Here is a 144,179-nt window from a genome sequence, read left to right as displayed (position 1 = left end):
AATTTCTTTCTTATCTATAGCCTGAGCACATTTTAACTATTCTCTGAATCATTTCTTTATTTTGGTGCTTGAACATTTTCAGTGTGTTCAGGCCAAATCTGCTCTCTCCTCTGGGATCCCACTGGATTATTCTGTTAGAGGATCTATCACATTGTTTCATATGCAGTTTATCCAATCAGAAGTTCCCCCAGTTCTCACCGCATTGTGAGTGCACTTAAGGTCATAATAAAAGACAGAAACTTATTTACTTGAAAGTTCTTTCCTCCCTTCCCAAAGCAGAACCTTTTCCCTCTCCCCTTTACGGGTCTTCTCACTATATGGGCATACCCATGGAAGTAGACAGTCCTGCAGGTGCTCCCACCATCTTAGCTATCAGTCTGCTCAGCTCTGTGTGTGCGCGCTCAGTCGTGTTTGACTCTTTGTGACCCCAGGGACTGTAGCCCATCAGACTCCTCTATCCGTGGGATTTTCCAGGCAAGGACACTGGAGTGGGTTGCCATTTCCTCCTCCAGAGAACCTTCCGGACTCAGGGAATGAACCTGGGTCTCCTGCATTGGCAGGCAGATTCTTTACCGCTAGCCCCTCCTGGAAATCCCTCAGGCATCCTTCTGATGGATGCCTTTGTGATAGCAGTCTCTCAGGTCATTCTGCTCCAGGCCGTGTGGTGCTGGATCACCGCCTGTCACCACGCCAGGGCAGTCCAACTTGCCAACAACCTCAGTCCCTGGGCCCAAGTCTCTGCGGCACTCCTGGCTTATGCTTCTGCATCAATGCTGCTCTCAGCTGCTGCTCAGTGTTTTAGAGCTAGTTCCTGCAGCACCCTGGCATTGCATTCCAGACAGGCCTTGTCCTCCCTTTCACATCTCATTGCCAGGTCACCAAATGAAGTCTTCTGCTCACTGGGTCTCCAGGGCTTGCTAATAAAACAACCAGCTTTTTGGGAGTTCCCTGACTGTCCAGTAGTTAAGATTTTGTCCCTCTACTGCAGGAAATGCAGGTTTCATTTTTGGTAGGGGAACTGGAGACCAGGGTTCAATACTGGGGTTGGGAAGATCCCCTGGAGAAGGAAATGGCAATCCACTCCAGTATTCTTGTCTGGAAAATCCCATGGACAGAGGAGCCTGGCAGGCTATTGTTCGTGGGGGGCACAAAGAATTGGACACAGCTCAGCGACTTCACTTCACTTCACTTCAGGGGAACTAAGATCCCAGATGCTGCACGGCCAAATTAAATAAAATAACAAAACTTCCTTTAAAAAGCAGCTTCTCCATGTTCTGCTCCTTTAGAAAAGCCCCACAGTCCTTCATCCTCAGGATATTAACAATAACTACATTTGTTGAATGTTAACTTATATGCAGAATACAGCATGAGAAACACTGGGCTGGAAGAAGCACAAGCTGGAATCAAGATTGCTGGGAGAAATATCAATAACCTCAGATATGCAGATAATACCACCCTTATGGCAGAAAGTGAAGAGGAACTAAACAGCCTCTTGATGAAACTGAAAGAGGAGAGTGAAAAAGTTGGCTTAAAGCTCAACATTCAGAAAACGAAGATCATGGCATCTGGTCCCATCACTTCATGGCAAATAGATGGGGAAACACTGGAAACAGCGGCAGACTTTATTTTTTTGGTCTCCAAAATCACTGCAGATTGTGACTGCAGCCATGAAATTAAAAGACGCTTACTCCTTGGAAGAAAATTTATGACCAACCTAGATAGCCTATTGAAAAGCAGAGACATTACTTTGCCAACAAAGGTCCCTCTAGTCAAGGCTATGGTTTTTCCTGTGCTCATGTATGGATGTAAGAGTTGGACTGTGAAGAAGGCTGAGCACCCCAGAATTGATGCTTTTGCACTGTGGTGTTGGAGAAGACTCTTGAGAGTCCCTTGGACTGCAAGGAGATCCAACCAGTCCATTCTGAAGGAGATCAGCCCTGGGATTTCTTTGGAAGGAATGATGCTAAAGCTGAAACTCCAGTACTTTGGCCACCTCATGTGAAGAGTTGACTCATTGGAAAAGACTGTGATGCTGGGAGGGATTGTGGGCAGGAGGAGAAGGGGACAACCAAGGATGAGATGGCTGGATGACATCACTGACTTGATGAACGTGAGTTTGAGTGAACTCGGGGAGTTGGTGATGGACAGGGAGGCCTTGCGTGCTGTGATTCATGGGGTCGCAAAGAGTCAGACATGACTGAGCAACTGAAATGAACTGAACTGATCTGAACTGAAATATGTGTCTGAATCTTTTCCAAGCACTTTCAAGATATTGACTCATTTCATCTCTCTACAAAAACTCTCTAATATAGATGCTTTTTTTTGTTGTTGTTGTTGTTTAGTCTCACAGTTGTGTCGAACTCTTTGCGACTCCATGGACTGCAGCCCACTAAGCTCCTTTGTCACTGGATTCTCCAGGCAAGAATACTGGAGTGGGTTGCTATTTCCTTCTGCAGGGGGTTTTCCTGACCCAGGGATCAAATCCTTGTCTCCCATATTGGCAGGTGGATTCTTTTATCACTGAGCCACCAAGGAAGCCTCTTAGATGCTATTATTAACTCCATTCTTCAGTTATAGAAACTAAAGCACACAGAAGTTACTTACCCAAGGACACCCAGCTACCAAGTAACAGAAGCAGAATTTGAACCCAGGCCATCTGGCTCTGGATCTTGTACTCCTAACAGCTGTGCTATTCAGCAGGACTTTGGGTCATTGTGGGTCTCCTAAGAGCCACATGTGTTCCCCTCTAACTCCCAGGCCCTGCTGGTCACTCTGGAATTTCTGTTTAGTCATTGTTTTCCCTCTAAGAAATACTTTCCTAGGAATTTTCAGTCAAACCTCTACAAGGCAGCTCCTCATTCCAATTCAACTCAGTTGACGAGTATATCACCTGCTGTGAAGTCAGAATTCAAGATTTTTCTCAAGAAGTTTCTAGCCTCATGTAAGTCTAGGGACACCCCCACCCTTCATGGGTGGAGCATTGCCTGTCCTACCCTGTTCTCGGGATCATGAGGAGCCTCCTCTCACTGCTCAGAGCCATGACTCCCAGATGGGCTGGGAGAGTCTCCATACTTTGTCTTCTGTGTTCCAGTTGCATGCATAGCATTTAGTAAGCACTCAGAAGGCAATGGCACTCACTCCAGTACTCTTGCCTGGAAAATCCCATGGGCAGAGGAGCCTGGTGGGCTGCAGTCCATGGGGTTGCAAAGAGTCGGACATGACTGAGCGACTTCACTTTCACTTTTCACTTTCATGCATTGGAGAAGGACATGGCAACCCACTCCAGTGTTCTTGTCTGGAGAATCCCAGGGACGGGGGAGCCTGGTGGGCTGCCGTCTATGGGGTCGCACAGAGTTGGACATAACTGAAGAAACTTAGCAGCAGCAGCAGCAGCAGCAGCAGTAAAATTTTAACAGACATGTTTAAATGAATTGATTGGGTATTTTGGTTATAATGAGAGGAAAATGTTAAGTAAATCTAGAGTATCAGTTCAAGGCCTACAAAGATGAGTTAAATATTTACTAAAAGCTATGTAAATATTTGCTGTAATATTATTAATATGCAGAAGTGGCATGACTGGCTTTGAAACTCTACTAAGAAGATGTAAGACAAAAATATCACAAACAGAGTTGAACCAACAATGCAGTAAGAAATTAAAAAATGAGTGTACAAGGAAAAGTTTCATATTTCATTGTTTATTATGAATTTTATTTCACAAATTCTATTACTATGGGAGAAATTGGTTCTAGTGAGAAGTTTGAATTTTTTAATACATTTAGAATATTTACAATTCAACTGTAGTTGCCACTCTGCTCCAAACAGTAAAATGCCAATATACAAACACGTGTCTTAGAATGTGTACAGAAAGAATTGTTAGCCCCAAGCCCCCAGTAGAAACTGCTGTCTTTGTGTCCTATTGCCTGTACTTGAAAAACACTAATAGAGGCACGTGGAAAGTGCACGTGACACCGGCTTCCTCTAAAAACAGAGGAGCATAAAGCTGTGTCTGTTTCTAGGGTTTCAGGAACCTTGTCTCTGGCTGTAAAAATACTTTCCAAAGTTTATTCCCATTTCTCCTTCAAATATGCTTTCCTCATGTTATTTGTTAGTTGCTACATTAGTTTTCTTTTGTGCAGCAACAGATTACCATAAATGCTAGCTTAAAACAGCATAAATGTATTCTTACAGTGCTGTAGGTTTGACGGAGCTCACCAAGCGTCAGCATTACTGTTTTCCTTTCTGGAGTCTCCAGGGGAGGATCCATTTCCTACTTATTGGGGCTGTGAGCAAAATTCAGTATTTTGTCATTGGGTGACCAAGGTCTATATTCTCTTATTGCCTATAAAGTGAGGGTCTTCCCCAGGTTCCAGAAGCTAACCACATTGCTTGACTCACAGAATTTTCCTTCACATTCGAAGCTCTTCTTTCTCCCTCTTCCCTTTTTAAGGACTATCTAAAGCTATGACATAAAGCTATGACAAAGTTAGCATTAAAAGGCAGAGACATCATTTTTCCAACCAAGGTCTGTATAGTCAAAGACATGGTTTTTCCAGTAGTCATCTATGGATGTGAGAGTTGGACCATAAAGAAAGCTGAGTGTCGAAGAACTGATGCTTTTGAACTGTGGTGTTAGGGAAGACTCTTGAGAGTCCCTTGGACAGCAAGGAGATCCAACCAGTCCATCCTAAAGGAAATTAGTCCTGAATATTCATTGGAAGGACTGATGCTGAAAGTGAAGCTCCAATACTCTGGCCACCTGATGCAAAGAACAGACTCCCTGGAAAAGATCCTAATGCTGGGAAAGATTGAAGACAGGAGGAGAAGGGGATGACAGAGGATGAGATGGTTGGATGGCATCACCGACTCAATGGACATGCGTTTGAGCAAGCTTTGAGCGTTGGTGATGGACAGGGAAGTCTGGCATGCTGCAGTCCATGGGATCACATACAGTCAGACATGACTGAGCGACTGAACTGACCGACTGATTATGCTTAGATCAAGTCCACTTACATAAATCCAGGATGAGCTCCTCATTTTGAGTTCTTAACCTTAATCATATCTGCAAAGTCCCTGTTTCCATGTAATGTGACACATTGGCTGGTTCTGGGGATTATAGCATAGATTTCTTTGTGGGGGATGGTCCTGCCTATCAGACGTGGACACCAAGGATCCTTGATAGCAAAGGTCATATTATCTCTATACCTATAGTATCAGGCTGCATCACCTTCATATCTCCATGTAATTGCTTTGCATGTTTCCCAATATTACAGAAATGCATTTGGGTTCATATATATATACATATTTTTTTTTACTTAAAAGCCAGAGTTGTGTGATGCCCTTGGTGGCATAGCCTGTAGTTCAGCATTTGCACGTTTACTTTGGTTGCTTAGGCACAAAGAAGACATTTTTATTCATCAATGTGTTCGAGATTGTGATCTTTAAGTGGAACTGTGCAAACAACCACAAAGTCTTAATATCACCCTGGAAATGCAAAAAGTTGATCTTTATTCTCAGACTTTAAATTGCTTATCAGACCCTATAAAAGACAAAGTAAAGACAATAAAAACAAACATTGGGCATTGTTATGGAAAACCAAGAGAAAAGAAAATCACCACATAATTTTGTCAGCAAACATTACTCTGAGATTCATCTATGGACTCATTTTTGAGTGATTGCTTTCTCCTTTCACTGCTAGGTCCTATTTCCCTACACAAACCATTAATTTAGAAATATAAATAAGGCTTTGGAAGCCATTCTTATAGCAAAAAAAATGGGAAAAATGGGAGAAAAATAAAGAAAATAAAAACTAAACCTGCTTAGATAATTACAACAGGAAAGTCATGAATTAAGAATGGTATTAAAAACAAAAATATGGATCCCAATGTACAGCACCATTCCAGTCTTTATTCTAGGCTGTATATTTTTTATATCAACCTGAGCAATTCTATTTCTTATCAAGTTGTCTGTGATCAGGAGATGCTCCTTAAAGTGAATATTTATCTATGCTTGCATTATGTCAAGATTTCCCAAGCTGATTTTTGAATAAAACACAATTGCTCCGTGCATGTACCTAGGGATTCCTCTTCTAAGAAATACAACTATAGGGAAACTCAGTGTTTCCCCAGTTTACTGAACTATAGCACTTTTTATTTTAATAAGTAAAATGAATAGCTAAAAAAATTATTGGATATAGTAGAAGACAGCAATTTATTGTTTGAATAAGGGAGTGGTATGATGAAAGTAAAGTTATGGTAGATTAATCTAGTACAACTGTGGGATAGATAGGAAGTAAGAGAGTTGATTCAAGGAAGCCAGATCAGAGAACATTGCAGTTAATATATAAGGGCTTGATTTAGTATAGAAGGCATAAAAATTAAGCATGTAGTCATGAATCTAAAAGACTCATATCCACGGTGGGCTGTTTCTGTCACTAAATCAGATTTCACTTGTTTTACTCTATCAGCTATGTCAGTGCTTACTTGACTCTAAGCTATCATTTAGAAAAGTGCATTTCTCTCTCTCTTCGTCCACCCCCAACCTCACTCCCCCACCCCGCCCACCATCCCCTCCAGGTAGAATTTGATCTGACTCATATAATCATGCTCCCTAAGTTGGCTGCAATGTAGAGGATTACACAGACTGTGCTAGAAGCCATACCATGTGTCTGATATGCATTTAATAAACTGATTTCTCTTGATAAGTCCTTAGTTCTGTATTTTAGCTGCATTCCTTTGCAAAGGGTTTTTAAACTCTTAAGAGAAGTTTCAATTTGATGCTGAACAAAATAAGTATTCATGAAGACTGTTGGGTAGAAAATTTCTTTTCTTTTCACATTTTCTTCATTTATCATTCTAAGAAAACAATGAGACAACATGCCTTTATATTTTACTTTTTCTGTAGTCTCTTGTCCCAATAGGCATTTTTTCTGTCATGAAACATCTATGGAATGGACAACTATAAATATTTTTCAGCTGGAATCAAGAAGTGTAAGATTGTCCATAAAATAAAAATCCTGAGGCAGTTTTGGTTCTCTCTAGTCAAAGCTGCTCTTAATCCAAGCTATTACAGAAACAAGAATTGAAAACAATAAGAATCAATTTTGGCCTACAGATACATTTTGTTGGCAAAAATATTTTTAAAAATTTATATGTGAATATCTTTAAGCAGAACACAAGTTTTCTATTTTACCATAGTCTTCACCAGTCCCCCAGAGAAGGCAATGGCACCCCACCATTCCCCATCACTTAGCTTCCATCATGGGATTGCTTCAATCACTGAATTTGTTTGCCTGGTCACTGAAGATATATGAATAGCAAACTCTGTTAAAGACTCCTCTTTACATTTAAATTCCTTTAAAATCAGTTTACTGGACACAAAATAATTTTCAAAAATATGGTACTAGACACACAGCAGAATATGATGAGGCTAAAACTTGAAGTCTTGCCTTCATAGTATATATAAAAAAAGAAAACTCTATCTTGTAGAACCATTCTAAACTGCTCTTTAAACACTGCTATTCTATATTATTTTGTGCCATAAAGTAAAACCTGCTTAGAATAAAGACATGGATTTGAATCTGAACTTTGACACTTTCTACCTATGTGATCCCAGTCAATTATAACTTTACTTAAGCTTCACAGATAATGCTGAAAGTTTCATCAATCATGCAAGAAATATTTAATAAATAGTCAAAGTTTTGAGCAGAAGGAAATGTGAGACTCAAGAGGAAACATGGGCCAGCACTGAAGGAGTCCACTGGCCTTGCCAAAGCATCACATTTTATAGTTGGATGTTGCAGCAATCAAGAGCCATAGTGAAGTACCAGAGCCCTGGGAGAGGACGTAACGATTCTGGGAATCTGTATGGGGGAGCAGAACAGTAAGGAATATAAACACTAAGGGGTGGGCAATGGTGGGAAATGTTTCCAAAGGAAGTGAGGAGCAGCTAAGATTGGGAAAAATAGGAAACGGCAGTCATAGGAAAACAGAGAAAGAGAAAAGTATAAAGGAAGTGTTTGGCCACATAAATGCTCCTCAAGGATCAGATGAAAGGGACTAGAAAGCTACCTCCTTATCAAGAACAGAGTGATGGTATGAGATACTGACAATACAAGATGAGAGTAGAATTGAGGCAAAGACAATGGAAATGTAAAACAAATCTCACAAAAATCCAATAAGTAAAAGAGAGAAAGATAAAAAGGTTTAGCAAGGCATGTTGGTTTATAAAAGATTTACTTAGTGGAAGAGATTACATATATCCTTGTATTGGAAAAGCCACACTAATTTCCTCCCTTACTCTTACACTCACAATACTTCTGCCACCAGATGTGTGGGTTATCTACGTGAAGCAGTTCTGACACTAAATGCCTGGAGTTAATGCAGGTCAGATTAAGGACACAGTCTCACAAAACTGCCTACCACTTCAGATGCCAGCCTCAAGCAGTATGTCTCTAGGTTATCTACAACTTCTGCGTTTGCTACAAATCAGAGGTTCCTATAAACCCCTCTTGTGTGTGTGTGTATGTTAGTTGCTCAGTTGATTCTGATTCTTTGGGACTCCATGGACTGTAGCTGACCAGGCTCCTCTCCATGGGATTTTCCAGGCAAGAATACTGGAGTGGGTTGCCATTCCCTTTTTCAGGGGATCTTCCTGATCCAGGAATCAAACCCGGATCTCCAGCATTGCAGACAGATTCTTTATCATCTGAGCCACCAGGGAAACCCCAAACCCCCTCTTAGATTCTATAATTTTCTAGAACAGTGCAAAGAACTCAGGGAGACATGTTTACTGGTTTATTATATAATAATCAATATGATGAAGGATATAGTTGGACAGTCTGTTGAAGAGGGCAAGGTCTGGAAATACCCTAAGTGCAGGAGCCTCTGTCCCTGTGGAGTTGTGTAGACCGTCCTTCTAACATATACATGTATATTCACCAGTCTGGAAGCTCTCCAACTCCTGTACTGTAGGGAATTTTATGGAGGCTTTATCATTAATTCAGTTTCTAGCTCCTATTCCTTTCCTAGAAGATGAGGATAATGGTAAGAAAGTTCCAACCTTCTAATCATAGTTTAGCCTTTCTGATAACCAGTCCCCATCCTGAAGCCATCCTGGAGTTCACCAAAAGTCATGGCATTGGAATAAAAGACAATCCTATCACTTCAGAAATTATGGGTTTTAAGAGGCCAGTGTTAGGAATTAGGCTCACCTGTTAGCTGTCAGAACCATTCTTCACCCTTACCCTACTCATCTTTACATCACAGGGAACAATATTTCAGGCTCTCCTACTAGTTTGTTTCTATTAGGTTTAACTCATGGGAAGCACTGGTGGAAGACAGGAGGGGAGGGGGACAAGTCAGGGTTCTGATGATTCTTTGGTGTCTTTATCTGCTTTCTCCCTCCCTCCATGTCCATCTTCTAGAGGTGATATCCCCAGCAGTGGACACTTTTCTTCTTTGGCTCCAGGTCCTGCTAGAGAGTCCCTCCCATGGTGCCCACACCATCTACCAGGCAGGCTCAGATCTTGGGCTCTGTTACACTACCTCCTATTTTTGACTCCCCAGCCTTGTAAACGCAGACACTTCTGGGTGTGTCTGAGCCTTAGGTGCCTCTCCCCATTTCCTTAACTTTCCATTACTTGTATAACCAATTACTTGTATTGAATTTTCTCTGCTTATGTTATCTACGGTAGTTCCTGATTTTTCTCATCATATTCTAACTGAAAAAAGGCTAAATCAATTTGAGGCATACTAATGGATTGATAGAAATAGAGAGACCAGATTAAGAGTAGTAGTCTTGTGCTCTGCAGAGATCAAACCACACTTAGATTCTTTGCTTTAGCTCATTTGAAGAAAAATATCTCTAAACAGGATATCTGGAATAAGACAGACTCTAATTATCAGGGATATAGAAACCTCACTACATCAGGCAAAATAAAAGAACTTGTGAGCATAGTTATAGGAATCACCTTGAATGTGACTATTGAAAGTGTGGTCACACTGAAGGAAAAAACAGACATATTTTATGTTTTACATTGTGAAATGAGGAGGATCTGATTATGAAGAATCTTTCAATAAATAAAAATGAATGGACTGCCCCATGAAGTTTGTGTTTTTATTCATTAAAAATGACCAAGAAAAGGCTGTGAGGCCATTTTCAAGAGAGTCCTGTACTAGTGCTGGGCTGTACTGGGTGATGCGTAAAATTCTTTCCAAAGTGAAAAGTACATGGCATTCAGTATCGACAGCACAATCCATGAAAGAAATAGTAATTGTTTAACAATTTAAAAATTCTCTAAGAAAGGCAATGTCTAGAAAATGAGAAGCCACAGATTGGGAAAAAATGGTTGTCAAAGACATATGTGATAAAGGACTTTATCCAAAATATACAAGGAACTCTTAAAATTTAACAATGAGAAAATGAACAGCCAGATTTTTAAATGGCCCAAAGACCTTAACAGACCCTTCACCAAAAGACATACAGATTACAAATAAATATTATGAAAAAGCACTCCACCTCATAAGCCATCAGGGAAATGCAAATTAGAACAAAAATGAGGCATTATTACATACCTATTACAAAGGCCAAAATCCAAAACACTGACAACATTAAATGCTAATGAGGATGTGGAGCAACAGGAACAGTCATTGCTGGTAGGAACAGAAAATGGCACAGCCACTTTGGAAGATAGTTTGGTAATTTCTTACAAAACTAAACAGACTCTTACTTACCATAAGATTCAGCAGTCACACTTCTTGATATCTACCCAAAAAGGTTAAAAACATATATCCACAAAACACATGTACACAGATATTTATAGCAGCTTATTCAGAATTGCTAAAACTTGAAATCAGCAAAGATGTTCTTCAATAGGTTAATAGATACGCAAACTGTGGTATATCCAGACAATGGAATAGTATTCAGCACTAAAAAGAAATGAGCTATATAGCCATGAAAAGGCAAGGAGGAAATTTAAATGCATATTGCTAAGTGAAAAAAGCCAATCTGAAAAGGCTATCTACTGTATAATTTAAACTATATGACATATTGGAAAAGGCAAAATTACAGAGACAGTAAAAGATCAGTGGTTGCCAGCGACAGGGAATATATGGCTTACCCAGGTCTCTGCAACCAGATCAAATATAGTAGCACAATGAGAATGCAGTACCATGAATCCCTAAAATTTCCTCATTTTAAAGATACCTATTTAAGTCAACCAAATTCAAGTCCATCCACCCATTTCCAAAGCATCTCACAGTTAGCAATTTACATTTGCAAGAAGACTAAGATATGGCTCATTTTATATCATGTTCCTCTCAAAATAAGCTCTGTCAACTTGTGGTATGCTATCTGAGTGGAAATTATCAAGAAGATTGCTATTTCAATAGGACTGATATTTGCCCATCTGGGAAGATGCATATCACAACAGTTCGCTGATAGACATATTTTGATATAAAATCTAAATCGTGTTTTACCTCTACAGATTTTTTCACCTCGCTTTCTTCTTGATTTTATCTCAAGTATTTTGAAAATGTTCAAATTTTGACATCAATCCAATTGCAGAGAACTCTAGCATAAAATGAGGAAAGATACGTGAAAAGAACAGCATTAACCATACAAAACATATTCATGCTACATGTAAAGCAATCAGAGAAAACACGCTCACATACCCAAGATATGCAATCTAACGTGTGAGACATTCTATTTAATAAAGGAATAAATTTTTAAAATTTATGCTGGTCAATTACATATTTGCTTTTTCTTTTGGCCATACCACACAGCATGCAGGATCTTAGTTCCCCTAAGAGGAACTGAACCCGTGCCCCATATATGGAGGTACAGTGGCAATGTGGCACAGTGGCCCCCTCATGGCAGTCTAGAGATTAGGACTCCATGGTTAGTCATGGAGTCCATGGAGTCCTAACCACTGGACCGCCAGGGAATTCCCTTACATATTTGCTTTTAACAATAACTAGAATTTAAATGGCATCTAATCACTGTATTTTCCATGCTGAAACAAAAAAAGAAATTCTTGTGTATCAACTGCAGTAAACATAGCTATTATTTCTATTTTTCTTGATACCTTTATTATAAATGTCTTTTTGCTTTGAGCCAACCCATAAATAAAAATAAAGTATTTCTATATATAGTATTAATAATGCTGCATGATAAAATCACCTCAACACCAATGGCTTAGGATAATAAGCCTTTACTTAGCTTGCAAGCCTTCACATCAGCAGATCAAATTAAACTGCTGGGCTGGTCTTGGTTGGGCTTACTCACACATCTGGTAGATAGCTAGCTAAAGTCACAGTAGTGACTAGGTTATTTGTTTTTCATCATTCAGGAAGCTAGTTTGAGCATATTCTAAAGCTGCAAGCAGAGAAGAAGAAAAAAATGGAAACTTGCACATGTGTTTCCAAGACTCCCTCGCCTCAAGACAGCCACCAACCCACTGGTCAAGGAAGTCACGCAGCCAATTTCAGAGTCACTGTTGAGGGTATAAGTAACTTGTGTGGGTACAGCATAGCTGGATAGATTGGGGCCATTGATTCCACATAAAGCAAATCAAGAACATGTTCTTAGGTACACAGTTTATGCAATCCGTGTACTAACCAATCTATTGGTACATGTAATAACCAATCTAACAAAGGGGTAGATGTATCCCTTTATCTGTGCTAAATGTTTAAATTAAAAACTTAGATCCCATCTATTTACAATATTTTCCTTGACAGAAACCTTAAAATATTTCATATTTACCATTTGCTAATTAGCTTAGTTATCTACTTTTACTCTATTGTAAAAGTCTTTTCCTCTCAGCTCAATGAATAAATAAAAATTTAAACACCTTGTTGGTGTGCTGTTGGTTTTGCTGAAGAGCTTCTATTCTTGAATCAAGAGGCTGACTGTTTACTTCCATGAGTCAAAATGAAAATTTTAAGCATATCAAATTGTCCACTGTTCATGGTTGGATCTTTGGCAAACACAATGCAACAATTTAAATATGGCTGTGGAAATGGTTACAGCTGATGACACAGAGAATTATTCATCATCAGCTCGTGCTTTCTGTTCTTTATCTCCTACTCCTCAGGAATATTGGAAGGACGGCTGCTGAAGCTGAAGCTCCAATACTTTGGCCACCTAATGTGAAGAGCCGACTCACTGGAAAAGACCCAAATGTTAGGAAAGGTTGAGGCCAGGAGTACAAGAGGGCAACAGAGGATGAGATGATTGGACGGCATCACAGATTCAATGGACCTGATTTTGAACAAACTCCAGGAGCTAGTGAAAGACAGGGAAGCCTCGTGTGCTGCAGTCTATGGAGTCGCAAAGAATCGACACTGAAGCTGCTGAACAACAAACTCAGGAATAAGACTGATCAACATTAACTGACCACATCTGAAAGAATTAGTAGTCATGAGCCCCTCCCCCTTTACCAAATACTTTTTTAAAAATTTAAGAATAAACAATCCAAGTAACTTTTGTTATCTACTAAACAATAATTTTTAAGGGTTCACACAAACCAGTACCTCCTCAAACTTCTGAAGCAATTGAACAGGTTATATTACAAAAAGTAGGCAAAAACTACTAAAGGTCTTTTTTTCCACCTTCAAAGTGGTTCTTCAGAGAAGATTCACAGTAATAGATAGAAACCAAAAGACTATTTCATGTGAAATTTCCCTTTTGCTTTATTTTCCTGCATTCAAAAGAACACTCATACATTGGCATGAATATCACTTGTCTCATTATAAACAAGTATCCAAACAAATGATCACATTTTAAAACAACAAAGTGTGTACAAAGATCAGTCTTCTGGAAAATGTTTAAAAGAGAGTGTGGATTTTTCCATTTACAGAAGCCTTATTGTTTATTCCTCTCCACATCTGCTGTTCATTTGAGTGACTTCCCAACAATTCAGTGAATAAAGGTGCCAAAATGTTGCTACTAGTAATTCTCAAGAATCTTCTTTCTTTGCTTTTAATAAAAGGTCTTCAAATACATAGAAAATTACTTAGTTTCATGTGGACAAGGACTCTTAACTAAAAATCCTTAGTTTTGGTGAACCTATTTTGTGAAAATATGATGCATTGACATTTAGGGGGATTTAATCCCTACAGTGTTTAGTTTGTACTGTCGGAGCAGCAAAACCCAGAAAATGAGGACCAGTTCAACCTGGGTGTCACCAAGATTGCTATGAAATTTAGCAACTTCTCTAAGTCCTAGTTTTCTCATCTGCCTATAATTTTTATAACCATAATTGCGACATAAATGTCTCAAGGAAGCTTACTTACTGAAAAAAGAAGGCAGGAAAGAAGAGAGGGAGAGATGGAAGGAGAGAGGGAGAGAAAGAGAATGAAGGAAAGGAAGAAAAAGTTTGTAAAAATTCATTCAGTAAAAGACAGCATTTTGTAACACAAATTCCAAACTCCGTAAATGTAGATTTTTGCATTTTGATTTTCCTGAAAAGAGGCATACCTATATTTCTAGAATAAACAACGACAAAACTTTCCTAGTTTGGGGGCTGAAAATATGAAAGTGATGATGTTTTTGTCCCACTGGCGCAGATGCTCTAAAAGAACCTCCTACTTCTTAATCCCTCTCTCCCTATTTTTGCCAAGCTCTCTGGAAATCTGAGTCTTGGACACCTTCCAATCCCACGTCTCATCCATCTGCCTGCCCCAGAGGAAGACATTCCGCAGGCTCTTTCCTTTACTCTATGCATGATTCATGTGTTAAAATCTTAAATACTAGCCGAACCATGAACCTAATAGCTTGAAAACCTGATCTGACGTCAAGGAAATGTGTTTTAGGTCCATGCTTCTAAAATTGGTTGTTGATCCTTGTTCCATCCAGAACCAGAAATTTCTGTATTAGGTAAGCAGAAGGCATGATTTTTTTCCCCTGAGATTCACATTTCTGATGAGGCCGTCAACTCTGATATCAAACTGAGCCAGTGGGCTTTTGTTGACCACAATATATTTATGTTTATGCTAGGAAAAGAAAGTGGTAAATTAATTCAATTATTTTTCTCCAGGAAAAATAAACCATACTGAAAAAATCACTTTCACCATGTATAGCAAAATTACAAATTAAAACACATCTAGGAATTTCTTTGGAGGGAATGATGCTAAAGCTGAAACTCCAGTACTTTGGCTACCTCATGAGAAGAGCTGACTCATTGGAAAAGACTCTGATGCTGGGAGGGATTGGGGGCAGGAGGAGAAGGGGATGACAGAGGATGAGATGGCTGGATGGCATCCCTGATGAGATGGATGTTAAGTCTGAGTGAACTCCTGGAGTTGGTGATGGACAGGGAGGCCTGGCGTGCTGCGATTCATGGGGTCGAAAAGCGTCGGACACAACTAAGCGACTAAACTGAACTGAACTGAGGGAGAGTTGGTAACTAAAAAGAGTAGACAAGTAAGAATGATCCAACTAGAGTGTATACCCAGTAAAGGAGGCTGCCTTATTTAGTAGCAGGTCAATGATTTTTCTCTGGACACATGGAACTAGAGGTCCCAGAACTTCTAGAACTTGAACAGAAGCTAGTAATCTTTATTCTCACTTGAAATCTCTCAAGTTTAAATTTTGGCTATTAACTGAGGCAAATGTGAAGACTGTATGGGCTTCCCTGGTGGCTCAATGATGAAGAATCTGTCTGCAATGCAGAAGACCCAGGTTCACTCCCTGGGGCAGGGAAATCCCCTGGAGGAAGAAATAGCAAACCACTTCAGTATAAGCCAAAGTCCAGTGAAGACTGCATAAGCCAAGCATGCACATCTGGAGGGCAGATGTGACCTGTTCTGCCAAGCAGCCTTCCACCTATAGCTTACTTCCTGTTATTTCATTTAAAGGTGTTTTAAATGTTGCGTTGTTGTTTAGTCGCTAAATTGTGTCCAACCCTTTTGCAACCCCACAGACTGTAGTCTCCCAGACTCCTCTGTCCATGGGATTCTCCAGGCAAGAATACTAGAATGGGTTGCCATTTCCTTCTCCACAGGATCTTTCAGACCGAGGGATCAGTCCCGCATCTCCTGTATTGCAGGTAGATTCTTGACTGTTGAAGCACCAGGGAAAACCTTAACATTATAGAGAAAAAATTAAACAGAGCCCAGATTCTTCAAATCATCAGTAAAACTCTGTTGCAAGACTATAAAATGGTGAGAAAAGAAAACATTTACTTTGTGGAATAAGGAGAGAGTACAGGTCTCCTGTGATGGCCATGAGTTAATATCTTGGCTTCACCATCTGCTGGCTGAGGCAACAAGAGAATGTGATCTAAACTCTCTAAACTTCAGTTTGCGAAATGGTGCTAATGATGAAAGTGAAAGAGGAGAGTGAAAAAGTTGGCTTAAAGCTCAACATTCAGAAAACTAAGATCATGGCATCTGGTCCCATCACTTTATGGGAAATAGATGGGGAAACAGTGGAAACAGTGGCAGACTTTATTTTAGGGGGCTCCAAAATCACTGCAGATGGTGATTGCAGCCATGAAATTAAAAGACACTTACTCCTTGGAAGGAAAGTTATGACCAACCTAGATAGCATATTCAAAAGCAGAGACATTACTTTGCTGACTAAGGTTCGTCTAGTCAAGGCTATGGTTTTTCCAGTGGTCATGTATGGATGTGAGAGTTGGACTGTGAAGAAGGCTGAGCACCCCAGAATTGATGCTTTTGAATTGTGGTGTTGGAGAAGACTCTTGAGAGTCCTTTGGACTGCAAGGAGATCCAACCAATCCATTCTGAAGGAGATCAGCCCTGGGATTTCTTTGGAAGGAATGATGCTAAAGCTGAAACTCCAGTATTTTGGCCACCTCATGCGAAGAGTTGACTCACTGGAAAAGACCCTGATGCTGGGAGGGATTGGGGGCAGGAGGAGAAGGGGACGACAGAGGATGAGATGGCTGGATGGCATCACGGACTCGATGGACGTGAGTCTGAGTGAACTCCGGGAGTTGGTGATGGACAAGGAGGCCTGGCGTGCTGTGATTCATGGGGTCGCAGAGTCGGACATGAATGAGCGACTGAACTGAACTGAACTGATAATAATATTTACTTCACATAATTGTTGTAAGAAGAGAATACGTTGTTTACATGAATCGTCATAGTCATAGAGTTCCTAAGACACAGTAGGAACTTAATAAATGCTACCTACATTCTTGTTAGTGGGCTTCTCGGGTGACTCAGCGGTAAAAAATCCACCTGCCAATGCAGGAGACAAAGGTTCGATCCTCGGGTCAGAAAGACACCCTAGAGGAGGAAATAGCACCCCAGTCCAGCATTTTTGCCTGGAGAATCTCATAGACAGAGAAGCCTGGTGGGCTACAGTCCATAGGGTAGCAAAGAGTCAGACACAACTAGGCATGCACACGTTCTTACTAGTACAATTCTCATGATCATTTTGATAATAAACCTATATAGGTTATTTAGGAAACTAATTATATTAGTTAATATTTGTTGAGTCCTTACCAAATAACAGGCACGATTCTAATTCTAATACTTTTAATCATTAAAGCAATCCTACAAAGTAAATTCTATTTTTAACTATACTTTATACATAAGGAAACAGGCCCAGTTTGACTGATTAACATACTCTTTGTGTTTGAGTTCAGTCACTTCAGTTGCGTCCTACTCTTTGTGAACCCAAAGGCTATAGCCTGCCGGGCTCCTCGATCCATGGTTCTCCGGGCAAGAATACTGGAGTGGGTTGCCAAGCCCTCCTCCAGCAGGTCTTCCTGACCCAGAGATCAAATCTGTCTCTTGCATTGGCAGGTGGATTCTTTATCCACTGAGCCACCCGGAAGCCTGATTAATATACCCAAGATTCCACAAATAATAAAGTGAAAGTTGGAGGCCGAGCAGAATTTAAACAAAGATGCCTGCCTCCAGCATCCAAAGTCTTCCCCATTACACTAAATTTAAAAGTATGCTATATTCAAATTAATCTTTGAAATTGTTCCAAGCTATAAAGGTCTTGGAATTTGGAAAGGCATTTTAAGAAAGAGTAAATAAGGCTCCTTCTGACTACAAAGACCACCCCAAGCAATTCAGTGTAAATGTTTCTGTTTTAAACTTGGGAGAAAAATCCAAATTTACTCTGAACTGTGCGTAATAACCTGGGGAAGTAAGATAAATATCTCTCCTTTGTATGCATGTATATGACTCTAAATCTCTTGCCTTGATGTAAATTGAATCATTCTTTATATATGAGGAAGTTGTAATTAGTTAATAGAATTCTTTGATAATAGTTATGCATAATTAGTTTTATTGAGAAAAAGCACAGGGGCCTGCAAAAAGTATACATTATATACTTACTAAAGGCAGAAAAAAAAGTCTCTTTCACTTAAGTCTACATCATTTATCATTTTGAAAAACTTCAGGTATTCAAACTCCAACCATCTTCCATTTCTTCTTTTTTTCTGTCAGAAATTCGATTTTGTTCAGCTTCCCACTCCTTCCTATCATGAAAGGGAAGATGAGTTCCGTCCCAGCTCCAGAAAGGGATCCTGGTTAATCCAGAAATGGATTTCTTCTAGAGTTTCCTTCTGATTTAGACACAGGCACATGACCTGAGTGGGCCAAGTCAGACTAAAAGCAGAGACTTGCATTCCATGCTTGAAGTGAAGAGTTGCCTCTGGGCTCAGCTTGCTGGGAACAAGACTCAGAGACTTAACTGACACAGGGAACCATCTTCCCCTTATCACCACACAGAGAACCAGACTCAAAAGAAGGCTCGTGCTTAAGATAGCAGAGAAGTTCAGAAAGATCTGAAGTTTCTCATGAAATTATTAATTCATTAGAGTTCACTGTTAAATTTTGAGTGATAATGCATGTATGTTGAGTTGTTTCAGTTGTGTCCGATTCTTTGTGACCCCATTGACTATAGCCCGCCAGGCTTCTCTGCCCATAGGATTCTCCAGGCTAGATTACTGGAGTGGAGTGGGTTGCCATGCCCTCCTCCAGGGGACTTCTGACCCAGGGACTGAACCCACCTCTCCTATGTCTCCTGCACTGGCAGGCAGGTTCTTACCACTAGCACCACCTGGCAAGCCCTGATAATAAATAAGCTTATTATTATCAGAGGTTTTTTTTACTTATAGTGAAAATCATTCTACCTGATAAACCATAGCTTTCACATACTATATGATTAATGAATATTTTAAATAATTCTGTATATTTGATTCAATATATTAACTTTGCCGTATGGAAAACCAAAGAATTCAGATTCTGTGTCTATGGTTCAGTAACAACCATCTTTCTCATGGTCAGATGTAGTCACAGAATCTAAAAGGAACTCAAACAGCCTCTGCAAAGTTATGTTACTAACTTTCAACTTTTAGCCAGTGCTGAGATATTTCTCTCCTTTCAAACTGAGGTGCCCACAATTGTAGCTGGTATCTAATTTCCTTTGAAGCAAAAATATTTATTTCTGTTCATTAGTAAGTTCCATGAGGTCAGAAATCACATTTGTAAATATATGTCAAATGCAATTAATGTTTTCTCTTTCCCATTCAAATTAGAAATAAAATTTTCTAAGTCTCACGCAAAATAAAGAGATATCAAACCAGAAATTTATTAATAATTATGTCAGTTTAATCCATGGTTCTCAGCTTTAGTAGAACAGTAAAATTATCTCTGGAGCTTTTAAAGAATATCTATGCCTTCCTTCCATCCCCAGAAATTTATTTTTTGTTGGTCTGAGACAGGACTTAGATATAAGGATTTGATTGACATTTCTAGGTGATTTTAACAGAAGCTCAGGTTATAATGCAGTAGTTTAAATTATCTAAGTAGACGTGTCCAAGCTATATCACTATTTCTTCTTCAGATTAAACTTCATCAGTGTCTCCATGTAAGTATAATACATATCCACATTATATATTTTTCAAAAGCTCAAATAGTTCTTGGCATAACCACATTATTTTCAAACAATTAGTTATACCATCTGAGATATTATTGTATTATTTAAGCATTAAAGCTTTCTTTTTTTCTATTTTGAAAACATAGAAGAAATCCAGAGCAGATTTCATGATGATTTTCTTGTATATAACTATGTGAGTCATAAAAGAAATGCTTTGCTCACATTCCTAAAAAAATTCAGAAAAACACTTTCAACGTAGACAAATGACTGAAGGAAGTTAAAGTGCAGATTGACTTTCCAAATCACTTCTTCCAGTGTTTTCCAAAGTGTGATCTACAGTCCACCTGTGCTAAAGTTGCTACAGTCATGTCCAACTATTTGTGACCCTATGGACTGTGGCCTGCCAGATTCCTCTGTCTTTGGGAACACTCCAGGAAAGAATACTGGAGTGGGTTGCCAGGGGATCTTCCTGACCAGGAATTGAACCCATGTCTCCTGCATTTCCTGCATTGGCAGGTGACTCTTCACCACTAGAGTCACCTGGGAAGACCAGCCCACCTACATCAGGTGTTTATTAAAATGCAGACTCCAAAGTCCCAACCTGGATCTACTGCATCAGAATCTCCGAGGCTGGAGCCTAATAAAGACATTTCAAACGAAACCACACGATTCTAACATACACTGGTGAACTCCACGTGTGGGAATCAAAAACAATGCCATCCAGTCAGATGCACTATTCAAGAAATTGTTGAAATCTTTCTCTTTTTTAAACATAACTCCTTTTGATCCATTGAGATTCTTACACTTGATTAGGGGGAAAATCCTGTTAACTTCCCATAATCTTTGCTGATAGCTTGACAGGAATTCAGATAACCTTCTTTTAGTGATATCCTCTATATTTAACTGTATTTACTACCATATGAGAACACTACACACGTATTTTTAGATTAGTACCTAGGAAGGCAGTCATTTCGAAAAGACACACAAATATTCAGATCCTAAAGATTTATATTTGTCTCTTCAAAATGTATAATATACATATAGACTTTCAAAAAGCATTAAAAATTTGTCAAAGTCCTTCCCATGACAAAAAATAAGCATTAACATTGACACTTTTCAACTTATGAAGCACTGTGTAAATCATTTCACAAGAAGTAGATGCTAGTTTTAGAACTAGTAGATGTTAGTTTTAGAACATTGGTGACATGACTTGTCTCAAACCATGTAGCCAGTTGGTATCAGAGTTAGAGACCTACAAATTCCTGCTTCGTAATGGCTACTGGCTCAAAAGTATTTCTCTAATCTTTTGCCCAGCAGCCAAGGATTCATTCTGTTCCCACTCAGAGTTTGGCCTCTCCTCAGTTCAGTTCAGCCTCTCAGTTGTGTCCGACTCTTTGTGACCCCATGAACTGCAGTACACCAGACCTCCCTGTCCTACCCAAACTCATGTCCATTGAGTCAGTGATACCATCCAAACATCTCGTTCTCTGTTGTCCCCTTCTCCTTCTGCCCTCAATCTTTCCCAGCATCAGGGTCTTTTCAAATGAGTCAGCTCTTCGCATCAGGCGGCTGAAATATTGGAGTTTCAGCTTCAACATCAGTTCTTCCAATGAACACGAGGAACTGATCTCTTGTAGGATGGACTGATTGGATCTCCTGGTTGGAGTCCAAGGGACTCTCAAGAGTCTTCTCCAACACCACAGTTCAAAAGCATCAATTCTTTGGTGCTCAGCTTTCTTTATAGTCCAACTCTCACATCCATACATGACTACTGGAAAAACCATAGCTTTGACTAGACGAACCTTTGTTGGCAAAGTAATGTCTCTGCTTTTTAATATTCTGTCTAGGTTGCTCATAACTTTCCTTCCAAGGAGTAAATGTCTTTTAATTTCATGGCTGCAATCACCATCTGCAGTGATTTTGGAGCACAAACTTTTCATAAAAGATCTGTTACCACACGATGCTTCCTGTATAGCAAAGATAAAAGAGTTCATCTCTGGACCCAGTAGATCACTGGTGATCTCCCTAAGCACTTGCTCTTTTCTGTCACTATGTCATCACCAAAGGCCTGTTTTTGACCCAGTTATCAGGAATTCCTTACCATACATTTGCATACTTGGACTGTTTCACTCTACAGAAGACATCATTAGCCAAGGGAGCACCTTAGCAGTAGGAAACCTAGCCCAGGCCCCTCTTAGCTAACTTTGACTCAAACTAAGACACAAATACCTTTTGGTAATTGATATGCCTACAGAGGGACACCTTTTTAACAATTTGTTTGCCAGAGGGAAGCACCTTCTACTGATTTGTGTTAGAACACTGTATCTGCCTGTAGAGACTCAGACTATGTACATAGTTCAAGGGTAGGGGAAGGCTGGTGCTTTATAAGATTAAATTTTGTTTTCTTTTGTCTTCCAGGGACAGTTCTATAGTTTGTGGAGAACGGAAATTCACAAAGAAACATCCAGTTCCTTATATATTGCCCAGTCCAAGCTTCTGATGTAATTGCTCCTTCATTCACTAAATTTCACATTGAAAGTGAAAGCGTTAGTCACTCAGTCATTAAGGATAATGAAATTAGCCTTTACCCAACTTTACACAGCCATAAAACTGGATTTGCAGCTACCACTGAAGAGTTGGTGAATGCTATTAAGAGCCATGGATAAAAACAGGCATTAAAAAAAATCTATGTAATAATAGGAAATCGAGGGTTCAGTGTTCTCAGACCTTAGTGTTGCGTAAGACTCACCTGGGTAACTTGTGAAAAATGCTGATTCCTGATTCCACTCCAGCTCTCCTGATTTGGTTCTGGGGTAGGGCCAGCTCTATCTCCAGGATTCTATGAAGTGTAGGGCTTAGGGGAGGCCATCTGGTTGGAAGAGGAAGCTGGGAGCTTTGCCACGAGGCTATGTTTGCAAAGCAAGCACACTCTTTTTAACTTAGTGTGTATGTTACAGAGCAATATCGATATTAAAGTTTCCTAAATAAACTTCTAGTCACACTTTACATAAGAATGATTAAATTGGCCATATTAAAAATAATATTTTATTTATGAATGGAGGAAGCTGATGGAAATCAAGGCAGCTGCAGCCCTAGGTACTAACAATGAATGGAGCCCAGGCATCTGAGTGGAGCCCAGGTGTCTGCCGTTCTAGTCATCACCATGGAAGAGTCTTATTTACTAATTCATTCATTCAACAAAATATTTACTGAATAACCAGTATGTGCCAGGTATGTTCTAGGTAAATTATTAGGATATAGTGATAAATGTAATTAATAAAATAATTACTAAAAGTCCTTCCTTATGGATTATATTTTAATCAGAGAAACTAGGCAATAAACAATAAATATAAAATATCAGATATTGCATGGTATGTTGAAAGATATTTCTCATCTTTGAGAAACATAATCTGAGCAAGTAACACAATTCTCAGTGAGACACCCCACCTCCTCATATATATATACTTAGATCATTACTAGAGCATTTCCCCAGGACACCAAATTACTAGAACTAGAAGCACACAGAATGTGTCTCCCCAGGCTTCAAAATGACAAATACTAAGTGTGTGTGGTTTGGGAGGCAGGCATGTGTGTGTGGGCTATAGGTGTAAGCTTGAACACCTTGTGGAGAACTATCAAATCTTACCTATATCTCTTTGGATTACAAATCCCACACCCTTTGCACTATACATTGCTGCCTTTCCAAGGAGTGAAGCAAGCCTTGTGGAATCTTTGAAGGAACAATTATGAGCTGAAGCAGTCCCATGTCTAAACATTTATGCAGTTAACAAACACACACATACAATTGATGTAAGTATAAAATAGTTCAATAATTCCTTTTTCTACAAAAAAAAAGATGCAAAATTCATTTAGAAAGTTGAAGAGAAATAAATTGACTTTATACTAATTCCATTAAATTAATCGGACCAAATGTCAGGACAATGTCATTTAAAGCCCTTTAATGATTTTAAAACAAATGGTCCCTGTAGCAGGAAAATAGCTAAACTAACATTGCTAAAATTAATTTAATTTCTTTGGAATTGAAATATTAAATGAACCCATTCGATCCCATTTACTTTTCAAACAGTGTCAGAAAATACCTGAGGACCTCTCAGCGAAAACCTAACAGGATCCTTCAGTCTGTTCATCAGTTCAGTGGAACTGTAATTGTATGGGAATTTGGTCGTAAGTCAGTTCTATTTGGTACATAGAAAAGAGTCTATTATCACTATGTATGTCTCTCTACAACCTTCCTTTGTGAAAATTCCAGGCTCAATTTATCAACAGCAGAAACTTACTTAGCATGGTTGTGTATTCTATATATATTTTTTCCAACGTTAATGTGAGTCATCATAGCATATCTCCTTAACCATATGTGCTAGAGCTAAGGACAGACAGTTATTTTAATATTCCTGGCCTAGAATCCTTCCCACAACAAACACATTTGATGCTCATACATGGTCCCTTTCTTGCCGACACTCACGCCTGTCAAAATGGCATGGTGCCTACTCAACATATGGACTGCTAGCTTTTCTCACTGGGGCACAGTTGCCAAAGAAAGATGGGTTAAGCTGGGCACCCTGTGCAGCAAAGCAGGTGACAGCTCTCCCGTCCTCCATCATGTAGCTGCAACTGCTCTAGCCACATGCCACTCTCTAACCTCTCTTTCACGGTAAAGAGAAAAGGAGAGGGACCTTGAACAGTAGTAACCTCTTTCAGACAATTTCTGCTTACTGCCTTTGATCTCACTACCTTTTATTCAAAGTGAGGAATCTCTCCTCTGCCAAAAACATGCTAAAATTTCAAAATCATTTGGAAGCACAAAGTTGTAAGAAAACTTGATAGCCAGCAAAGGCTCTAAGTAGATGTGTGTGCGTGCATGCAGGCTCACACACACACACACACACACACACACACACACACACACACACACAAAGAGGAAATGTGTGTGCTTTCCTCCCCCCTGCTTTTCATTTTCCACCTAGAATAGAACAGAGCTGGGCAGCAACAGCAGCACTAAGTATTAAAGAAAGAACTGGGCGATTGTTTAAGTCTTGCACAAATAGAGCCTATCTAACTACGTTAATCCAGTGAATCATTTCCTCCTGAACCAGACTACATCCTGTTTGGTTAGCAATTTTTGTTTTAAAATTTCCAAATCAATTTTTATTTGTCCAAATGAGTTTGTCTTGGCAATAACAGAAAAGTATCAAGTTTCCCCAAACAAAGGCTTTTCCTTCATGGGCCTTCGTCATTCTACAGGAAACCCAAATAAGGTATTTGATCTGAGTCGGACTTCTGAGGCAGAGACCACAGGAACTTTTACCAAACAAGTCCATCTGGACTTAAAGATACCCGATTTAAACTGTAGCCCAGAATTGGTGGCCATGGATTAGCCAATTAATAATCTTTAATAACTACTCTAACGTCAGGCACCCTTACAGGAATGATTTCATCTGACCATGTCCACATCTCTGCAAGGTAGGAGTCATTTTTTTCCATTTTAGAGATGTATAGAAATCTGATCAGTATTCCCTACATGGAAGCTGTTTGGCACTGTTCTCTAATAATCAAAATAGCCAACATTCATTAAAGTCTTACTGTGCACTGTTCTAGAAATCTGCATATCAGCTCATCTACAAAGTTATGAAGTAATCCCTGTCAATATTCATAATTTATAGATGAGGAAAAGACAGCAGTAAGAAGTTAACTGATTTATCCAAGGTTACAGCTAATAAGTGGTGATGGCAGATTTCAAATTCAGTTAGTATTACTCTGGAATAACCATTCTTAATCACTGCTCTAACTGTATTGGTGATACTAACATACATCTCTGACCATTCTTTAGTTTTGTGCCTTGTTACTATTTTAAGGTCTAAGGCAAATGTTTCCTTTCTTTAAAGTACTGTTTTCATCTTGCTTCTCCGATCAGGGTCTCCTATGGCTCTGCATTCCCTGCAAAATAAAATCCAGATTGGCACCTTGGCATTCACAGGACTTCAAATATACCCTGGCCTCTATCAAACCCTCCATAGTGAATTTTCCAGTTTGGCTATATATGCTTTATTCTTGACCATTTTACACATTTACTCATGTGACTTGTTTTGTTCCTTAATCCAAGATGTCTTTGCTCTTTCTCTCTATCCATGCAAAGCCTACCTTTCAAACCCATTTAGGTTCACTTCCACTCGGAGTACCTCCCCTGTCCCTTCAGCCCACAGCAATTTCTCCAACCACTAACCATCTCGGTTACTGGCCAATGGACCACTTACTCAGAATGCTTAGCCACAATGTCATCACAAGGCTTGCTCAGAATATTCATCACATACCACATACTGTTTTAGGTGTATATGTGCAATCTCCCCAATTAGTACAACCACTCTTGACTCATGTCTCGTATCTTGATGGTATGTTATAACACCTACCAAATCTCTTAAGTGACCCCCATTTTGATCAGTCTCCAATAATTCTTTTTTTTCTTTTGCCCTACTATATTCTACTCCTTGTGAGTGACTCTTAACATTGCAGACAGTGTAAGGTCCGATTACAGAGTTGGATGTGATTACCTTACAAAAGGTTGCCTTCTAACCAGTACCATTTGCATCACTGTGAAAGGTCAGTACCTATGTGAAGATAAAAGAATTCCATAACAATAAAAGATCTCTCAAAGATAAATTCCTCCCAAACATTATGTTTTACAGAAGCTGAAAAGTTGCTTTAATTTCTTAAGAGTTCAGTAACTTATGCCAGGAAATGGAAGACCATTATTAAACTTATTTCATCTTTTAATATTATAGTGCCTGTCATTTGCATGAATAAATACATCACCAAAAATGAAAAATTGCATTATTCTAAGCAGTTAAGATTGCACATTCAATGTTCAACTTTTAATAGCCAATTGTTGCTTAGAATCAATCTAAAAGTTGACTCAGTCATGTGTGAGTAAATGTTAGTGGTATTCCTGGACTGGCTTTTCTGCAATCCTGCGAAGAGTCCAGAAAATTGACTAGTTGACTTCTCAAGTCTGTTTCAACTGATTCTGGGAATCCAGGATTCTTTGCCTGTCTACCCGTTTCTGGTTAAAGGCAACTACTTTGGTCTCATTCTCTCTCAAACACTTTGGAAGGTCTCCAAGTGTAAAATGGTACAACATATGTAGCCTGCAAGCAGGGCAGGCATAAGAAACACCATAAGGATACACTGAAGCAAACTTCAAGCTGTGGGATGCTGGGAAACAATCACAGGCAACACACCAACTTGGCATAAAACAATCAGAGAATGAGGTGGCTCTTTTTGAGCAAAAGCATAATACTGGCTAAGATGCAAAGAAGGCCACACAGATAGAAATATTGTACTGAGGCATCCATCCTGCCAGTCAAGGGTAATCTTTGGAGGTACTCAATGCCAAAAAGCTGATGGTCATTCTTTCTTTCCATTGGCATTCACATGCCTGAAAATACTGCCCCAAGAGCAGCCTCTTTGACTATAACCACATATCCCTGCAACTAAATGAAACTTGTTCTCCTTTTGCAGGCCTTTTTCCCCCTAGTAAATTTCTGCTCATCCTAAGAATGCAGCTCAATAGCCAACCCCTCAGTAACTTCTGTCTACCCTCAGAAGAGTTAACAGCTCCGTATTCTGCAGTCTTTCAGTATTTTATGTCATTTCATTTTATGTCAACAGCATGTTAGGGCTTCCCAGGTTGTACTGCGATAAAGTATCTGCCTGCCAATGCAGGAGACACAATAGACGCGATCCCTGGGTCAGGAAGACCTCCTGGAGGAGGAAATGGCAGCCCACTCCAGTATTCTTGCCTGGAGAATCCTATGGACAGAGGAGCCTGGCGGGCTACAGTCCATGGAATCACAAAAAGTCAGATGCAACTGAGCATGCACACATATCATTATGCTGTTTTTACTTATACGCTATATTTATATACTTATGCTATATTTATTGATGGACCTGTCTTCTTGAATATACTGCAAACTCCTTTAGAGCAGAATTCATGTCATTTTTCACTATCATGACCATTATGATGACTTGCACATAGAAAATATTGCCTAAATATCATTAGATGAACAAAGGAAATTACCTATTTTTCCATTAGTCATTTATTCAATCAGTAAATATTTATCAGGTGTCTCCTCTGTGTGCCACTGCAGATACTAAAGACAGCAGTGAACAAGAAGCACACACTCTTCCACCCTAGAGATTCTATTATATTAGAAGAAGACAGAAAATATATATGAAAAATAGGAAGATGTTGATATTGCATTACAATAAATAGTGAGAAAAACAAAACAATCAATGCGATAAGGAATTCAGAGAAAGGTTGTAATTTAAATACGATGATTAGAAGTGACTCACAGAGAGTATGTCATTTAGGTAAAAACTCAAGGAGATGAGGGTTGGGGTCATAGGAATATTAGAGAAAAACGAAGTGTAGAGGAAAGCACATATGCAAGGGCCCTGGGGCAGGAAACTTTATAAGCACTTAATGTCTGTAAATCATTCCTAGGATACGTGCTCAGTCGTTTCAGTCATTGTCCGACTCCGCAACCCTATGGACTTTTGCCCACCAGGCTCCTCTCTCCATGGGATTTCCCAGGCAAGAATACTGGCGTGGCTTGCCATTTCCCTTCTCCAGGGGATCCTCCCGACCCAGCAATTGAACCCTTGGCTCCTGCAGCTCCTGCACTGCAGGCAGATTTTTTTTATCACTGTGTCACCATATACAATAATTTGATCTAAAAGAGACTCAAGAAAAATATTGGCATAATTTCTAATAAAGTCTCAAGAAATTATGTGATCACATTTCAGGTAACACAATTCCTAAGCATTTTCTATTTACCTGTTCAGTCAAATCTAAATTTTGTGTTGCCTGGGTAAATGCAACAATCTCTCTCATGGCTGATACATTTATTCATAGTGGGGAGAATTCCTTTAACCTCAATCGGACTAAATAGGAAAGTCCTAGTTTTCTTCTCAGACAGATCTACCTCTGAACCAGTCTTCAGCATGGTTTGGCCCATAGGACCCTTTCCAGGTCATGAGCTTTTCCTAGTTTCAGATACGTACAGGACTTCCCTTCCACTTTTCCATTTCTGACCTCAATCCCCTCAAATCTTGTGGCCCACCTATATCTTTACTACTATGGCAAATGTTCTCAACAGATCTTCAGAAATGCATAAGACTTGCAACCAAGGTTCCAAACATCAAATTCTGAAATCCACCCTATGGTTTACAGAATTCTCTTGCCATTGTCACTGACTCAGCCACCCACAAAGGTTGAAACAGTCAATCATAATAGGAGAAAATTGCCACACATCTTGCTTAGTGTTACTATTTTCTTAATTCTGTTCTTTTAAGCTATCTCAGACACACATCTATACTTTCAAGTTACGGAAAAAATAACTTGAAAAAATAAGCTTAACTTTATATATACGTGTATTAAGAATAATTTCCCTGGGACTGACTCTACGCTCCCAGTGCAGCAGGCCCAGGTTTGATCCCTGGTCAGAAAACTAGATCCCACCTTTTTCAATTAAGATGTGGTGTAGCCAAAAATAATGATAGTAATTTTCCTATGAAGGGGTGTAAAAGAAGTTATTATTCTATAATCATACTAGAAGGAAGATCTTAACTTAGTATTATTTGGTAAATAGTTGTATTTTCCAAGAGAGAGAGAGAGCCTATAGTTTTCATAAAATTCTCAAGAGTATCAATCATGTATTTTTTAATATTAAGAATTAAAAAAAAAACATTTACACATGTCAAAAATAACAGACCTATGAAATGATATTTGAGGGTGGAAGGCAATGTGTATGTGCCCAAGTTATAGGCGATGTTATAAAAGAGATTGTGTACAACATGGAGAATATAGACAATATTTTATGATAACTATAAATGGAATATAGGGCTTCCCAGATGGCTCAGTAGTAACAAATCTGCCTAGCAATGTAAGAGATGCAGGAGATGAAGGTTTAATCCCTGAGTCAGGAAGACCCCTTGGAGGAGAAAACGGCAACCCACTCCAGATTCTTGCTTGAAAAGTCCCATGGACAGAGGAGCCTGGTGGGTTACAGTCTGTGGGGTCACAGAGTCAGACACAACTTAGCGACTGAGAATGAACAGTAGGGTACAACCCTTAAGAATTGTTCATCACAGTATTATACACCTGTAACTTATACAATATTGTACAGAAACTACACTTCAATTTTCAAAAAGAGAGATCATTATTCAATACTAATTTACATTTTAGTCAGTGATCTGTCTCATTAAAATATCTAAAAATGCCAATTAGAGAAACAAAGATACATTCCCATTCTTTTTTTTTTTGAGGAATTATTTATTGGTTTATGATCAACTTATACAATATATTATTATACAACATATTATTTGATCTGTATATAAGTATTTGTTAGTAAATTATACAATATTTTTCCCACACTAGGAGTTCAGTCATTCTCGACTAATCTAATCTCTTTTTAATTTTATATTGGAGTATAGTTGATTAACGATGTTCTGTTAGTTTCAGGTGTAGAGAAAAGTGATTCAGTTACACATACGTATGTATCTATTCTTTCTCAAAGTCTTTTCCCATCTTGGTTACTACAGAATATGAAGCAGAGTTCTCTGTGCTATACAGTAGGTCCTTGTTGCTAATCTATTTTAAATATAGCAATGTGTACATTCTTGACAGTATAGTTCTTTGTGAAAAGTTATCTAAAGGAGAAGAATTTTGGACATATGTAATTTACATGGAAGCTACAACTAATGGCTTTCACTGATCATAGCATATTATATTATTTTTAGAACTCCTGAATACATACACAAGATGTAAGTGTATCCTCCAGTTGTGGCAATTATAAATATTAAAAGCTCCAAAGCAGTTGTTTCAGAATATGGGAGCTTTGGAACCTGCTCACATTTTCTTTTTCTACTTTTCTCTTAGGCTCACTTCACTGACTCTCAGGAAGATGTCTTAGTCCTTTGAGCTCCATTTTCTCCCTATAACCTCTTGTAAATTATTTACTCAAGTCTATTCAGAGCAAAATTTTAATCTCAAGCTGGTTTTCTATTACTACTCAAGATATTCTATTAACTGCCTGACAAGTATATACCCCATCAGGAGATACAAATTATTTTCAATATTGTCTTAAGGACTGCTAAGTGAAGTCAAAGAATAAATCAGCAACTCACACAATATATGTCCTATAAATGTGAAGTCACTCAGTTGTATCTGACTCTTTGAGACCCCATGGACTGTAGCCTACCAGGCTCCTCTGTCCATGGGATTTTCCAGGCAAGAATTCTAGAGTGGGTTGCCATTTCCTTCTCCAGGAGATCTTCCCAACCCAGGGATTGAATCCAGGTCTTCCGCATTGTAGGCAGATGCTTTACTTTTTGAGCCACTAGGGAAGTCTATAGACAGATATAAAATAGTTTAAAATTATATTTTGTTTTAGTAACAATCTCATTAATGTTACCTGCAATATTCAACAAAGGTGATGGACAAATCCCAGGGTGTTGTTCAATACAGTCTGTTAGGTTTGGAAGGAAAATCAGCCTTGTATCTATACTTACTTTTTCTTTCTTATCATGCTCTTTGTTTCTTATATTTTGTGTACATAATAGAATATAAGGTGAACTGCAACATTTTATAATGTACTAGACACTAATTAGTATTAGTACTAGGTTTTAATATACTGTGCTAATGTTACCATTACTACATTATTGCTGTTGTTTTTGTGGTTCAGTGACTAAGTTGTGCCCGACTCTTTGTAACACCATGGCAGGCTCCTCTGTCCTCTACTCTCCCCAGGAGTTTCTCAAATTCAAATTCAAATTCAAAGTCGGTGGTGCTATCTAACCATCTCAACTTCTGCCACCCCTCTTCTCCTTTTGCCTTCATTTATCCCCACATCAGGGTCTTTCCCTCTGAGTCAGCTCTTCGAATCAGGTGGCCAAAATATTGGAGCTTCAGCTTCAGCAACAGTCATTTCAATGAATTTTCAGGTGTGTTATTAATATAACATACACTATATTTTAAAGATAATATCAAATTTATGGTATAGTTCTATACACATATAAATTATCTATGAAATATATAAATATGCATAGTATGTAAATGCATGTTAAATAGCATGAATTTATTACTGATGGAGTAAATGATTGAAATCAGTTTGGAGACCACTGGTGCTGTAATGTGATGCCTAAGATTTCTTTTCAAAACACAAGCAAAAATCTAAATATATATAAAAAAAATCTAAATGTGGAGAAGCACAGTGAGTGAGGATAACGGTTGTTGCCATCACTGTTGACACCTGTGAAGTGGAATTTTAACAAAGCATATTGCAGGGTGGTTAACACAGAGGATTATGCTGGGGGAAGCATATGGGGGAAAGATGTTTCTTTGAAAAGAGCATGGAACACTTGAACATGTCTGGTTGAGAACGTGTCTGAACACCAGAGATGTGTACACATCTCCCAGTGCCTTGTTGGCCTGCATCTCTGGGAAGTCTATGATTAAGAGCCACAAGTTTCCAGTGAGCAAGGTAAAATGGATTGAAATTGGGACTGGCAAGCAAGCATGAAGAGACTATACATGAAATTCAACACAGTGCCTCTCGTTCTAGAAGGAGAAGGCAATATTAAAAAAAAAAAAAAAACGGACTGGCACATTAGTGAAATCTCCAGGACAGGACTTGCCACACACTGACCTTGACAATGGAGACTTGAAAGCCACTGCACCTTGTTCCCATCTCAGAAAATAAATCAGAGGAATAACAAAAATACAAACAAAAAATTATGCTGATGAAACTACAGTCATTCTTGAGTTGAAATAGAATGAAAATTCTAGGTTCTGTCTCAGAAGACTAGGTGGTTAGGTTCAACAAATTTTAGTTTCAGAAGGTAAACCATCTTGTGTACACATCTGAGAATCAATCTAACAGCTAAGTACTTTCAGAGTCACCCAAGATTGTAATAGAGCATAGCAGAGAAAGACAGCGTCTACAAAGGACCTGGCGTTCCATGGCAGACAGGCACTGCTTGAATCCTGGTACTCCCTGACCCGTGTTCCTGTTATTGCACTGATGTTCCAAAACAACGGCATTCCAAAAGGGGACAGGCATAATCAGTCCCAAGAACAATCTGAAACATAAATGTGGCTCAATTTTTAGAAGATATCAGACATGGAAATTAAGAGTTCTTTAGCTGTCTTCAACTTAATGGAATTTTTAAAAATCTGAGTGGTTGTTGGTGAGTCAGTCTGCACACTGCTCCTTGTCTCCCCACCCCCGTGCTCCTTCAGATGCTCTACGGTGCTCTCTGATGCACAGTGACACCCCAGGAGACATTTCCTGCTTGCCTTCGTGTTTTTCCTCTCTCCTTCAGCTGTCATTCCATCTCAGTTTATCATCATCATCGATAAAGCCTAGAGGTAGCTTGTCTGCCATAAATACCTATCTTATAAAGAAGGGGAAAAGCCTTTTGGAACATGTAGGTGGCCTGTCTTGTGCATTATTTCCCTGGGGAAATGTGAGAATTTGTAATCCCTATTGCTAGAGATTTCTGGTCATTTTGAAGCACCATTAAAATGATTATCAAAGCTTTAAATTCAGCAGTGAAGCACATGATTCTCTTAATGACAAGGTCAACTTAACTGGGTGTCTGTCCTACATGAAATATTGCTCATAACTTGCATCCCCCCTGTGAAGCTCAATATAAAATAATTTAAGTTAGAAATTTTGAAAAAGCAGTGTATAGGAAATGAAATATAAGAATACACATCCAGGACTGAGTTTTATAGCAGAGATTACATGAAAACATAACCAATCAACAATCTTTATCAATTAAACAGATTTTAATTAGTCCTGTGCTAATAGGGAAATCTGATTCATATCCTTTACACCCCCATCTTTTAAGAAAGACTTATTTAAAATTTGTTAACTTGATTTCTCATTTATTTTCATTATTAGTAAGGTGAAGCACAAGGTGAAAGCTTCTTCTTTGTTTTATCCCTGTGTCCTTGCCTAGAATCACAGATAATATCTCAATTCTTGTGATTATATTTACTGATAAAATGTTAATGTCTTACCAAATTCTCAGCTTAGTCAATGCATTTAATGCCCACTTAAGCTTCCCCGATAGCTCAGCTGGTAAAAAAAATCCACCTGCAATGCAGGAGACCCCAGTTTGATTCCTGGGACAGGAAGATCTGATGGAGAAGGAAATGGCTACTCGCTCCAGTATTCTGGCCTGGAGAATTCCGTGGACTGTATAGTCCATGGGGTGGCAAAGAGTTGGACGTGACTGAGCAACTTTCACTTCATTTCAGTGCTAAATTACAGATGTGCATTCATTTGTGCCTAGTCCTCATTACTTTCCAGTACTCACTGGGCTAGAAAATTTTTAAATTGCTTAATGTGAAACCACATTTCCACCTATTCTTTTCCTAAAAATTGTAAATACATGGCACAGTGGAAGCCCTCACTCCATGACCTCAGGGAAACTGCATTAAACAGCACTTGGCACTGAGCATTCAATGTGTATAATCATTATGGCAGGCAGTGTGCCAATCCCAGTAACACACAACCCTCAGCATGCAAGGAACAACAAGTATGGCAGGCATCCCGTTGAAGAATGAATTAGCGGGCCTCCTGGCCTTATCAGATTGGTCAGTAATTATCCTCTAACAAACTTCAGTAGATTTTAGAAGAAAATGCTATTTGAATTGATGTCACTTGTTTCAATTCATTGTGTAAAAGCTACCAGTGACTACAATTTTACATAGGACTTGGACTATGTCCCAGTGGGTGGTGAACCATTAATGTCATGTTCTCCTGCCTGTCACAGTAAACTAATCAAACCGATTACATGGACCATAGTCTTGTCTAACTCAATGAAACTATGAACCATGCTGTGTAGGGCCACCCAAGATGAGCAGATCATGGTGGAGAGTTCTGACAACATGTGGTCTGCTAGAGAAGGGAATGGCAAACCACTTCAGTATTTTGCCTTGAGAACCCCATGAATAGTATGATAGGGCAAAAAGACAGGCCACTGAAAGATGAACTCCCCAGGTCGGTAAGTGGCTATTATGCTACTGGAGATCAGAGGAGAAATAACTCCAGAAAGAATGAAGAGATGGAGCCAAAGCAAAAACACCCAGGTGTAGATGTGACTGGTGATGGAAGTACAGTCTGATGCTGTAAAGAGCAATATGGCATAGAAACCTGTAATGTCAGGTCCATGAATCCAGGTAAATTGGAAATGATCAAACAGGAGATGGCAAGAGAGAACATCAATATTTTAGGAATCAGCAAACTAAAGTGGACTGGAATGGGTGACTTTAACTCAGATGACCATTATATCTACTACTGTAGGCAAGAACCCCTTAGAAGAAGTGGAGTAGCCATCATAGTCAACAAAAGAGTCCAAAATGCAGTACTTGGATGCAATCTCAAAAACGACAGAATGATCTCTGTTCGTTTCCAAGGCAAACCGTTCAATATCACAGTAATCCCAGTCTATGCCCAACCAGTAATGCTGAAGAAGCTGAAGTTGAATGGTTCTATGAAGACCTACAAGACGTTCTAGAACTAACACCCCAAAAAAGATGTCCTTTTCATTATAGGGGACTGGAATGCAAAAGTAGGAAGTCAAGAAACACCTGGAGTAACAGGCAAATTTGGCCTTGGAGTATGGAATGAAGCAGGGCAAAGGTTAATAGAGTTTTGCCAAGAGAACACACTGGTCATATCAAACACCCTCTTCCAACAACACAAGAGAAGACTCTACACATGGACATCACCAGATGGTCAACACTGAAAACAGATTGATTATATTCTTTGCAGCCAAAGATGGAGAAGCTCTATACAGTCAGCAAAAACAAGACCAGGAGCTGACTGTGGTCAGATCATGAACTCCTTACTGCCAAATTTAGACTTAAATTGAAGAAAGCAGGGAAAACTACTAGACCATTCAGGTATGATCTAAATTAAATCCCTTAAGATTATACAGTGGAAGTGACAAATAGATTCAAGGGATTCAATCTCATAAACAGAGTGCCTAAAGAACTATGGACAGAGGTTCATGATCTTGTACAGGAGGCAGGGATCAAGACCATTGCCAAGAAAAACAAAAGCCAAAAGTCAAAATGGTTGTCTGATGAGGCCTTAAAAATCGCTGAAAAAAGAAAGCTAAAGGCAAAGGAAAAAAGGAAAGATATGCCAATTTTGAATGCAGAGTTCCATAGAATAGCAAGGAGAAATAAGAAAGCCTTCCTCAGTGATCAATGCAAAGAAATAGAGGAAAACTGTAGAATGGGAAAAACTAGAGATCTCTTCAAGAAAATTAGAGATACCAAAGGAACATTTCATGCAAAGACGGACACAATAAAGGACAGAAATGGTATGAACCTAACAGAAGCAAATGACATAAACAAGATTTGGCAAGAATACACAGAAGGTGAAGGTGAAGGTGAAGTTGCTCAGTCGTGTCCGACTCTTTGTGACCCCGTAGACTAGCACCTACCAAGCTCCTCCGTCCATGGGATTCTCCAGGCAAGAATACTGGAGTGGATTGCCATTTCCTTCTCCAGGGGATCTTCCCAACCCAGGGATCGAACCCAGGTCTCCCACATTGGAGGCAGACGCTTTAACCTCTGAGCCACCAGCAGAAGAACTATACAAAAAGGATCATCATAATCCAGATAACCACAATGGTGTGATCATTCACCTAGAGCCAGACATCCTGAAATGTGATGTCAAGTGGGCCTTAGGAAGCATCACTATGAACAAAGCTAGTGGAGGTGATGGAATTCCAGTTGAACTATTTCAAATCTTAAAATATGATGCTGTGAAAGTGCTGCACTTTATATGCCAGCAAATTTGGAAAACTCAGCAGTGGCCACAGGACTGGAAATGATTAGTTTTCATTCCAATCCCAATGAAAGGCAATGTCAAAGAATGCTAAAACTACCTCACAGTGGCACTCATCTCACACACTAGTAAAGTAATGCTCAAAATTCTCCAAGCCAGGCTTCAACAGTTGTGAACTTTCAGATGTTCAAGCTGGATTTAGGAAAGGCAGAGGAACCAAAAATCAAATTGCCAATATCCGCAGGATCATCAGAAAAGCAAGAAAGTTCCAGAAAAACAACTACTCTGCTTATTGACTACACCAAAGCCTTTGACTGTGTGGATCACAACAAACTATGGAAAATCTGAAAGAGATGGGAATACCAGACCACCTGACCTGCCTCCTGAAAAATCTGTATGCAGGTCAAGAAGCAGCAGTTAGAACTGGACATGGAACAACAGACTGGTTCCAAATAGGGAAAGGAGTACTTCAAGGCTGTATATTGTCACCCTGATTATTTAATTTTTATGCAGAGTACATCATGTAAAATGCTGTCTGGATGAAGCACAAGCTAGAATCAAGATTGCCAGGAGAAATATCAATAACCTCAGATATGCAGGTGACACCACCCTTATGGCAGAAAGTGAAGAAGAACTAAAGAGCCTCTTGATGAAGGTGAAAGAGGAGAGTGAAAAAGTTGGCTTAAAGCTCAACATTCAGAAAACAAAGATCATGGCATCTGGTCCCATCACTTCATGGCAAATAGATGGGGAAATAATGGAAAAAGTGAGAGACTTTATTTTGGGGGGCTCCAAAATCACTGCAGATGGTGATTGCAACCATGAAATTAAAAGATGCTTGCTCCTTGGAAGGAAAGTTATGACTAACCTAAACAGCATATTAAAAAGCAGAGATATTACTTTGCCAATGAAAGTTCATCTAGTCAAAGCTATGGTTTTTCCAGTAGTCATGTATGGATGTGAAAGTTGGACTATAAAGCTGAGCGCCCAAGAATTGATGCTTTTGAACTGTGGTGTTGGAGAAGACTCTTGAGAGTCCCTTGGACTGCAAGGAGGTCCAACAAGTCCATCCTAAAGGAAATCAGTCCTGAATATTCACTGGAAGGACTGATGCTGAAGCTGAAACTCCAATACTTTGGCCACCTGATGAAAAGAACTGACTCATTGGAACAGACCCTGATGCTGGGAAACATTGAAGGTGGAAGGAAAAGGGAACAACAGAGGATGAGATGGTTAGATGGCATCACTGACTCAATGGACATGAGTCTGAGTAAGCTCTGGGAGTTAGTGATGGACAGGGAAGTCTGTTGTGCTGCCATCTATGGGGTTGCTAAGAGTCAGACATGACTGAGCAACTGAACTGAAATGAACTCCTGCCTGTAGGCAACCCCAGTCATCCCGACTTCTTCATCTTATCCCAGATTCTTGGGGTAGCTTTTTATTTTCTTTGACCTTAATCCTGGTACCACACTTATGTGCCCAAGTGTTGGATTGATTCAACATTCTGACCCCCCTTTTCAGTGTGATTTTAATCCTGTCTGCAACTTCAAATGCAAGGACTGTTCCTTATCATCTCTCCCCAGTGCTGACTCTGGAAAAGATTTCATAGATGTTGCTTGTGAACACCTAAGGACTAGGCGTTGGTCAAGTGACAATGCTTTGTCAAGTGACAATGCTTGAGACAGCATATTAAAAAGCAGACATTGCTTTGCCAACAAAGGTCTGTCTAGTCAAGGCTATGGTTTTTCCAGTAGTCTTGTATGGATGTGAGAGTTGGACTATAAAGAAAGCTGAGCACCAAAGAATTGATGCTTTTGAACTGTGGTATTGGAGAAGACTCTTGAGAGTCCCTTGGACTGTAAGGAGATCCAACCAGTCCATCCTTAAGGAAATCAGTCCTGAATGTTCATTGGAAGGACTGATGTTGAAGCTGAAACTCCAGTACTTTGGCCACCTGATGCGTAGAGCTGACACATTGGAAAAGAGGCTGATGCTGGAAAAGATTGAAGGCAGGAGGAGAAGGGGACAACAGAAGATAATATGGTTGGATGGCATCACCGACTCAATGGACATGAGTTTAAGTAAACTCCTGGAGTTGGTAATGGACAGGGAGGCCTGGCGTGCTGCAGTCCATGGGGTCACAAAGAGTCGGACACGACTGAGCAGCTGAACTGAACTGAACTGAACTGAATGCTTGAGAACTAGATGACTGATAACTGGTTAATCTACCTAAGGTGGAGTCTGTGGGAAGGACTGCTTCTGTTGCTGCTGCTGCTGCTAAGTCGCTTCAGTCATGTCTGACTCTGGACTTATTTCTTCTTCCAGGCTTTAAACTAGAATAAGAAATGCTGTTCAACACCTTCCCTGGCAGTAGGCATCCGTAAGTCTTACAAACCAGGAACTGAGCTACTTGAAGTAACTTAAGGGAGAAAAGTAAAAGCCAAGTATAGTTAGGACAGACTTTGATTTGAGAGAAAAACATTAAAAACACAATAAGTTCAGGTGCTCTCATAGCTCAGAGTTGCGCCAGAGCGTCATGGAATTGAGAACCGTAGCAGATGAGCTGCAGGTGGTCCTGTACTCAGGGGCACTCTCTTGCGCTCACATGCACTTGAGGAGAAGACTGCAGTGTTGCATCTGTGGAAATCTGACAGCATGCAGATCTTCCTTTCTGAATTTGGACAGGACAGTGAGTGTGGACGACTGGAAAGAGGAAAACCATCAGAGTTATTTTTGCCTCAGCAATGTGTGCCGAAGAATCCTTTTGTTCCCTCAAGTAGCTAGGTGTGGAAGGTCCCTGTCATTGATGTGTCAACCTGAGTATTTCATGCACTGCAGATATTACTGACCTGAGATGGAGGCAGATAACAAGTCAACTTTCCTTGACTAACTTCCCTACAAAACGTCCCTTTTTCACTGACAGGAGTGTGCTGATTGTTCATTTCTCTCGAGAGTAAAGAATTAAAGAGAGTAAAGAGTAAAGAATTCAGGAAATAATGTACTCAAGATGGTGATAGTCACCCAGTCATCAGACGAAAGTAATCCCTGAGTCGGGAGTTGAAACTGTGTCTTCTCCACTTTTAGATGACTAAGGACTTTTTACTCCTACACAGGACCCACATGCTTCAGTACAATCTTAATATATAGCAACAGAAAAACCTGTCTCAACCCTCCACCCTGGGGAACAGGTAAATCAGTTGCTCAGTAGAGGTGGTCTTTAACAAAAGGTCAAACAAAATTGTTCTGGAGACTCTGGGAGACTTTAAGTAGCTGCTTAAGACAGGGAGCCACTTGCAAAGGTGAGTCCTTTATGCAGGGGTCTCCCTGCTGCCTCCATGTACGTTAGGTAACCCCACATTCCCCTCATTTGCCTGCCCTCTGCTTCAATCCAAACCCCACTCATACACAAAGCCTTGAAAGAAATTGAGGTAAGCCAGAGGTTATCAATTTAGTGAAATTTGGTTTAAAAACAAAAAATAATAATTCTTGATGAAAAAAAAAGGACTATGCTTCACAGAGTTGGCATTCATTTTTCTGTTCTGCCACTGGGATCAGGTAAAAAGGTAGTCAGGTGGAACCAGAACATTTTAAATGTTTTGAGGTTGAAATTTGAAGGTAAGTTGCAACTATATTTCTGGATAAAACTCTGGATTGTTTTTATAATGGTAACTTGTTTCCTGAATGCTTCATGAAAAAAATTGGGTTGCAGTATCCCCCCAAACCCTGCCAGACTGGTAGATGATGATTCTTTGCTCCAAAATAATTTGCTCCAATGGCTTACATTTTAAATGGCAAGATATAGTAAAACTATGAAATACTTGATCTTTATGAAAATCTCTTAAGGCAGGAAATCTAAAAGAAGGCTAGCAGATTAAAATGAAAAAAGTGAGCAAAGCATTTCACAAGAAGGAAAAAAAGTCTTTGCAGAAAGGTTTTTGTTAACAGAACAACAGTTGGAAAATCAAGAGACAGTATACAAAGAATGCTTTTTTTACAGCTAAGAGACTGAATGAAGGATATTTACAGGCTCTTCAACTTCCAAATCTTAAGATGGACATGACTGTCATGAGGAAGGAATAAACTCAATTTGGTACAAGCCAAGAAATCCTTTTAGAATAAAAAAAGCCAATGAAGAATGGAACAATGGCATCCATGCCAAAAAAAAAAAAAAGTAAGACATCTTGAATATAAAACACAGCAAGTTTATATTTAGAGGTTTCTTTTTACCTTCTTGCTTTTGAACCCAAGCACATTAAGAGAACCGCTTAATAAAACTAGCATTTCACAAACTCCTGTTTCAGCATCTTAATAAATAGGTCTATGATATGTTAGGGATTATATAATATACAGATGTTGGGTACGGGAAGGGACTCTCCTCGGTTGTGAACAGAAGTAACAAACACTGAGTTACAAACCCTGCTTAAAAACAGATTAAATGGATTGTCCCTGTGGATTAAAAAAAAATGCTTTTCATTTTCACCCTCATATTAATATTTCTTACCCAAGGGTATAGGAAGGAGTGTGCTTTGGAAATGATAACAAGTGCTTTGAACTTTAATGATTCTTATAAAATTAAAGTCTTTTGTCAACAATTCTAAAGTTATTTCTGCATTCTCAATGGACTTACAGAATACAAAAGCACCATCTTGTGGCTAAAAAGGAAAAGTACTTCAACACAAGCCAATGAATCACATTTTTTTTCACACATACTTTTTATGAAATATTTGTCAAGTTTAATTTTAAGCGCTTGGTAACTTTTTTCTAAAACAGATGGCTAACTGACTTAATACAATTTAGACACGAATGTATCTTTAATACATTTGTATATGGATATGATTCAAGATAACAAATCCCAGTATGTGATAACCATATGAGATTGAAATTCCTTAGTCAAACTGAAACAAAAATATAATTTAGCTTTAATAAAAAGAAAATTTAATCTTTGTGTTTTATTAATGAAACTTTTAATATAGTTTTAACTTAGAAGTATAGTCAGTTGTTTGTCCAGCAGGAAGTAGAAATTGCTCTCCCAGAATTATTACAAATAATTTTTTTTAATGTTAGCGTTTGTATATGGTAAATTTCTTTAATAGGGAGAAGAAAAGTAATGAGATAAGAAAGATTGAAATGGCAATAGATATTCCGACAGAATTTGACATAATATGAGATACAAAACCAGAGGATATTTTTGTCTTTTAGCAATACTGAATATCATGTCTTCTTATACATTGCAACTTCATTACTATTTTACCACTGCTCTCACTTTAGAACTGGGATAACCGAAGTACACAGAGATGGAGTAAACTGCCCAAGTTCATAGTGCCAGGGAAAAGCAGGAGCAGAATTTGAATCAGGACATCAGGACCCCCCTCCTCATTTATCTAGTTCCCAGACCCCGTTCCTCAGCTATGGCTGGGCTGGCTGCACCAAAATCATCAGGGATGTTTTTCCAATTTTTGGAAATTCTGATTTAGTAGATAAGAACCTGAAGTCCAAGTCTGAAAAATTCCCTGTAATTCTAGTGAGAAAAAGCTAAAAATAACAGGCAAGATAAATATTGAGCAAAGAAGGACAAAATTAAACATCAGTAAATTCTCTTCATTTTGGTTATGTCTTAGAGTATCACAATTCATAATGCCACTTTCAAAATCTACCAAAAAAGCACACCTACTTTAAAAGTTTTTCCAGATAAGTTGAACTCCTTTTGTCAATTACTCCTTTGTTACATGAGTTCAGTTCAGTTGAATTCATTTCAGTCGCTCAGTCGCGTCTGACTCTGCAGCACGCCAGGACTTATGGCACCCCACTCCAGTACTTTTGCCTGGAAAATCCCATGGACAGAGGAGCCTGGTAGGCTGCAGTCCATGGCGTCGCACAGAGTCGGACACGACTGAAGCGACTTAGCAGCAGCAGCAGCAGCAGCAGCAGCAGCAGCAGCAGCAGGCCTCCCTGTCCGTCACCAACTCCCGGAGTTCACTCAAACTCACGTCCATCGAGTCGGTGATGCCATCCAGCCATCTCATCATCTGTCGATAGACATGCTTAAAAGTAACATCAACAACTACTACCTATGTAGAAGATATTATGCTAGATGTTTTAGTTTATCACTTTTAAATAATGATAAAATATACAATAATCTTTATTGCAAATCCCATATAGCCAACTGATTCTCATAGAATACATTTGTTGATTTTTGTCCATCTCTTTATCTATAGCCAACCTATGGTTGCATGTTAGAAACAATTGTAGTGCCTAAATGTAAATTGATAATTCTATTTAGGTTATTAAATGAGATAATAGTGAAAAAAAAAGAAGACATGTGTTGGACTTCATTCATTCATCAATGATTGAGTGACTATTTTGCTGAATTGAATAGCTTTTCAAATACTAGAAGACTATGTCCTCAGTTTTTGCGCTATTGACAATGTGACAATTAAAAACATGACACTTCTATATTTAATCCTTTAATATAATATTCATCATCATTTCCTTGAATATAGAAATCAACCAAAGGATAATCCCTAATTTATATGGTCAGCAATTTGTGTACAGTATATACTATTGTATGTTATTTTCACCCTATGAATATCATTGACATAATTAACTTCAAAAACATGTAATACTAAGTACTACGAAATAATTAGGAGGTCATGAATTTTTAGTATATGTTACCTTTGAGTTTAACATAATTTATTTAATTGAAAGTTTATATAATTTAATTTTTAATAATGACAATGTTTAATAATCAGATTTCCAAATTCCTGAAAATTTAGCAATCGGCTCTTGCAAGCCAATGAGAGTAGATTCTAGCATACTTCTAACTATTCATATTTTATAGATGAGAAAACTAGGTAATCCAAGTGTGATCTATCCTATGTCTTAAAGAATACAAAACACAGATCATGATTAAAAACTCTTCAATTCCAGTTGTTACTTTTGCCCAGACTCTGTACTATCCACCTACATGGTCCACCTGTATAACATTAGGCAGCTCTTGCTTATATATTTCTTTAAAATATTTTTCAAACATTTTTATGTGTGAAATTTTATTTCTGTAATTTGAATTTTGTGTCCTTTTTCTTCTAAAATCTCCCATAAAAATCTGATCTATTTTTAGTGTCAGTAAACTCTCAAAATTTTATTTGACAATTAAAATTCAACTATAAATTAATTTAAAGCTACCTGTTGTCAAATTTCAAGATAATCTTTAGAAATTAACTTAAACTTAGCATTAGGTCCAGAGAAGGCAATGGCGACCCACTCCAGTACTCTTGCCTGGAAAATCCCATGCGTGGAGGAGCCTGGTAGGCTGCAGTCCATGGGGTCGCTGGGAGTTGGACACAACTGAGCGACTTCACTTTCACTCTTCGCTTTCATGCATTGGAGAAGGACATGGCAACCCACTCCAGTGTTCTTGCCTGGAGAATCCCAGGGACGGAGGAGCCTGGTGGGCTGCCGTCTATGGGGTAGCACAGAGTTGGACACGACTGAAGCGACTTAGCAGCAGCAGCAGCAGCAGCATTAGGTCTAATACAGAATACTGTTTTCTTTTGGGAAGCATTTTATTTCTAGATTTCTTTTTTTGAGTTATGTATTAACTGCTTTTCTTAAAGATCAAGAAGGTTAAGGAATCTAGGACAGAAGTCACTTATAAAAAATAGATCTTATCATTTCAAAATTCACACCAGTGGCAAGAGAATTAAATAAGATAGTAAGAAAGATGATTTTTTTTAGAAATTGATATAAAAGAAAATTCAATTATTTCTCTATTGAGAATTTAAATGTTTCTAAAGTCCATGTAAATTTTAAATCTAGTAAATTTTTCAATAAAGGAGCATTTAAACTTTGCTTATATAACTTTGTTTCTTCCTTTCTCACTTATATGAAATGGAAAATAGAAACTTTCTGAATGTAATGGTAAGTGTAAAATTTTGTCTGCACTTTTATCTCACTAAGGAAAGTTACCTTGGTAAAGATGTGGTAAATTTGAATTTGAAAACTAATAATTAATAGTTTGGCAGCTACTTTGAAGGAAACTAACCCAAAGTTATCCTCATCAATTATTGATGAATAAGAAAAGGAACTAAATAATTGCACAGCGATATAACCACATGAATTATTTGAACTGTAATTTGATTATGTTTTACCCTTAAGATTAAAAATAATAATGGCTAAGCATTGACATGAAAAATGACCCTAAATATTAGAAGATTAGGTGGTATGTGATATTATATGAGGAACACTAAGAGTTTTCCCAGTCACTGTTTAAAACAGCCCTACTCATCACTGGTCTACAATGGCTGCCTGAATTCCCATATCACTCTTTCAGATATTTCAAAAAGACAAGACATGCAATCCAAGTTGTTACCACCCATTAACATCTCTACAGAAACTATACTGTCATATTAGCTAGTCACTCTGAAGAAACTACTCAGCAAAATCAAGTTGTGAAGTAACTGGAATAAAGAAAATGAATGTCTATGAAGTTAAACGTATAGAAATTTTCCATCACCTATGAAAGGCCACAGTGAGGGGAGATGGTTCTGCTACCCCTGGAACCATAATAAAGGATCCAAATAGAAAAAAGGGCAACACTGAAATAGTGTTACATTGCTAAAATACATAAGTTGGTAGAAATTTTGTTTCCCTTGGAAGAAACAAATAAGAGGAAATAAAATTTTAGGTCTTTTATACTTTGTATCTTATTCAACTTAAATAAAATTCATTAATTCATAAGCCAATTGATTAAGATTTTATTATTTCACTAGAAGTTGTTTTATTTTTCTTAATTTTTGTTTTGTTAAACAAGTCAAAGTCATTGTGTTTATAAAGAAATAGGTGAAACATTCCATCTGTCTTTCAAATTAATAGAATGGGAATCAGTAATTAATTTTAGCTTCAGCTTAATGATTAGCTACACTTGATCTCAAGAGATAAGCTCATAAACCTAGGTTTGTCCCAATAGAAAAAAGATTTTAGATTAAATGAACCTGATATACATACTATTCTTCTCTCCTACCCTTCTGGAGTATCATAAGCAAATCCCACACATAATTTCACTTTTTTCGTAAATACTTCAGCATGTGTTTCTAAAAAACAAAGGCTTTTTTTTTTTTTACCTCTAATCACAATGTGATTATCACGAAAAAGTTCTCAACGTTGTCAAATATCCAGTTAATATGTAAATTTCCCCTATTGTCTCATAATTTGTTTATAGTTAATTTTTTCAAATTGAAATTCAGTCAAGGACCACAGACTGCAATAGCTATTAAGTCATTTTGAATCTATGTATTTCCCCCCTCTAGCTTTTCTTTATGGTCTTTTCCCCCAATGTACTTACTGAAGAAGCAGAGTTTTTGTTAGTAGTATTTTTCATACTCTGGCTTATCCCAGTGGTGTCAACTAGCAAGTTTCTCTGTCTCCTCTTATATGAGTTGATAGTAAGATCTTGAGGCTTGATAAGAATAATGTTCAATGTTTGGCAAGACTGCCTCACAGGTGATGACGTGTATACCTTACCTCCTGCTACCACAGTGTTTTGAGTGTTTTGGCTGTTAAGACTGATAAGGGTGTCAGCTTGGTTCATCCACCTAAAAATTCCCATCAGCACAAGCTTTCCCCTGTTTTAGCAAACTTCAATAATCATTCTCCAAATACGTTGTTTTATTAAGGAAAGCAAAATGATGATATTTTGATTTCGTTATAGGATGGAGTGGTGACTTCCAAGCTCTTTCAAGCTGAACCAGAAGACAGAATTTGAAACATTTTTCTTTAAGGAAGGATTCTGCTCACATGTTTTGTTTAATCTGCTAACCTGCTTTTAGACTTTTCTGGCTTAAGAGATTTTCATAAAGATCAAGTATTTCATAATTTTACTATATCTTGCCTTAAAAATATAAGACACTAGAGCAAATTATTTTAGAGAAACAATTCTCCTCCATAAAAAAAAAAAAAAAGCAACATCAAGAGAATGAGGAAACAAACTATAGACTGGAAGAAAATACTTATAAAACACATATCTGATGAAGGACGGTTATACAAAGAACTCTTAAAACTCAATAATAAGAGAATGAACAACTCAAATAAAAACGGACAAGAAACCCGAACAGATACCTCAACCTGAGATGTCAAGTAAGTATATGGAAATATATTTAACACCACATATTAGGGAAATGCAAATTAAAATGACAGTGAAACACCATAACACACTGTTAGAATGGCCAAAATGCAAAAAGGATATGGAGCAACAGGAACTCTCACTTCTTGCTGTAGGGAATATAAAATGATACAGCCACTTTGAAGATGGTTTGATGGTTTTCTTAGAAAACTAAACATACTCTTACCAAATGATCCATCAATCTTACTTCTTCACATCTACCCAAAGTAGTTAAAAACTTGTGCACACACAAAAACCTGCATACCAGTTTTTATAGCAATTTTATTCATAACTGCCAAAGCTTGAAGCAGCCAAGATGTCTTTGGGTAGATAAATACACTATGGTACATTTAATAAACAATGGAATATTATTAAGCACTATAAGGAAATAAACTCTTAAGCAATGAAGAGACATGGAGGAAATTTAAATGCATATTGCTAACTGAAAAAAGCCAATCTGAAAAGACCATACTGTATGATTCTAACTATGTGACATTTTGGAAAATGCAAAACTATGGTGACAGTAAAAGATCAGTGATTGCCAGGGGCTAAAGGAGAAACATGGATAAATGGGCAAAGAACAGAGGATTTTTTAGGGCAGTGAAAATTATTCTGTATAATACTACAATGCTGGTTATATGTCATTACACATTTGTCAAAACTCATAGACAGTACTATACCAAGAGTGAACTCAAATGTAAACTGTGAACTTTGGGTGATGATGTGTCAATGTAGGTTCATCAATTGAAGTTAATGTACCCTGTGGTCCAGGATGCTGATAGTGGGAGAGGTTTGGGAGGGAGAGACAGGGTAGAATGTAATGGGAATGCTGTACTTCCTGCTCAATTTTGTTGTGAGTCTAAAACTGCTCTAAAAATAATGTTTTTATTTTTTTAAAAGACACATATACAGAAAAAAAAACCCTCCCTTTATCAACTATTCAGTTACCCTGAGACACAATTCATACAAAAAGTCAAGATAAACAAGCTATTTCCTGTTACTTATCAGAATAAAGAGATATTCTCTTGCATTTTCCAAAGGTTCATAGATTTTTAAATACTTAAATGAAATAACTTGAATGATAGGAGAAATAATATATAATGTATATAGTCCATGTCTTTATTTGCAAACAGGCCCATAAAACTTTTTCAAAGTCATACTTATTTTTCATTATTATATCTTTAGAAGAATTGTGTATATTTGTTGCTGTTCAGTTGCTAAGTTGTGTCTGATTCTTTGTGACCCCATGGACTGCAGCATACTGGGCTCCTCTGTCCTCCATTACCTCCTGAAGTTTGCTCAAATTCATGTCCATTGAGTTGGTGATGCTATCTAACCATACAAAGCAGTTAATAGAAGTATGCAATGGATAGAACACATTAGGAGTCAAAACACCTGTATTAAAAATGCTTAGTGATACCACCTGGTCAGGCAACCTTGAGACTGTGAAGTGAAGTGAGGTTGCTCAGTCGTGTCCGACTCTTTGCGATCCCCATGGACTGTAGCCTACCAGGCTCATCCGTCCACAGGATTTTCCAGGCAAGAATACTGGAGTGGGTTGCCATTTCCTTCTCCAGGAGATCTTCCCGACCCAGGGACTGAACCCAGGTCTCCCGCATTGTGGGCAGACGCTTTACCGTCTGAGCCACCAGGGAAGTCCACCTTAACCTATCTTCACTTTACCTTCCCCATATGTAAATAGGCATGATAATACCTAAGCCTTATGACAAGTAGACATAATGTATCCGAAATGTTGGTGCTTGACCAAAAAATAAAAGGATTATCAAAAAAGATTTCCACTTCTGAAATCAAAAGTCATAAGACAATCTACTTTATTTTCCCTGCCTCTTGAAAGACAACTTTTGGAACAACCTAAATAGAAAAGCATCTATCTAATGTTTACAGAAAGTCAGGATGTCTAAATAACATTTTTGATAACCCTTGTCAAGTTAGATAGTTCTTAATTGGTTGGGAATATTCTATTCTTATTATTAAATAGACCTAGACCATACTTGTGTTTTAAAGACAGGAAAATTATCAGAGATCACTCATAAAGGGTTTTCAGCCTTGACATAATGAGTACTATGAGCTTGGTAGGTCTTTGCCTGGGGAGAGGTTTTCACTAGTACTTTGTGCGCGTGTGCAAAGTTCACTTCAGTCATGTCTGACTCTTTGGGGCGCTATTGACCTTAGCCCGCCAGGTTCCACTGTCCATGGGGTTCTCCAGGCAAGAATACTGGAGTGGATTGCCATGCCCTCCTCCAGAGGATCTTCCCCACCCAGGGATCTAACCCATGTCCCTCCTGTCTCCTGCACTGGCAGGCAGGTTCTTTACAGCTAGTGCCACCTGTGAAGCCCTTAGTGCACTGTAGGAAGTTTATTCAACAACTTCAGATGGTAAAGAATCTGTCTGCAGTGCAGGAGACCTGGGTTCAATTCCTGGGTCAGGAAGATCCCCTGGAGGCCCACTCCAATATTCTTGCCTGAGAATTCCATGGACAGAAGAGCCTGGTGGGCTATAGTCCATGGGGTTGGTTCCAAAGAGTTGGAAACAACTGAGTGACTAATACTTTCACTTTCATCCCTTTTCTCTACCCACTAGATGCCAGTAGCAAACCTCCCTACACATTTGTGACAACCAAAAAACGTCCTCCTGACATTGTCAAATGTCCTTAGGTGAGGGGAGGAGAGCCTAAATCACTCCCGACTGTAGAGTAATAGTGACCTTCAAAATGTAAAAGATAAAATCATCTTAACCTTTTTCTAGAAAAATTGCCCTCATACTTTAAACTTTTCCTGCTTAAAGTATGACAGGCTTTTTTTGACCAGAATTGTCTTTGTGGTTTTTCTCTGAAACTTACCATAGTTTTCAATTGTATGGAAAGATAAGTAATAAAAGGCCAGGTATTAAATTATTTTGAACCTTTATACTCATATTTAGTTTCACTATTGTTCTGCTATTAGCAGCTTCATGGGAAATAGATGGGGAAACAGTGGAAACAGTGGCAGACTTTATTTTGGGGGGCTCCAAAATCACTGCAGATGGTGACTGCAGCCATGAAATTAAAACATGCTTACTCCTTGGAAGAAAAGTTGTGACCAACCTAGATAGCTTATTCAAAAGCAGAGATATTACTTTGCAGACTAAGGTCTGTCTAGTCAAGGCTATGGTTTTTCCTGTGGTCATGTATGGATGTGAGAGTTGGACTGTGAAGAAGGCTGAGTGCCGAAGAATTGATGCTTTTGAACTGTGGTGCTGGAGAAGACTCTTGAGGGTCCCTTGGACTGCAAGGAGATCCAACCAGTCCATTCTGAAGATCAGCCCTGGGATTTCTTTGGAAGGAATGATGCTAAAGCTGAAACTCCAGTACTTTGGCCACCTCATGTGAAGAGTTGACTCATTGGAAAAGACTCTGATGCTGGGAGGGATTGGGGGCAGGAGGGGAAGGGGACGACAGAGGAGGAGATGGCTGGATGGCGTCACTGACTCAATGGACATGAGTCTGAGTGAACTCCAGGAGATGGTGATGGACAGGGAGGCCTGGCTTGCTGCAACTCATGGGGTTGCAAAGAGTCGGACACGACTGAGAGACTGATTTTCTAGGCAAGAGTAATTGAGTGGGTTGTCATTTCCTCCTCTGAGAGATCTTCCTCACCTAGGGATGCAGAGTAAGTATGTTCAAACCTATTCTCTCTCCACACATTGAACATAATCTTTAAAAATAAGATTATAAACTCTTTCAAATCATCAGTTTAAATAGCAAATCATAAAGTTTTCATGCTATATTTTGACATATTTTCAGTGGATAGTTTGAAGATCACAAAAATTAATCAGTTTTCCATAAAAAAATCAACAAACACGCAGTCTTCAAACAAGGACTTTATAGGAGCCCTAGAAGTAAATACCCCCTTCTTTCAGTCTAGCCTAGCCTCAAGACTCCATGAAGACCTTTATCTATTGCCATCTCGTGTACCAAGAATGACAAGCGTAGTCTGAATTAAAACTTGTTTTGATTAAACCTACAGCAAGCTGTTCACCAGAATTTCTAACAAATAAGCCCTTCTGTTCACTTGTTAGAGTCATAATCAACAAGAAGCCAAAATAAAAATGCTGTTAGTCCATTAGGTTCCTTAATCACTGAAAAAGAGAAAGATTGAGAAGAATGAGTCACTGAGTTAGCAAAGAGTTAACCATTGGTTTAAGATGGGTCACATGAAAAAAACTAAAATATTTCCTCTCTAAAAGCCAATATTTAATACCATGCTATATGGTTATACATTTTAATGTCCATGTCAAAGATAAACCTATACACTGTTGATCAAAACTTTCTCATAAGAAGAGAATGACTTTTAGTGAGGAAAAACACACATTTAAATTAGTATTCCCATAACTCTGCTTGTGAAACTTAGTATCCACTCAATAAAAATCAGTCCTTATTGATCAATTACAAGGCATCAAAGCAATATAAATCCATCCATTTGACAGATTTGAGAAAATCTGGGAGAGGGAAGAAAAAACATGAAAATAAGTAAAACTTCCTTTGAATAATTTTCCAGTGGCATCCCCCCACAAATGACTATAGTTAAAAAGGAAGAACAAGTTTAACACTAAGTTCTAAGATAAATTTTCTTTTTGATCTTTGTGGGGAGAGCTTAGATATTTGCAAATATTCCCTGTTAAAAAGATAAGGCTTTACAAGTGAGAAAATCCTTGAAGGGAATCATCTTATATTAGATGTCACTGTTAATATAACTGCTAATAAAAGTAATGATTACAAAGATGCCATCATTTGCACACATACTGTATGCTTTAAATATTTACTCTTCACCACAAACATGAATGTGGGATTATTATCTCTGTTTATAGGTAAGAAAAATGAATGCTATATTAAGCAAGAATTTTTTTCAAAGTCATATAGGCAGTATTATCAGTTTCATAATTCACATTTTTATGTGTATATGTGCGTCCTTCTGAGAAATCTCTTCCAAACATGTAGTAGAAAGATTTTTCCCTATGTTTTATTATGGAAATTATTTTAGTTTTAGCTCTTACATTTAAGTCTATAGTCCATTTTGAGTCTGATATGGGTTATGAATTTCACTAGTTTGCATCTAGATCTAAATTTTTCAATCTCATCTGTTCAATAAAAACTAATGAAAAAAAATACTATTCATTCTCCATTAAGTTACCTTGGCACCTTTATCAAAAATTAATTGAGTGTATATGTGTAGTTCTGTTTCTAACTTATTCTGTTCCATTGTTCAATGTATCTATCTTTATTTTTTATTTTTTTTTTTAATTTTAGTTTTTATTTTTTAAATTTTAAAATCTTTAATTCTTACATGCATTCCCAAACATGAACCCCCCTCCCACCTCCCTCCCCATAACATCTTTCTGGGTCATCCCCATGCACCAGCCCCAAGCATGCTGCATCCTGCGTCAGACATAGACTGGCGATTCAATTCACATGATAGTATACATGTTAGAATGTCATTCTCCCAAATCATCCCACCCTCTCCCTCTCCCTCTGAGTCCAAAAGTCCATTATACACATCTGTGTCTCTTTCCCTGTCTTGCATACAGGGTCGTCATTGCTATCTTCCTAAATTCCATATATATGTGTTAGTATACTGTATTGGTGTTTTTCTTTCTGGCTTACTTCACTCTGTATAATCGGTCAATGTATCTATCTTTAAATCAGTACTATATTATTTTATTTAGGATGACTTTATAAAAAAGTTTTGAAATCAGGCAGTGTGAGTCCCCTCCATTTTTGAATATTTTAAATTATTTTGGGTAATATAGGTCCCTTGGATTTCACAGTTTCTACTAAAAAAATACCCATTGGAATTTTGATGAAAATTAACATTTTTATCATTATTGAGTCTTCTGATCCATAAAAACATTATTGCTCCCAGTTATTTGCCTTCTTTGTTTTCTGTCAATAATATTTCATTGTTTCCAGTATAACAGTCTTGCATATATATGTTTATACATACATTAAAAAAATTTTTTTACTAAGTATTTGGTGGAATTTTATACTATTATAAATGGCATTTTTAACTTCAATTTCCAGTTTGTTTCTATATATGGAAATATAATTGATTCTTATATGTTGATTTTTACATGCTTTTCCACATCATTAATATAATGTTATGACCATTTCCTTATTTAGTCTTTTAACATAGAAAATTATAGTAACTGCTACTTAATTAATCAACCAACCTTGCATTCCTGGGATAAATCCAGGTTGGTAATTATGAACTATTATTTTTCTGTATTGAAAGATTTAATTTGTTAATTTTTTTTGTTAATCGTTTTTATGTCTTTACCTATGAGAAACACTGGTTTCTCATTTCTTATCTTGTAATGTCTTTGTCTAGTTTTTCTACCAAGTATCAGGGTAATACTGACTTGATGAGTTTAGAAGTCTGTCCTCTCTTGTTTTTCTGGGGAGAATTTGTAAAAAGTTGGTAATGTACATCATTTCTTTCTTAAACGTTCAATAGAATTTACCAGTGAAGATAGTAGGATTGGAACTTTCTTTGTTGAAAGATTTCTAACTACAAATACTACAAATGTAATATCTTTAATAAATATAGGACCTTTAGGTTATATGTTTCTTCTTTTTCTCTTTTGTTTCAGTTTGAATGCTTTCTATTGATCTATTTTTAAGTTAACCAATTCTTCCCACTGTTATATCCAGACTGCTGATAAGCCCATCAATTGAAATTTTCTTCTCTGTTAGCATGTTTTTCATTTCCAGCATTCTTATTGGATTCTTTTTTTATCTCCATATGCCTGCTGAAATTTCCCATCTGTTCATGCATGTGTTTCTCTTTTCCACTACACTCTTTAACATATTTAACATAGTTATTTCAAAGTACTTCAATCTAATGTTCCATAATCAGGGTCACATCCTGATTTGATTCTGTTGATTGTTTGTCTCTTGCTAATCGATTATTGTTGTTGTTGCTGCCACTTTTTAACTTATTTTATAATATTTAATCAAATGCAGGCATTGTATATAAAAGAAAAATAGTGAGATAACTGCTTATTATTATGTAACAGCCTAAATGGGAAAATAATTTGAAAAAGAATAGATATATGTATATGTATGACTGAAAAAGCAATGTATTACAATCCCAGGCAGGGAAATCATTGAATTGTACACTTTAAAATTGGGAAATTTTATGATATATGAATTATATCTCAATAATGCTGTTATTTTAAAAAGAAAAATAGATTGATAAATAGTGAGATAAATTTAAAACAGCAAATGGACACATTTCTTTTTCTGCCAGTCCATGAGTGTGCAGGATGAGTCAATCTATACAACGGTGGAACTCGGTTTTTGTTGTTGCTCTAACTACCTTTGTGCTAAGTCGCTTCAGTTGTGACTGACTCTTTGCGACCGCATGGACTGTAGCCCACCAGGCTCCTCTGTCCCTGGGATTTTCCAGGCAAGAATATTGGAGTGGGGTGCCATGTCCTCCTCTAGAAGATCTTCCTGACTCAGGGACTGAATCCAGGTCTCTTAGGTCCGCTGCATTGGCGGGTGAGTTCTTTACCACTGATGCCACCAGGGAAGCCCCTAATTACCTTCAGTTTACCATAGATTTCAAATTCCTCTGGTGGTATACTGCTTCCACCTTGTGCTTAGCGTGAGAACTATCTGCTGAAGGGTGCTTATCAATATTTCCTTTCCATTCCCACCTTTCAACAGAGGTTGCATGCCCATCACAATGGAATCTCTCTCCAGAATTTTCTCCCTCCCCAGAGACAGACCATCTGCTTTAGTTTGTTATTAAGTGCAAGGTTTTTGTGAGTGCCTGGGAATTTTCAGTCTCTTGTTTGACCTTTTCAGGACTTTTTCTCTTCTCCCCATGGCAGCCCTGATATACCTTATATCAGTGAAATATCTTATGCAAAGTTGAGTTGCATGGCCCTATCCTATAACAGAACTCTGCTTATTATCAGTGCAAGATCTTGGCCTCAACCAAGTTTTTCCATTCACTAGTGGCAGACAACTTTTTCCTTCAACTCCTACCCCAGTGCAACCAAACTTTGCTTGATATCAATCAGGGCCTATGGAGAGTTACCTGCCCTTCCCCAGTGGCAGACAGCTTTCGTTCATGTAAGAAAAAGATTCAGAAAAGCACCAGACATTGCACCTTTCCCTCGATAGCAGGCAGTCACCATCCACATGCCTGTACCACTAAAGAGTTCCCCTCAGGTTTCCTTGCTTGCCTCCAATCCTATTCATGAGCACACAGGTGGGGCTCCTGGACAAGCATTGGTGAGCACTGGCAGGCTCTCTTTAGTGTGGTGTTTTCAAGGAATCTAAATTGTTATGCTCACTCAAATTTGACCTTTAAGAGTTTGCTAAATTTTTAGTTTGTATTAGTCACGGGTCTCCAGAGAAACAGACCAAACAAGATGTATATGTATGTGCACACACGTGTGTGTGTAAAGAATTTTATCATAAGGAATTGGTTTATGTAATTAGAAGCTGAAAAGTCCAGACCCAAAGAAGCTGATGGTATACTTCTAGCTTGGGTTTGAAGACCTGAGAAGCAAGAAATGATGGAAGTTCCAATCCAAATCTGAAGGCTGGAGAAGACCAATATCTGAGCTCCAAGTGAGGCGAAGAGAAAGAATACATTTTTACTCAGCCTGTTATTCTATGCAGGTCTTCCTGGATTGGAAGAGGCCCACCCACATCAGGAAAGGTGACCTACTTTACTCAGCTTACCAATTCAAATATTAATCTCATTCAGAAACATCTTCACAGACACATCCAATAACCATGTTAATAAAATATATAATAATAAACAATGTTTAATCAAATATTTGGGCATCCTATGGCCCAGTCAAGTTGACACAAAAATTAATTTACACACATTGGTTTTCTTCTTATCTGATTTTATGGCTGACTCCTCTTTTTTACTGTATTCTATCAAAGGCAAATTTTGTGTGGCCCTTATCTCCTTGGGGGCTTTCCAGGAGGCTCAGAGGTAAAAATTCTGCCTACCGAGCTGGATACACAGGTTCGATCTCTGGGTCGGGAAGATCCCCTGGAGGAGGAAATGGCAACCCACTCCAGTATTCTTGCCTGGAAAATCCCATAGACAGAGAAGCCTGGCGGGCTGTAGGCCATGGAGTCACAAAAAAGTTGGACACAACTTAGAGACTAAACAAAAATATCTCCTTGGAGGGGCTTGTCATCTTTAGAAATTCAGTAACACCAATTGTCTCGAGTCTCTGATAAGTACAAACAAGTTATAACTTTGTAAATCATCCCATGCTTTTGTAGTTAGAGTAGGAGCAACCTATATTCAAAAATAGAAGCAGTATTCCTGCACACTCCTCACATTCAGAGTAAAAAGCTTCTGAATCAAGACATGTTCACTGAACACCTGTCAAGTTTTGTTTTTTACAACTGGAAAGCCAAATGATAATGTAATGATATAATGTCTCTACTCAATGTATCACTAACATAGTACCTGAGAAGGATGGGTGGTATAACAACAAATAATACCAATATTAATAGTTCAGTGAAAATAATTTAATAATAATATTCCTTACTCTAAGAACCCAGGTCACAGAAAATAGATCCATTTCTCACAATAAATATATTATTAAGAGCTCAGTAAAAAAAAGCAATTAACTGTTTTATGAAATTGTTATTTGAAAATTGTTTTAGCTCCTCTGAAAATTATACCAGAAATGTTCCCTAAAAAGTAATAGCGTCAAGGAAATTTTGTAGGCAGCAGCCAATTTCCACTTGCTTTTCTCCCCATTTTCCCTCTTACAGGCCATGGAAAGATGTCAGTGCAGTTGGAATCTTTAATAGAAAATTTTCACTCACTCTAACAGTTTAGCCCACTCAGTACAAAACAAACTAAGGGCCAAGGGTCAGTGCCAACAGTTCTTTGCTGTTTGTCTTATTATTGTTAAAATATGATATATGACAACTGTCCCCTGAATCTCAGTTTCCTGAAGACAATATGATAAATTTATTTCAACTATTCTGATGCAGAAAGCTAATTAAGTAAACTAGTTTAGCAACTGATCACGTTTCACTAATTTCAACCATCTGCTTCAACATTTGTTCCTATGTGTACTAGCTTTCATAGCTTCTTTCCTCTATTAGCAATTAATGAAATTGTTAATAAGCTACATATATGATATGATGTTGCAACGATTTACCAAAGGGTTACATTATGAGGTAAATTTAACAATTGTAGAAAAATGACTCTGATAATCAAATGTTGTACAACAGCAACTAGTTTTCTTCTTAACTCATATTTCTCAATTAATCATTTAATTAACACACATTTTATACATAACCCATAATTTTAAACTCATGGTCATATTTACCACCCCTTTTTACATGCTAACTGCTTATATAAGACACATATTAATGCAACACAACCTCTGTGCAAATTCTGAGGCTTGATTTTAATTCACTGAGCTTTTTCATAAGATTTCCTTTCAATTATTGTGGAATGCATAAAGAGGCAAGCTATGCCACTATCCAGTTCCTATGCTGTGTTCAGAGAATGGTCTATGCACATACACTTACATCATGATTTTAATATTTTTAAATGAGATTAACTTACGAAGACCTTGAAACATAAGTCCTATTGAACTACTTTAGCTTCCTACAATAGCTTGATACATTCAGTAACATTCATACAAATGAAAAATATAAAATATCATTAGACTTTACTAAGTATTGGGCTTTATTTTTATGGCAATTTAAACAAATAAATATATTATCAGCTCTTTAATATGCTTGCATGAAATACATGGTCAGTGCTAAAAGTTCACCTCATCAATATTGTCTCCCTCTGATTTTAGCCACTACTCTTGCCCAAATACACATGCCTATACAGTTGATCCTTGAACAACAGGAGTTTGAACTACTTGGGTCCACTCACACCAGGATTTTTTTCAATAGTTTATACTACAATACTACACAATCCATTGTTGGTTGACTCTACAATGAATATGGAGGAACCACCAATATGAAGGGCCAGCTATAAATTCTATGCAGATCCAACTGCAGTAGGTTGCACCCTCACCTCCTGGGTTGTGTATATGCATGCTCTCACCCATACTGAAAACTACCCCCTTCTCTCTGATGACCACCACCTTCTATTTCCATATCCACAATTAAAATATTGTTATAGAGGGGAATAAAACTGGATATTGTGAAATATCCAAAACATCTTCACAAAGATTTGCATCTTTGCAAACTTTGTTTATAGATGTGTATAGACATGTATAGCTGATCCTACACATTCCTCTTCCAAGTTGTCTGGATAACATAGACCTAAGTTAGGAATTTTTAAAATGACTTTATCAATTTACAGGGAATGATATGAATAACAGGTTTCCAAATGACTTGAAAATGCAATTTGGAGTCTCAATGAATCATAAAATGGATACATTCATAGAATTATTTCCATCTTCCACTATGCAGTGTTCATCCTATGACTCAGGTACATGAAGACTGGACACAACTGAAGGACTGATTAAGCAAACTTACAAAACTCTGTTTAAAAAGGAGATTACAGCAACTCATTCTAAAGGAGAGAAAAAGGCACCAATTTGGTTCAAGTTCAGAAACTCAGCGTTGGTGAGGCCAAGCAAATGAGAAAATCCTCCATTCAGGGTATCGCTAGCTTAATTCCATAAACATGTGTTTTTATCTCCTTTAACCCATGAGGAGGTTGAAGTTTAAAGAATCCTGGTCAACGTCATAAAACTCAAAGTATAATAATTAAATTCACAGCAACTTGCCTAGAAACATTACTAGTATTAATCTGTATCCAGATCATTAATTACCCATCAATCATTCCCCGTTCCTCAGTCAATTTGCAGATTATATTTGTCCTTCCCTGTCTAAAAAATTTAATACCAAACTATTGGGAACACCTGTACATACTTCTTATGAAAAACTTACTTCTCAGGTTTTGCTTGATATTATAATTCATAGAGATAAGCAAGAATGCAGTATATTGATACAGTTGCATTTAGAATGGGGATTGAAGTAATATAGTATGATACTAAGCAGTCTTGTTCTCCTGTGTTTTACATGTTTTTGTATAATTTAGCAATTCAAATTTAAACTAATGCCATTTTACCATTGGTATATAGACATAATTTAAATAACTAAGAGAATAAAAATAAAAATAATTCAAAACATAAGAACTACATCCTCGGAAGGAATTGGGAGCCATATTAGAAAGATTAAACTCAAATTGATAACATAGTCTGGCCTTCTTTAAATATGCCCCTTTTTATGATGGAGGTAGCTTTCATTTTACAATGGGTACTCCATGGCTTAATTAAAACAATCAGGTTGAAAATCCCCTGAAACTGAGGCAATAGAACTTAGAAACACTGTTTTCTTCAAATAGTGCAAGAATAAAACTGTTAATCTCTCAGTTGTGTCTGAATCTTTGTGACCCCATGGACTATAGCCCACCAGGCTCTTCTGTTCATGGAATTCTCCAAACAAGAATACTGGAGTGGATAACCATTCACTTCTCCAGGGGATCTTCCCAACCCAGGGATCAAACCTGGGTCTTCTGCCTTGCAGGCAGATTTCTTTACCATCTGAACCACCTGGGAAGCCCTGGTGTGGGAATAGTAGGGAGAATAATTCCACCCCAATCTAGGGTTCACTGAAATTGCTCATCAACAAATTGCTTCATCAGTTATGTTTATATCAGTTTCACCACTTAAAAAGATTAAAGCCACTTTATATTTTGTATTTCATCCTAAGCAACATGCACTCTTAAATCTAGTATCCACAATTTTGAGAGCACACTAATCATAATTCTACAGTTTTTCAGTAACTCAGTGACAGAACTAAAATGTTATAGTATGCCCCAATGAAAAAAGAAGTTGTGCATGGGCCATGAAAAAGAAAACGTCTCTTCCTTACATCAAAAGATAAAAGGAAAGGAAGGGAGGGAGGAAAGAAGAAAAAAATTGTGTCATGATTACATAGTATGTAAATATCACACCCAAAGTCATAAAACCCAATAAATCTATATTTCACTAAGGACCAAGTCAATAATGAATGAGTGAGAAAACAAGTGTGCCCAGTTTAAAGCATTGTCACCATAGATAAGGCATGACTGACTGTTATGGCCCAGGGAAATTTGTGTTTTAATGGGTACAACTTGAGTGCATTTTGATGTTTATTAAGCACATATGAGAGCTTCTAAGTTTCACTTGTCATTTTCTAACACTCTTTACAATCACAACTTTTCCATTGTCTGAAATATTCTACCCCTTTCTTTTTTATTTTATAATTTTCTTACCTTTTTCCTTTCTATTCCAAGAAACCTGAGTGGTTCAAGTTAATTTGTTATCAATTTTACCATAGAAGATACATATCAGAAGACAAAGAACTAATTCATTAAGACCACAGTAAAGAAAAAATAAACAATTTGGCAGAACCTGAAATAGTTATAATTTTAAAAATGTGGTAAAACATAGCTGCAATATTTAAGCACCAAATTTAATCTGTAAACCAATTTAAACTGAAGCCAAAGTCAAAAGAAGATTAAATGTTGGTGTCTACTCCCCTAGCTATTCATAGTCCTAAGAATGGAGCTTCCTGTCCCTACTGGTAAAGAACCCTCCTGACAAAGCAGGAGACCTGAGACACAGGTTCAATCGCTGGGTGGGGACAACCCCCTGGAGGAGGGCTTGGCAACCTACTCTGGTGTTCTTGCCTGGAGAATCCCATGGACAGAGGAGCCTGGCAGACTACAGTCCATAGGGTCACAAAGAGTCAGACATGACTGAAGGGACTGAACACTTAGCACATGGTGAGAAGCAGGATATAAGCAGCACCAGCAGCCACAGTGGAGGGCCCCCAAAACAGCTAGTGTTCTAGACAGAGACTCTGGTAATCTCATTCTGGCTCCATTCCCCTTTCCTAAAATAACCTCTTAATCTTGACCTCCATAACCTATGCCATGGATAAAGATGGAGACACACACCACAAAACTGGACAAGTGCGGCTCATTGGCCGGCAATGGGAAATCTGGTCCTAAAAGTTTCCTAGATCAGGGATCTAACTCTGCTGGCTCTGAAGGAGTAAGCACTGAGACTATCCCTGCCCTTGACCACCACTCTGAACACAGCCACTGGGCAGCCATATTTTATTGTGAGGGTGAGACAGAGGAGTTCCAAATTAATGGCTTTGTTCATTAATAATATGCCAATCATTTTCTATAATGAGCAAAATCTAATATGTCTAGCAATGTCAGGAAAAGCAACTATTTAGCCTTTTTTTTTTAACCACATAAGTGAAGCAAACTTATAACAATGACATTTTTGAAAACTATCTTTTAAAGAACAGCATTTAAACCTTCTGTAATGACAATTTCAGGGTTATCATTTTGATTATTAGTTACTGAATTGGGTATAGTGAAATAATACCCTAGGAAGGCAGGTAGAGCTGCATAAACGATCCCTAGTCACTGTGTTTCTGCATGAAGAGTCTTGTGCCCTTCCTTTGAAACCTGCTATTATTTCTCATGACTGTCAATATGTTACCACTTTTCATCTGCTCCCTTACTCTCTATATGATTGTCTGGGTAAGGTTTTGAAAGTGTGCCAACCTCTCCTCTGGAGTAAACTCTGGACTGTCATTTATCATTTAGAGGACTGTTTCACTTACTCCCTGGTTCACAATTTGATTTCAAATCATGGGCTAAAATCTGCCTTTTGGAGCCATTGAGGTTCACCATATTGTATATGTTATTGTTGTTTTCCCAGAGAGCATGATACGTTTAAACTAGATTATCTTCTGTTACCATAAACAAGACATAAGAACTTGCCAAGAGGTTAATATATAGCCTAATAGCTTTAGAGAAATTCAGGGAAACTTGAAGTTTCATTCTCATAGGCGTCTTGGGTTTCCACTGAAAAATGTCACTTAAATAAGAAAAATATACCTATTTTCTTCATGACTAGCTCTGGTTATTTAAATCAGGCCAACTCAAATATATACATAAAACCTTAAAGCAAATCTTAAATATGCACCAAAGTTTATAGCTTTCTTCATGAGCTTTCTCTTACTTATTCCTAATAGAGTCCTTCGTTTCGACTTTACTGAACCCCAGTATTCTGAATCTGTGACCCTTAACTTTATTTCTTCTTCTGGTGTCTGAGCTTCAGGTTTTTTCAGTGAACCTGACTTGGATGTCCTTCTGGCTTTTGACTATGAATTACCTCTGGTAGAAATCTCTTACTATAATAGCTCCAGGAAAGGAAGGAAGGAAGGAAGGAAGGAAGGGAGAGGGAAGGAGGAAGAAAGGGAGAGAGAGAGGGGGGAATAAAGGGAGGGAGGGGAAAAAAGGGAGGGAGGGAGAAAGAAGCAGCAAATAGATATCCAGTCACAGGAGCTCAGACATTCATCCTCTACACTTTATATAGAGAGAGTATTTAGACTTCCAATTTCAAAGTCATTGTTAATTAGAGCAAGTTAAACTCCAGATGATATTTTGTCCAATAGGAAGCAAGTTACTTTCTATCTACCGACAAAGTGAAAGACACATAGAATAGGAGAAGAGGAAAATTATTTCATGACTTTTTTCTTCATCATATGCATTTAATGACTTCATAGGATTAAGTGTGCACAAACTTAATCAGAAGCATGTGAAAGATAGTAATCATTGAACAAGAATATTTAACTCTTTTCAAAAACATGAAAATTGCCAGCCACAATTTTTAATAACTTGCTGACTATTCTGTAAGGATTTCGAGGGGACTTTTCCTATTGTCTTAGAAATTCTGTTGAAGCTCTAATAATGAAAATGGTAGGCAAGAAGTACATTTATCTTCTGAAAAATATACTACATACTCTGTGCTAGACCTAACTAAAAGATGGCAGAAACAATCTAATGATTCTATCAATTACAATGATCCACTTCTACCTCTATAGAGTAGAAAATAAACTGGAAAAAAAAAAAGAAAATAAACTAGAAAGGGGAGTTGAAATGGTTCATCAAATAGTGTTGTGTCATTCATTTCCTTTCCCAACCTGTAAAGAAGAGAAAGAAATTGCTTCCCAATCACAAGTGAAGAAAGTTTGGAGTGCCTACAATTCAAACATGCATTTAACCTCCTAGCGAAATATTTGCTAAGCTAAGGAAATCTTGCAGAACCAGAAGTAAATGAGATAATGAAGAGATTGGAGAGTTTGTAAAGTGCCCATGGAGACCAGCAACACAGTTGAATGAAGAGATTGACATCTGCTGCCTGCTTAGAAAATGTTGAAGGCAAAGGGCCTGGAGGGATTGTCAGAGGAGACAATTCAGCTGGGAGATAAACCAGTCTTTTAAGCAGATGATGAGCTTAAAAAAACATAAGCCTCCTTAGGCTGGATGGTCACCCACTTAAAGTAGCTGGACTCAAGGCAAGTCATTGGGATCTTGTCCAAGATGGCTGCCTTCTGGATTAAGGATCTCCAATAGAGTGGGGTGTTCCGCCAGAGTCAGGTAGGATGTCACACAGAACTCACTGCTATGTGAGGGAATGGGAGCAGGTTCTGGACAAACAAGGATTTTGTTATACTATGAACCTAATCTCCTGGCAAAATCATCATGTGTTTTGGACAAGAGGCTAGTGACCATTTGCCAAAGGAGTTTTAAAATTCCAAATATTAGTATGAATTTTAGATGATGGATTGTGACCAATTCTAAAATATGTTCTGAAAAAAATCTATGATGGACTATACTGCACAAACAGATCTGTGCTTAAAATAGCACCAAAAATCACATTAGAGCATTCTACCACATCCTGTACTATCAATATTCTACACCTGATCTGGCTCTAAAGGCTATGTAGTGAAAGAATTATGAGAACAAAACCATGAAGTGGTTGTTAACTTAATGAAATAAGATGTTGATTTAACATAAGTAGGGATATTTCACCCTTATGGCAGAAAGTGGAGAGGAACTAAAAAGCCTGTTGATGAAAATGAAAGAGGAGAGTGAAAAATTTGGCTGAAAGCTCAACATTCAGAAAACTAAGATCATGGCATCTGGTCCCATCATTTCATGGGAAATAGATGGGAAACACTGGAAACAGTGGCTGACTTTATTTTTCGGGGCTCCAAAATCACTGCAGATGGTGATTGCAGCCATGAAATTAAAAGACGCTTACTCCTTGGAAGGAAAGTTATGACCAACCTAGACAGCATGTTGCAAAGCAGAGAGATTACTTTGCCAACAAAGGTACATCTAGTCAAGGCTATGGTTTTTCCTGTGGTCATATATGGATGTGAGAGTTGGACTGTGAAGAAAGCTGAGCACCAAAGAATTGATGCGTTTGAACTGCGGTGTTGGAGAAGACTCTTGAGAGTCCCTTGGACTGCAAGGAGATCCAACCAGTCCATCCAAAAGGAGATCAGTCCTAGGTGTTGATTGGAAGGACTGATGCTAAAGCTGAAACTCCAGTACTTTGTCCACCTCATGGGAAGAGTTGACTCACTGGAAAAGACCCTGATGCTGGGAGGGATTGGGGACAGGAGTAGAAGGGGAAGACAGAGGATGAGATGGCTGGATGGCATCACCAACTCGATGGACATGAATTTGAGTGAACTCCAGGAGTTGGTGATGGACAGGGAGGCCTGGCATGTTGTGATTCATGGGGTCGCAAAGAGTTGGACACGACTGAGTGACTGAACTGAACTGAGGGATATTTCAAGTAATAACTTGGACTTTTGTAAACAGATGTTGAGGAGGACTTCTAAGAAATAGTATGACAATACTCCCAAAGTGGTAGATTCAGTTCAGTCGCTCAGTGGTGTCCGACTCTTTGCGATCCCATGAATTGCAGCCTGCCAGGCCTCCCTGTCCATCACCATCTCCCGGAGTTCACTCAGACTCACGTCCATCGAGTCAGTGATGCCATCCAGCCATCTCATCCTAGGTCGTCCCCTTCTCCTCCTGCCCCCAATCCCTCCCCAGCATCACAGTCTTTTCCAATGAGTCAGCTCTTCGCATGAGGGGGCCAAAGTACTGGAGCTTCAGCTTCAGCATCATTCCTTCCAAAGAAATCCCAGGGTTAATCTCCTTCAGAATGGACTGGTTGGATCTCCTTGCAGTCTAAGGGACTCTCAAGAGTCTTCTCCAACACCACAGTTCAAAAGCCTCAATTCTTCGGTGCTCAGCCTTCTTCACAGTCCAACTCTCACATCCATACATGACCACAGGAAAAACCATAGCCTTTACTAGACAGACCTTAGTCGGCAAAGTAATGTCTCTGCTTTTGAATATACTATCTATGTTGGTCATAATTAGCACAACTAAAAGCCAAGGACCCAGCCCAAGTAGGTATGATCATTCATCCACTCACAGGCAGGGAAAACCCTGGGATTTATGGCAGGGTCAATCACAATACTAAATGTGATTTTTACCCTCCTTTCTAAAAATAGCCCCTCTGATTGACTACAGTGAACCTAATGAATGAACGAAATGACAGTCCAAATCTGACACTTTCAAACAAAAATTAAAGGCAATACTTCTGAAGCTAAAGTATTATTCAGTTCCAAATCTAAAAACAGGAAGAGATGAAAATGTGTATTGTTTAGGAGAGGGGAAAGATTTTGGATTTAAATAAGTGATTTGATCATGAGGTGAAACCTTTCATTGTGAACCACATACCTTCTGTACTTTAAAAAGCCAGAAAGAAAAACACCAATACTGTATACTAACACATATATATGGAATTTAGAAAGATGGCAATGACGACCCTGTATGCAAGACAGCAAAAAAGACACAGATGTGTATAACGGACTTTTGGACTCAGAGGGAGAGGGAGAGGGTGGGATGATTTGGGGGAATGGCATTGTAACATGTATACTATCATGTAAGAATCGAATTGCCAGTCTATGTCCAACGCAGGATACAGCATGCTTGGGGCTGGTGCACAGTGATAACCCAGAGAGATGTTATGGGGAGGGAGGTGGGAGGGGGTTCATGTTTGGGAACGCATGTACACCTGTGGTGGATTCATGTCAATGTATGGCAAAACCAATACAGTATTGTAAAGTAAAATAAAGTAAAAATAAAAATTAAAAAAAAAGAAATGCATGCATATGCATCCCAAAAAATATGTACAAGACACGTATGGCAGCATTGATTCAAAAGTTCACCAAATAAAATGGATTAAAAAGTTAAAAAAAAAAAAAAACCTATTGCTTCTTTTCTAGACACAATTCTGCCAATTTTAGATCCTCCTCAAATGTCACAATTTTGATTTCTAAAATGATTTTTTTTGATATGCCAAGTCACATCCTATTGTTTTAAAAGTCTTTTAAGTTTATTCAAACTACTAGAAATGACCTTTTGAAAACAATACCTGGAATATCCAACAAGAAAAAAATCTCTAAATTTGAAATTCATTTTAGGTTTAACAATTTGGAAAAATTAAGAGGGAATAACTTGGAGTTTTTTATTTTGTTTATCTCAAGGTTTAACTCAACTCAGCGGCTTTCCAAACACCAAATGTGGGGGGTATTTTGCTCTTCTTCCTGGTAGAGGTTTTTTTTTTTTTTTTAAAGAAACCTTTTATAATCATTCTCATTTTCTTATATTTTTCATAAGTGTATTAAATACATAGAGGATTGCTAGGTGATTAAGATATCCTTCTGTCTTTCTGAGTCCTAGAAGTCAGTTTCAAAATATTTCAGTTTTAGAGGTAAATAATGCCAAACACATTTTAAATTAATGTAAGAGGGAAATCAGGCTTCCCCAGTGACTCAGCAGTAAAGAAACGTAGGTTCAGTCCCTGTGTTGGGAAAATCCCTTGGAGGAGAAAATGGAAACCTACTCCAGTATTCTTGCCTGGAGAATCCCATGGACAGAGGAGCTGTCAGGCTACAGTCCATGGGGTCAGAAAGAATCAGACATGCCTGAAGCAACTGAGCACACACACACAAAAGAGGGGAAGAAAGTGCTATGTTAATAGGTCAAGATTTTAAAAGGTCTGCCCTTTTTGCTATTTTTAGTATATGCGTGGTAGGTAAGTGTGGCCCAGCTGTAGAAACATATCAAGGCATGTGTAGACTAACTTGAGCTTCAGAATTTAAGGCTCCTGTGGTATCTTTTGGAGAAGGCAATGGCACCCCACTCCAGTACTCTTGCCTGGAAAGTCCAATGGACGGAGGAGCCTGGTAGGCTGCAGTCCATGGGGTTGCCAAGAGTTGGACACGACTGAGCGACTTCACTTTCACTTTTTACTTTCATGCTTTGGAGAAGGAAATGGCAGCCCACTCCAGTGTTCTTGCTTAGAGAATCCCAGGGATGGGGCAGGGGGGAGCCTGGTGGGCTGCCGTCTATGGGGTCACACAGAGTCAGACACGACTGAAGCAACTTCGCAGTTAGCAGTGGTATCTTTCCTCTCCTGAGACCAGGCAGAACACACAGGGCAAGACAGGGTTGGGAATAAGTGAATTCTCTCTCTGAATCCTTTGTAACTAAGGAATGACTGTTTTCCTACCATCATGTCCAAATGACAAAGAAAAAAACTGAAAAAAATAAAAAGTTTGCATCTGTTAGGTACCACCTACATCTGCCTACATATCTTCATGACGCAGACCAAGAACAACATGTGTATGTCACTAGCAGAGGGGGCTGGAGTTCATAGCATGAATCCCATTGGCAAAGACGTATTTTAGTGGGTTGAATTACACCCATCTGATAAACAACATTTGGGTTCACCGCAGGGAGGGCTTGGAAAGAGACAGGCTGCTCATGAGGAGATACTGACACTTGGGAAGAAAGCAGGGAGGAAATGCAGCATAACAAAATCCCATTTAGCTACTGAAGATGACTTCTCCAGCATGAGAGTATGCTGATCATTACTATCTTGGAAGAAGTTACACAGATATTGATATGCTCAACTTAAAAAAAAAAAAAAGGTTCATTCTGCAAATACCTTTTTTTAGATTAAGTTATTTTCAAATAAATACACCTGTAGAATTATGCTGCAAAAAAAGACTATAAGAACCAAATATCAGAGAATTTTAAAGACATTTGTGATAAAATCCTCCCACAGACTCAATTGGATTAAAACTAATTCCTCTTATCCTCAGACCTACTGAGAATTTGCTTATCCCCAAGCCCTGTCCTGCTCACTTCTCTTATATAACCTATAATGGAAAACAATCTAAAAAAGATATATACACACATGTATGTATATAACTGAATTACTTTGCTGTACATCTGAAACTAACACAATGTAAATCAACTATATTTCAATATAAATGAACCTAATTCCACTTCTGAGTCTGTCTAAAATTTTGTGTTTGGCTACGTGAGTTAGCAATCGCTTATTTTTGAAGTCTATTTTAGCTTTTAAAGTGTATATATTGGATAAAGTGTATATAGTGTAGTATATCTGAAAGCAATCAATATTTTTTCTATTGACCTCTTACACAGCAATGTTGCTAAATTGACTTAGAAATTCTAATGATTTAGTTATAGATGCTTCATAATTTTTTATGTAAGCAATCCTATCATCTGATATAAATACAATGACAATTATATTTCTTTCTTCCGAATTCTCATAGCTCCATTTTCTTGACTTACCACACTGGCAGAGCCCTGCAAGAAAATGTTGAGAAACAGTGAATATTCAGTTAGATCTTTCAATTCCTTAAATTGAAAGTAAATCTTTCAGCATTCCTGATTCAGGATGGTATTTCTGGATATGTTTTCTAGATATTCTTTATCAAATGGAGAGTCGATCCCTTTCTAGTCACAGTTTGCTAAGACTTTTGATCATGAATAAGAAATTTATTCTATCATAAGCTTTTTCTCCATCTATTGAGAAAGCCACATGATTATTCTTTGTTAATTTGTAAATGCACTGATTTTTTTTTAATGGAAAACCAATTTTGCATTCCTTGAATAAACCCAGTTTAATCATGATGTATCCTTTTTGGATATTACTATATTGGGATTTCTGATACTTTGTTTGGGGTTTTTATATCTATTTTCATGAGTAAGATTGGTCTGTACATTTTCTTTTGTATAATGCCCTCCTGAGGTTTTAGTGTCAAGGTTATATTTGCCACATAAAACAAGTTGATGAATGTTCCTTCTTTATTCTCTGGCAGCATTGATCTAAATTGGTGCAGTTCTTTTAAACTGATAAAATTCATCAAAGATGACAAGTGGCTTGGGAATATTTTTTGTGGCAGAATTGGATTTTTTTCTGTTGCTTTAAGTTTACTTATCTTTTAAATTCAGGATTCAGTGGTTTTAATAGTCAAATTATTGTTCTTTTTGTGTTAGTTTTGGTCAGTTTTATATTTTGGGGATCTTATCCATATTTAAATTTATTACTATGTAGTTCATAATATACTCTTTTAATATTTTTAATTGCTGAAAGACCTATAATGTAATTTCTTCCATTTTTATATTGATTATCTGTGCCTTTTAACTTTTTTTTCATCATTCTTACCAAATGTTTATCTTAGTCTTTGCAAAAAAACAAATTTTGGCTTTGTTTATCCCTATATTATGACTGATTTTTATTATATTATTTTATGCTTTATTATTTACTTTCAGTGGATTTAACTTGCTTTGTTTAAGTTGTTGAAACTGATGCTTGCTTTTTTGATGTTCAGTCATTCTTTTTTAACATATAAACATACAAATATATATCAGCTTCCTTGGTGGCTCAGATGGTAAAAAATCTGCCTGTAATGCAGGAGATCTGGGTTCAATCCCTGGGTGGGGAAGATACCCTAGAGAAGGGAACGGCTACCCCTTCTAGTATTCTTGCCTGGTAAATCCCAGGGACAGAGGTGTCTGGAGGGTTACAGTCCATGGGATCACAGAGTCAGACACGACTGAATGACTAACACGTTCTTTCACTTTTCATACATATATATATGTATATCACAAGTTTGGATGTGTAGTGTTTTTGCAATCATTTATTTATACATTTTCCAGTTTTTATTTTAGTTTTTCCTTTGACTCATTGGTTACTTGGAAGTATGCTCCTTTAATTCCAAATACGTAAAAATCTTATGGTTATCATGCTGACTAGTTTCTAGCTTAACTGCATTGTAGTCTGATAAGATACTCTGTTTTCATTCATTTAAAATATTTGAGACTTGATTTGCAGTCTAAAATAATGTGTCTCTTGTGGAGGCATGGGGTGAAGTTGGCAGAATGAAAAGATCTTGAACTAACTATCTCCCACAGACAGGGCAAAACTACCACTACACTCAGGACAATTCTTAACAGCCCTTCCACAATCAAGAATATTAAGGAAAAAACACATTGAGATGAGGAGGAGGGGCAGAGATGCAACCTAGTCAGTTTTCACACCCCCCAACAGAGGACTCACAAGCAAAAGGGATATCACAAACTCCCAGTACTCCCTTAAGGAGCAAGCAATTCAAGCCCCATACTAAGCACTCCCCAGGGCTGGGGTTTGGCACCAGGAGGATGAGCTCCAATAACTGGCTTTGAGAATCAGCAAAACTTACCACCCAGAGAGGCAGACGTTTGTAGGTAGCCGAGACTCTGTTCTTAAAAGGCTCATGCAAAAAATCACTGACTCTCAGAAAGATAAAAACAAATATCATATATTAACACACATATATGGAATCTTGAAAAATGGTACCATTGAATATATTTGCAGGATAAGATTGGGGACACAGACAACGAACAGACTGGTGGACACACAGGGGAAAGAGAGCATGATATATGCATATTTATGGCAGGTTCACACTGTATGGCAGAAACCAACGCAGTATTGTAAAGGAATTATCTTCCAATTAAAAACGAAACAAAGCTCACTGACTCTGGATCGGCTGCCCTTACCTGACCTCCCCTGTGTTGACTTGCTCACAGTATACCTGCAGCCACAATGATCAGCCATTACAGAGGGCAGGATCATCTAAAAGCCAACTCAGCATCTGCTATTGGCCATACCCATCTTCAATCCCTGAAAGAGAGGTGAAGAGAGCAGAGATTTGTGTTCAAAATTTCCATCAGTCACCAAGCTGAGAGTGGGATCTGTCTTATTATTGGTGAAGGGGCCCGCAGATTTTATAGCAGTATGGAGACAGTCAACTGGTTGGTTGCCTGGAGGATTTATGGAAAAGGAGACTGTAGCAATGAGGAATAGCTGGTGCCCTCTCACAGTAAGCAACACTAGGTCCTCCCATCCCATATAGGGCTTGGCCTGCAGTAGCCTCGTGTCTGCCAGCTTCCAGAAAAGCCAATTGTGGGGCCATATTGTCCTCATACTGGTCATACTGACTTGGGCCGAGACCATTACTAATCAGTGAGTCAACCAAAAATCAACCTGGGTCGTTGGTAAACCCATTACAGAGTTGGTGCATGTGTGTGTATTAGTTGTTCAATCCCGTCTGACTCTTTGTAACCCCATGCACCCAGGTTTCCTGCATTGCAGGCAGATTCTTGACTGTCAATCCACCAGGGAAACCCAAGTGATGTTGTTGAAACAAGCTATTTTCCAGATTTGCAACGCAGAAGACCAGGCTTCAATCCCTGGGTCAGGAAGATCCCTCAGAGAAGGAAATGGCAATCCAGTCCAGGATTCTTGCCTGGAGAATCCCATGGACAGACGAGCCTGGCGGGCTACAGTCTAAGGGTTCGCAAAGAGTTAGAAACAACTAAGCGAATAACACACACACACCCCCGCAAGAATACCTCTTAAATTGTATTGAATAATTAGTTGCAGCCTGATGAGTGTCATAAATTGCTCTAGCAAGTTGGGGGAAGCAAACCTCTATGTAGCAGATTGAAAAAGCACCTGATATTCCAGCTGACCTGCCAAGACTTCCCCGGCATGACTCCAGCCTTTACCCAACTACAGCTTCAGCTCTCCCAGCAAGACTGCACCCCTAAACACACACTCAAAAAATCACCATTGTCCCTGGGCCCTGGGACACTCCAAGAAAAGCCCTGGTCTGTGCCCATGGCAATTTTAGCTCTACTATCAAATCTACCAAGCATAAGCAGTCTGCAGAGAGTGCGGTCTACACAAGGCCATGCTCCTAAGACGCACAAAGATAACTGTTCCAATTCACAGAAATTAACAGAAAGTGAAACAAAATGAGAAGACAAAGGAGTAGATTCCAAATGAAAGAACAAAATATAACTCCAGAGGAAAACTCTAATGAGAAGTCATTTACCTACGAAAGAATTTAGGGCAATAATCACAAGAATGCTCACCAAACTTGGAAGAACAGAGAAATACAATAAGAACTTCAGTAGAGTTACTCAGCTATTAAAAAGAATACATTTGAATCAGTTCTAATGAGCTGGATAAAACTGGAGCCGATTATACAGAGTGAAGTAAGCCAGAAAGAAAAACACCAATACAGTATACTAATGCATAAATATGAAATTTAGAAAGATGGTAACAATAACCTTGCATGCGAGACAATAAAAGAGACACAGATATATAGAACGGTCTTTTGGACTCTGTGGGAGTGGGAGAGGGTGGGATGATTTGGGAGAATGGCATTGAAACATGTATAATATCATATAAGAAACGAATCGCCAGTCTAGGTTCAATGCAGGATACAAGATGCTTGGGGCTGGTGCACTGGGACAACCCAGAGGGATGGTATGAGGAGGGAGGTCGGAGGGGGTACAGGATGGGGAACACGTGTATACCTGTGGAGGATTCATGTTGATGTATAGCAAAACCAATACCATATTGTAAAGTAATTAGCCTCCAATTAAAATAAATAAATTTAAATTAAAAATAAAAAGAAAATACAAAAAAGAATGAATCAGAACTGAAGAATACAATAACTCAAATGAAAAATACACTAGAGGGAATCTACAGCAAATTATTAATAGGTGATTCAGAAGAACACATAAGCATCCTGGAAGATAGAATAATGGAAACCACCCCTCTGTCAGAGAACTTCCAGATAGTTGGGACAAAAACTTATTCCATTTTGATATTGCAAGCATTTAGCACCATACCACAAAGACGGATACTGTGGATGAATAAATGCAAAAAGAGGAAAAAGGAAGGACATTTCTCCAGATACTTGATGATCATAAAATGTTCTCCTGCTATGAAATTCCTTTCTTCTTGAGTGATGCAATGCACCTGGACTATAGGCTTTAAACCGTGTGCAGTAGTACATCTGGAATATCCGGACAGTAAGTAAAGTAGCTGCTGCTGTTGTTCAGTTGTTAAGTCGTGTCTGACTCTTTGCAGTCCTATGGGACTGTAGCATTCCAGGCTCCTCTGTCCTCCACTATCACCAGGATTTGCTCAAATTCATGTCCATTGAGGAAGTGATGCTATCCTACCATCTCATCCTCTGTCACGCCCTTCTCCTCTTGCCTCAATCTTTCCCAGCATCAGGATCTTTTCCAGTGAGTCAGCTCTTAACATCAGGTAGCCAAAGTATTAGAGCTTCTGCTTCAGCATCAGCCCTTCAAATGAACATTCAGGGTTGATTCCTTTAGGATTGATTGGTTTGGTCTCCTTCATGTCCACAGGACTCTCAAGAGTCTTCTCCAGCACCACAATTCAAAAGCATCAGTTATTCAGTGCTCATCTGTCTTTATGGTCCAAATTTCACATTCATACATGACTACTGAAAAAACTATAGCTTTGACTATATGGACCTTGGTTGGCAAAGTGATGTCTCTGCTTTCTAACACTGTTTCTAAGTTTGTCATAGCTTTCGTTCCAAGGAGAAAGCATCTTTTAATTTCACGGCCGCAATCACCATCCACAATGATGGCACTCAAGAAAATAAAACTGTCACTGCTTCCACTTTTTCCCCTTCTATTTGCCATCTTGAAGTGATGGAACCAGATGCTATGATCTTAGTTTTTTGAATGTTGAGTTTTAAGACAGGTTTTTCACTCTCTTCTTTCACCCTCATCAAGAGGCTCTTTAGTTCCTCTTCACTCTCTGTCATTAGAGTAGTATCATCTACATATCTGAAACTGTTGATATTTTTCCCTGCGATCTAGATTCCAGCTTTTAATTCATCCATCCTGGCATTTCGAATAATGTACTCTTCATAGAAGTTAATGACCAGAGTGGCAATATATAGCCTTGTATATTGTGTATATGTGCTTGTGTGCATGCTAAGTCATTTCAGTCGTGTATGACTCTGTGCGACCCTAGGGACTATAGCCCGCCAGGCTCCTCTGTCCATGGAATTCTCCAGGCAAGAATACTGGAACGGGTTGCCCTGCTTTCCTCCAGGGGATCTTCCTGACCCAGGGATCGAACCCACATGCCTGTGGCTCCTGCCTTGCCAGAGGATTCTTTACATTTGAGCCACCAGGGACTTTTCCAACTTAGAAGTAGTATTTTCTTTCATGTCTGGTTCTAACTGTTGCTTCTTGACTCACATACAGGTTTCTCAGGAGAGGTAAGATGGTCTGCTACTCCCATCTCTTTAAGAATTTTCCACAGTTTATTGTGATCCACACAAAGGCTTTAGAGTAGTCAATGGAGCAGAAGTAGGTGTTTTTCTGGAAACCCAATGTTGATCTCTGGTTCCTCTGCCTCTTCAAAACCCAGACTGAACATCTGGAAGTTCTCAGTTTATTTACTGCTAAAGCTTAGCTTGAAGGATTTTGAGTATAACCTTGCTAGCATGTGAAATGAGTGGAATTGTACAGTAGTTTGAACATTCTTCGGCATTGCCCTTCATTGGGTTTGGAATGAAAATAAAGGAGATAATTCTATGTGAAAATGAAATGAGAAACTCTTTTTAAAAAAGAAGAGAAAAGAAAAAATACCTATTTCTTCCAGTTATAAACAGATCTCTACATTAAACTTTCAATAACAGCTAGTTAATATGTCACTTTTTTAATTAAAAAATTATCATTTTGAAAAAAGTGAAGGAAAGTAATTTTTTTTAATGAAGTTTGTTTGACAAAGCTCAGTTAGATAGCTGGTCATCCATATTTTCTCACAAGGAGTCCCGAAGACAACATTCTATACTTTTAAATGTTCAGTTTTCGGCCTGAACCCTGAAAATTATCTCTGTTAACATGGCTAAACATTCACATAGCAAGCATTGTAGACTGAATTTCTGAATAAATACACACGTGTTCCTGTCTTTTTGAACAGCATGTCCTTCCTTGAGAAAATAGTCACTGCTATGTAGATTAACTGATTAGTTAAGTCCATACCACTCCAAATTTAAAATAGCACGAAGGGCTATATTTTCAAACTCATAAGTAGGGAGTTTTTGATTTGCATTGAGAGGTGCTTCAAAGTGTTAACAATAGCAGAATAAGACAAATCATTCTCTGTGACTAGGGAGTTTCTCCAGCTAATGATTGAGAGGAAATCAAAATGGTATCCCAATATTTCAGGGAACCTAAAGAGAACAAGGAAAGAGAGATCAAGTCTCTCTGTTTGATAGTCTTGTGGTCTTTGGTGGTTATGTTAATAAACTACAAATGTCTGTGTACAACTTGTCTGACTACAAAGAGGGTCTTCAAAAGACTTTAAAAGTAACAGAGGTAACTTCTATTCAAAATGTAAAATTTACTTTTGCCACAGAGTGGAAGCATGTAACCAGAACAAAATCATCAAAGAAGAAATAGTCACAGCACTCTCCACCCACCTAACTCAACCTCCTACAAGCCAGTGCTGAGACGGGCCTTAGGTCAACAACAAGATCTCATTTTACTCTCATTAATATGGAGAAGATTATTGTGGTTTGTCAGAGAGAACTTTGAGCTGAACAAGGTGTATAAGGAGATAGTGAAAAGCACAGGTTAAGGAAGATGGAGTAATAGTCAAGCCAAAAGTGGATAAATATTGTACTTACATACAGTGCAAAGTTGCAGTATTACACAGCTCCAAGGGCACCATTCTCAAAGAACAAATTACTGGTGATGCCATAATCATGCAGTTTATTTCCCCTAAGGACTTTGCCTGGTGAGGATACCTGGAATCATGGTTGAGGCAGTAAATGCTCCATCTGGCAGGAGAAAGAGTGAATGGTGACAAAGTCAAGAGTTCAGTAACTACAGCTGAGGCTGTAGATACATTAGAACATAAGAAGACTGCAATAGGGGCTGCTGATTCTCCAGTGCAGCTGTGGCTCTTGTAATTCTTTTAAGTAAAGCACAAAAATCTGTAGCAAGCTCTGAAATTGAAGCATGAGAAGCATTAAATTTGAGTAAAGAAATTCCTTGATGTAACTAAATCAGTGACCTCATAGGGCTGAATGATTTAAGGAGAGGCCAAAGGCCTTGTACACAAAATGTCACCAGGGTCGGCCATTATATGCCATTCCTCCCATGTAGCCTATGTTCAGTTTTAACATTAAAGGACCTTGAAAGCAAAGGTACTCAGCAGTACCGAGTATCCCAGTCATACAACCATGAAGATGACTCCTTCTTGGCTTTTCTTTCCAGGCTGGGCTCCCTCAGAGGCAGAAAGATACAATTTAGTGAATGAAATTCCCCATAAAATCAAATTCTAGTAAGTGTTACCACCCCATTGGAGCTGGGGGTTGAAATATACATGAGAGAAAAGAAATAATTTAAAATTATTATTTTATGGACCCTGAATTCACATTCAATTCAGTTCAGTTGCTCAGTCGTGTCCTACTCTTTGTGACCCCGTGAACTGCAGCACCTCAGGCCTCCCTGTCCATCACCTACTCCTGGAGTCCACCCAAACCCATGTCCATTGTGTTGGTGATGCCATCCAACCATCTCATCCTCTGTCATCCCCTTCTCCTCCTGACCTCAATCTTTCCCAGCATCAGGGTCTTTTCCAATGAGTCAGCTCTTCACATCAGGTGCCCAAAGTATTGGAGTTTCAGCTTCAATGTCAGTCCTTCCAATGAACACCAGGACTGATCTCCTTTAGAACCCAATCTTAATCCCAAAAATATTTTGTAAGCACTTAATGTTCGCTGGTGGCTCAGATGGTAAAGAATCTGCCTGCAATGTAGGGTCCTAGATTCGATACCTGGGTCTGGAAGATCCCCTGGAGAAGGGAATGGCTACCCACTCCAGTATTCTTGCCGGGAGAATTCCATGGACAGAGGAGCCTGGCTGGCTACAGTCCATGGCGATGCAAGGAGTCAGACATGACTGAGCAACTAACACACAAACACACGCAGCAGCACTTAATAGACTTTGCTTTTTAGGGAAATTTTATTTCCACAAAAAAAAATAAGAGGAAGTACAGAGAGTTCCCACATATTCGCTGCCCCACACATGCACAGCTTCCCCCACTATCAAGATCTTGTATCAGCGTGGTACGTGGTGTACTCTTAATAAATCGTAAGATCTCCTCTTGATGAAAGTGAAAGAGGAGAGTGAAAAAGTTGGCTTAAAGCTCAACATTCAGAAATCTAAGATCATGGCATCTGGGCCCATCACCTCATGGCAAATAGATGGGGAAATAGTGGAAAGAGTGACAGACTATGTTTTGGGGGCTCCAAAATCACTGCAGATGGTGACTGCAACCATGAAATTAAAAGACTCTTACTCCTTAGAAGGAAAGTTATGACCAACCTAGACAGCATATTGAAAAGCAGAGACATTACTTTATCAACAAAGGTCCATCTAGTCAAGGCTATGGTTTTTCCAGTAGTCATGTATGGATGTGAGAGGTGGACTATAAAGAAAGCTGAGTGCCCAAGAAATGATGCTTTTGAACTGTGGTGTTGGAGAAGGCTCTTGAGCATCCTTTGGACTACAAGGAGATCTAACCAGTCCATCCTAAAGGAAATCAGTCCTGAATATTCATTGAAAGGACTGATGCTGAAGCTGAAGCTCCAGTACTTTGGCCACCTGATGTGAAGAACTGACTCATTTGAAAAGACCCTGATGGTGGAAAAGATTGAAGGCAGGAGAAGGGAACAAAAGAGGATGAGATGGTTGGATGGCATCACCAAGTCAATGGACATGACTTTGAGTAAACTCCGGGAGTAGGTGAAGGACAGGGAGGCCTGGCGTGCTGCAATCCATGGGGTAACAAAGAGTTGGACACGACTGAGCAACTGAACTGAACTGAACTGAACTGAAGATATCTCCATCCTCTCCATGGAATTTGTGGCACCTAGAACATGCAAGTTTCACGTGCCAAAGGTTGATCACAAATGCATACATGAAAGGCAAGAAAAAGTTGAACACTTCTCAACATATATTCATAGAAAAATACAGTAGTCATATCATGAGGGAATAATAGGGTTCACTCCACATATTATCATATGTACTTGTATTTCCTTTCAAAGAGTCAGTCAAAGTGGAAAAGAGATGGGACAAAATCATTGTAAACAAATAGGAGACAATCAATTGAAAATGTTGTTTATCATCCCAAAGTACATACTGTTATGAAGAATTTTATTGACTCTGTCTTCATAATACAGATTAAAAATGAAAAGTAATCAAATTAGTGTCTGGGATTTTTTAAGCAATTTTTTGGGACTACAATGTTTTAATAGATTCTGCTTAATCAAGTGTGCCTTCTTAAATTGACTTTTGACAAAATTATCATGAAAATCCATGATTATAACCTTGGGATTAGTAAAATCTTGAAACACCTTCTGAGTCAGTCTTAAAAAGATAAAATAATCTTTATCAGTGCAGGACTAATAACGTTCTGTTGTATGAATCATAACATTTGCAAGCATGAGAAATTGAAGAAAATTTTTTTCAAAATTTCATAGTCCTCTCATATATTGTAAATACATTTTTGTATCCATTTATTGAGCAAATGCATAGGAACAAAATTCCTATGACTTTAAATGAATTTTTTTGTTTTGTTAATTACAATGCTGTATTAGGGAAATGGTTGGGTATGTATTTACATATGTATGAAGAGGAGAAAGAAAGGCAGACTGGTGTTGCCATGTCAGTGCTCACTGCAAATATATCCATGGTGATACCATAGCAGCCTCACAACTTCAAAGGGTCTATAGGTCACAATTTTATAAGTATTGGTTCATTATGTTCTAGTTTCCTAAGAGCTAGTTAAAGTATATGGAAATTCTCCCACATTGAACCTATAAGATGAATCCAAATAGCCATTCAGCCATTTCAGAAAAATCAAAATCATAGCTGACACTTGTTGAATGTGTTTTATTGCCTATGTACCTCTAAGCACTTAAAATGTTAATTCATTTAATCTTCACAGCAGCACTGTGAGGAGGTGCTCTTATTACCCTCCATAATACAGGTGAGGAGACAAAAATCCAGAGAGGTTAAAATACCTGTCCCAGATCGCAGAGCTAAAGAGGGTAGAACCAGAATTCAAACCCAGATTGTCTGTCTCCAAAATCTCCACCTCATCTACCTCAGTTGGGTAGCGTATTTGGGATGGCCTAATCCTGGATCAGATGAGAGTGTTCCATACAGCACAGGACACTCAGGTTTCCTTCCCTTCTCCCAGTCACTGCCAGTAACAGTCCCCAGTCACTGTGACAATTAAGAGCGGTTCCCAATCCCCAGCTCTTACAGGCATCCACTTGGAAGAGGACTCCTCTAGGTTAAAAATACAATAAGCCTTATTCTCCAGGCAATGTGACAGCTCACTGAGGGTCTACACACACGCACGCGCGCACACACACACACACACACACACACTCCAGTATACATACACATATTCACATACTGATACACAGCTAGGATCTTCCCTTCAGGGAAAAAAAAATGTTAACCAAGTTAAACACTTTCTTCCTCATGTTATTGTCTCAATGAACACCGCCTTCCTTCCATCTCTAATATCTAGAGGGTACAGGTAGGATGAAGGGAAGATAAGGAAAAGAGAACAGAAAACAAAAAACCTAAAAGCAAAAAAAAAGAAGTAGGTGAAAACAGAAATCAAATACGAGACAGAAGAAATTGTATGTCTAGTACCTATTGAGATAGTTCACTGCTCATAAGTCACTGAATAAAATAAAAGCAGTCAGAAAACCAAAACTATTATCAGACTCAACTCCCCTTAAAAGGTGTTTGTTCATACCCATAAAGGTATGAATATTTTAGAACCATTGAATTTCAGAATGGAGATGGCCCAGCAATAGCTACCGTGCAAACCCCTCACCAAATGGGAAAATGCCCCCTGCAACTTCTATAACAGATGGCCACGCAGCCTCTGCCACATGTCATTTCCAAGAGTAGGCAGATCATTATCTCCTTTTAGAAGGAATACATGTCTCTTTTGTGTAGTACTAATTGTTAGAAAGTCGTTCTCATTTAGAACAGAAATCTGCTACGCCTCGGCCTCATTTCTAGCCTCTGGAACCATATGGAATGAGTTAAATCTTTCTTCCACATGATAGCTCTCCAAAATTTTGAAGCAGTTATTATGTTGCCCTGTGTCTCTTTTTACCCAAAATAAACATATGCACAGCATAGAATCTGCCCTCCAAAAATCAGTATACCTGGTAGTATGACCAGTGTCCTCAAAAACCCTGTTTCATTTCCTTCTCAATAATAATCTTTTTTGGAGCCCTCAGAATCAGCACATCTGGTGTGTATTTGTTTGGGAGTGCTCAGTGAACTCTGTACATACATATGTGCATAAATATGAATATGTACACACAAGCATAAACCACACATGGAGTTTGTGTGTTTGCACATAAATATATAGACACATATGTGTGCACACATGTAAAACATACACATTGCTCATCTCTCCTTTTCTCTCAAGTATTTCTTCTTTGCATGGCTCCCATCCAGTCCAAGTTCATGGAGAGAGTTCATCTATTTCCAGGCTTATTTCATCCCCCTGGAAATAAGGTGGGGACTTTAGGGTTATATTTACATTCCTTAGTTCAACCATGAGCAGATGCTTGCATGTTCCTATCTTCTACGTGCCCAGCCTTGAGTAGCTAGCTAATCTTCAGCTTCCAAGGAGAAGGAAACACTTAGAATTCTGTATCAGAGGAGCTGAGTAACTCTGAAGATGTGATCATGTAAACAAAATTCGGGTCCTGTGATAACTGCAAGCCTGACATTAATCTAAACCCACTTGTCTTTTCCTCTCTAAGTTTTATTTCCAGTTAAATATTTCTTCCCATCATTTCTGGTTAGTTCACCACTTGTCCATTTCCTATCCTATTTTCAGAAAGCAGAAAAATGAAATGCTCCTTCTTTGATATCGAGGAAATGTCCAAAGGGCCATGAGTTCAAATCGCTTTTATTTCTCGTATTGTAATTTGAGTTTTACAGTTCAGTACTTCAGCAAACCTCCAATGCAAGGGTTGTTTCCAGGTTATGATAATGTAATTGGATCCAAAGTCATTGTCATCCTTTCATCCCACAGAAAGTTATTTTGATCTTGCTCCTGGGGGCAGAAATTGAGTTGGAGGTGGTGGGGAGAGATATGAAGCAGCCTCTAGCTCTTTTTCAAGGATTTCATTTCATCCTACTTCTTCACAGCACACAAAAAGTGCCCTCAAGTGCCCTCCATAGCACCTGCCTTCTTCCCCTCCCACATTTCCCTCTCTATTCCTTCTCCACTCTTCCTTCTCTACTCTTGGTTAAAATAGAGGCTACAGAGAGAACAGAATGGTTCCAGGTTGAGACAATAAGAAGAAGACAAGTCAGGACATGCCCTGAGGGCATCTTTGGTACAGCACCTGGAATCGGGTAGAGGTGGTCCCAGCTGTGGACAGAGGGCTCCTCGGGGCTCAGGGCAGAGGGAGGGAGCCAAGCACTCATTTCACTTCACCTGACAGTTTTGCTCTGGCCAAGCCCTACAGAGACTCACCCAGGTCTTTGTCTCTTTAACTCAAGCCTTGCCTATGAGTCGTTGAAACTTAAGTGGGTGATATCGGAGAGTAACTGAAGTTGAATCCAATTTCTGCCAAAAGAGACGGGGGGAAATTTTTGGATCATTAGTGACAGGTTTTTGAAGGATAAAGTCCCTAGCATGCCTGTGGTTATTAGAGAATATTTCCTTCCACCAAGCAAACAAAGAAACACCCACCCAAGAAAACCCTAGTATCTGTAGAAACTACTAATGCCTCAAGAGCCAACCCTCCCACTTCCTATAGGAAGCATCTCATGACATCCTCCTCTCCACCAAGCTGGATAGAAACCATCATCCCATATCTGCTTCTCCATCACGCTTTGTCACTCCGTTCATGGGCACTGTGGACTGTCTACATCCCACTCCTTTCTGTTGTCACTCAGTGCGTTTTCCCCTGGATTAGAGGCATTGGTTTATTTTTTTTTTTTTTATAGTATGAATTTTTTTTTTTAATTTTAAAATCTTTAATTCTTACATGCATTCCCAAACATGAACCCCCCTCCCACCTCCCTCCCCATAACATCTTTCTGGGTCATCCCCATGCACCAGCCCCAAGCATGCTGCATCCTGCGTCAGACATAGACTGGCGATTCAATTCACATGATAGTATACATGTTAGAATGTCATTCTCCCAAATCATCCCACCCTCTCCCTCTCCCTCTGAGTCCAAAAGTCCGTTATACACATCTGTGTCTCTTTCCCTGTCTTGCATACAGGGTCGTCATTGCCATCTTCCTAAATTCCATATATATGTGTTAGTATACTGTATTGGTGTTTTTCTTTCTGGCTTACTTCACTCTGTATAATCGGCCCCAGTTTCATCCATCTCATCAGAACTGATTCAAATGAATTCTTTTTAACGGCTGAGTAATACTCCATTGTGTATATGTACCAAAGCTTTCTTATCCATTCATCTGCTGATGGACATCTAGGTTGTTTCCATGTCCTGGCTATTATAAACAGTGCTGCGATGAACATTGGGGTACATGTGTCTCTTTCAATTCTGGTTTCCTCGGTGTGTATGCCCAGAAGTGGGATTGCTAGATCACTTTCTAACACCGCACACAAAAATAAACTCAAAATGGATTAAAGATCTAAATGTAAGATCAGAAACTATAAAACTCCTAGAGGAGAACATAGGCAAAACACTCTCAGACATAAATCACAGCAGGATCCTCTATGATCCACCTCCCAGAATTCTGGAAATAAAAGCAAAAATAAACAAATGGGATCTAATTAAAATTAAAAGCTTCTGCACAACAAAGGAAAATATAAGCAAGGTGAAAAGACAGCCTTCTGAATGGGAGAAAATCATAGCAAATGAAGCAACTGACAAACAACTAATCTCAAAAATATACAAGCAACTTCTGCAGCTCAACTCCAGAAAAATAAACGACCCAATCAAAAAATGGGCCAAAGAACTAAATAGACATTTCTCCAAAGAAGACATACGGATGGCTAACAAACACATGAAAAGATGCTCAACATCACTCATTATTAGAGAAATGCAAATCAAAACCACAATGAGGTACCACTTCACACCAGTCAGAATGGCTGCGATCCAAAAATCTGCAAGCAATAAATGCTGGAGAGGGTGTGGAGAAAGGGAACCCTCCTACACTGTTGGTGGGAATGCAAACTAGTACAGCCACTATGGAGAACAGTGTGGAGATTCCTTAAAAAATTGCAAATAGAACTACCTTATGACCCAGCAATCCCACTTCTGGGCATACACACCGAGGAAACCAGAATTGAAAGAGGCATTGGTTTAAAAGTCAGTGGGATGCTCAAAGCTCTCTGACTGTCTTTGCTCCTGTGATGAGTTAGCTGCACTTTTCTCTCTTCGTAACAACTGATTCCAACTTTCACCAAGTGCCTTGTCCCCTGCCTACCAACTCCCAACTCCACTGTCTATCTCGTGCTTATGTAAAATCACTGGAAGCCCATCGTGTACAAATTCCCTGAACTTTATTTCCTTCAACTCCTCTCATTTTTATCTGCCCTGGAACAGGTACAATTTCAAAATGAAACATGCCCCTAGTCATTTTTAAAATGAATTAAATAATCCACCTGTGTTCTCAACCCTATTTCCTGTCTCCTCTGGGACCTCACTTTAATTTGATAAGGCTTTATCTACTCTTTGTCTTCAACCTTCCCACCCTTATGCCTTAGACTTCAAAAACATTCAAGTCTAGCTCATCTGAAAACAAAAAGCAGTTCATCAAGCCACTGATTAAACCCCTTTTATTTCCCTATTTATTAAAAAATTATACTATAAATGCATTTATAAAAGTATTTATTTATTAAAAAGTATTCTCTTTTTATAAAAAACTTAGTTACAAAAATTATGTGTTTAGAAGAGATATTACAGTGCAGTGTATGCAGTTTTCTCAATGAGTTGTTATCACCATCAAGAGGCCAAAAATTAGTTCTTGGGGGATGCCTCAAAAACATTCTACAATATTGCAATGGGTTCTGGCCCTCCAAAGCTTAGGGTTAGGGTTATAAATACAAAGTAGTATTTCTTAGTATTTAAATTCTCTCTCTTCAGGGAGAGTTTTAAATTAATTTTTCTCCCAAGGAGTGGACTCTGATAATGAGAAAGAGATCGAGAAACACTGACGTAGAGGATCCAGACGACATCATGAGTCCACATCTTGAACCCACCGCTACTTGGCTGGCTATGTGATCTTTGACAGGTTACTTAATCTCACTGTGTCTCAGTTTTCTTACCTATAAAGTGGAGATATCAGCACCTAAATCATAAAGCTGATTTTAAGTAAAGACTACGTGAGGTAATATAGGTAGTGCTATAAATGTTAGTCCACTCTTTCAACCAGTTGAGTCATATACACAATAAATTGGCTAGGAAATCTGGGCCCTGCCAACCTCTTCATCTCCTTCTACACCCCTCACTCATGCTACTCTAGCTACCCTCACATTCTTATCAGTCCCCAAAATGCCAGGCTTGCTTCCAATTTCAGATCTTGATTTTTCTGTTTTTACCATCTGGAATCTCTTCCCCCAGATTTTCTCATGGCTCACGCACTCTCTTACTTTATTCAGGTTACTGCTCAGATGTTACCTCTTAAAAGAGGTTTCCCTGATTTATATTCTCTTTTCTTTCCCTCTTTCCTTTAATTTTCTTTCTAGCATGCATGAGTACCTAAAATTACACATTTTTGTCTGTTTATTTTGTTGTGTGTGAACTGCAACAGGATGGAACTTCTCTGGTTTAGTCACTATTGTATTCTTGGTGCCCAGAACGCTGTGAAAAGTAGCATTGATTGAGTAGTAGACTCTAAAGATAGAGTGGTAAGTAAAAGAAATTCAGTCTTTGCTTTCATGGAACCTAAAATCTAGTGACGGTTAGACATTAAACAAGAAAATATACATTAATGCTTAAGAAGTAACCACAATTACACAAGAGCCTGCTTTCCCAGATATTCCAAAGCAACACAGTACAAGTCATAGATTCTGCATGGTCCAGATGAGACCCTCTGACAGGACTGCAGATCCTTCTTAGGACAGAGAGCTAGGACCTGATTTCTTGTAAAACTTCAGGCTATACTAATGGCTACTCCCATTTTTGTGCTATCTGAAGGGCTATGAAACTAAAATGCTTAACTTGTCTTCTTGTTAAGAATTATTTTTATTTTTCATTTTTTAATGCTTTAGAGAGGTATAATAGACATACAGTGAAATACATGTTTTAAGGTGTATGACTTCATAAATTTTGATGTTGTGTTACACAGGAAATTATCACCAGGATCACAATAATCTATCATCCTTAAAAGTGCCTTTGTGTCCCTAATAGATAGAAAAATTAATTCATTAAAAATGGGCAAAAGGTATGAATAGGTCCTTTATCAAAGAATTTATGCAGATGACCAACAAGCACATGAAAATTTGCTCAATATCATTAGTTTTTATTGTTTAGTGGCTGCTGCTGCTGCTGCTAAGTCACTTCAGTCGTGTCTGACTCTGTGCGACCCCATAGACGGAAGCTCACCAGGCTCCCTCGTCCCCGGGATTCTCCAGGCAAGAACACTGGAGTGGGTTGCCATTTCCTTCTCCATTGTGTGAGAATGAAAAGTGAAAGTGAAGTCGCTCAGTCGTGTCCGACTCCCAGAGATCCCATGGACTGCAGCCCACCAGGCTGCTCCGCCCATGGGATTCTCCAGGCAAGAGTGCTGGAGTGGGGCCTTCTCCGGTTTAGTGGCTAGGAAAGCACAAATTAAAAAGCACAGACTGGTGCAACTGCATGCCTAAAGGAAAGACAAACATTGAAAAGCCAAATGTTGTTGAATTTGGAGCAACTGGAACTCTCATACAGTATTGGTGGAAATATAAACTCTGTTGATATAATTTTTTTTGAAAAATACTTTGGCAGTTTCTTAAAAGTTAAACATACCCTAGGCTTTTAAAGATGGGGTAGAGGCATTTAGTTGGCTCAATGGTAAAGAATCCACCTGTAAATGCAGGAGACACAGGTGACACAGATTTGATCCCTGGATCAAGAAGATCCAGTAGGAAATAGCAACCCACTCCAGTATTCTTGCCTGGAAAATTGCATGGGCAGAGTAGACTAGTGGGCTGCAGTCCATGGGGTCACAAAGAATTGGACACAGCTGAACGACACACAACTGAGCAACTGAGTGACAGATTACACACACATGGAGAGGCATTTATAGTGTGCTTTATCTGTATTCTAAGAGTCTGTGTATTTAATAAAGCCCATCCTTTTAGTAGGAAATGATCCTGTATATCTAGAAAAATATCTTTTAAACAGTCTAAACGCCTACAATTAAAGTTTAGATTTTATTCCATGTCTGATTAGACTGATGGCAAGAAGGGCAGTGAAAGTGAACAGGGAGCGTTCATTCTAGGGAATTCTAGTGAATAGGGAGTGTTCTGTTTCCCAGCCCACAGCTTACCTACTACCAATTCTCCATATAGCCACTAGTTTTCTATTAAAAAACATGAGTGTATCACACTCTAACTCCAAATGCTTCTATTCCCTGAAAGAAAAAATTTCTAAATCCAAACTTGACCTAAGAGCATATCGCAACCTAAGTGCAGCCAACAATCTGTGGCTCATTTCTTGGCAATCCACTAGAGAATCCAGTTATTTCAAACAGTTATTCGGCCATGTCATTCTCAAGTCTTTCTCCCTTAGTGCTCAGCTGCTCTTTCCTCTGCTGGAATATTCTTCCTAAGTTTCCCCCCCCGCCCCTTTCCTATCTGTAAGGTGAATTCACACTCAATCATTACCACCAGGAAGCCTTCCCAACCACCCTGATAAATTATTAATAGTTGCTTGTTTCACCTTTCCCATTTTAATATAAATATTTTCCTTTGCCACTGAACCAAGCATAGGTTTTGATCCATTCATATCAAACTCATTTGATACTCTAGTTAAGCATTTAGATTCCTGTGCCCTATACTCAACCTCAAAATTGTTGAGAGTAGAAGATGAGAATCTGTATTCCTGCCCATGAGATTTTTTGATGGAAAAAAATTGAAAATAACTACATTAAACTGTGAGTTTCAGCTTTTTAGTTTTCCTAGAGCCTAGTGCATGGTTGGTACTCAATAAAAACTTGCTCACTATATACATGGTTACATATTCCACATGTATTTCAATCCCAGCATGTTACTATCTGAACTTCTTTTTTTTTTTTCCAAACTATCATTGTTCTCCATACCTTTTCTGTCTGTATTAGTACAGCCTTTATCAGAGTCATCCTGAGCTATTTTCCTTTCTCCTCCAAATTTATAGTTAACCAATACCAATGGCTCTGTTGACTTAGTATCTGAGTTAAAAGTCTTGGGTTTATTCACAACCTGTTTCTTAGGGCAATTTTTTCCCCTTCTGATAACTAGTACAGTTCTTTATCTAAGGTGGATGCTCAATAGATGTCTTATTTTTAATTTATTAAATTTTTCTTAATCAAAATAAAATATTAAAAAATTTAAGTTGGTGAAGGACGTATGAAGCACAAATGTTGGCCTGACTCCACTCTTCAAATGTCTAAGCACAGCGTATTATCTTTCAATGGTAGAGGGCTTGCTGTCTTCAAACTTGGGCTAAATGGATTATGATTGACCACCAATAACATGGGAAAATTTTTCAAGGACATATGTTGGAGGGAAGATCACAGCAGTCTTCATTCTCTGGGCTTTAGACGATGAGGCTGTTTGTTAACCAGCTTCCAAATCTTATAAAAGAGGACATATATCCTAAGCTTCTGTGGCTGCCAGTTGTAGTCCTCCATCTTTACTGGAAGAATCAGTTAAATTGTGATAAAGTTATCATTTTTATATTTATGCTACCCATGGATTTTATAAAAACTTTAGCTTTTAAATTATTGTTTTCAATTTTTTTCATAAAATAAAATATTAAAAAATTTAAGTTGGTGAAGGACCTATGAAGCACAAATGTTGGCTAGACTCCACTCTTCAAATATTAATGAAACCTGAGGTCTAAGCACAGTGTATTATCTTTCAACTGTTCACAAGACCATGTTATTTTCTTGAATACAATTTCTCTTTTTTCTAAGAAAGAAAAAAGAATTCTGAAGGAAAAAAATGATCATATTAAAATACAAAAGCAAAATGATATTTAATATTTACTTAGGTTTCCCATTCAAATTTCACAAGTGAATAATTTCTTCATCCCATGTCTTTAACTGGAATCTCTAAATTTAAATCTAAATTCAAATTCAGTGATGCATCTGTAGATTCTCATTATTCTCTAAAGAATACACATTTGAAGATACTTTCCTTTTATATCTTTTATAATTAAGGGTAAGCAATTGAGTAAATATTGTAAAAGTCAATAGCTATTCGTTATTGGGAATATACTTTACATAGTCAAAAAACATACAAATATTCTGAGAGAGTTACTTTAGATACAAATCCAGGGAACTGAAACCAGAACTTCTAATATTCCACATTCTGATTGGGGAAATCTGAGAACATAAATTTTGAAAAATGTTTATTGAACTACTGATTATCAGTAAGAATGATTCAGAGAGATATTCACCATGGAAGCAGAAGAAAGGTACACAGATTCTACTCTAACTATATGTAGAACTGTCCTGCTAAATAGTTTATGATTTGGTCTAGGAGAATCCAGTGTCAGGCACTCAGTAAATTCTCAATAAATGATAGCTATCAACATGATAATTCCTATAGCAAACAGATAGAGTTTAAGGACAGATTCTTCTACTGACATACTCACTTACAGAAGAAGAAACAAAAATATATATTTTTAATTTTTTACTACATAGGTGGACTCAAAATTAGAGAATTAGGGAACCCCCTTTAAAAGCCTCCCAAGGACCACTTCATAGCCCTAGGGTTTTAAAATAATACCCACTTGAATTAAGTATGTGCAGATCCTTGTGAAATTTGACCAGGTAAGTCTACCACTGGGGATGACAACCGAGTACCTAACCCACCTATATAATTAGCTCTCTTCTGGTAATATGGAAATTAATACAACTAGAGATGGGAAAACCAGACCACCAAACCAGCCTCTTAAGAAATCTATATACAGGCCAGGAAGCAACAGTTAGAACTGGACATGGAACAGACTGGTTCCAAATAGGAAAAGGAGTACGTCAAGGCTGTATATTGTCACCCTGCTTATTTAACTTCTATGCAGAGTACATCATGAGAAACGCTGGACTGGAAGAAACACAAGCTGGAATCAAGATTGCCGGGAGAAATATCAATAACCTCAGATATGCACATGACACTACCTTATGGCAGAAAGTGAAGAGGAACTAAAAAGCCTCTTGATGAAAGTAAAAGAGGAGAGTGAAAAAGTTGGCTTAAAGCTCAACATTCAGAAAACTAAGATCATGGCATCTGGTCCCATCACTCCATGGGAAATAGATGGAGAAACAGTGGAGAAACAGTGTCAGACTTTATTTTTGGGGGCTCCAGAATCACTGCAGATGGTGACTGCAGCCATGAAATTAAAACATGCTTACTCCTTGGAAGAAAAGTTATGACCAATCTAGATAGCATATTCAAAAGCAGAGACATTACTTTGCCGACTAAGGTCTGTCTAGTCAAGTCTATGGTTTTTCCAGTAGTCATGTATGGATGTGAAAGTTGGACTGTGAAGAAGGCTGAGCGCTGAAGAATTGATGCTTTTGAACTGTGGTGTTGGAGAAGACTCTTGAGAGTCCCTTGGACTTCAAGGAGATCCAACCAGTCCATTCTGAAGGAGATCAGCCCTGGGATTTCTTTGGAAGGGATGATGCTAAAGCTGAAACTCCAGGACTTTGGCCACCTCATGCAGAGTTGACTCGTTGGAAAACACTCTGATGCTGGGAGGGATTGGGGGCAGGAGGAGAAGGGGACGACAGAGGATGAGATGGCTGGATGGCATCACTGACTCGATGAATGTGAGTCTGAGTGAACTCCAGGAATTGGTAATGGACAGGGAGGCCTGGCGTGCTGCAATTCATGGGGTTGCAAAGAGTCAGACACGACTGAGCGACTGAACTGAACTCAATTGAACTGAAGCAAAAAAAGAGAATCTTTTTATTTATATGAAAGTTCATCTGTTGGATAAAGTGTATTTTGAGAACTCTTAAAGGTAAAAGTTGTTAATTTGTTTTCCATTCTTTTCTATTCCTACTTTGTCATTGCTGTGAACATCATGGCAGTCCAGCTAAAAGCGGAAGAAAAAGAGGAGAAATGTATAGGTGGTGGGGACCACCAGTAGAGATTTTTTACTAAGTTTCTGAAGATACTTAGTATTGAGTCTATGCTGCTGCTGCTGCTGCTGCTGCTGCTGCTAAGTCGCTTCAGTTGTGTCGACTCTGTGCGATCCCATAGACGGCAGCCCATCAGGCTCCCCCATCCCTGGGATTTTCCAGGCAAGAACACTGGAGTGGGGTGCCATTTCCTTCTCCAATATAGAGGGGCTTATAATCAACTTCTGTTATCCTTACAGATTCTCACTGACTCACTGGACAAAAGATGTGGAAAATACTGGGACGAAACCTTTAGAGAAGCTCTTTCAAGTGTGACCTATCGGTAGTCATGTGTATTAATAGTCAAATCAGTACTTGAGACAGGTCTACCATTTCACTCCTTCTTTTCTAGGAATTTCGGCAATGTTTCTTTCCTCTCGTATACTCTTCATGTCTTATCCTGAATTCTATGTCGGGGGAAAGGAAGACTAAGCCACAGTTAATAAGTAGCTTTACTTAGGGTAGATAAGCCAAGATTTTCCTTTAATTTTCTTAACATTTTTCTCTCCTATTGCAAGTAATTTATGTCTCAATTAATATGGACAAACTAGAGAAAGAGGAATAAATCATTGTTCTTAGATCAAATGAATACAGAAGATATAGGATATTTTTCAAGCAGTGTTTTAAACCTGTCAGACATAGTAAGAATGTAACAAGTGTTGACTTTTCAAATAGGAGTTTGAGCAATTCCAGCTGCCGTTTGGGGTGGGGATATGGTTAGATAAGACTTAAATCTTGGAAAGTATTTTCAAAGTATTCTATATTCATAGTTTTAAAATATGTAATGCAAGCCACTTATCCATGACACTGAAAAAAAAAATTTCCTACTTTATTTGGGAAGGTGGATCCTAAATAGTTGTGTTATGTTGCAAAGGTTCTATTCATGGTAGTTTTAAGGTCACTGGGGGCAGAAACAATATCACCTGCTTCATGCTTTGACCGTGTAGGGAGTTCTTAGTGAACAATTTTTTATTGATTCAATCCATAAAAAAGGAAAATAAGAACAGCAAGAAAAAAATAAAATGCTCAGATGTACTTCTTGTCCTATTGCCGAAGCCATGTTAGTCATCAGTCTTCTACTCAGGTTTTGTGGAGAAGGGGTATGCTTTCTCCCACATGCACCCCACATTCCTATCACAACAAAGTATCAGCAACATTACTAATGGCAGTGACTATCACTTAGAGAGTACATTCAAATGACAAGAACTTTCATTTTCTCTAGTCTTTGCATTTATCTACAAAACAGAAATAAGTTCCTTTTGTATAGCTAAGTAAACACATAAAATGAGCTACCTTGCAAGGCCATACAGCTTGAGAAGCAGTACTGTATAGTACTTAGGCACATGGACTGTAGCATCACATACTCATTCATTCCAAATCCAACTACTGCCATCATTTTTTCACCTCTCTAAGTTTTTCTTTTTGCTACAAAGTGATGGCTAGAATCATATTTTTCCCGTTGGATTGTTGTGAAGATTGAATAAAATACTCAATAGAAAGAGCTTAGCAAAGAGTTGGGGCATATGGGGTACACACATACACATAATCCTGACTTTTCAATCATGTTGTTGTTGTTTAGTCACTAAGACATGTCCAACTCTTTGCAACCCCATGGACTGTAGCCCGCCAGGCTACTCTGTCCGCGGGATTATCCTGGCAGGAATACTAGAGTGGGTTGCCATTCCCTTCTTCAGGGGACCTTCCCTACCTAGGGATTGAACCCATGTCTCCTGCATTACAGGCAGATTCTTAACCACCAGGGAAGCCCAGTCACGCTGGTTCTTAGAAATGCATGCTTCCCATAAGTACTATGACCATTAGTAATCTCTCTTTACTTCTATGTTTTTTTTTCTAATTCATCTGTTTTTCACCATCCAGCTAGCATTTCTTTTTCTGGAACACAGCATGAACAGAGATAATTATGTTCTTGTTTATCCTTCAAGTCTAAGGATAACTTCACCAAAAATCATCCCCAAAGAATCCAGGATATAGTTTTCTCATACTATTTACTCAGCGTTTTATGGTGCTTATTACCTATCTATGTCCCCCACTAGACTGTGAGAGCTCAAAGATAAGAACTAGGTCCTTCTTACTCAATATCTTTCAATACTCAAAACAGGGCCTGAGTGATGGGAGAGACTCAACAAAACGTTGGAAGGATGGGTAAATGGAGGCACGGATGCATGGAGGAAATGCCTAAACCACCAACGGCTGCCATGGGTGCATTCCAAACTGGACGGTAGGCGCTGAGTGAAAGGAAAAATCGGAGATTCAAGAAACACATTGCCATGCCTGCATTTATCTGGTTCCTTCCCATGGGGTAAAATATAACCTTATTTTGTCTATGAAAGACAATGTGTAAGTATAAAAAAATTCACAATCTTTCCTTCCTATAATCCCAAGTCTGTGGGAGCCTAAGTTTATCTCAAAGCAGGGACACTATACTGCTCCTAAGACTGCAGTAATACGTGACATCACCATCTGTAGATCATTCAGAGGCACTTGGAGAACAGCGCTCCTGGGCAGTGCCTCTCAAACTTTAGGGACAGTGTTTATTGCAGGTGAGGTTAAAATGCAGACTCTTGAAAAAAAACAGGTATATGTATATGTAGAACTGAATCACTTTGCTGCATCCCTGAAACTAACACAGCATTGTAAATCACATATACTCCAATATAAATCACCTATACTCTAATATAAAATATAAGTTAAACTTATAAAATGGCAGATTCTGATTGAATGGTTCTGGGGATGCATAGGTTTTATTAGGTTTTACTCTGTCTCGGAAAAATTTCACAAAAATTGTGGGCAGTGTTCAAAAACCCAAAAAATTACAGTGAGGCATTTTATTCTAGGGCAACCAACTCCAGTATTTTTGCCTGGAGAATCCCCATAAACAGAGGAACCTGTCAGGCTACAGTCCATGGAGTCACAAAGAGTCAGACATGACTAAGCACAGCACAGCGCAGTGTTGCTCAACTTTGGCTGTACATTAGAAAGATGCGGGAAGCTTCTGAAAACACGGTGCAGACTAGTGGTCATCTTTACTTCTTCCCCGCATCAATCGATCAGAATTTGGGAAGATTTCTTCAGTGAGATTCCATTACAAAGCTGTGGGAACCAGGATTCTACCTACCAGTCCACCAGCGCCACTCAAGGGGCTGATCCAAACTTCTGATTCAGTCTGCAAACTGTTGCACCTGTGACAAGATAAGTACCCAAACTGAGTAAGAGTTTAGACATTTTACAGCAACGTGACAAATTAAGTTTATGTCTACTGAATCTAGCAATAACATAGATGAATTTGCTTAAAACAAAAAGCTGACTTCCAAAGAAACATTCTGATTACCCGGCCCCAAAGAGGCATTCTGAATAATCAAACACCATTCTCTGGTAAGGAGGATTGCCCGGACCCTTCTCTAAGCTCTTACCTCTCAAAGCTGAAACATGGAGGCCAATAATTGCTGGGGCAAATTGCTTGGAGAGCTGGGTACAACAGGGTTAATAAACAGGACTGTGGTAGGTGGGGTTACAAACCAGGAACACATGCCCTCCAAGTTAGATAGCTTTCTTTAATTGCTCTGAAAACAAACACACTCTCACATAACACGGAAGGTGAGAGCTGAATGAAGTTTTCTGGGTAATGGCTTGAAATGTTTTCCTTATGAGAAGTGGTGTTGAGTTACAGTGTGCAGACCAAGAACTGGGAGGAGAGAAGCCGCAGCCCCATCCGGGCCCCCACCTTTCCTGGGGCTTGCAGGGAGGTGGACGTGTGCTCGTGGAGATGAGATGAGTGATCTGTTGAACTGTCTGGTGGCCGGAATCGACTGCTCCCAGAGTGACCAAAGGGCAGTATCAAGCAGGGCTTCTCCAGGGGCCAGCTGAGCAGGAACGGATGCTCTGCTGTGAAATGCCACGCAGGCAGAGACTGACAAGCAGTAGGAGCTGAGCTCTCCCCTTGGACGGCTGCTTCCTGCTGTGTTCACGGGAGGGGGGCGCTTTCTGGCAACTTGGCTGCTGCAGCTACTGCTACTGCTACTACTTCAGCTCCCTTTCCACTCAAGGTAAGCAGGCTCAGAGGGAGGGCAGGCTGCAAGGGAAGCCTTTGTACCATGAACAAGATCCGAAAGTTTTTCCGAGGAAGTGGGAGAGTCCTGGCATTTATATTTGCAGCTTCTGTCATCTGGCTGCTCTTTGACATGGCAGCTCTCCGCCTCTCATTCAGCGAGATCAACACTCAGATCCTGAAGGAAGACATTGTTCGGAGGGAGCGGGTAGGGTTCAGAGTTCAGTCAGACCAGGTAAAGAGCCTTGACAGCAGCAGGACGGAAATGAAGCCCCTACCAAAGGGACACGGGAAGGGCATGTGGGGCAAAGAGAATTTTAGGAAGACTGAGGAGAGTAAGCTCAAGGTCGAGGATGATTTGGACCAAACCCAAAAGGAAAGAAAAGTACAGAACGCCCCGGGAAGAGGCAAGGTTGCGCCTTTGTGGCATCCTGCATATAGGCAGACTCACCCAGTGACTTTTACCAAGTGGGAGACAGAGGGGCGAGACATCCAACCTGCAGTTTCCTCTCACCCCATGACACCAGAGCAAACGACAATTCAGGGGCTTGAGAAAACTCCATTCATTGCAGCAAGGGGAACTCCACTGGCCAAAATATCTGTGCACACAGGACCTGTCAGTATGAACAAGCAGGGCCCGAAGAGCCATGGTCTCAACAGTGACACATCAAAGCAAGCAGCTGAGAGGTACCCGGATGTGACCACCAGTCTTAGTAGATCAAAGCAGCAGTACCAGGCAGGAGTAAATAAAAGGACCTACTCTGCCAGCCCACCAGTGCCAAGACCCAGGGAAGCCATAGCCTTAAATAAAACTGAGACTCAGAGCAAAGAACTGAATGCAAATAAACACAAAGCCAATAAGAACCTTACCTTTTCCAAGTTCATTGCCAATTCAGATCGCTTAAAGAAGCCATCTATTAATAAGCTACAGTGGGGAGGCTTGCTGAAGGATGACGGAGGCAAGGTGGCTGATGGGAAGAAACTCAATTTGTCTGAAAGCCATGTTGTAATTATAACCAAGGAGGAGGAGCTAAAGACAGATACCAAAGACATCCCCAATTCCAACACCACAACTACATCTACTATAGTATCGGGCAAAAGCCAAGAGAAACACATTGGCATGAAGAGCAATGAGGCATCTTTCTCTTCACTTGCTCTACAGAGAGCAGCAGTGTCTCAAACCAGTCAAGCCTTAACTCGGGGACAGGAGCTAGGAAGGACCAACTTAACTGCCAAGACCCGGCCTGCACGACTCAACCAAAGTCAGACAAAAGCCCTTTCACCTGAAGATGACGGAATGCACCGTGTGTTAAGAATTGATGTGACGCTTTCTCCAAGGGACCCCAAAGCTCCAGGTCAGTTTGGACGTCCAGTCGTTGTTCCCCACGGAAAAGAGAAGGAGGTGGAAAGAAGATGGAAAGAAGGAAACTTCAATGTCTACCTCAGCGATTTGATCCCAGTGGACAGAGCCATTGAAGACACAAGACCTGCTGGGTAAGATCCGTTTCTCTTCTCTTTCCTCAGCCCCAGGTATTTTGGGTCTTATACAGAAAAGATTTATTTTTAGATAACTCTGTGTGATTTTTGGTTGCCTAGAGAGTTAGAGAAATAGTAATCACTAGGCAGAGTTCAGATAGTCTACCATCCTCCCAGAGAAAATTCTGCCATCAGCAGACCCAATGAACCCTCTTGATTCCTTTGCTTCTCTGAGACTTTGGCCCTCATCCCTGTTAGCTCATGGTTCTGTTCCCTTTTCTGTATTGAAAACCTACTAAAATGATGAGAGGAGCTCAATTTCTAATAAGGTATGTATGAATGGTAGAGCTTAAAATGTAATTTCATTAAAACAGTGACAATGAAGTGAATTCTCAATTTTGGAATTCTCAATTTTGGAACTTTTTATTACTAGCACGTTTGTCAGGAGTCTATTTGGAAAAGGGGCATGGAAAAGGAGCCTTCTAGGCCTCTCTGGAATCATATTTTAAGCAGCAGAATTCTGCCTAATTGGGAGTAATGATTATCACAATAGCAAGTAAAGAAGTGACTCTACTCCCTAGAATTTAATAGCCTTTAGAGATGAGGATGGTAGATAGCTCAGGAGCTCGGTGATGCAGGAATAATAATGTTGGAAAAAGTCAATCAGCTAACAAGTAGCAAACACCTGCAAGACGCACAAGAATATATTTTATATTTCTAGAGTTTCACTATTTATGAAGCAACTGCATACAAATCACATGGATTTCATAAGAGCCCTACAAAGGAGGTGGCACATATTATGGGTTCAAATGAGCAAATGAGAATACTCAGAGACTAAATCACTTTCCCAAAGTAATTGAGCTCTACTGCTGCCCAATGAGTCTTCATGAACCAGGTTTTAAAGAATTAAATTCCTGTAACAAAAAGGTAGATCACAGAACCTGATCTGATTCAAACATAGTTGGTTCCTGGCTCTTTTCAGCTCACTCATAAGTGAAGGTATGAGCCATATGTTATAGCCACATGTTTAATTCCCATTGATTGTTAATACAGCTCCATACATGCCTTGATATTCGATTCCTGAGCCAAACAATGTTTGCCAAGAAGTTGAAATTAGGGAGTGTCAAGATTCAGACTTACTACATGTAGTATGTAAATAATGCCTTTGTTTGGCCTCTGTAAAAGTAAACAACTCTTCTTTGTGATCTGGATATCAGTGTTACTAGGAAGAAGGCAGACAGAGATGTGCCTGCATTCATACTGCTAGGAAGGGCCTCGTTGTTGTGATGTTAATCATTTTCAGCTCTTAGCCATTGACAGATGTCTATCGGCCATGCATTAATCACCTGTTTAGAACAAGCACTCTGCCATTCATGTTCCTCTCCCTGGTGAAACTCACAACCTTGAGGAGAACTCAAACATACCTAACATCCCAAAATAAAAATGAAGAAACTGAGGCCCTGGGAGGTTGTATTGTCTGTGTTCATAGAGCTAGTAATTGTAGAGAAATGATTAAAATACACGCTCAAAATTATGTTGTGCTATTGATTGCCCATCTTTTGCTAATTACTACTACAAAAAATCCCCCAAATTGTGTTGGACCAGCTCTGATCTGAAATCCTATATATCACATGTCAAATATATCACATATATTTATGATATACCATATCACTATATTGGGGCTTTGCATGTGGCACAGTGATAAAGAATCTACCTGCCAACGCAGGAGACAGAAAAGGCAGGTTTGATCCCTAGGTCAGGAAGTTCCCTGGAGTAGGAAATGGCTACCCACTCCAGGATTCCTGCCTGGGAAATCTCATGGACAGAAGAGCCTGGTGGACATGGACATGGACAGAAGAGTCCATGGGGCCCCAAAGAGTCAGACACAGCTGAGCAACTGAACACACACACATATCACTAAATTACTACGTATATTCACTACATATGGCAAATTCACATATGCCAGTATACAGCATATACTATATATGCCACTATGAATGGCATATTACTATACATACCCTATGTAGCATATACTATATGGCCATATACTATCCATGGCAACTTTCAATACAAAATGCCAGGGAATGAAGTAGTAAAGTAGCTTTATTTTAATATCCCTTCTGTGGTCTGGCAGACTGCTATGGAGCTTGGGGAAAAAATCAGACACTGCACAGAAGTCCAGGCTTCAGTTCCAAACCAGAGAAAGGGCAATTGTATGAGAGCCAAAGCAAGCAATAATGATGTTATCGTGCATGTGATTTATTGGAGGCTCAATGGCTTCCAGTGCTTGTTATTTTCTAAAATTTGATCTCTGGAAGCTAAGGGTTGCTGCCCAGGAAAGTCACAGTCAGGCTCTCTTTTCTGAAGGAGGCTGTCCCAACTGTAGGAGAAAGTGACACGTGTGCTTGAGAGCATGAGTCAGACAGTGTGTGGCCAGGGCCCCTCCCTCTTATCACACAACCTACCTTGGCTAAATATAGGTGCCCCTAGCAAGCTGCCTATCTGATGCTCTACTTTTCCAACAGGATGGAGGTGACAGTTTAACCAACAGGGATCCTATGTACAGAGCCCCTTTTGTGCCATTCTTTCAGGAAATAGAATAGATTATTTTTCTTTTCTTTTATCCAAACACTGACTACAACTATGTGCAAATTATGTTTTCAAATGGATAAAGGTTGGAAGAAAATATAAGCGAAAAACATTTGATTCTTCAGGTTGGCATGATTTAAAGTTTTCTTATTTTGATTTTATTTTTTTTTCCAGCTTTGCTCAAAAGGTATATGAGATGCTTGTAAGTACACACTTACAAGATTTTTTGAGATAATTTTTAAAAGTCTGCACGGGGGAAATTGCTATAGAATATAGTAAGAATATATGTATGTGTGTGTGAAAGAGAAGAGGGGGAGAAGAGAAAAGAAAGAAAAAGAAAGAAATACATACGAATGCAGAAGAACTGGGCTTAAAATTAGTTGCAGTAACAATCCACAAGTTTAAGAGATCTGGGGACTATCTCCCTTACTGCTTCTCTCATTTCCCCCAAATTTGTATCATAACTGGCTATTGAATATACATTGAATCAAAACAAGGATTAAGAACCATAGGTTTGCTGGTATGTTTGTTTTGATTTAGTTGCCCCCTGGTAAGGATAATAAGTAGTTACTAGTTCTTAAGAATGATGATTTAACTGATATGCTAGGATGAGAGTAACATAGAGAAGAGAGAAGCAGGATTTCTAGGACAACTTCTGCTCTTGTTCTAAAATCAGACTCTTTTTGAAACCTGCTCTTCCTTCCTTTTCTCCTGAGTCCCAAAGAACCATTCTAAGGTGTTGAGACGCAGTAATGGCCTTTTTCAAAAGCACAAACCCCTTTCTGTCATCAGCATTATTTTACTGTCCTTTTTAGTGCCACCCAGATTTCTACCCCTTGCCCTGTGGCTATCACTTATGGTGTGTGCCAATCTCTCCAATGTGGGCCTTCAGCATAAGGATAGTTAGTCTCATGATCTTTTTCTACACATCAAGTCATTACTACCACTGATGTTCTTCTTAACTGGTCCCTTCCACAGCTTCCTACTGTCCTCACCTTGCAGTCTTCACCATTTCTCTCCAAACATCTTATCCTGACATTGCTTAACATCTAACTGTATCTCATCTCCACCTGTACCGTTATTTGACTGTAACCTCTGTGCTTCAGGGACGAGGGACCCTGGTGGGCTGCTGTCTATGGGGTCACACACAGATGGACACGACTGAAGCGACTTAGCAGCAGCAGCAGCAGCTCTGTGCTTCAGTGACCCTTAATTCTCTTGTTGTTACTAAAACACTTCTTACTAAGTGCTCTTCAGTAGCCAGAGCCTTGAGAATCTGTTTCACCTTGTCAGTGAAATGCAAAGCTTCAGGAAGAAACTCTGTCGCTTACTTCATTTTGTATCCCCTTAGCACAGAGCACCAGTGGTGAAGAACCCACGTGCCAGTGCAGGAGATAGGGGTCTGACGCCTACGTTGGGAAGACCCCCTGGAGGAGGAAATGGCAATGCACTCCAGCATTCTTGCCTGGGAAATCCCATGGACAGAAGGAACCTGGAGGGCTCCATCCACGGGTTCTCAAAATAGTCAGACACGACTTAGTGCCTAAACAACAACAGAACTGAGCACAGGGCTGGGCACTCAAAAGATTCAAGTTTATGCAATGTGGTTTTAAAGACAAGTTTCTCTTAAATGAATTTTGAAAATTGATGCTATTTCTAAAAAAATGAATGATAGATATCTATTCAAATTAGCTTTGTGAGAAGTCATTTTACAAATTAGTAATATTGACTTAATAGTAACTTCCTAATTTTTCATTTTGGATATATAGAATATGTTAGTGTCTTGTTTAAGGTAAATACGTCCTCTTCTAACACTATGATCTATTCATTGTCATGTTTATTTACTAATTCATATTTCTGTTGTTGTTTGTCTTGCATTTTAATGTTTTCATTTTCAATAGATGAAAATCTCCTTGCTTCATTCATAAGAAAGTTTTCTGCCCGTCAGTAAAATGCAATTTCATTTTTGCCTAGAATTTTTGCCTATAAAATATGCTTCAAATAAAATACTTTTTTGACAGTCATTTCACATTTCCATATTTAACCCTTTCTTTATAAAAAGATAATCCTTGCAGTTCCTACTCGTATTGAAGCTTGGTTTAGCCAGCAATAATCAATACACCCACACAAGATTTACTAAGACAGGGTCCTGCCTACTGGAAATGCAAGCCAATTCACCTTAAAGAGGTCTGTCCTGTGGCCTGCAGCTAGAGGGAAGATGAAACTCCAAAAAGGAACCTATTTTAAGAGTGCACTTCCTGAATCTGCATTTAGAGAAAAATGACTCAAGGACACATTTGCTGCCAGCATTTAGTTTTTTAGAGGACAGTAAGAATTATAGCATGCTCCTCTAGCGCTGCTACGATGTCATGATGTTAGTCGATTGTTTAATTTAATTCTTTGCTTTTCCTACAGTATTCTGGCAAGCCCCTCAATAAAGCAATTAAAATGGGACTATTCTCTTAGCCCAGAGCTGGGACTGTCAACCAATAATTTGATTCCTTCCTACACAGCTAAAGAGAGTTTTCTTTTGGCACATATGAAAAGCAAAAGATAGCACCGTGCATTTGCCACAAACCGGCCTAATACGGAGGGAAAAGAAAAACCTTTCTAGATCCTTAATTTTTGTCCCCCCTGTTCTTCCAATCCTAGTGAGGTCAAAACCCACAACTAATGAATTACTAGAGGAGGAGCTTGAAGAGAGACAATAGACCGATCACATAGCTCTGCACACTTCTGGCTTCTAAATGTGTGTATCAGGCTGGAAGAAAAAGAAACGTAACAGCGAAATGAAGCTCAATATCCTTAATTTTACATTGGATTAAAATTTCCGTTGGTGAAATGAGATAGCTTTTGTGATTTCAGTGATAGGAGAACATTATGTAAAACTGACTGGAAAAGCTATGAGATCTCCCTAAGAAACCAAACAAGGGCAGGGGAGAAGAAAATCTCAGAAGATGGATTTTAATAGGTTGTTTCCTGCTTTTTCTTCTATAAATGTACACAAAGCAATGCTGCACGTTGCTTTTGAATTGTGTGTGTGTGCGTGTGTTAGAGGCCAGTGTGCCGTTTCACTAAAAAGCTGTGTCTGAAAGCTGGAAATACACAGCAGAGTTTGTTTAAAAGGTGCAAGATAGACCATAACAAAACAAAGGTTAAATGTGGCCAAAAGATGACTATAGAGTTTTTGATGTTTTTAGTTATCACACTCTCCTCACAATTAGGGGGGTGATAAGGAGAGAAATGATCAGAAGGTATAAAACATACTTCTGCTACTGACTTGAAGAGAAGAAAACAGGTGAAAAATGACTAATTAGTGTAAAACTGAGAAATAGTAAAGCAACTCAATGACTCTGTCTCCTAAATACAGCCAAAGACCTAGAAATATTTATGGGAGAAAGGAATTAGTAAATGTAGAAATTTGAACCTGTGTACACTTCTTTGTCAGAGAAGGCAATGGCACCCCACTCCAGTTATCCTGCCTGGAAAATCCCATAGACAGAGGAGCCTGGTAGGCTGTGGTCCATGGGGTTGCTAAGAGTCGGACACAACTGAGCGACTTCGCTTTCTTTTTTCACTTTCATGCATTGGAGAAGGCAATGGCAACCCACTCCAGCGCTCTTGCCTGGAGAATCCCAGGGATGGCAGAGCCTGGGGCTGCCCTCTATGGGTTCGCACAGAATAGGACACGACTGAAGCGACTTAATAGCACACTTCTTTGTACAGACCTCATCTAAGGCCCAGTTTAACCATCATAAAATAATTCATTGAATTCTTACAGTGATATTGCAGTGAGTACTCTTGTCCCATAAAATAGCTTTCTTTTGGGCTGTTCTGGGTGAACCATTCAGAGCAGAGTTTCCTAAAAAGAGAACGGTTTCAGGTCAAGGCTCAGAAAATTGGGGGAAAACAGCAATGTTTAGAATCTCTGTTTTGTTGTTTGCTTTCAGAAGAAAGGGAGCATTTTAGAATCTTCTCTATGTTAAAAAAAATTTTGTATTATTCTACACTAAAATGCATTCTAAATTGGCCCCACTTCTAAAACATTAGTGTATGGATATGTGTGAGAAGGAGCTATAGAGAGAGAAGCAGAGTATTCATAAAGGGCTTTACTACTTGCCTTCTCATTTGTTCCTTAAACCCATTCCTCAAGACAGGTACTGTCACCATCCCAGCTTCACCTTAAGAGAAGCTGAGACTCAGGGAGGAGGCTGAGGTCTCAGATGGCGGCAGGTGAGGTGGTTGGGGCAGTTCATTCTATTCCACATCTGTTTGCTCACTGCTTGTCATAACCTGGGCAGCTGGGACCTTTCACCTTCCATGCACATCATCTCATCTGATCCTTAAAACAGCCATACCAGATTGATAGAGTGATACAGATGAGCGAACAAAGCACCGAGAAGGGTAACTTGCCCAGGGACTCACAGCTCATGTATGACAAGCTTGGGATCCAACCCTTAGTCTTCTGGTTCTCCTCACTCAGCAGTAAGTCTATACCCCAGGCTGGCTCTCACGTTGACACCTGCTCTGCCCTCGTGGCAACCATCCTATCTCCACCCCTCCCGAGGCTGTCCAGGTCTCTGTCAATAAGGGATCTCTCCCTTGCTAAGCCTCACCAAAATAGTGCCTATTTATGTTCCATGTAGTGATTGTGTATGTGTGTGTGTGTGTGTGTGTGTGCATTTGTGTGTTTTATATGTGTGTGTTTATTCTAACCAATCCTCACAGCCACATTATGAAAGACACACTTTCGTATGTGATTTACAGGTCAGAAAAGTGAGACTCCGAAAGAATAAATGATAGATCTGCTGTCCCAGCAACCTAATAGCAGATTCGCAGTTCAAAAGAAAGTTTTCTGTCCAATCCTAATACTCTTTCCATTGGATACAGCCCCTCTCTCCTTTGTTTCCCTATAATCATATGACTTGAGCAGAAATTAAAACAGCTGTCTTCATTGTACTTGGGAGGGGGTGGGGAACAGAGTCAGAAGTATTTGAGGAGAATTAGTTTTGCACATCAGTTATCTCGTCAGGGAGAAAATTTATAGGAAATCATCTTCTATTCAGCATTAAGCAAAGATGATTATTTAAAACTGCCCAACAACCACAGCTTAGCAATGAACAAATACCTCTGAGCTCCTTTCTACTCTGCCATCTCACATCTGAGCATAGATCCTGCCTTCAAGGCAAATAGAACAAAATGTTCCTCGGAAGTAGAGTGAACTACTCAGGCAAGGATGGGAAAGGCTGAGCCTGGCCTGAGAGAGGGCACAAGTGTTTGAGCTGCAAACTGAAGGGAGTTAAAGACATAAGGGGAGGGAGTAAAAAGAGTGATCCATTGAGAAACTGAGGGAAATCTGACCTGAGATTGGGGAGAGCAGAGAGGGTGGAAATGAGACCATAGAAATAACCATGAGTCCAGATCAAGTAGGACCTTGTTAAAGTGCTTCAAGGACCGATGGGAAAATACCCAAAGACTTAAAACCCCAAACAACAATTTAATTTACCTTTTCTCAGATGTCTTCTGACCCAAAGGGAAGCGCTAATGGGTGAATGAGGCTAAAATTGCATAGAGCATCACAGAATATTAACATTAGATAAAACTTCCTTCAAAAGATCTCGAATCCCACCCCTTACATTACAGAGAAGGCTGGGGAAGGAAGTGACTTGCCCAAGGTCCTAGGACCCTCCAGGAGAGACAGAACTACCTTCAAGGTGCCCTAACCTCAACCTAGAACTATTTCTATTACATCATGCCACCTCCTGCTCTCCCCCCTCCCATCCATCCCCGCTCTGACAGCTGCCTGCTCAATAGACTATTGTCAAAGTGGAGAATGCTGTGGCTGGTGACTTCTATTTCTAAGCCTGAGTCCAGTAGTTTTGACAGGTAGACGGTTGCCTCAGGACTACAGATTCAGCCTTTGGAGTGTGAGTAAAGTCTTCTCACTTAGTAATCACAGGCGATTCTGATTAAATGTCAGGGCTGGGCTTCCCTGGTGGCTCAGATGGTAAAGAAACTGCCTGCAGTGTGGGAGACCTGGGTTCTATCCCTGGGTTGTGGCGATCCCCTGGAGGAGGGGGTGGCAAACCACTCCAGTATTCTTGCTTAGAGAAACCTATAGGCAGAGGAGCCTGGTGGGCTACAAATCATGGGGTCACAAAGAGTTGGACACAACTAAGTGACTAAGCACAGCACAGTCTACCCTTGAAAGAACAAAACCTGAAAGTAAAAGTTTTATAGAACAACTATACCTCCTTATCAGTGAGAAGAATAGAAGAAGCCTGGATAATTCTAAGGTCTTACAGAAAAGAATATAATTCTGGACAGAGCTCCTCAGATAGATGCTCTATTCTCTTTCTGATCCTCCCGAAGATACCAGAGCTTGGGGAGGGAAGGCCCCAGAACGCTCACACCGAGGCAGTAGTTGAATTGCAAATAGAAGCTGACAGCATATTCTCCTCAACCTTCTGTTCAAACCTGTGAACACTGAGACTTGACCCACATAGTCCATTTTGACTGTTTTGGAATAAAAATGAAAAATTCATAGACATGAGGGAATATTATCATCCTCTCAATCATCTGATTTAAAACCTTTATTCGATAGGATACATTCAAAGCAGTTCAGTGGCTGAGACTTCGGCACACACAGGGCAAGAAGGCAAAACACATCACTTTCTGAGTCTCTTGGTAAATGACAAGTCCTAGATGGATTTGGATTAAAGGATTGCCTGGGAAAAGGGCAGTGCACCCCGTCAAAATGTGTGCATGTTTTGTGGATAATCATATGACCTTGCTGTTTTTGTTTTTTCTTTTTAGCATGTATTTTACCATTTCTTTTACCATGTACTTTCTTTTCATAAGGTATTTTTTTTTTTTAGTTTTTTATTTTTTAAATTTTACAATCTTTAATTCTTACATGCATTCCCAAACATGAACCCCCCTCCCACCTCCCTCCCCATAACATCTTTCTGGGTCATCCCCATGCACCAGCCCCAAGCATGCTGCATCCTGCGTCAGACATAGACTGGCGATTCAATTCACATGATAGTATACATGTTAGAATGTCATTCTCCCAAATCATCCCACCCTCTCCCTCAAATTTTCACAGACAGGCTGTGATGAAGACACTGTAATTTCATCCTGAAAATGAGGAAACAGGTTCTGAAAAGTTCTGACTTGCCTATAGTCATGCAGTCAGGATCAGAAAGGTCTAAATCCTGAGTTCCTTGTCATCCTTCTCAAGTCCAGGGTGTGTCTGTCTCACCACAGTAGTGTATCCACAGTGGGCAGGACAGTGGAGTCCCCACATTAGTCTCCATTTGTTCTGAGTACTTGAATTGACGATAGCAATCTTTGGGTCAATTTGTAAGTCTAGCACAAGGTCTGCAGACTCTAAACACCTCACTTGTGCCATGCATGGGCATATAGGAAACAAATATGATTTCTTAACCTCAAAAAAGATTTTAAACTCAGAAGCATCTTGTATTAACTTACACTTTACCTGAGCTGCAACTCTTCCTTCCAGTATAGCAGAAAGGTTTCCAACGGGCAAATTGGAGGAAAGGAAATTTGCTTCAGTTGGGTCAGTGTAGGACAACATTTAAATAGTTTCACCACCTATGGAAAATCGATGACTGTCAGTGTGTAAGAATGATGTGAGTTAATAAGACCGAAAGACTTTCTAGTTTGACACATTGTGCTTTCAACAAAACGAGCATGTTGGGTTTTCTAGACACCTAGAAACATGTTTAACCTGTTTAGTAATGCAGAAAACCAGGTAGCTTTATATGTAGAGTGGCCCACCATCTCAGCCACCCAAACCAAGACATGCTACAAGCTTTGTATTTGAACCTCCCCCACTCCCACATTGCCTTCTGTGTCCCTCTTCCACATCTTGAATGTCACCCTCTTTTCCAGGCACCATATGACCTGTAAACATAATCTTCCATAGGATCACCCTCAATGTAATTCCCCAAATGCGTCTAAAATATATTCTTGTTCATAACCGGCAGAGGGGCCATCTTCTGGGATAGAAATCTACATATTCATCTATTGAAATTCTTCATGATCAGTGCTGATGGGGAAATTAAAGCATCACCTAAGGTTGAGAGGTGAGGAAGGACAGATTATTTGATGAAGAGTGCTGCCTTTCCCAAACCTCTCAAATTTCTGACGGTTCTGTCAACTTCTAATTTCAGAGTGGTTCACATTACCTCCTAGAACTTTCTTCTAAAAGAGACCAAAACTCTACTGAATTATACTGTGAAAAGATCCATCGACTTTAGCCTGCTTGCTTAATTCTCCCCAATGTATTTTCATTTGTAATTAGATGTTTCTGAAGTCAACCACATTTTAATGATAAGACAACTTTGGGACTTCACAACTAAGGCTTGTTGATTCACATAGCTCAGGCAGAATTTATGCAGCTGACCCTTCCTTTTTATAACTGATTTATTTTTTTTCAGGGACAAATGTAAAGAATATTTAGGTGTGAAATGAGTATTTCCCATTCATTTACACTATAAAATTAGAGATGAGGGAGTCACAGGAGGTCATTGATGTTTTCTATACTCTTCTTTCATTCAGGCTAGTCAACTCGTCTTCGCTTTACTTTCTCTTACCCAACCTAGAGCCTAAGGTGGACTATTTAACCATGCTACACTAGTACCTTCAAAATCTTCCACCACTTTTGTTTCTACCTCATTTTCTCTGATGATCCCTAGATCTGGATTAAACCATCTGTTCACATTTCCATACACAGCCTTCCTAATGAATGGTGCTGGGTAGGTCATTTAACTTCTCAAGCTTCAGTCTGCTCTGTTTGAAGAACAATATAATAGTATGCATTTCAAGTAGTTGTTAAAAAGATTGAATTTATGTACATAATAGTATTTTACCAGCTGTAAGTTCAGTTCAGTTCAGTCGCTCAGTCGTGTCCGACTCTTTGTGACCCCATGAAGCGCAGCACGCCAGGCCTCCCTGTCCATCACCAACTCCCGGAGTTCACTCAGACTCACGTCCATCGAGTCACTGATGCCATCCAGCCATCTCATCCTCTGTCGTCCTCTTCTCCTCCTGCCCCCAATCCCTCCCAGCATCACAGTCTTTTCCAATGAGTCAACTCTTCGCATGAGGGGGCCAAAGTACTGGAGTTTCAGCTTTAGCATCATTCCCTCCAAAGAAATCCCAGGGCTGATCTCCTTCAGAATGGACTGGTTGGATCTCCTTGCAGTCCAAGGGACTCTCAAGAGTCTTCTCCAACACCACAGTTCAAAAGCATCAATTCTTCGGCGCTCTGCCTTCTTCACAGTCCAACTCTCACACCCACACGTGACCACAGGAAAAGCCATAGCCTTGACTAGACGGACCTTAGTCGGTTGAGTAATGTCTCTACTTTTGAATAAGCCATCTAGGTTGGTCATAACTTTTCTTCCAAGGAGTGAGCGTCTTTTAATTTCATGGCTGCAATCACCATCTGCAGTGATTTTGGAGCCCCCCAAAATATACCAACTGTAAAGTGCCATGCAAATGTGTTTTTTCTACTCATCTATTGTTTATTTGTGGACTAAGCACAGTGCCATTATGTTGTCTCACAGAAATGTCTGCTTCCACAAAATGCCACATCTACTGCCAGCTGCTTTTATTCTTGTGGACTTATGACTTCCTGAATAGCTATTACTGGAGCCAAACTGGACTAGAGCTTGAGTCCCAACTCCACCATTGACTAGCAGTATAATCATGGCATAGTCTCCCCATGATTTCAATTGTTCTTCTATAAAGAGGGAAGAAGAGATGCTGTTGGTTTGAGGTTTAAATGAAATAATGCAGAAGGCTGATAATATTATTTATGATCATCATAATTTAATTATTGCATTACAGAGAGTATCTGAGTTAGAAAAATGGCAAATACTCTTTATGAGTGTCCACTGGGTACCGTCATGTGGAGAGTTACCCAGGCAGGAGATGGAAGACTGCCAGTAGTGAGGCTTGATGCACTTCAGGGTATGGAGAAAACCCAAGACCAATTATAACCCACCTGAATACCAGCTCCCACTATAGTCATGTTCTCATTTCCATGCCAGCAAAATTATTTCAACTGTGGCTACCCTGGAGCAAAAAGAGTCTCAGAAAGGACCCCTTAAATAGATACAGAAGCTACCTATTTAAGAGTTTAAGTAGTATATAATACATATCATATATATCCATAAATACATTCACATGCAGTGGGAAAGAATATTTCCTTTGGCACTTGGCAAAAGGCCAATTGAGAAGGCAATCATAAACTGCTTTGTAGCATTAAGTGAATTAATGTTAATTAAGTAACATTAAATAAGAGAATAGGAATGTTCTCTTGTGGTCTATAACTTAATTAGGAAAGCAGTAGCTACCATTTGGTGAATTCCTGGGACTAGAAACTGGGCTAGATATTTTATTTACGTGCATTCTCACTAAGCTGTAAATCTCTTTTCAATAAGACATGTTACCTCATTTTCCAGATGAGGAAACTGAGGCACAGAAAGATTAAGTAAAGAATCTAGATGACAATTTGAAAAATTTTGTTGGTGAGCTTCAAAATAGTGTCTTAACCACCTATAAAGCTGGTGTCCTTTCCATGACAGGGTGATGTCTTCACAGGAAGTTCTCATGCCTTGCACGGTTAGGCCTCTTAGCAAGAATTGTCATTGGGCCAATGCCCGAAGCAACAGGTTTGATCCCTCAGTGGAGAAGATCCCCTGGAGAAGGAAATGGCTACCCACTTCAGTATTCTTGCCTGAGAAATCCCATGGACATAGGAGTCTGGCAGGCTACAGTCCATGGGTTTGCCAAAAAGACAGAAATAACTTCGCAACTAAACAAAACCAAAAATCCTTCCTATGCTCTTTATTTGTAACTCTTTCCAACAAAAGTGCACAAGAAAATCATCATATAGATAGATGGACTGATAGATAGATGGTGTGTGCATGCTAAGTCACTTCAGTCACGTCGGACTTTTCGCAACCCTATGGACAGTGGCCAGCCATGCTCCTCTGTCCATGGAATTCTCCAGGCAAGAATACTGGAGTAGGTTGCCATGCCCTTCTCCAAGATAGATGATAGATAAACATAAAGAAATAGATGGATTGTAGATGGATGGATGGATAGATAGGTGGGTAGATAGATGATTGATAGATAGACAGATAACTTGAGTGTATGTGTATTTACACACAATTGCACCTTGTGGATTTTTCTTAGAGGACTTACAACAAGAAACATTTATTTTCTCATAGTTCTAGAGCCTGGAAGGGCACCAGCGGGTTGGGTTTCTGTGAGGCCTCTTTCCTCAACTTGTAGACAGTCACCTCTCTCTGTGTCCTCAGAGAGAGAGACAGAGAAAGAGCTCCATTTCTGCCGTCTTTTCTTCTTGTACCTTGTGGATCTTGGCACACTTTTTGTGCTCTGCTTCTGTTCTGGCCCAGGTGTGCAGAGCAACTTGTTCACAATAACCTCCCAACCACCAGCGTCATCATGTGCTTTGTGGACGAGGTGTGGTCCACTCTCCTGAGGTCTGTGCATAGCGTCCTCAACCGCTCTCCTCCCCACCTCATCAAGGAGATTCTACTAGTGGATGACTTCAGCACCAAAGGTAAGAAAACTACCCCCTGGAAAATCAAAGTTTGATGTGAGGCAATAACTGTTCAGATACAAAAATTATAGGATAATTTGATAAGGAATGAATGTTTTATAAATGCCCAATCATTGTTTGATATTGTGGCTTAGAGGCCTAAGTCCGAACATCTGTGGATTACAGAAAGTCAGCTCAACCATCCATGGCCTTGTCCAGCTAGTCACCGCAGACTCTCCTTCAGCTGTGACTTCTCTGCTGTGTAGGAGTGATTTTCTAATTACAGGTCTTTGGAGATGGGTGCTTTGAGGTTCTGGAGACCAGAAGATGTTCTCCAGAATTGCATAAAAACCTTTTAATGAAATCTAACAAGCAAAGATGCCACAATTAACAGTTAGTTATAGAAGACAATGAAATGTAAGCCCTATGGCTTCTGCTTTATTATATGTTCAGCTAAGGGTTGAGAAGACAAGTTGCCAATGGGACCAGAAAAATGAGGTTCCAACAGAGTTTAAAGGCAGAATTCACCACTGTCTTTACTTCTTTGTTTCTTACAGTGAAGAATCTCTCTCTTTGGACTGTAAAAAACCGGGTATGTAAGTGGTCCCATGACTGCCAAAGGTCCTAGACCACAGTATAAAAATCCCCAAATGCAACACAATCCAGAAAAACTTAAAAAGTAGTAAAGAGACAGCAACCTTAATAGAACACTTCAGTCTTGGTCATGACAACAAGGACATGAGCCAGTTCTCACTTCTCTCTCTTAGAGTGCCTACCAGGGTCACACTGAGCTCCAGGAGCAGGGAGATATATAAGGAAAACTGGTTGAAAACTTTGAGAAGTAGTCTTGAAAGCATCAACAGAAATAAAATCTAGTTACCAAGCAGATAACAGTCCCTTTAGGAATGGCCTATTCAGATTTTGTGGCCCTGAAGGATCTATGCTGCTGCTACTGCTGCTAAGTCACTTCAGTCGTGTACGACTCTGTGCAACCCCATAGACAGCAGCCCACAAGGCTCTCCCATCCCTGGGATTCTCCAGGTAAGAACACTGGAGTGGGTGAAGGATCTGTGAAGTCCTCTTTAAGAGAAAGATGACGCAATTGGTAGGAAAGCGAGCAGCAGAAGTATTCACAGAAGCCATTCCTACCTGGGATATGTCAATTGCTTAATCATACATAGAAATAACTGTAAGCTACATAAATATACCACCACCCCCCTACAAAGAGCAAGAGAGCAGAGGTGTGATGGAGAGGGTGTCATAGTAGGAAGTGACAATCGTCTTAGCCAATTGCAGTTGCAATATCTTTCTTTTGCAAATTTTTCCATTTGCATACCATGCATAGCGTCTCTCCTAGGTCTTAGAAGAGGCCTTTACAAGGGGAAAAGTTTGTGCAGAAACCGAGCTTCATTTATTTCAAGGTAAATTTGTACCTGTCCTGACAAATGCTCAGAAAAAGTAAGTCTTCCTCTTGGTAACTCACCTACACTGAAAGGCAGATTTGAGTTTTAGGAAAACAGAAACTTAGAGTATTGAACCCAGACAAAAATCCATCTAAGAAAATGACATCATGGCTCAAAGGATAAAATATAGTGACTATGGTAAATATCATAGTTTTGGGTATTTGATCTGGTCTTATCCAGATCTTATTTTTAAAGTATTTCCTTGTCTAATTTCTCCCTGATGTAGACTACCTAAAAGATAACTTGGATAAATACATGTCTCAGTTTCCAAAAGTTCGGATTCTTCGCCTCAAAGAGAGACATGGCTTAATAAGAGCCAGGCTGGCAGGGGCACAAAAGGCAACAGGTAAGAAGCTGCTAATTTTTTGTTTAGGCTACTACATCTTTATTTTGGTTTAATCTTTTCCAAATACATATCAAATTTGAAATAATAGTACAATGAGCACTCCTATGTCCATCATTTCATTCCAGCAGTTTCTAACTTTTTGCAATATGTATCCCACTAAACTGTTTTAATGACACACTGAGGGGTCACAACGCTGAAAAACTCCAGCAAGGTACATTTTAATTACTTGCCACTATTCACTAGAGGGCATATTCCCAAACTATCACAGAAGGACATTCTTTTTCCTAATTAACATTGTTGTGGACCCCTTTATGAATGATAATAAAAATGAATTACCTAAAAAAGAAATGGGAAAAATATATAACTATATACACAATTATATATACATATATCTAGATATATACATAATTACATATATGTGGGTGTGTATCTATTTTAACACTCATATATATGAAGTAGACAACAAATTAACAATTACTCTGGCAAACTGCTGTGACGTTTCAAAACATGTGTTCTCAATTTCTGTCCCTGTCTCCCTATGGATGGCAGTGTCTCTGACCCACACCTAGAGCAGCAATAATGGAGGGCTGATTTCTGAGTGTAGAAAGAGGCAGAAAGATCTATTTGAATGGAATTAGTAATAGACTCATCTAAGGATAAATTTAGTGGCCCTAAAGTGCACCTGAACCCTGTGGGGAGTTTAAGGAAATTCAAGGTCCTGCACCAGCTTTAGTTCAGTTCAGTTCAGTTGCTCAGTCGTGTCCATCTCTTTGCAACCCCATGAAGTACAGCACACCAGTCCTCCCTGTCCATCACCAACTCCCGGAGTTCCCTCAAACTCATGTCCATTGAGTCGGTGATGCCATCCAACCATCTCATCCTCTGTCATCCCCTTCTCCTCCGGCCCTCAATCTCCCAGCATCAGGAGCTTTGCAAATGAGTCAGCTCTTCGCATCAGGTGGCCAGAGAATTGGAGTTTCAGCTTCAACATCTCTCCTTCCAATGAACACCCAGGACTGATCTCCTTTAGGATGGATTGGTTGGATCTCCTTGAAGTCCAGGGGACTCTCAAGAGTCTTCTCCAACACCACAGTTCAAAAGCATCAGTTCTTCAGTGCCCAGCTTTCTTCACAGTCCAACTGTCACATCCATACATGACTACTGGAAAAACCATAGCTTTGTCTAGACAAATACCTTTGCTGACAAAGTCACGTCTCTGCTTTTTAATATGCTGTCTAGGCTGGTCATAACTTTTCTTCTAAGCAGTAAGCATCTTTTAATTTCATGGCTGCAATCACCATCTGCAGTCATTTTGGAGCCCCCTAAAATAAAGTCAGCCACTATTTCCGCTGTTTCCCCATCTATTTGCCATGAAGTGATGGGATCGGATGCCATGATCTTCGTTTTCTAAATGTTGAGCTTTAAGCCAACTTTTTCACTCTCCTCTTTCACTTCATCAAGAGGCCCTTTAGTTCTTCTTTGCTTTCTGCCATAAGGGTGGTGTCATCTGCATATCTGAGGTTATTGATATTTCTCCCAACAATCTTAATTCCAGCTTGTGCTTCTTCCAGCCCAGCATTTCTCATGATGTACTCTTCATATAATTTAAATAAAAAGAGTGACAATATACAGCCTTGACGTACTCCTTTTCCTATTTGGAACCAGTCTGTTGTTCCATGTCCAGTTCTAGCTGTTGCTTCCTGACCTGCATACACGTTTCTCAAGAGGCAGGTCAGGTGGTCTGGTATTCCCATCTCTTTCAGAATTTTCCACAGTTTATTGTGATCCACACAGTCAAAGGCTTTGGCATAGTCAATAAAGCAGAAATAGATGTTTTTCTGGAACTCTTTTGCTTTTTCCATGATCCAGCAGATGTTGGCAATTTGATCTCTGGTTCCTCTGCCTTTTCTAAAACCAGCTTGAACATCTGGAAGTTCAAGGTTCATGTATTGCTGAAGCCTGGCATGGAGAACTTTGAGCATTACTTTACTAGCATGCGAGATGAGTGCAATTGTGCGGTAGTTTGAGCATTCTTTGGCATTGCCTTTCTTTGGAATTGAAATGAAAACTGACCATTTCCAGTCCTGTGGCCACTGCTGGGTTTTCCAAATTTGCTGGCATATTGAGTGCAGCACTTTCACAGCATTATCTTTTAGGATCTGAAATAGCTCAACTGGAATTTCATTACCTCCACTAGCTTTGTTTGTAGTGATGCTTTCTAAGGCCCACTTGACTTCACATTCCAGGATATCTGGCTCTAGGTGATTGATCACACCATCGTGGTTATCTAAGTCTTGAAGATCTTTTTTGTATAGTTCTTCTGTGTGTTCTTGCCACCTCTTCTTAATATCTTCTGCTTCTGTTAGTCCATACCATTTCTGTCCTTTATTGAGCCCATCTTTGCATGAAATGTTCCCTTGGTATCTCTAATTTTCTTGAAGAGATCTCTAGCCTTTCCCATTCTATCGTTTTCCTCTATTTCTTTGCATTGATCACTGAGGAAGGCTTTCTTATCTCTCCTGGCTACTCCTTGGAACTCTGCATTCAGATGCTTATATCTTTCCCTTTCTCCTTTGCTTTTTGTTTCTCTTCTTTTCACAGCTATTTGTTAGGCCTCCTCAGACAGCCATTTTGCCTTTTTGCATTTCTTTTTCTTGGAGATGGTCTTCATCCTTATCTCTAGTGCAATGTTAGCCAAGGCTGTAATTCAGGGACTGTTCAGGGCCCTCATTGAGCAGGGCTGACCAGGCTAGTGAGTCCTCCCAAACTCCCCTGGAGCACTCCCCAGCTCTCACAGGTAGAGTACAGGCAGTAGATGGCTCTGGGTCTGAAGAGTCTCTGTAATCAGAGATTCGCATTGATGCCACTGCAGAATATTTTCTAGAATGCATAACCAAAGAGATCAAAGATAAGAACTGAATCCAGAATCTGATAGGCCTTGAGCTACTGATTTATCCTTTAGGATTCAGGGGAAAAAGAAGAGGAACCACAAGCAAGGTTGAGATCAGCTAGTCAAGGACATGGGAGAAGGCAATGGCACCCCACTCCAGTACTCTTGCCTGGAAACTCCCATGGACAGAGGAGCCTGGTAGGCTGCAGTCCATGGAGTCGCAAAGAGTTGGACACGACTGACTGACTTCACTTTCACTTTTTACTTTCATGCATTGGAGAAGGAAATGGCAACCCACTCCAGTGTTCTTGCCTGGAGAATCCCAGGGACAGGGGAGCCTGGTGGGCTGCTGTCTATAGGGTCGCACAGAATCAGACATGACTGAAGCAACTTAGCAGCAGTAGCAGTAGCTGCAGTCAAGGACATGCAGAAGCAGAAGTCGAGTTGGCCCCATTTTGGTCTCAGAGTACTATCAGGCTTTCTGAGAGTCTTTTAGAGTATTCCACAAAGAAATAAGGACAAATCTGTAACTCTCTAACTTCAAGCAATGTCCACTCCACATTCAGGCTCCAGGGCATGATAGATTTTTCTCTCTGGTTCATTCATCAGTTGTTTACTGTGATTGAGGAATTAGGTCAAGCTGGATTTCAAAAATTAAAAGACAGGCCTTGGTCAGTGGGTCTCAAGGGAAAGTCTTTTACATAAAGGCAACAGAAGTAAAAAGAAAAGAGGTAATTTAGATACAAAAAACAAGCCAGATATCATGATAGTGTTGAACACACCAAGCCAGTTATAACCCTGACTAGAGCAGCCTGCAGGTGGGCAGGTTTAATAGTGCTCTGATTCTGGAGGGTCACAGTAGAGATCAGATTCTCATTTCCTATATAAAATGGCAGTTAGCAAAATAGCTGTAATGCTGTGAGCATTCCAAAGAGTCAGTTGGCTAATTTTAAATATGTGGACAACAAGTGACATCTAACTTGTGGCCAATGCTGACATTCCCTGAAGAGCAACAGTCCTTTTATAAATTTCTACAGCTCGTTTCTTCTGCAGGTCAAACAGGTAGCTTCCTTAGCATCACTTATAAATCATTCTTTAAACTTAAGTAGGTAGCAGGTCCACATTCGTCAAGGAACTCTAGACACAACAGTATCACCAACTGGTGCTAACAGCAGTATCCTAAGCTGGTCAGCTAAATCTAAGCGGGATCAAAGCTCAACAAGGAGCCAAAGCTATTTGGCACAATGAGCATGTCTGAGTTGGCACAAAAAATTGAAAACCAAGTAAGTTACAAGCAAATCCATCTGCAAACAATCCAGTATGTCTGGAATCTACTCTCAGAACAACCTTCCAGGTAGTTGTCAATATGGAGTTAGTTATTTTGAGCTCTAGCCTGAACAATCATTGAAAACCTGTCATCATAATAGCTATCTATCAGGAATCTAGGTATTAAGTATACTTTAGAAATATCTCCATAAGGTAAAGCTCAAAGAGATTAAGTAATTTAGCCAATGTGGCCAAGAAAAGCAGAGCTATGATGAAGGCAGTTCTGGGGAAATTCAATCCTATGTTATTTCACCATGCCCACAAGTGGGAAAATAAATGCACATTTGAGGATCCCCCTTGCTGCCACTGAGGACTGAAGAAGTAGATCCAGACCCTTTGACCCAGTAAACCGCCATGGAGATAGAGAAAGGCAATCTAGTAGAGACTAGACTCTTTAAACGCCCGGACTGAATGGACCAGGAGTAGGAGTGGTGAGACAGAAGACTGTCTTTTATACATTCTATACAGCTAGACCATTTGTGTTTAGTTGCTCAATCTTGTTTGACTCTTTGTGACGCCATGGACTATAGCCCCTGCCAGGCTCCTCTGTATATGGGAATTCTCCAGGTAAGAATACTAGAGTGGGTTGCCATGCCCTCCTCCAGGGGATCTTCTCAACCCAGGGATCAAACCCAGGTCTCCTGCATTGCAGGCAGATTCTTTCCCATCTGGGCCACCAAGGAAGCCCAATAGGACCTAGCAAACATACTTGTATGCCCTGTACACCTAGATGAACCCTAAAAGCCTTCCCAGGATAGGGAGAGGTCTATGCAACAGGGCACCCTTAGGAAACAATAGCTTCCATTATCAAGCAATCCATAACTCCTGGAAAACAGGAAACCCCCCTCAATCCCAGCATGATCAGGAGATGTAACTGCACCTCCAAGAGTAGTGGATGAGGTGGGGAGGGGGCTTCTGGCTAGCACAGCCTGTTCCTATTTAAAGAGACATCTCAAGACCACTTCCCATCAAGACTTTGGCTAAGGTTAGTCCTTTCACCTTTATGCAAAAATTCCATTGTTAATCAGGTAATTAGTAAGATCTATTCATTAAGAAGTAGTTTAGAGATTTCAGTGGATAATAATCTATTATCCAGGTATTTATTTGCACCTTTTTCTTTGCCTGCTGCTGTCTTCTGCTTTTACTTTAAGCTTTCCCATACTCATATCTCTGTCTCTTTCTCATTTGCGGGGGCGGGGGGGGGGGGGGGAGAGGCAAGAGGGTGTATGCAGATATTTTCTAGTATCAGGCTGGCAGTAGTTTTGCAAACTTGGCAAAGTTGCCTAAGTGTTTCATTCCTCTTAAATGCGGATAAAACTTAGACCTATACTTCAGGTTTGTCACAAGGATAAACCTTAAATAGGACAATAAGACAATCGTTCAGAATGTTCAGAACAGTATCTGACACAGAGTAAGCATCAGATCAAAAATCAGTGATGTTATTGTAGGTTTTTCAGATGCTGAGGGGTGTAGCTAAGAGTCAGAGCGGTCAATTAAAACAATAAACCAAAATAAAAGTAACAGTCAAGTCTTCAAGCACTTCTGCAATCACATAAGTGAAAAGTATAGATAGGAAGCCAGACAAAAGACAGCACTGATTCCCTCAGTGCTCAGTATTTTCCCATGGAAGAATGGGCTGGTGGATCAGAGCAGGTGTGTACATCATCTTACTGACCAAAGAGCCTGAAATAAGGTTCCTCCTCCTTTGGAGCCTAGGGCCCAGGATGAAAGAAAGGGGGAAGGGCTAGTAGTAAGAAAAAAAATGTCTTGAAGATCTACCCATCACCCACAAGGTGAGAAAGAAGTCTTGGCATGAGGCAGTCTCCAACTGGATGAACCTGGGTCAGGAATGCAGTTCTTTATAAGTGCATGTCCAGCTAGGGGACAGGAGGACCTGAGTCCTTGACTATATCTTCCTTCAGAGACTCTAGGGTACAAACTGTGAACCAAGTCTGGTGCGGAGATGGCAGCTTTCCCTCAAGAGGCCTGCCAGGTAAAGCTTTTATAATAGCTTTGGGCCTCGGCTTCCCAGGTGGCGCTAGTGGTAAAGAACCTGCTGGCTAATGCAGGAGACAATAAGAGACGTGAATTTGGTCCCTGGGCCAGGAAGATTCCCTGGAGAAGGGCATAGCAATCCACTCCAGTATTCTTGCCTGAAGAATCCATGGACAGAGGAGCCTGGTGGGTTTCAGTCCATAGGATTGCACAGAATTGGACACAACTAAAACAATTTAGCATGCATGCATACACGACTGGGTCTGAGATTACACATAGGATTCTGGCCAGAACCCAGATTCCTCTGGTTATTACTCACACACACACATGCAATCCACTTGCACAGAATCATTTAGAACAATGTAGACCATTGCTAAAATTTTCATTGGAAAGAGAGAGTGTTACTTCACACAACTAATAAAACAAAAAGAATTCATAATTATTCCTGTCTTCCAAGTTTCTTTTCTCTTCTCGTGTAACTCTTTTTTTTTTTTAATTATGGTAAAATACATATATAAAATTTACTATCTGAGCCATTTTTCAAGTGTACAGTTCACTGTGAAGTACTTTCACATTGTTGAGCAACCAATCTCCAGCACTCCTCTTATCTTGTGAAACTAAACTCTATACCCATTAAACAATTCCTTGTTCCCCCTCTGTAACACTTTTAAAACTATCTCCTAGTCTTACTAGTTCCCCCACTTTAATTTCTTTTCACTGTTATAATGTGGAATGATTTTTCCTCTTCATCATTTCTAAGGCTAAAGTTGGAATCTCAGATTCTTCCTCATCTTCCACAAAACAAAGTTTCAGTCCTCTACCCCCAAGAGTTAATGGGATTTACCCTCCTTAGAAAAGACAAAAGCGACTACCTTTAATACTAAATATTCCCTTCAGAGCCTTGACTCGCCATTCTAAGTGGCTTATCAATTTTTTTTTCAACCATAAATGATACTTGCCCCAAAAGACTACTAGAAACCAACTTTTTTTTTTCCATTTCACTATAGAATTAAATTAGAGAGACAAAGAAAAATTAGTAAGAAGAAAAAACTACAAAATTCAGTAAGAAGAAAAGACTACTATGCTTACTACCACATTTCTGAAACAATCTCCAGAACCTATGAACACAAAATACACACACTAAATATATTGCATTTTCAAATTGGTTTTTTGTTTTTTTGTTTTTTTTGTTTTTGGTTCTCTAGGTGATGTGTTGACATTCTTAGATTCTCACGTGGAATGTAACATTGGCTGGTTGGAACCTCTCCTGGAAAGAGTTTACTTAAGCAGAAAAAAAGTAGCCTGTCCAGTAATTGAAGTCATCAATGATAAGGATATGAGGTAATATTGTCATATTCCACGGGATACTTCTAAGTGACTTTTTAACCAGCAGCAGAAGGTAGTGGTCATACTCGTAAAATGTACAACTTTGCAGATCTAAGTAGTACATGGTTTATCTGTTTAAATAAATTGAAATACTTGATATATATCATGAGATCAAAGCAGATCTCTCCAACTGTTTATTTGATCATCACAAATTCTCAACCCTAAATGTTAATAAATACTAATACTCAGTGTCCAGGACTTTCCTCTTTCTATTCAGCTGAACACCCAAATATTTATTTTTCTTAAGATTAGTTTTCTTTTTGTGGTATGTATATATACATACACGTGTATATTCTTAAATAGGGGTTTTTTTCCCTCAAAATGGCCAGAATATTATTAAAAGAAAAGTATGTTAAAAGCAAGCAATCCAGCACTATTTCTATTTATATTCATATCTTTCATCGAAATGTTATTAAACGCTTTGTGGTGATCTAAAATCATCTTCATAAGTGCTTGTTTCATTCCCATGCACAACACATGGTGTCAGGTTGATTATGTGAATGATCTCAGGTACCATTTTTGTTTCCCTTGACTAGTTACATGACAGTGGACAACTTTCAAAGAGGCATATTTGTGTGGCCAATGAACTTTGGTTGGAGAACAATTCCTCCAGACGTTGTTGCAAAAAACAAAATTAAAGAAACTGATATAATAAGGTAAGTGTGTGAAACTTAAGACTAGGAAGGAGTCATGTATCTTCTTACAAAGGCATAGGAAACAATTCCACAAAACAGGTATTAGCTGTCATTTATAGAACACCAAGAATTACAGTTCTAGCCAACAGATGACCAAAAGCAAAAATTTTTCCTTGGAAATTACTTTCCCACAGCCAAAACTCACCCCTCAACCTGAGAAATTCACTATTTCTGTTCTCTGGGATTTGCAGACTAAGAAACATAAGCCACTTAAACGTGCTGCCTAAATTCTGTATAAACACATATAACACTGAAGTAAACATGAATGAAAATTAAGAATAAATAATAGTAAAAAAATTCTCATTCTAATTCTTTTTGAGTCTAATCCTATACTTTCCCTGGGAGGAGTGCCAAATTCTGTGAATAAAGTGAGAACCAGACACAGAAGCTAGATGTGAATTAAAGTTGGGGCTTTATTGCTGGAGAAACTGGATTAAAGAACAGATTTTAGACCGGAAGCTAAAGTGGGGGCCTCCTAACTCTCCCGCAAAGTCGAGACCTGTAGGACGAGCACTCTGCCAGCTGCAGGCAGAGCAGCAGGATCCCTGGAGCTTTCCTTATTGGAGAAAGAACTTGAGCAGACTTAAGCCAGAAAGTCCCAAAAGAAAGTTTGAGCCCAGCCTGTACATTGCAGCATCTTTTCTCTGAACTCACCCCTCCAAACACTGCCTTATATTCTTCCAAATGTGATGTTTCACAACTGATACTCCTAAAAAGTGAAGGAAAAGTACGACCAATTATTAAGCACTGTGCAACCTCTCTATAACTCTAGGAGAAAGATTGTGGTTTTTCCGTTATAGAGATAAGGAAATAGAGACCTAAGAGAGTTAAGTAATTTTCCTGGGGATATTTGTTGCTGTTGTTCAGTCGCTAAGTTATGTCCAACTCTTTGCAACCCCATGGACTGCAGTACACCAGGCTTCCCTATTCATCACTGTCTCCCAGAGTTTGCTCAAACTCCTGTCCATTGAGTTGGTGATGCCATCCAACCATGTCATCCTCTGCCATCCTCTTTTCCTTTTGCCTTCAATCTTTCCCAGAACTGGGGCCTTTTCCAATAAGTTGGCTCTTCACATCAGGTGGCCAAAGTATTAGAGCTTCAGCTTCAGCCTCAGTCCTTCCAGTGAATATGCAAGATCGATTTCCTTTAGGATTGACTGGTATGATCTCCCTGCAGTCCAAGGGATATACAGCTTGCAAAAGAAGAAATTGGGATTCAAATCCAAATCTGCCTGGATATAATATACTTGCTCTGATCCTACACCTAAAGAACCTCTTTGTCTGTTTTAGACTCCAATTCTGAGAATCAGTGTAGTGATTGAGTTCAGATTTATTCAACATAATGTTAGAAAGAGAATGAGTTCCGGATAGTCTGGAAAGGGCATTTGAGATTCAGATAAAAAAATACACATAAATCATGAGGGAAGAGAGCTAGGTGTGGGGTGAGGTTTATATTACCTTTGAGATTGCTGCAGAGCTTCCATACAAACCTCTTTCAGCTGGCTCCATGCGAACCACCATGGGCCGTGATTACTGCCTTTTCTAACTGCTGACTCAAATGTAGTTTCTCTTCCCCATGATTAATAACAGGAGTGAAGACTCTAGAGTCAGACTCCTTGGGTTTAAATCTCAACTCTACTATGTACTAGTGGTGTGAGCTTTAAAAAGTTACTTAACCTCTTTCTGTCTCTGTTTCTTCATTTTTATATTAACACTAAACAGAAGTAGCTACCTCTTGGATTGTTTTGAGAATTAAATCAGATAATACTATATATAAAGTGCTTTAAAAAGTACTTGCCAAGAACTTCCCTGATGGTCCAGTGGTTAAGCCTCTGAGCTCCCAGTGCACGATTCCATCCCTCGTCAGGGAACTAAGAGCCACAGTTCTGCAGCCCAACCAAGAAAAAAAAAAAAAGAAAATATATGTATATATAAGTGTTTGCCACATAACAAGCTGTTGTAAAGTTTCTGTATTGTTGAGGCAGTATAGTGGAGAAGAGATCTTAGAGTCAAGCCAGACCCCCTAAATTTGAACCCTAGGTGTACATCCCACAGATGGGTTGGTCTGTGAACTTGGAAAATTTTCTTGCCTTTTGGGGCTGTAGTTTCTTAGGGGTACATACTCAAAGGATTTTTGTGAGGCCTGAATTAATACATCTATAACATTTAAAACAATGCCTAACTCATCTTTCCTAAATAGCACTAAATAACTTATTAAAAATAACATCTCTGGAGAATTTGTGTTGAAGTGTCCAGGCCAAGTAAGAATCGTAGTTCCAGACCCTGTCTTTGTTGCCTCTAATCAAGTTCTGCCACAAGAACCAGGGAACTTGTCACTTAGGTGTTCTCGGTGACTTTATCCAAGACCTCCCCGCATGTGGTAACTGTTATAAAATGCCTCTTGTTAGGGAACACTCTTAAAAGTTGAGGTCCCTTGACATGCAAGATTTAAAAGCCAACTTTTCTTTTTGTAGATGTCCCGTCATGGCAGGTGGATTATTTTCTATTGATAAAAATTACTTTTTTGAACTCGGAACATATGATCCTGGGCTCGATGTTTGGGGTGGAGAAAATATGGAGCTCTCTTTCAAGGTATCGCTGAGTGTTTCTCAAATTATCTTTACAATTAAGAGTCTAGCACTTTAAAATGGTTTCATTTTACTAATACAATCAGATATGTGACTGCCTCTGGGAGGAAACTTCACAGAAATATTAGGGCCTCTGGATTAATGTCTTCATATCCCAGATTGAATTTGGAAGAATCAATAACCCTCATGAAATTTATTACCATTCCCTCATATTTCACAACACAGTTTCTGCATCTGAATGTGAGGGAAATAATTGTCTGCCATTTCGTGTAAAGGCTGTAGGATGAATATTTGATGCAAATAACTCATATATTTTTCTAATATATTAGAAGTAATGATATTATTTAGTAATAGGCCATCTTGGAGAGCACAAGACAGAAGAATAAAAAGAGCTGCTAGAGCAGGCCACCAAAAGGCCATACTACAGCGACTTAGGGAAGCTCAGATAATGCTGGGTATTTATCTAACCATTGATTAATATCTGAGAAACCAATGACAGCAGCCATAGTGGAGAGTATCCCGCATTACCTGTTTTCCTATGGAGTTGGGTTTATATAGTAATAGGGTGTGACTTTGAACCCTTGATCAGGAAGGATGGTCTTCAAGTTGTATTCCACAAGTCAGGTAGATCATCCCAAATGTGAGAAGGAGATATTGAGAAAACTGAAACATATACTCTTTCCCTTGATTCTACTAAAGCAGGAACTTATGTTACACATTTCATACATTGGGATTCTGTGAGGATTTTCTTTAGCGGGGTGGGGGGGAAAGATTTACAATTCAGGAGAGGAAAAGAGAAAATATGCAATTTAATAATGCTAAAATGGTTCACAGCAACAGAATAAAATTAAATATACCTGTTGAGTTTAATTTTCTGTTGAAAAGGATATTAGAAAAGTATTGCTCCAACAGGGGGAAATCGTCGCCAGGTGGCTTTTTCGTTATTGTTAATTGCTCATGATTTGTGGACAATCATTTGATAACTGGTACATATTTTTAAACTGTTCCAGGTGTGGATGTGTGGTGGTGAAATTGAGATCATTCCCTGTTCCCGAGTGGGACACATATTCCGGAATGACAATCCCTACTCCTTCCCCAAAGACCGGATGAAGACGGTGGAGCGGAACTTGGGGCGGGTGGCTGAGGTCTGGCTCGATGAGTACAAGGAGCTCTTCTACGGCCACGGGGATCACCTCATAGACCAAGGGTTAGACGTCGGAAACCTTACCCAGCAGCGGGAACTTCGAAAGAAGCTAAAATGCAAAAGCTTCAAGTGGTACTTGGAGAATGTTTTTCCAGACTTGAAGGCTCCCATTGTGAGGGCGAGTGGTGTGGTAAGTTCAAGCAGCAACTTCAAATCTGACTTTGTGAAAATACAAGGTAAAAACATTTTTGAAAATGTGTGGGAAAGAATGAATTATTACTTTATAAATAAGCACCAAGTGTGAGTGCAGAGGAGACAAAGTGTGGTTTGTTTTGACTGCCCATATTAAGTAAACCTGAGGAAGGCTTCCAGGAAGGCATGTTTATTGATTAATTCAGCAAACACCTACCAAGTGTCAAGAAACCAGGCATTATTTAAGAACTGGACTATAGGGTAGTGAATAAAGTAGATTGATCCCTTCTCTGTGGAACTTAAAGCTGGGTAGGATAGAAAGATAATACAGAAATAAGCAAGTAAAGTATAAATAAAAAATATAGTAACTTTTAATCAGGGAATTGGCCACAAGTGATGAATTTTTCTTAAGAGTAGTCAAATCTATGAAGACATTGAAGGCCAGGTCTGAAAGACCAAGAGTCCACCATGCTGTAAAGAAGAGAGCCTCAGGTAAAGGATGTCACGTATGCAAAAACTCTGACATGTGACAGTTTGAGGCTTGAGGAACTGGAAAGAAGGTGGATGTTGTTATCAAGGTTTGAAGAGGCAGGAGGAATGGCATCAGATGAAGTTCAAGAGAGAGAAGGAGCTGGATCCCGCAGGTCCTTGTGGGCAGAGTAAGGATTTTCTCTCTCTCATCTTTATCTGTCTCTTTCTTTTTTCAGGATGCAATTGGAAGTTACTGAGTAGGGTTAAGCAATGGGATGATATGGTTTATTTAGAGTTTTATAGATTTCAAAGAGGGATTGAAAATAACAGAAACTGTCAGACAACAGCAGAGAAAATTCTGGGGCACAAAATAACATACTAAACAGAAAGAAGTCAAACTTGATAGGTTTGATAGAGTACAAAGCTAAGAAAAAATTAAGGAAGGAGAAAAACTCTTTTAAGAAAAAGCCATTTCAAACCCATTCTAAGCCTCAGACTTAATTTGAAGAGGATGACAAGAGATGAGGATCTTTACCATACACTAAGTTTAGAGATGATTAGTTAAGCCTTGACCTAGAGGTCTTCCCTGGTCATGCAAATTTTTAATCTCTTTTACTATTTTATTTCTCATTTAATTTTTACTTATATGCATTCCCAGTGCTGTTTTCTTTTTCTTCTTGCAAAATGTTCAGACTTGGCCCTCAGTAAGCCTGCTCTTTTTACATCATTTTTTTTTTCAGTTCTCCCTAGCAAGTGGATTGTATAAACCAATCTTTCTCTGCCTACCAAATTTCCTGATGAACACTTAAGCAATTTCCCTTAATGGCATAAGGGAGATTCTGAAAAAGTGCAAAAGAGAGAAAAACAGTCTAAGAATTTGTTCTGCTTTCATAAAATTCAACTGACACATAAGTATATGTAACCGGTTTATACATAACATAATTGTTCATCTTTGTAGGTCAGAATGCAATAACTGCTATTTCAGAGGTTCAGCTTGATTATTTTATCTTAGATAATTCTTTAGGAAGAATACCCTGAGTTTATATACTGTTCGAGTAATATGCCTGTAAAATAAATTTACATTTTTTAACTCTATTTCTTAAGCAGGATAAAAGAAAAAGAAATTCTCATCATAGTAATTTGTTCCTGTCCTAAAAACACAGAATCTCAGTAAGAGCATTACTGGAATTTAACCACCAGAGGGAACTAAAAAACTATCTTTTGCCTCCTCTTTGAGGTTAGCTTGTCTAATAGTTTCCATTCGAATTTTGAAGAACTCTTCTAATGAAAGCACTTTCTTTTGATGCCTGAGCTACAATACAACAAAATGCAGAAATGATTTTAATAAATTCTTTCTTTCTGTTTCCCTCCTTATTTGTTGTCTTCCTTAGACAAATTTTAATAAAGATGACATTGGTTCCCTCTGAAGCAACGAGTAGGGAGCGTTATTACCATTAAAAAAAAAAAGGACCTTTCTCCAGGAAAGTCAGAGGAAGGTTAACTAAATCATTGTTTTGGATAGATAATCTTGTAAATTTGCAAGAAACTGAAATCCACAACTTTTGTTACTTGCTCCGTATCCTTCCTTCTTTTAACCTATACACCTACGAAAGTTTGACTTTTTAAAAATAAGAATAACTCTTTTCTCACTGAAACAAAAATATTTGAAAATAATAAAAGAAACTTAGCAATAATTTGAACTTATATTGGATTTAACTCAGCAAACACCTTCTAGTCTGGTGTTTACAAATTCTGGGATAAACCACAGAGAACTCCAACCTCCTAAATTGGAAAATGAAATAATTCAAAATGGATAATGTAAAATGTATACATACTTCCTGATTTTAAAATAAGATTGATATGGTTTACAATAAAAACATAGATGTATTTTTTTAAGTGAGAGCCCAGTTTTCAAAACTACTCCTAATGAAAGAATATCAATTCCTTAGCACTTCATGGACCATCTCTATATAGAAATTTCCAAAAAGAGGGAAGAGAAACATATCTTCAAATGAAGTGGGGGAGAGGGAGGCAAGGAATAGAAAAGGTTTCTCTCTTTCTCGTGCCTTTTAGTGCTTGGAAGAAGGGATTGTGAGAAATAAATACAAAGCAATCAATTAACCAGGGGTTCCCAAACACTGTTCTGGGCAAAGTTATGCTGTCAAAGAGGATTCTGTGGTCACATGTATTTGGCAAACTCTTGTATCGCATTCTCTCTGCACTCATGCTGGAGGTTCTGAGAGGTTCTGGAGTAGGGCAACCTGGTCAGCTGTCCTGAGGCCAGAGTTTTCCAAACTCACTTGAAGATATTTTCTGCATAATCTACAGGTACAGGAGGTTTTGTTTGTTTGTTTGTTTTCTGTTAAGATCAACTGGGACACCATTTCCTTTCTTTCAACTCCAGGATTATTCTACCTCCACACATGACTGTTTACTCTCTTCCCTGCCGTTCCTGGTGGTAGATCCCTCCTGCGGGTTCTGGCTGCTCCCACTAATGATGGAGTGTGTGTGTGTGTGTGCGCACGTGTGCACACACTCAGTCACCCACTCATGTCTGATCCTTTGCAACCCCGTGGACTATAGCCCACCAGGCTCCTCTGTCCCTGGACTTTTCCAGGCAAGCATACTAGAGTGGGTTGCCATTTCCTTCTCCAGGGCATCTTCCCAGCCCAGGGATTGAACTTGTATCTGTTGCACCTCCTGCATTGGTAGGCTGATTCTTTACCACTGTGCCACCTGGGAAGCCAATTGTCTCCTCCCAAATCTGGCACTTTAAATTGTGAATAGAGCTCCCTTTGAGGATTTCTGTTGGAGAGTCTGTTCTTCTAGAATTGTTTTGCATGCAGGTCACCCCAGAAACAACAAAACTGGTAGTTTTTAATGGTTTTTTTTTTTTTTCCTTCAGTGATTTGAAGGTTCTGTTAGGGTTCCTACTCAATGCAAGTGGTGTGTGCATCTCAAACTCAAATGACGGTTGATGTAAGGTTTCAGATTCCCTTGGGAGAAGCTTCCCCTTTGTCTCCCAGTGCTAATGAATAAACTGTTTTTCCCTGTACACCATTGCAGCCAGGGCCTAACGTTTTAGCTTTCCATCATGTGTGGAAGACCTCAACTCCAGGTTTTTTCATATTCAGTCTCAGTCCCCTGCTTACCAGTATCTGCCATTTTACCTCTTGTTTTTAGGTTTTGTTCTTCACTTTCTGGACCCTAAAGATGCCCCCCACTTTCTTGTAGGAAAAATTAAGCATGTAAAAGTGCAAACCAACCCACTGAACACTGTGTTATGAAATCTGACAACTCTGTGAGCACCCCAACTTACGTCCTACAGTGCTCCCTAGTTAGAGCTCTTGGTTAGTTACCCTGGAACAAGAGGGGACACAAATAGTGTCCCTAGCCACAGAGACCACACCACTTGCCAGCACAGGGTGCTTCCCTGAGTATAGACTGAGCTCTACACAGCTCTTCCAGAAGTCTGAAAAGTTCAAATTGTGTTATACTATTAACCCACCTTCTCTTTAGACCTGCCCAGAATGTCAGAGGGAGCAAGGGAATCAACATTTCTCTGCGTTAAATGGTGACTTACAGGCAGCTGCCTCCATGTTGGACCCTGCAAATCCATTAAAAACCTGGGGGCCTGCCAGAAAGTGTCTTTAAGCTTGGCTCCATACTAGCGTTCGTGACTTCCCTGTAATGAATTGTAGCTTGCCTGAGTCATTAGGAAGATTCTGACCGGGAGTCAGCTGGAATCTGCTGTTTTTGAAAGACTCAATTTATCTATGATTCACTGCCTAAGCAGTCAGATAGCTTGGAGGGGTCAGCCAGGGAACAGAGCCCATAACCACTGCTCTGATTAAATTGCAAGTATGTGCACTGACTTTTAATATATGCATCAGACAAACTTGAGACAAGAAAATAACTGCTTTTCATGCCACCTTTTGCTCTTTTCCTGTTCAGCATTCCAGGAAAGGGTTAATTAAAAGCTTCTGTGTGTTGGCTCTGTGGCTGAATCACAGGCCTAAATTGACAGATTGAAGCTGTACTTCAGCAAGATTACATTATGTCCCTGTTAGAGATAGCAACCAATAAAATCGTATAGTACTAAGTAATGCTAAGCTATTAACTTAACTATCTTTAACCTTATTATTGTTTTATATTCTGTGTTTTCTGAATGTCTTGTTCTACTTTAAAATATTTTGTTCTTAATGTGTATTTTATGTTTTGCTTCCTAGCTTATTAATGTGGCCTTGGGTAAATGCATTTCCATCAGAAACACCACAGCCATTCTGGAAGACTGTGATGGGAGCAGCAAGGTACACTGAGCTGGGGTTTTCTCTCTCATAGTCGGTATAGCTGATAGTGCTAGTGAGGTTGATAGGTGAAGGTATAACACCTTCATCACTCACTTGAGATGTTCTTTTTGCCTATGGAAACAATAATTAATTTTCGCATTTTTGTATCATCATAAGGTTGGTGACATTTAGGGTCCACCTCTACATGTAAAAGAGAGTGACAAAGGGAAGAAAGGTGGATACTCTAGTCAACCCACCATGGACCCAGTTCTGGTTCCACCATTTGTAAAAATGCATTAACTGCAAATTCCTTAACCCTTAGGTGAATGGCAATGATAATAGTGCTGGCCCCAAAGCTGTTGTGAGGATGGAATTAGATACTACACAGGAAGCCTATATCAAACATTTGGTGCTCTATAAATATTCACTGCTATAGTAATAAAAACAAAAATGAGAAAAGTAACACATCACATATAAAGACAAGATGATAAAAATAAAGTCATACAAATTCTTATATAATTAATCTAAGGGAGCAGTTTTATTCTCTGATTCCACCCGTCCTTCCCCCTCCCCTACCCAGGTACTCCTAAGGAAGTAATGCCAATAGCACAATTCATGATCCATGGTGGAAAACAGCCAAACTTCAACAAATCTGAGCACAGTATTTAGGGGAGGGAGTAGGGCCTGGGAAAATAGAGCCCTGACTCTGCAGAGCTCTGAGCGATGGCACCTCCCTCTCCAACATATGCTCCTACCCACTCTCATTCTGTTCGGACAGTTATCAGCTTGTTCTCACAGGAACATGGATTCAGGAGTCGAACTCAGCCCCCTAAAACTGAAGATAACTCTTTGCCAGAGAAATTATCTTATGATGGGAATCTAGGCTTGCTTTGCCTTGTGTTAGAGATATTACTTTATTTTCAAATACATCCTATGTTTACGTCTTAATTCAAAGCTGCTGCTAGGAAAATAAAAAGACATTTTTGTTATCTCTGTTGATATAATTCAGCCATGGATTGTAAACTTGAAGTTAATGGAATTCTTTCTTAATTAGAAAAGAGGAGACAGAAGGGAAGAGAAAAGTGTCAAAAATTAATTGAAAGAAATAATTTTCATGCATTAAGAACTCAAAGAGGAAATCAAGTCATAAAGTATAAGACAAAACCATAAATAGTCCAAATTATATGAAAGTAAACTTAAATAATATGCAAATGTCTAATTAGTATTAAAAAAAAACAAGCATAGTAATTCCCATTGAAATCATTTAGGACTGGGACTTGGCTCTCCCTCTAGCCCCAGTGGCTAGGGGCCTGAATTGCGTGGTGGTTTGAATGCTCCAATACTTCAAGTACCAGGTGAGCCTGGCACTCAGAACACCTAAAAGGGCACCCATTCACAGACATGTACTAATTGTACTAAATTTTGTTTTATTATTGCAGCTAACACTTATTGATGTCTTACTGTGTGCTCAACACTTGTCAGACATTACTCCATGTTTTTGAGATAGACACTATTGCTATCCAACTTAAAAATTAGAAAAATGAGATTCTGTTCCATTCAGTTCAGCTCAGTTCAGTTCAGTCGCTCAGTCGTGTCCAACTCTTTGCGACCCCATGAATTGCAGCACGCCAGGCCTCCCTGTCCATCATCAACTCCCAGAGTTCACTCAAACTCACATCCATCGAGTCGGTGATGCCATCCAGCCATCTCATCATCTGTTGTCCCCTCTTCCTCCTGCCCCCAACCCCTCCCAGCATCAGAGCCTTTTCCAATGAGTCAACTCTTTGCATGAGGTTAGACAGGGTAAATAACAGAGCCATACTGTCGGAATTGAAAGTGGCAATACCAGGATTTTGAACATTTGAATAGAGTGCCTATATTCTTAAGCATTACTAATAAAAATGTTTAGCAAAGAGTTTGCTGCCGAAAGTCACCTTCTCCTTATACATTTTCCCCACAGCTTCAACAATTTAATTACACCTGGTTAAGGCTTATTAAACACAGAGCGTGGTGCTTAGCTCCTGTGCCTGATAACGGGGCCCTGAGGCTGCACCTTTGTGATAACAGAAACAAAGGGCTAAGATGGCTGCATAAATCAACATCAGTGGTCCGTCCAGAACTGGTAAGCAAAATATTTGTACCTCTTCCTTACCACAAATCCAACTTTCCATTAAATGCGACATAAACCCTCCTTGTCAGCTTCCTCAGTCAGAGGCTTTAAATGTATAAGGGACAATAGAGGCAGTGTTAAGTTCTTACACAGAGATAAACAGATTTTTTTTTAATAAATTGTTGAGTCCTTTTTTATTCTTTTAACAAAATTTACTTCAAATCAGTTCTGTTCGTTATATTTCTGTTATCATCTTTGTTTCTGAAAGTCATTTGCTTCTGAAAGTCAGTTAGCAATGCCAAAAGTCAGGCTTATGGCTTAGAACTGGTTCTCACTGATTACCAGAAAAGTTTATAGGGAGAGTAGATGGGGAAAGCAAGAAGCAGTGTGTTTCCCCAAGCCCTGCGCGTAGTATGAATCTGTCTCCAGTTCCTGCCTCCTTTGCTTAGAGAGATTTTCTCATGTCCTCTGGTTCCTCAAGACTTAGGGTCTGGAGAGTCTAAGGGTGCTGGAGTCTCTGGGTGCTGGAGTCAGTTCCAACCAGCTTGCAGGTGCTGACCGTGTGCAGCTCTTGCCAACTTCACACTCAGTGATGTCACATTGGTGACTGAAACCAACCGTGACAGGAGTATTTACAAAACCCCATGCTAGAAATCAAGGGGTGGTTTTCCAGAGGTCAGGTTGTAGATATTAACCAGAACAACCATGCCCTATCCTATTCACTGCCCAAGCACTCTGCTTTCCCCAATCATATTTTAGTAAGATACAAAGTCATAAGTTTTCTGTAGGATCTTTGAATGGCAGGAATAATTTCAGGCCTGCCTTCTCAAATTTTTTTATGTCTCACTAGCAGGTAGCCACCAAACCCACTGAATGAGTAGTGAGTATCATTTTGATTGGAGTCCATCATTTTGCTCAGGGATGACCCCAAAGCATGCACACTTTTTTTCCTTGGAGTGTCTCCATTCTTTCTGATGTCACAGCCCGTGATTGCTCTCTTCATGACATTTTTTTTCCCTGCTCAAGATAAAATTAGGACCTAAGCATCACACTCTCCAATCTTCCTTTTCATACCTCATCCCTATTATATTTGAGGGATCTCTTTACAACTCACCAGCGGATTATTATAGCTAATCCAGATCTTCTCAATGTCATCTTTTTTACAAATCCTTGAGGTTACTCAAACATCATATTTCTAAAATTCTAAAAGGGTGGCAATATTCTGGGTTTTTTCTTTGGCTGTGCTGGGTCTTCTCTGCTACAGGGGCTTTGTCTAGTTGCAGCAAGCAGGGATCTCTCTCTAGTTGCTGTGCATGGGCTTCTCATTGAGGTGGCTTCTCTCGCCGTGGAGCACAGGTTCTAGGGAATAAAGACTTCAGCAGTTGTGGCACCTGGGCCTAGTTGCCCCACAGCAATCTTCCCAGATCATGGATCGAACCTGTGTCTCTTGCAATGGCAGGCAGATTCTCAGCCACTGGACCACCAGGGAAGTCCAAGGGTGACAATGTTTTTGTAAAAGTATCTTTAAAATAAATTATTATAAAGTCACCTCTATTTGATAAAATTTTAGAGCATTTCAAAACCTGTGTGTGTGTTATTGGTTCAGCTGTGTTCAACTCTTTGAAGCCCCATGGACTGTAGTCTACCAGCCTCCTCTATCTATAGAATTCTCCAGGCAAGAATGATTAAGATGACCTTTGTCACAGTTATGGATATTTGAGAGGATTGATAGGTGAAAAAATTGTAAACTCATGAGCAAGTTGTAAGCAGGTTATTGACAATTTCTAGGATGTTTAATAAGTATTAATCAATAACAGAACCCTCTGAAATGCCTGTGACTTCTAGTTATATCTGGACTTTCTGGACACTGGGCATTCTATCAGAGAACATGGTAAGGAACTCATAAATAAAATACATCATTTTTAACACATTTTATTCTAAATTTGCATTCTAAGGCATGAACTTAAGAAATTAACTCATTTTTTGTGATGGTGTTTTTTTTTTTTCTTCTTTACTACCATCCATGAGGGAGCCAGTCACCATATACAGTAAACACCATCTGGAGCTATTTCCTTTAATAATATAGTTATCAGCCATATCATCAGAAAATTCATCTTTTGCTTCATGAAGAACTAAAAGTTGTAGCTTGGAGAGTGTGAGAATTTAGTTTAAGATAAAGACAAATTTAATACTGTCTAAAGTCTTGTCTATGTTATTAATTCATTTCAGGGGAATTCCTAAAAAATAAAAATTGAAATCACCTTTTTTAAAAATTGGTAATTGGTTTTAATTTCTTTACATCACAATTGTTAAATTCAGCCTATGGCTTATTATCAGATCCCCTTTCTCTCCAGGTGAACCACATTGTTTTCGGAAACCATCATCAGTTGTTATGCTTGGAAGGAAGTTTTACTCAGAAGACCCTGAAAGCTGCTCCTTGTGACCCAGCAAAGCCAAATCAAAAGTGGAAATTTGAAAACTATTATGAAGACTGAAGAGGAAGTGATATTTTTATCTAGTAAACCCACTAGACACTGTGAATTTGACAGTGAACTTGGTGACCATACTTCTCCATGCTAGTTTAAAATTTTCAAAATTAATAACATTTAAATGGAAGATTTTTTTTTTAATCACAATATTTGAGATACCAAAATTTAACTCAGGGAGACAATTCAACATTGGATTGGAGTCCTTCTTCAGCACTAGGTGGCCTTTTGAATTGCCTGCTTTCCACTCTGCTGGAACAAAGCCTGCTAGTTATCCCATGCCATCTAACAGGTAACTAGAAATGAAGACGGAAGAACTTGGAAAAGCACAATGATATTCAATGATGGCTGATCAAAACCAGCTCTTTTGACCCACAAGTAGGTATAATTAATAAGAACCTGGTCCTTTAGTTGCCAGTTTTTCGTCAAAAATAAAAGAGGTAGAAGGAAAGAGAGAAAATTACTTGAGTTCCTAGACTAAAAGACCTCAGAAACACACAGCCTTCACCTTGGAAATCTCTCCCAACCACACACATGTTTACCTAATGTTAGGAATAATATTAATATAATACTCCTTGATGGCAGGGTTTTGATCTAGATGACTGTATAATGTTTTTCTTACTCTGAGTCAGTGGAAAATTTCTAAGTGAGGAAGTCAAATGCTTATTCAATTCTAGACATGGATGTTTCCATTCATTATGTGCTTTTAAACTGCACTTTAAAAAATGGCCATACAAGTAGCTTCTAGATGTATGTGGATATTAAACAAGAAAAAAAAAAAACGCAAAGAAATACAGACTGCATCACTTCACACAGTAGTAACTGAAAATAAATTTCATCATTGAACCTACTCTAATATAGAACCAAATAAGAGGAGTTAAAATGAATAAAGCAGAAATAGAGCACTAAAAATATGAAAGTTCTCTTATGTGAAAATACTACTTTATATTCAGTAGCATTCACACAGATGAAGTATGCTAAAATAGGCTTTCCAAGTTTTCAAGGTAGAAATAAAGTGAAGGAGACATAAAGAAAGGGGAAGAGAATGATAACCACAGTGAAGAAGAGAGTTAAGAGAAAAATGTCCTAGATTTAGCCAAAATAAGGAAAGGGATCTTGCACCTCTGTGAAAGAGAAAAGAATAAATGCCTAGATGTAGACCTAAAGATTACACTGATAAATTTGGAGACAATCCCAATATTACTTTGATCCAAATTGAATACCTAATCTTAGGTATGCCAATACTTAGTCATACTGAAAGATATCTTAGAAATTCTGATAACCTTTGCATTCATTTTGTAGAAATTTGATGTTCAGCAGACACATAACCTATCTAAAAATCCCAGGCCAGTTAGTAAGAGAATCAGGATCAGAATTAGAATCATGATTAGATTAAATTAAATATCTGGAATCAGGATCTCCAGAGATGAGGCCACCAGCCTAACCAAAATTGCTCCATGACACTCTTAAAAAAAAAAAAAAAAAAAGCATAAATTTTCTGGTTGAGGTTGGGTGTCTGGAAAATAATCATGCTACATGCTTGTTAATATTAAAAAAAAAAAAAAGAAAGAAACCTGTGCAATTGGGTTGACAGTGAAACTTAGTGTCCTTAGTTCTGATTTCCTATTAAAACTTTAATTTTAATTCCCAATTAATTACACAAAAGCAGAGCAATAACTATGAACTGGAAGGGGAAATAGTTTTGAACATTTGTATCATATTTAAGATATTTTATGTAAATAATTGATATTGCAGATGAGATGAGAAAATGACTAGAAAATGAGATAATTCTTTTCAAAAGAGTGCCATGTAGGGGATAAAACATAAGTTAGTTGCCAAAGGACTAATTGAGTTGCTGACCAAACTCAGTGTGCTGGATGCCCTATGCAATTCTTTGTGTGAGTGAAAAAATGTTGAAAGGTTTTCTGCCAGTCTAATGAATCTCTTTTTATTCAAAAACAGTTTCCACCAAAATTGTCAACTCTATTCAGAAAAAGATGAGTTATGTTTTGGATAGGTTTATCTTTGGATATACCAGCTGAAGAAATTCAAATGTTTTTGCTCAAAAGAACCCTCTGTGACCTGTTTGGTGTATTCTCCTCCTGGCTTTGCCTTGACATACTTATTACGTGAAGCTGTATTTGAATCCATATTGTCAGTATAGCAAAGAACTATTTTCATACATCACATGTTTGTTCTTGGGTAGAATTTTTAAAACAGCTTTTACCATGTTTTTCCCACTTATTCTAAGAAGCAAGGCAATAATCAATAGTTAGAAATCATATGGACCTTCCTTAAAAGAGTATTGACTAATTGTGAAAACTACTACCAATGTTCTTTTAAGCAATGTGCTCTCAATTTTTGTTTTCTGAAGACTGTAATAAAGGTATAAATGCCTCTAGATATTCTGGTACTTCTAATGGTAAACCTTTGGATGAGACATATTAGGGTCTTTATCAGCCCTGAGTTCTTCAATAAGGGGTTCTGTTCTTAGGGCCTTTATAGAGTTTTCCCTGGATTAGCTTAAGCTATTTATTACCTTTTCCTAGAAAAATATATATGCATCTTATTACCTTGAACACAAGTATAGTTGATAATATTTTACAGGTCTTATTCGCTCAAAACCTAATTTACCAAACCATTTGAGTACTTCTGAGCCTTCCAGTTTGCACAGCTCTTTTTTCTCATTTTCAACCGCTACTCTCTTGAAGGATGACACAGCTGTTGTTGGTACAACTGTGTTTTATCACCAGCATCAACTTTGCTCAGTTCTGCTTGTTGATATTCAATCAACTGTCATTCACAAGGGCAAAAACTACCATGCACCATGATCATAAAGTATCATTAGCTTTCAACTAATTTGGAAATACTTTCTTGAATAATAAAGCATATTTCCTTTAGAATAATAACCTTTAAGATTGTAAAGGGGAAAATAGACCAGTTATAGTGTAGGAATTCAATTTTCCCAGTCAATCTTGATTTTATGGATGGCTTAGAATGATTTTCAAGAGGCTACTATGCAAGAGAAGGGAGTTGAGGTACACCAGATGGTACAGTTTTTGTTTTAATATCTTTATCTTCCACATTCAAACATAGAAAACAAATTCCATCTCAAAAGAAAGTCCACTATCTTGAATAAAAACAAGGAAATTACAAGAAGTAAAGAGAAAAGAGATGGGACTAATTACCTTGAGTATCTACTATGTGCTAGGCATTGTTTGTGCCTCATCTCAGTCTGCACAACTCAATAAGGTGAGTCTCCTTCTCCTCATTATGCAGACAAGGATGATTGAGAGGGATTGTCTAAAGGCATCACACTAGAAAGAGTTAAAATCCAGATTCCATTCTATCAGGCTAAAAAAAAAAAAAGTGAGCCTCTTTCACAAAACCATTCTTCTATGATTTTTTAAATTCTTTTTCCTCTTTTTCCTCTACCTCTTCTTCTTTTTCTTCTTCTTCTCTTTTTCTTCCTATTTCTTCTTTTATAAGTAGGGCAGGCAACCTAGGTGGGCTCAGTTAAAATCCTATGGTACAGAGTCTTTTTGATGATGAGATGTGATTTTTGGTGATTTGATGTGACATTTTGATCAAATCTTTTTGGATGTTGAACCAACAGGAAATAGAGGCTTCACTCCTTACTGTTAAACAACTGAAGTATAGGCTTAAGGATAGTTATACACACATTTCTCAGTGGTCTTATCTCCTGACTTCATGCAAGACTTATTCCTTTCCATTTCCTAGAGCAAGTATGAGAGAGAGAAGTGGACATAGAGAGATTGCTTCTCTGTGAATGATATTACCAACTCTTTGTTCCCTTAACCATTAATCAAAGCTGACAGATTGCTTAATTTGAGTGCAGGTAGGAAGTGGAAAATCAGAGTCCTTAAATTTAAGACAAAAACCAAGTCTTGTAACTTTCACTTCACTGTGTAGATTGTCACCAAAGTGCTTTTATAGAAACCTTTGCATGAGTGTATTCAACAATTGCTAGAAGCCAAGATACCTTGACATGAGAAAAGGACACTAACTACAGCTTATATACATAAATATTTATTTTGGACAAATAGTCATTCCACAGACAGCTTGAACAAATCATGTAAAAGAGTATCTCCAAACCTTTGGTGCCTGATGCAAAGAGCCAACTCGTTGGAAAAGACCCTGAAGCTAGGAAAGATTGGATGCAAAAGGAAAAGGGGATAACAGAGGATGAGATGGTTAGATAGCATCATCAACTCAATGGACATGACTCTGAGTAAACTAGTGATAGTGAAGGACAGGGGAGCCTGACATGCTGCAGTCCATGGGGTCTTAAAGAATCGAACATGACTTAACAACGGAACAACATCAAAAATATCTAACTCCTGGTGAAGTTGAAAGGATGGAATTTCAGTGTTTCTGGTATTTGTGTCTAAAATAAGGGGAAAAAATACCATTACACTAAGTAGATTTAATGCCCCTGCTTTCAACCTGAAGAGTCAACTGGCAGCTATCACTATGATTTGGGTCTCTTTGAAAGTTTATGTGAGTCTTGCTTTCCAAAAACACAAAATTCTTATTTTCCAACAAATAGAGCAACTTCTAATATACTGAGTTTCTAATGACGTTTGCCATCGAATAAGTAGTAACAAATAATTTCTTTGAAAATGAGGCTTTCCTATTTTGTTATTGATGGATGGATTTTTCCCAGTCAAGGATATTGGTCCTAAATATCTATATAAAGTCTTTATAGTAGATATTGAAACTAAAACATATATATATATATATATATATATGGCTGCAAGAATACACAGAAGAACTGTACAAAAAAAGATCTCCACAAACCAGATAATCATGATGGTGTGATCACTTATCTAGAGCCAGACATCCTGGAATGTGAAGTCAAGTGGGCCTTAGAAAGCATCACTATGAACAAAGCTAGTGGAGGTGATGGAATTCCAGTTGAGCTATTTCAAATCCTGAAAGATGATGCTGTGAAAGTGCTGCACTCAATATGCCAGCAAATTTGGAAAAATCAGCAGTGGCCACAAGACTGGAAAAGGTCAGTTTTCATTCCAATCCCAAAGAAAGGCAATGTCAAAGAATGCTCAAACTACTGCACAATTGCACTCATCTCACACTCTAGTAAAGTAATGCTCAAAATTCTCCAAGCCAGACTTCAACAATACATGAACTGTGAACTTCCAGATGTTCAAGCTGGTTTTAGAAAAGGCAGAGGAACCAGGGATCAAGTTGCCAACATCCGCTGGATCATGGAAAAAGCAAGAGAGTTCCAGAAAAACATGTATTTCTGCTTTATTGACTATGTCAAAGCCTTTGACTGTGTGGATCACAACAAACTGTGGAAAATTCTGAAAGAGATGGGAATATCAGACCACCTGACCTGCCTCTTGAGAAACCTATATGCAGGTCAGTAAGCAACAGTTAGAACTAGACATGGAACAACAGACTGGTTTCAAATAGGAAAAGGAGTACGTCAAGGCTGTATATTGTGACCCTGCTTATATAACTTCTATGCAGAGTACATCATGAGAAACGATGGGCTGGAAGAAGCACAAGCTGGAATCAAGATTGCTGGGAGAAATATCAATAACCTCAGATATGCAGATGGCACCACCCTTATGGCAGAAAGTGAAGAGGAACTAAAAAGCCTCGATGAAAGTGAAAGAGGAGAGTGAAAAAGTTGGCTTAAAGCTCAACATTCAGAAAACTAAGATCATGGAATCTGGTCCCATCACTTCATGGGAAATAGATAGGGAAACAGTGGAAACAGTGTGTCAGACTTTATTTTTGGGGGGGGCTCCAAAATCACTGCAGATGATGACTGCAGCCATGAAATTAAAAGTCACCTACTCCTTGGAAGGAAAGTTATGGCCAACCTAGATAGCATATTGAAAAGCAGAGACATTACTTTGCCAACAAAGGTCTGTCTAGTCAAGGCTATGGTTTTTCCTGTGGTCATGTATGGATGTGAGAGTTGGACTGTGAAGAAAGCTGAGCACTGAAGAATTGATGCTTTTGAAGTGTGGTGTTGGAGAAGACTCTTGAGAGTCCCTTGGACTGCAAGGAGATCTAGCCAGTCCATTCTGAAGGAGATCAGCCCTGGGTGTTCATTGGAAGGAATGATGCTAAAGCTGAAACTCCAATACTTTGGCCACCTCATGTGAAGAGTTGACTCACTGGAAAAGGCTCTGATGCTAAGAGGGATTGGTGGTAGGAGGAGAAGGAGACAACAGAGGATGAGATGGCTAGATGGTATCGCAACTCAATGGACATGAGTTTGGGTAAATTCCGAGAGTTGGTGATGGACAGGGAGGCCTGGCATGTTATGATTCATGGGGTCGCAAAGAGTCGGACACGACTGAGCGACTGAACTGAACTGATGCTTCTATATTTTATACTTTGAATTGACAGAAAGTAAAACCAAGAGTTTCTACAAATAAAGAAACATTTTTAAATGTTTAGGATATTTTTAAGTCTCTCTCAAGTACACAGCTTTGTCTGCATCTGGCCTTCTATACGAAAGAATCTCATGTGGACTTTTACTCTGGCTATTATTTTTCAGATGTGAGGAGTAAACAAACTAAATTATCAGGATCCTTGTTATTCAGTTTAGGTTTATACATATGTCTTTTTTTTTTTTTTTTAGTTTTTTATTTTTTAAATTTTAAAATCTTTAATTCTTGTGAATTGAATCGCCAGTCTATGTCTGACGCAGGATGCAGCATGCTTGGGGCTGGTGCATGGGGATGACCCAGAAAGATGTTATGGGGAGGGAGGTGGGAGGGGGGTTCATGTTTGGGAATGCATGTAAGAATTATACATATGTCTTAATTCTCCTTCAAACAACTGCCTGAAAGTTGCTCAGTTCAGTGGCTCAACCATGTCCGACTCTTTGTGACCCCATGGACTGCAGCACGCCAAGCTTCTCTGCCCATCACCAACTCCCAGAGCTTGCTCAAACTCAAGTCCATTGAGTCAGTGATGTGATTCAACCTTCTCATCCTCTGTCGTCCCCTTCTCCTCCTGCTTTCAATATTTCCCAGCATCAGGGTCTTTTCCTACAAGTCAGTTCTGCACATCAGGAGGCCAAAGTATTGGAGTTTCAGGTTCAGCATCAGTCCTTCCAGTGAATATTCAGGACTGATTTCCTTTAGGTTGGACTTGTTGGATCTCCTTGAAGTCCAAGGGACTCTCAAGAGTCTTCTCCAACACCACAGTTCAAAAGCATCAATTCTTCAGTGCTCAGCTTTCTTTATAGTCCAACTCTCACATCTGTACATGACTACTGTATGGAATGTTCCTAGTTTTATGCATATTAGCTATAAGAGGTGGGCATAGAAAAAGAGAAGGCAAAGGTTAAATTAGTGAATTTTGTTATTGATTACCTAAGTTTCTAAGTAAAAGTTCAATTACCTTTTTTTTTTTTAGTTTTTTATTTTTTAAATTTTAAAATCTTTAATTCTTACATGCGTTCCCAAACATGGACCCCCCTCCCACCTCCCTCCCCATAACATCTCTCTGCATATCCAAAACTCTTTCAAACTGGTAGTTAATTACAAAGCTCTTTGATTTTATAGTTTTGCATATATTTGGGTGATTTCCACTGCTCATTACTACCCATGTGTTTATGTTGACTGGATGTTCTACTTACCTTGTGTTCTTCACACATTTTGGCATTCATATTTATTATGTTACTGTCTGATGTTCTATAATATTAGCAAATGTTTGCTATACTTTTGACATTACTTTTTATAGCCCTCTTAATTTTATGGAGCAGTGAAAGTTTAGGCTTTAAAAGAAGTAGTGCCTTTCTCATATGGTCAGACATATTTCTTCTTTATGATATGCTGGTGTTTCTTCTTTTTCTATAATTCTCTATTATTACTTATTTTAAATGTTTTCTTATCATTTTGAAAAACTTAAATGCCCATTCTCCATTTGAAAATGTTCCAAAAGTACTATACCATGTAAATACATAAAACAATTACTATAAAAATGTCAGCATAGTTTACAGCAATGTTTTACCTTAGAGACTACAAAGATATATATATATGTTTCAAGTTGTTGGAATTAAGATGCATCTAAAACAATAGTTCAATTCCTGTAAAAATAATAGAAATGTTTCATGAACATTACATATCTACCCATCAGAAATTGTTTTTGCAATTTCATATACAAGTATTTTAAGACCTTTTTGAAATAAATAATGCAAATGAGTTAAAATAAGGTGTTCTCTTGATTTTTGAAAAAGCATTTATTGATGGTCTTAATAGCTGCTGATGTGCAAGGGTCCTTCTAACTTTAAAAGGCAACTAGAGAAAGTAAAATCTAGACACCAAAAAAACAAGGATACAAACTTTTATTGAGAACAAGCAAACACAGAAGTTCTTCGTTTAAACTGTTAATAGGTAGATCGATAAAGTCTGATGTACATGCTGTGTCTTTAAAGGTAGCATTATATGAAGGGTAAGTTTTATATTGACAGAGAAATAGAGCTGTTATTACTTCCTGTTCACCCAGCATCTAAGGAAGATAAAAATTCAGGCAAGGAATATCAGCATTTTCATAATAAATCAGTTCTCCCTCCTAACAGCTACCAGAGTCCTTCTTCCATCCCTGAACCTTGGATCCCAAAGGCAGTAAGCCTTCACATGTCGCTCCCAATTTGTATTCTTAATGTGTCCTATATGCTTTTCAAATGTCAAAGACCCACCCACTACAATTGGAACCAGACCGTTGTCTTTCCTAAGCTAGAAAGAATCACAGAGCCACCTATCACTGTTATGTGCTTCTGGTTCCTTAATTCTGGGGTATACAGCAACATGGCAGCACGGGGCAATGAGCACTGATGCCAAATGATAGTTTAATGCTCTGCAACTACGTTGCCTCCTCCGTGAGCATTAAGCATTTACTCATTGAACATACCCTGCAATAGTCTTGTTGAAATCTTTCATAGCTGGTTAATCATCTGATAAGATATCACAAAGCTAAAAGGGCCAGGGTTACTATATTTTGGAGCCCAATCAGAGATAGTTGATTGGCCACATCGAATAACCACAGACCACACACCTCACTCAAGTTCCACTGGAAGTTGCCACCTCTGCTGAAATAATTCAAAATGCAGGCTCTGTTGATTGTAGGTTAACAATTGGTCCTGTCCTGTGGTGGATAATACAATACTGTGCTTTGAAGTTAAGTAGAAAATTATAGGGGTCACCAGTAATCCAAAAAAAGAAAATAGGTTGTCCAGGTAAAAAGATTTAAAGGCACTAAATAAACAGGTAACTGTCCTAGTGCATCAATCTTCTACTTAAATTTATCAATAAAGACCTGATTTTCCTGACTTTATTCTGAACACTTACATTGTCGAGAATAAAATGTATAGATTCTATAGACTAAGCATGACAGACTTTGATATGGTCAGGTTATAAAGTATCTGCTTGGAAAAAAACAAAAAGAAAAATTCAAAATTGAGTCTCATAAACACTAAATAATAGTGTATGATACTATGGAAACATATTATATGACAATAGAGAATTAAAGAAAGTGCCTTTAGAATGTGTGGGATTTGTTACACATAAACAAGCAATAATCTGAGAAGGACTAACCCAGGGTTTTTCACAAAATGAAAATAAGTAAACAAAGGGTTGAATAGTACAATGAAGACTGTATTACATTCAGACAATAAGGAATTGTCTTTTTATTCCCAGGGCCAAAAAAATGTCTTTATCTGTGGTGACAGAAAGTTGAGGGTAATATATATAGAAGCATGAAATGAAAAATTATGGATCTAAAAATACAAATATAGATTCTCCCTTTTCATAAATATTCAATACATTATTTGACACATTGGTTTGAGTGAAGCTTCACAAGCACAGTTTTAAGCATCTTGATTTGGGCTGAGGTCCAGTAAATTATATATTCCCAACAACCATCAGAGCTTTCTCACTAAAAATACACACTCACACTCTACTTTGAAAATATTCTAAGATAATTATTTCCATTTTCATAGTAACTAGTACAGTTATGACTAGAGTTGTCTCAGGTTTCTAAGGAAAGAAAATTATTCTGAGATTCTGTTAATAAGAGAAAGTGTAGTAATAGAGAGGGGTATTTTCTTAAAATTGTGCTAAAGCTGTCATTTTCATGTTTAATGACTTTAACTGTGCTAGACAAGATTTTGTTTTCAGTTTCAGAAATAAACTATCTGATATAACTCTTTAGTCAATTGCCCACAAATCTTCCAACCCCTCCTTCCAGCAATCTCACAATGGGTTTAATTCATCTTGAGAGCATAAAGCCAACGTTTAGTAAACAGAATTTTCCTGACTGACAATTGCTCAGCCCCTCTAGTGAGAAAATTTAGTGAATGGTAACACCTAGGAAGGCAACCTAAACAGAATTTCACTCCATAGATACCAAAAGAAACAACTTAAAATCTGAAGGTAATAAGAAAGGCAAAGTATTCTGGAAAGTTTATTGCCAGAGTCTATAAAATCACATCTTAAATAAAGAGAGATTTGATACCAGACTTTCTATCCCCCTCAATGTTCAGGAAGAAAGACACAAA

General features: G+C 38.9%; 2 protein-coding genes and 1 long non-coding RNA gene across 4 annotated transcripts in view; 1 reads left to right on the top strand and 2 right to left on the bottom strand.

Annotated features, from left to right (window-relative positions):
* Positions 1–81,106: 81,106 nt before the first annotated feature.
* LOC121818713 (uncharacterized) lies at positions 81,107–94,474 on the bottom strand. Its single transcript, XR_006058773.1, has 3 exons — positions 93,927–94,474; positions 93,632–93,695; positions 81,107–81,769 (listed from the first exon to the last, which is right to left on the bottom strand). It is a non-coding gene; the product is annotated as an uncharacterized LOC121818713 (long non-coding RNA).
* Positions 94,097–136,010, top strand: GALNT5 (polypeptide N-acetylgalactosaminyltransferase 5). 2 transcript variants are annotated; one of them, XM_004004684.5, is made up of 10 exons: positions 94,097–96,055; positions 110,083–110,249; positions 111,918–112,037; positions 119,454–119,589; positions 120,171–120,290; positions 122,804–122,921; positions 123,928–124,251; positions 128,954–129,034; positions 130,974–131,135; positions 133,478–136,010. In XM_004004684.5, exons 1-10 carry the CDS (start codon positions 94,608–94,610, stop codon positions 133,616–133,618), a joined length of 2,817 nt encoding a protein of 938 aa, XP_004004733.1. In that variant the 5' UTR covers positions 94,097–94,607; the 3' UTR covers positions 133,619–136,010. The 2 variants fall into 2 exon arrangements, with proteins under 2 accessions (XP_004004733.1, XP_042099769.1); XM_042243835.1 differs by lacking the exon at positions 111,918–112,037.
* Positions 136,011–141,951: 5,941 nt separating this feature from the next.
* ERMN (ermin) overlaps positions 141,952–144,179 on the bottom strand; it is a 7,502-nt gene continuing 5,274 nt past the window's right edge. The window contains exon 3 of the mRNA XM_004004683.5: positions 141,952–144,179. This exon is cut by the window's right edge and continues 888 nt beyond it. The gene's annotated coding sequence lies outside the window, so the exon portion shown is untranslated.

This window comes from Ovis aries, chromosome 2 (assembly GCF_016772045.2).
Source record: "Ovis aries strain OAR_USU_Benz2616 breed Rambouillet chromosome 2, ARS-UI_Ramb_v3.0, whole genome shotgun sequence".
Lineage (NCBI taxonomy): Eukaryota > Metazoa > Chordata > Mammalia > Artiodactyla > Bovidae > Ovis > Ovis aries.
Note: the sequence above shows the minus strand (reverse complement) of the source record. Positions and strands in the feature narration are given on the sequence as shown.

What these genes read in the sequence shown, in the direction of transcription:
- GALNT5 (XM_004004684.5), top strand. Translation starts at nt 94,608, where the DNA reads ATGAACAAGATCCGAAAGTTTTTCCGAGGAAGTGGGAGAGTCCTGGCA. An exon ending in GGATGACTTCAGCACCAAAG is followed by an intron (nt 110,250 to 111,917) that starts GTAAGAAAACTA and finishes TCCCTGATGTAG; the next exon opens with ACTACCTAAAAGATAACTTG. An exon ending in ATATGGAGCTCTCTTTCAAG is followed by an intron (nt 122,922 to 123,927) that starts GTATCGCTGAGT and finishes AAACTGTTCCAG; the next exon opens with GTGTGGATGTGTGGTGGTGA.